The 118,410-nt window shown below is 52.5% G+C and overlaps 3 protein-coding genes and 1 long non-coding RNA gene across 12 annotated transcripts; 2 read left to right on the top strand and 2 right to left on the bottom strand.

The window, feature by feature from the left end:
* Positions 1-14,017: 14,017 nt before the first annotated feature.
* On the bottom strand, positions 14,018-23,908 carry LOC126072826 (uncharacterized). The gene is made up of 3 exons (XR_007516583.1): positions 23,793-23,908; positions 23,252-23,359; positions 14,018-17,156 (listed from the first exon to the last, which is right to left on the bottom strand). It is a non-coding gene; the product is annotated as an uncharacterized LOC126072826 (long non-coding RNA).
* Positions 23,909-23,910: 2 nt separating this feature from the next.
* Positions 23,911-79,178, top strand: COL16A1 (collagen type XVI alpha 1 chain). 9 transcript variants are annotated; one of them, XM_049878571.1, is made up of 72 exons: positions 23,911-24,166; positions 25,737-25,843; positions 27,863-27,937; positions 28,044-28,161; positions 29,140-29,263; positions 29,584-29,850; positions 33,432-33,512; positions 33,672-33,801; positions 34,592-34,641; positions 34,921-34,947; positions 35,431-35,466; positions 36,561-36,587; positions 37,704-37,766; positions 38,264-38,305; positions 38,430-38,474; positions 38,575-38,610; positions 38,998-39,060; positions 39,441-39,485; positions 39,570-39,665; positions 39,860-39,898; positions 40,440-40,484; positions 40,647-40,682; positions 41,209-41,319; positions 41,737-41,772; positions 41,997-42,032; positions 42,110-42,220; positions 42,582-42,626; positions 44,549-44,584; positions 44,728-44,772; positions 45,096-45,227; positions 46,025-46,060; positions 46,274-46,381; positions 46,692-46,814; positions 46,929-46,982; positions 47,203-47,244; positions 47,563-47,598; positions 47,687-47,740; positions 47,915-47,983; positions 49,811-49,864; positions 49,956-49,982; positions 50,664-50,723; positions 50,911-50,958; positions 51,089-51,142; positions 55,280-55,333; positions 55,554-55,586; positions 57,822-57,938; positions 58,028-58,069; positions 58,165-58,251; positions 58,994-59,038; positions 59,943-59,987; positions 61,702-61,755; positions 62,302-62,355; positions 62,944-62,997; positions 64,479-64,523; positions 64,635-64,688; positions 65,016-65,051; positions 65,599-65,661; positions 68,075-68,146; positions 68,311-68,364; positions 69,018-69,062; positions 69,276-69,320; positions 69,639-69,692; positions 70,008-70,061; positions 72,202-72,252; positions 72,594-72,683; positions 74,245-74,280; positions 74,870-74,914; positions 75,824-76,012; positions 76,351-76,417; positions 77,170-77,346; positions 77,529-77,606; positions 78,831-79,178. In XM_049878571.1, the coding sequence occupies exons 2-72, from the start codon at positions 25,771-25,773 to the stop codon at positions 79,031-79,033; spliced, it is 4,878 nt and encodes a 1,625-aa protein (XP_049734528.1). In that variant the 5' UTR covers positions 23,911-24,166; positions 25,737-25,770; the 3' UTR covers positions 79,034-79,178. The 9 variants fall into 9 exon arrangements, with proteins under 9 accessions (XP_049734528.1, XP_049734524.1, XP_049734527.1 ...); XM_049878567.1 differs by having other exon boundaries at positions 23,911-24,171; XM_049878570.1 differs by having other exon boundaries at positions 23,911-24,193.
* A 6,572-nt stretch (positions 79,179-85,750) lies between these two features.
* On the top strand, positions 85,751-104,230 carry PEF1 (penta-EF-hand domain containing 1). The gene is made up of 5 exons (XM_049878564.1): positions 85,751-85,818; positions 95,759-96,071; positions 102,213-102,368; positions 102,896-103,039; positions 103,276-104,230. The coding sequence occupies exons 1-5, from the start codon at positions 85,795-85,797 to the stop codon at positions 103,503-103,505; spliced, it is 867 nt and encodes a 288-aa protein (XP_049734521.1). The 5' UTR covers positions 85,751-85,794; the 3' UTR covers positions 103,506-104,230.
* A 2,856-nt stretch (positions 104,231-107,086) lies between these two features.
* Positions 107,087-115,418, bottom strand: HCRTR1 (hypocretin receptor 1). The gene is made up of 7 exons (XM_049875918.1): positions 115,220-115,418; positions 114,853-115,031; positions 113,260-113,503; positions 112,708-112,823; positions 110,506-110,732; positions 108,858-108,979; positions 107,087-107,277 (listed from the first exon to the last, which is right to left on the bottom strand). The coding sequence occupies exons 1-7, from the start codon at positions 115,416-115,418 to the stop codon at positions 107,087-107,089; spliced, it is 1,278 nt and encodes a 425-aa protein (XP_049731875.1).
* Between the last annotated feature and the right edge of the window lie 2,992 nt (positions 115,419-118,410).

Raw genomic sequence — 118,410 nt, 5'->3', positions numbered from 1 at the left:
CCTCAGTCCCCACTCCCCCAGCACTGACTTGCTGTGTGACCTTGGGCAGGTCACTGGACCCTGTCTGATTTCGGTTTCCTCATCTGTACAATAAGTTGGCTGAAATCCCTTCCACTTGCGTGAACAGCTAACGTCATTTCTTCCCTGGGCTCAAATGTCTCACTGCATCATCCTCCTTATTCTCTCTGCCGCCAGTTTCCAGGCCTTCATCCACATGGCCCAAGTGGGAACTTTCCAAAATGCAGGTCTCTAGCCAGGCCACCGCCCTGCTCAGGAGCTTCCCGTGGGTCTTCAAATTAGCCTAGATGTGGCCCTTGCCTCCCTCTCCTGACTCTCGCAGCTCATGGCTGTGCTCATAAACTGTAATTCCATCCTTGCTGATGCAGCAAGCTCCCATCTGTCCTTCCAGGTCCAGTCAGGCCCCCTCTGTGATCCGACCCTGAACTCCCCACCCCTCAGCAGTCGGCACAGGCTGTGCTCCCCGGTCCTGGGTTCACACTTAACGTGCTGATCACACAGAATTGCTCTTACCTATGCCTACCTGGTTCAGGTCTGTGCACTCAGCTCAGGGTCGCACGTGGAGCAAGCACCAGGGGATCTTTACTTAGTTCATGGATGAAATGCACCGATCCTTCTGAGCATCAGTTTCCCATCTGGAAAGTGGGGATAACGATAATCCCTACCCAGGCTTCCTCACAGGCAGCCGGAGCATGACTTGAGCCGATTCGTGGGGAGCATTTTTGCTTGGTGTTAACTACCAGTCCCCTAGTCAGTCCTCCCTGACCTCCATGCTACCCTAGAAGCCCAGATGGGAAGCCCGCCCTGGCTGCTGTCCCGGGTGCTGAAAGGAACTCACCGACCTCCCAAGGGATAAGGAGCCAGCCCTAAGAGGCTCAGCCAAGCTGTGACCTTTCCTTGCCTTCCAGTCTGTGGTGGGGTCCAGGATGAGCAGGCTGCCCCTCCTTTCATGAGACTAGATCCTGAGGAATGTCCAGTAAAAACATAATGCACACCGCAGATGTAATTTTAAGATTTCTACTAACCATTTTAAAAAGTAAAGCAACTGGTGAAATTAATTTTAATGATATATTTAACCCAGAATGTAAAAAATATTATTTCAACATATAATCAATATAAAAATTACCAGTGAGATATTTTACATTCTTTTTCCACCCCTAAGTCTTTGAAATCCGGTGTGCGTTGAACATGTATAGCACATTCTCAATTCAGTCTGGCCACGTTCCAAGTGCTCAATAGCCAAATGTGGCTAGTGGCTACCATGTTGGACAGTACGTCTCTGGATAGACAAAGGCAGTGACCTTGAGCAAGTCAATTCAGTGTTCTCTGAGAAAAGGGCCATTGTGAGGGTTCAGGGAGATGTAGGGAAAACTCCCAGCAGAGTGCCAGAATGCAGTATACCCTTCCCTGAACCAGGGCAGGCAGGCAATTTGGAGCTCCCTGTAGACTTCTTAAGAATACCTGTGGACTGATATTAGCCCTACCTCAGAAAATCTGGGGGAAGGGTACCCCCCATCCTCACTCACCACCCCTACAACCTATCTTCCTTTCCCCCACCTGCAGCCCAGACCCAGGAGAGGAGAGGCAGGTTGGAACTGGCACTTGAATAGGCACATTAAAATACAGTTGGGTTTAATTCACTTCCATGAGGCACCAATTAAAAGGAAATTAGGTGTCCTGGGTGGCCTGAGGGGGGACCTGGGTGTAGGGAGCAGCTGACTTCTGCCTCTCTGGACTCTTCCCCCCAGGCTTCCTCAAGCCAAACTTGGTAGCTCCTGGGGTCCCACAGTTGGGACTTTCTTAGGACCTATCCCCATTACCTCCTATATTCCTCCCTCCACTCCTCCAAGACCATCTGCTCCTGGAAGGCCCTCCCTCCTCCAGCATCCCCAACCCTCTCAGGCCCTGAAAATACATGCTATATGCCCAGGGCAGAGGAGACGCCAGGCTCTGCTGTATGAGAAGGGGACAGTGTAGTTCATTCCTAGCTGAAGCATCTTTTTTCTGTGGGGAGGCCAGAGTCACATGCAAAGGAGGAAAGTGTGGGGTAAGGGAGGAAGACCCCGAGGACAACACTTCTCTGTAGGCCTCAGTTATAAAATAGGGTGGGATATGGGGAGGGTTGGGGTAGAAGACTTCTGAGGCCCCTTCTAGCTCTGACGTTTTAGAATCCTATCATGTGATGCTGCATATGAGATTTGGTACAGACAGTAAGTCAAGTGCTTTAATTTCTCAGGAGAAACTAAGATAGTCTTTGATCAGGGGAGGTTTCCTGGAGGAGGTGGATAGATAGACTGGAGGAAGGAGAACATGGAGGGTGTTCTAGATACGAGGAACTGCATGTGCAAATACTCATACACACACTGGGCGTTCAAGAAGGAGATCACCTTCTGGGTGGGATGACAAGACCATAGGTAAAGGAGACTGGAGAAGTATGTTGGAGCCAGATAGCAAAGGGCCTTGGACACCTGAGCAATGAGTTTGGATTTTATCCTGTAAGTAGTAGGGAGCCATAGGAAGTCTTCGAGCAAGCAACAACATTATACAAAAGAAATAGGGTAGTCTAACGTGGAAATGGAGGCCCACGGGGAGGCTGCTGTAGAAACCCAGATGAGAGATGGTAGGGATTAGGACTAGCGGGCACGGTGTGGAAGAAGCAGCTTCTGGAGACATGCAAGAGTAGAATGGACCAGACTAGATGAATGCAGGGACTGGGTAGGGGCAGGTGGCATCAAAGATGATGGCCTGGGTTCCGACTTGGATAACTGGGTGGAGAATCATGTCTTCACTGGGACGAGAACCCAGCAGCCTCCTGGGGGAGGGGAAACCATTCATCTGTCCGTAATATTGAGTACTGTGTTAGTTTCCTTGGGCTGCCATAACAAATTACCAAAAACTTGGTGGTTTAAAACAACAAAGGCTAGAAGTCTGAAATTACGGTGGAGGCAGGAAAGAATCCTTCCCTGCTGCTTCTAGCTTGTGGTCATTGCTGGCAATCCTTGCATTCCTTGGCTTGTGGCAGCATGACTCCAGTCTCTGCCTCCATCATCACATGACCCTCCCTGTGTGTGTTCTCTGTGTCTGTCTATCCAAATCTTACAAAGACACCAGTCATTGGATTTAGGACCCACTTTAATGCAGTAAAGGAGCCCTGGTGGTGCAGTGGTTAAGCACTTGGCTGCTAACCAAAAGGTCAGCAGGCCAAACCCACCAGTTGCTCCATGGGAGAAAGATGTGGCAGTCTGCCCCTGTAAAGACTACAGCCTTGGATACCCTAAGGGGCAGTTCTATTCTATCCTATAGGGTCGCTATGAGTCAGAATTGACTTGATGGCATTGGGCTTGATTTTTTTTGTTTTTTTAACCCAATATTACCTTTATCTGGGGCCTTGATGGTGCAGTGGTTAAGCATTTGGCTGCTAGCCAAAAGGTCAGCAGTTCGAATCCACCAGCCGCTCCTTGGCAACCCTGTGGGGCAGTTCTGCTGTGTCCTGTAGGGTTGCTATAAGTCGGAGTCGACTCGACAGCAGCGGGTTTGTTTTTTTTTTCGGGTTTATGACCTTATCTTAACTTGATTACATTTGCAAAGACCCTGTTTCCCAAAAAGTCACATTCACAGTTACCAGGATTCAACATATCTTCTGGGAGGGACACAATTCAACCACTATAAGTACCTACTACACACCAAGGAATGTGCTGGGAGTTAAGAACAAAATAGAATACACATGGTGTCCGCTCATGGAGATCATGGTCTAGTGGAGGAAACAGACTTCAGATAGCACATGGATAGATGTGCAATTACAAACTAAAGGAAAGGAGCAGAAAACAAAGCAACTCACCCCAGACTGGGGCATCAGGAGAAAGTGATGCTTCATCTCAGCTCTAACGGGAGGTAGGTATGAGCTAGACACAGTCAGTGGGATGGACAGGGGTATTCCAGACAGAGGGGACTGTATGTGCAAAGGCCCTGGGGTGAGAGGAGCATGGAATGTTCCAGAAACTGAAAGGTCAGTGTGACCGAATCATAGAAAATGAGAGACAGAAATGCAGGAGATGAAGCTAGGGAGACCAGCAGGCCCTTCAGAGGCTTAGGACTACAGTAAGGGTTTTGGTCTTTAAGACCAGTGGGAAAGCCAAGGAAGGGTGTTGAGTAGGGACCCATGTGATCAGATTTCTGTATTAATAGGATTGCTCCGGTTGCTGGTTGGGAAATGAATGTGTGTTTGTGTGCTGAAGAGCGAAGGTGGATGCCAAGAGACCATTCTTACAAAGGAAACTAGAGGAGTGCTACAGAGAGGGGGAATGGAATCTATATGTATGTTATGGGTAGAATGTCAGCCCCTGGTGTGGATCAGGCTTCTGTCTTGCACACCTGGATGGATGGAGGTGCTCTTGGAGGTGCACAGGAAGAAGACCTGCTTTGGGGGAGATGACTGTGAATTTGACCTTGGGCGTGACCTTATCTTGATTACATCTGTAAAGATCCCAATCATCTCCCTTGAGATACTTTTGAGATGGCCAAGGGGAGATGGCACATCAGAAGTAGGCAGTTGGACACACACGACTGGAACTCAGCAAAGGGACTGGGCTGGAGTACTGACATAGCAGGAAGCCAGATCGGAGTGGGCTGTACAGTGAGTGGGTGGTGAAGGAACAGACGGTATAGACAATTCTTAAAGTGGGGCTATAAAAAGGGTGAGGGGAAGCTCAGGGTCTGCTGTAGGCTCAGAAGGTGGATTAGCTGGAGAGAATGATGAAAGTTTTCCAGGAATGGGGAGGCTGCCCTTACCCCCTCTGTAAGATCCTACATAATGATGGACCAAAAATAACCAGCCCCACCATCCTGTGGGGGGTGGGGGCAGGGTCTTGAGGCCCAGAATGGCTATCATCAGAGAGATTGATTCTACTCATTTGCTGGGCTTCAGGCCAGCCACAACTCCTGAAGGTGGGGTGGAGGTGGGAAGCAGGTGGGTAGGCACTCGACAAACCTCGTCTCTAAGACCTTCTGGGAGAAGAGAACTTTGGACTCTGTGGGAACTCCCAGGGCACAAGATGGAGATGCATACACGGGGTCCCAGGCCCTCTGCAGCCGTTGTCCCTGCTCCTCCTGAGCAAGCAGGAGCACAGCTGAGCCCTCCCCCACAAGCGTCAGCTCCCCCACTGGGCCTGCTCTGGGCTGGTAAGTCCCCATCCCCTGTGGTGGCACAGCCCAACCCCAGCCATCAATCTAGGCATCCCTAGAGTCACCCAAGAAAGTCAATATTTAATTTTGGGCACCATGTTAATGCCATCGATCACCAGCTCCCCCCTTCCACTTCCTCAGGTTCATTTGTCACTTCCTACCCACTGGTGGGGGGTGCTGGGACCCAGTGGAGGCTGAGCTCAGCCTGGAGTTGGCACAGGAAGACTGGACTGCATGGGGCGCTTCCCCAAGCCACCCAGCATCCTGTTCTCCCTGAGAATCACTGGTCTGCACTGTCTGAGTTCCCAGAGCCCTACCCCTGGGGAGGGCGGAGAGGTCAACTTTTCTTCCAGGTAGGGGGTGAGTCTATTTGTCTGTGGGGTCCAGATACAGAGCAGGTGAGGTGGAGGATGGAATGAGTGAGAGAAGTAATGTGGAAGGATAGAGCCTGTGGGATGCACTACCATGGGAGAGATGTTAAAGCAAATCCTGAGACCCAGAACCCAAGACTGGGCAAGCTCAGGCTTCTGGAGCCCCTCGTGGGTGCCAGTGCTGTGCCCACGTGCTCATGCGGAACCCACGTGCTCATGTGGAACCCATGTGAGGACCCTGAGACCAGGGCCCATTTCTAGGCCCAGAGAGGAGCTTGGGGTAGTGAGCTTGGAGGCTTAGAGCCCACCTGGGCAGCAAAAGAGGGGGCCAGGGGAGGGCAGGACCTGCCCCAAGGCTGGACTGGGCCCACTTCCACGGTTTGTGCTGTGTCAGCTCTGTGGATCCAGTTATGGGCAGGCGGGCTGTGCCTGTTGGCATCCTCCCCAGCCCATCCCCTCCCCCACTCTCAGGAAGGGAACAGGGCCTACTTTGGAGGCCAAACTTGGGGTCAAAACCCAACTCAATCCTCAACTTGCTGTGTGACCCTGGGCAAGTTAAATAACCTATCTGAGCCTTAGTTTCCTCCTCTGAGAAGCCTCTTAGAGCCTTGGTCACTTTGTACAGTTTTCAAAGGGCCACGAACAGGCAGGGGAGGCCTCAGTGGACTAACGAGGTGTTCCCTAGGAAGCCTCCACACTGAGCAGCTGCCCACAATCTTGCTATCTCTTACTACCTGTGGGCCGCTCAATGTCAGGCTTGGGCCAGGAGGGCACCTTCATGCCCCTCGTTTTCCTGAGTCCATCTCCAAGACCATGTCACTGCGGGGACAGTCGGTCCAGCCCTGCCTCCTAGCACTGGTGGCACAATGGGCAGACTGAATATCGCCTGGGGCACCGGCAAGGCACGGCAAACACACGTACACACATAAGCAGGAAAGACATTCTGCTTCGATGAACTTATCCAGAATTTTGCAATTGGAAAATCCAAAAAGAAATTGTTTTCATCATACAAGTAAAGATTATGCTTCATGGATTAGTGTTATTTCTATTATGAATTATGTATGGGGAACATCTGACGCCTTTCAGTGGGTAGGGAATCTAAATGTCTTAATCTGGCTCAGCTGACCCCAGTCATGAGCTGCTCATGGACTCCTCACTGGCCCAGCTGACCCTCTCTGAACTGTTTAGTCAAGTCTTGAGCCAGGAGAGCCTGACTTGGTTGTTCATTTCTTCACTGACATGATGCCAATGATGTGCCAGGCCCTGGGCTGGTTATTGACAATGTAAAGATGAAGAAGACAGTCTCTAAGAAAGAGACCAAGGAGGAGGAGCAGGGAAGGGAGTAGGCTTTGTTTCTCCTGCTCAAAACCATCTGGCAGCTTCTCATTGCTCTTAGAATAAAGTCCAGGCTCCTCACCATGGCCCATGAGGTGGGGATGACCCTGCCCCTACCCACCATTCTGACCACGTCTCCTGCCGCCTTCTCTCACTGACTGAGTTCCAGCCACATGGCCTCCTTTCTGCTCCTTAAACAAACATCATGGCTTCTCCTACCCCAGGGCCTTTGCATTTGCTGTACTCTCCACTTGAAAGGCTCTTACCCCAGTTGTCTGAATTGCTGGTTACTCATCTTTTGATTGACACCCCATTTCCACCTCCTCAGAAGCCTTCCTTAACTACCCTTTTCCCCTCTGAGTAATTTTTTGTCACATCACCCTATTTCCTTCCACAGCACTATTTCTCACCATCGGAAATGAAATCACCTGTTTCCTGTTTATTGTCTGTCTCCCCCACTAAACTGTGAGCCCCTGAGAGCAAAACAGGGTTGTATTCACTGCGGTACATACAATTGCCTGCCAAAATAGGAACTTAATATTGTTGAATGAATGAATGAATGAAAAAATGTAAAGTCTAGGGTTCCCATAGGACATCTAGTGGGGGTTGTCCAGGAAGCAGTTAGAGCTGAAGGTCTGGCCCTCTACCCTGCCCTAGGCAGACTGTGTCTGTATCTATGTGTGTGTGTGTGCGTGCGCTTGCACGTTTGGCGGGCACTGCGTGTACACGCCTAGGAAGGGGAGAGCCCCATAGGACACCAGCCTCAGGGCATGCATATTGCAGAAGGCGTGTTCCTTGAATACTAACTAACTGCTGGATAGACAGCCCTGGCTTCTGCTGAATTTTTCACTGTCAGGGCCAGGGGTTGATTGAGGTTGGGGGTTGGGAAGACAGAGCAACCACGTTCAGAAGGCCAAGTACACTTCTGTGTGTGTCATGTGCAGCTGTTTAGGTAGGGACTTGCACACAGGTGGCCGCATATGGGTGCCATGGGCACAGCTGCATGTCTGAGCATGCCCTTCGCGTCCTGATATGCAGTGCACACAGATGGATTGTATTTTACACACCATCACTTCCAAGCCCAGCTGAGGGAAGGAAGAGCCCTTAGAGACCGTTGAGTTCCACTCCCTCCCATTGTACGTAGAGGAAAGCTGAGGTCCACAGAGGGGAAAGGTTACTTGAGACCACACCATGAGTGGTGGAGGATCAGGGCTAGAGCTTAGGTCTCCCGAGTGTTTCCCTCAGCGAACATCTATTGAGCACCCATGGTATACCTGGTGACACTGGGGACTCACTACACTGAAGAAGCCCACAGTCTGAGAAATAGGAGCTGGACAAGAGGGAGGAGAGAAGACATGGACCTGAATAATAGGCCCCACAGCAGGAGGGGTCTTCTTCCTGTGGGGAGGGTGTCAGGGAAGACTTCTTAAAGAAGGAAACACTTGCGTTGAGCTTTGGAGACGAATTGAAAGCTCAGCAGGCAGAGAAAGGGGAAAGGGCACTCCAGGTAGAGCGTGCCACGTAAGCAAACACACAGAGGCATGAAACAACCTGGCAAGTTTGGGGAATTGGAAATACTGCGGTTCAGGGCCGAGAGGAGAGTGCAGGGAGAATGGGCTCAGAGAGTGAGGCCGCAGAGGGACGCAGGTTCAAGGCCGAGGACAGGGGTTTGGATTTTGTTGTGAAGGCAGCAGGGAACCACTGAAGGTTTTAAACAGGCAAGACATGGCTTTTAGAAGGATTTCTCAGCTACCAAGGAGGAGTGGATTCAACAAATACATTCTGAGCCCTTACTACGTGGTAGGCACCATGCTGGGTGCTGAGGATATGATTTTGAATGAGACACACAGTCCCAGCCCTGTACTGGGGATACATACAGACGGGTGTAGCAGGTGGGAATCTTGGCACACAAGCCCAAGGGTGCAAGAAATATCCTGCTTCTGAATTCTCTTTAAATCATCTCCAAGTGATTCACTCTAAGCCCTTTCCTACAAGGTGGCTGAAAATTCTCTCACCCCTTATTGGGGCCCCCGCCTATCTCCACTTAGTTTAGTCTAAAGGATCTGCTAGTCCCACCTGCACCTAAGCATGGAGGAGGCGCCTCCTGTCTTTGGTCTACACTGATCACCACAGAGATGCCTGATGTCCTAGGCCACTTGGTCCCTTGAGGTCCAATGACTTGGCTGTTCCTCTGCCACTTTGGGATACCAGCATCGTTACTGAGGCAAGGGCCGGCTCCAGCCTCCCTAGGTCACCACCACCCCATCCCCCACAGCTCCTGTCCCCTATTAGGGGAAGGGATGCTGGGCACAGGCCCCTATCACTCACAGGACCCTCATCCCTGCCCCCTGCAGCCAGCTGTCATCTCTCCTCTGTCACTGTCCTTACAGGCCTGTCCTGTCTCTCCTCCCCATCCCTCGGGAACACCTAGCACAGTTGCTTCCAGGAGTGTAGCTTTTTCAAAAATCAGACTTCAAGTGACCTTTGTGTTCAGCCCTACACAACTTCCCTGAGGCTAGGAAAATCAAAAGGATTGGTACCAGCCTGGAACTGGGAGAGGAAAGTACAGGGGAGCAAACCAATTAATATCTCAATAAACTATCCTGCCGCGAGAATAAATACGAGAGGCCAGGCAGTGAGTGCTCTTAGAGGGGCAGGTGTGCACTGGGGGCCGTGGGACACCTAACGACGAGGGGCACCTAACTCACACCTGGGGGTCAGGAAAGGCCTCCCAAGGAAGGGAGCCCTGAAGACACCCAGGATTAGGCCAGGAAGAGTGTTCCAGGGAAAGAGAGCAGCAGGAGTGAAGGCTTTATAGTGAGAGCAAAAAGGGGCGTGAGGAGCTAAAACTTGCAGAAAGAGCCTGTGAATCTAAGGTTCCCATAGGGGCGTGTCCAGGAAGCAGAGCTGAAGGTGAGAGTGGCTGGGAATGAAGAAGTTGGGGCTGGCTAGTAAAGAGCCTTGGAAGTCCCAAGCCAAGGTTTCATCTTGACCATGAGAAGCCATTGAAAGATTTTAGTCAAGGAAGTGGCACCAGCAGATTTCTGCTTGGCTATGGAGTATGATGGTGGAGGAGGTAAGACTGGAGGCAGGGAGAACACTGGCAGGTGCTGCAGGGATCCAGGTAAATGATAGTGGCGGGCTGGACCAGTGGCCCAGTATGGAGAGAAGAGAACACGTTCTAGAGACAATGTTGAAGAAGGGACAGAACTCAGGACTTGGAGTTGGGGGACAGAGGGGAGGTCAGAATTTAGGATGTCTCCTGTTTTCTATCTGGGGTGAATCCCCAAGATGGAGCAGATTGGGGATGATGGTGATGCCCACTGGGAAAGCTGGACACCCAGGGAGAGGAAGGAGTGGGAGGGAGATTGGGGGGACGCCCCTCCCCCACCCCTGCATTCCGCCATTCCCAAACTTCCCGCTAGATGGCGGGCTGGTGCTAGAAGACCGGACTCTGCCTCCTGCCCCTCTCCCCAAAGGGGTGGGCCTCGACTTGTACCCACCCCTCTCACCACGTCCCTGCGCCCCTCAACAGGTCACCGGGGCGCTTGTGTTTTGGGTCGTCAGCTGCCCGCACTCCCCATGACTGAGGCCTCCGTCTCTAGGACTCAGTGTTGGAAGCATCAGCCTGTCTGTGCCAGCCACCCCCGCACAGGCCCTCGGTGGTTCTCTCTGCTGACGTATACAGGTTCTTTCCTTACTTGGGGCCGCCTCAGTCACGTCAGCCTCGAAGACTGGCCGGCTCCCGCAGATATGTCCTGCAGCCTCAAGGTTTCCTAGTCAATGGTGTCTTTGTCGCCCCCCGAAGCCTTTCTTCTCTCCAACCCCACATTGGGGAAGAGGCCCTCATTCCTCTCACTTCTGTCCCTGTTCCCAGGGCCAGGCCCAGCTCCAGTCCCAGACGGCCACATACCCAGCATCTGGGCCTCTAGGGACTTTGGGGACAGGATCTAAGTTCGGCCAGGGTTAGGCGGAGCTGTATAGGAGGCGGGGTCTGGGGTGGAGTCAGGGAAGGCACCCAGCCCGTGGGTGTGCTCCAAGGCGGAACCAGGGGCATAACCAATTGAGGGGCGGTGTCAGAGTGGGGGCAGGGGCCGTGGCCGACCAGGAGGGTTGGTCTCCCGCGACCCCACTTCGGTTGCCCGGCAGCCCCGCCTGCCCTGGCCCCCAATCCAATAGCCAGACAGATCTACCCTGGGGAGACTGCCGGCCCCTCTTTAAAAGAGGTCTTTTCCTGGGAGGGGATGCACCCCGTTCCCTGGAACTGCCAGGCCTTGCCAAGGGAGAAAGGAAGAGGGGCGCATTCTCTGGGCCTGCTCCTCACCCCCTGCGCAGCTGATGAACCCTCCCCCCAACGTGATTCCAGTCCTTTCTGGAGAAACAGATGGAGGGCCTGGGGCTTGAGCCTCGATGACAGGGAGCTGGTCAGGCGCCTGCGCCCCCACGTGGCCCTGCCCCCCTTCTCTGGCCGTCTGTGCTCAGGCCTGGAGCCGGCTCTAAAAATAGACCAAGACGCTGGATCGTGCCCACTCAGGAGGGGGGTCTGGGAGGCCTGAGTCACCCTGCCGGGAGATCCCCCTCCCCCCACGGGAGCCGAGGCCGCCTTGATGGCCAGACATCACTCCGACTCTGTTGGCCTGATTCTGAGCTTTTGGCTGTGCCATGCCCCGCTCCCACGTCCGGGGAGCGGGCCAGGAGATGGCGGCCCAGACCGGGCGAGCGGTAGCAACCACAGCCGGCAAGGATTAGGAGTTCCCGGGCCTGATTTATTTGATTGTTTTTGTGCGTCTGGCGGCGGCGCCCCCGCCTGGCGGGATAGTCAGGCCTGCACCTGCCCTTCCCTCCCGCCCAGGCCCAAGAGCTATTCTAGGCTTCTGGGTGGGGACCTAGGCTTGGAACAGCAGCAGTCCCGACGTGGATCTTAGATGTTCTGGAGCTAACACCCCCATTCTACAGATGAGGAAACTGAGTCCTAAAGAGAAAATGGGGCCTGTCATGGATTGAATTGTGCCCCCCAAAATATCTGTCAGCTTAGCAGGGCCATGATTCTCCCTGTTGTGTGATTTTCCCCCATTTTTTCTGATTGTCCACCATTTTCTGTGATTTTCCTATATGTTGTAAATCGTATCACTATGACATAATAAAATGGATTAGTGGCAGTTATATTGATGAGGTCTACAAGATTAGGTACTGTTGTAAGCTAATCTCTTTTGAGATATAAGACAGAAGTGAACAGAGAGACGGGGACCTCATACCACAAAGAAAGCAGTGCTGGGGGCAAAGCGTGTCTTTTGGACCTGAGCTGCTCCCTGACCAGGGGAAGACCGATGACAAGGACCTTCCTCCAGAGCCGACAGAAAGAGAAAGCTTTCTCCTGGAGCGGGCACCCTGAATTCGTACTTCTAGCCTACTGGACTGTGAGAGAATAAATTTCTCTTTGTTAAAGCCATCCACTTGTGGTATTTCTGTTACAGCAGCACTAGGTGACCAAGACAGGGCCCATCATACAGCAGAGTATGCTGTGATAGTCCTGGATTCAAATCCCAGCTCTGTCTCTTAACACACAACTTGCTCGCCTTCTCAGATCAGCTTGCTTACCTGTAAAATGTTGAAGTTGGGGATGACAACCAGGTTTATGGCTCATTCGTTTGTAAAATGGGAATAACGAGACATAGTTAGGATTGTCTTATCGATTAAAATAATTTTAAAAAAGCAGTGGTGGTGTATTGTGAGTTACACATACCTGGGTTCAATCCTACTCAGCAAGTCAGTTACCGCGTCTGGCACCTGTTTTCCTTCCCCTGGGGCTGCACAGAGCAGGATTAATGGGTGTGGTGTGGTGTGTGGTGTGGTGTGCGCTCTTCCCAGAGAGGCGCAGCTAAGGCGATGTGGGGCAGGCTCACGGGGGTGCTCGGGAGGATGTGGAACACTATATCCTGGGGTGTATTCTGGACCTGGATGGCGGGCAACCTGGGCTTCAGACTGGCCTGGCTCCCCTCACCCCACTCCCCATCCGGGAAGGGAGCCTGCTTGGATTTTACAGGTTTAAGGCCCACAAATTTGAGGAATAGAAGGGGCCGAAGAAATCCGAAGTTCAGCCTTCTCTTGTTGCTAAAGGATGGGGACCCCCCGTCCCCCGCCCTGCCCCGCCCCAGGCCAACCAATGCATCAGGGCAGATCCTGGGCTTGAAGCCAGGTTCCCTAGCTGGGGGCTTTTTCCCCACTTTCCAACCACCTCTCCTCTCGTGTCCAAACACCAGTATAAACACCATTTCTGAATGGTCAAGGCTGATGGATATTCCATTTGGTTTTATTTTTTGTGTATTATTTGTTACTGAGGGCTCTTCATGGAAAAACCTATTTTATACCTGTCAGAAATGTCATTGATCTCTGGAAGCCCCGTGATCTTGGCTATGTGAATATGAAAACTGGAGGCAGGGTCATGTTTATTCTCATAACATGAGTTGCTGTAAATACCGTGTGGCTAGAACATTCACGCTTGGGTTTTTTTTTTTTTTTCATTGAAAAACACATAAAGAAGGTACTGTTATACCCCCCGAGTTACTGATGGGGAGTTGAGGCTCAGAGGGTTAAGCTACTTGCCCAAAATTTCACAGTATATAGGCAGGATCAGTCCCAAGCAGGCTTGTCTGTCTTTCCCTGGCCCAGGTATGTTCCACTCACAGGAAGTCTTTCCATGACTGTCCAGATTATCTGAAACCCACGTCCTTGCCCAGCCTCCGCCATTGGTGACATGCAGTACTCTTGACAGAAAGGCCTCAGTTGCTGAGAATGAGGAGGGTACAGTTTGGCTGGAGGGACTGTCAGAGACAAACATGGGTGTGAGGTGCTGGGCAAAAGTCCCTGGTCAATCACTACCAAATCAAAAACCAAACCCATTGCCATTAAATTGATTTCAACTCATAGCAACCCTATAGGACAAAGTAGAACTGCCCCATAGAGTTTCTGAGGAGCACCTAGTAGATTCGAACTGCCAACCTTTTGGTTAGCAGTCCAGCTCGTAACCACTATGCCACCAGGGTTTCTGGTGACTCACTAGCACCCCCAAATAACAATAATGTTAATAATAGTTAACTTTTTTGAGTGCTTATGATATGTTTGGCTTAGTTTCATGCATTATTTCATTTAATCCTCAGAACAATTTCATGGGATTAGGTGTTATTATTATCACCCCATTTCACAGATACGGAAACTAAGGCTCAGAGAGGTGAAGGAATTTGCCTAAGGGAACAAAGCCAGGAAGTAGCAGAGCCAGGAGGAAACCATCTCTGAGCTTTGATTTTATTTCCTCCTTTGATGAAAAAGCTGGGGTTTTCACCCTGAACTCTCTCTTCCCTTCCCCATGCCCACAGCCTCCCTTCCTGGCCAGGTTGTCTGGCTTGCTGGACCCAGCCCCGGGTACTGCTGGGAGGAGGTGGGGCTGGGCAGCAGCCAACGCCTCTCTCCACCCAGAGATTCCAGGATTCAAAGAATTTACAATTCTGATGATTCCAGCTGTCTGAGGCTCTTGCACGCTAAGAAAGAACACTCAGTCCCTGAAGGTTCCCTCCTCAGCAAGCCTCAGCCCCCAGGAGACTCCCTGGTTTGCACTCCATGGAGGGGATTTCCCCCCAGAAGGGGCTGGGCCCCCTTCCTCCATTCATGCTGCAAGTATTTATTTCTGTTACAGGCTGTGGGGATAAAATAGTAGCAACATGAGCTCCTCCTGGGGGTTACAGTCTAGCAGGGCACAAGGACACTTAAATCAGTGGCATGTAATTGATTACACCCCTTCCACCCCTAAGCTTCTGTTCAGATCTAACCGCCTCTGGGAGACTGCTCCCAGTTGCCCACTCCTCTAGCCCCAGTGGGAAGGAAGATGGAGACAGCCAAACTTAAACGTGTTGGGGGGCAGGGGAGGTCAATGAAAAGAGTGTGTGTGGTGGGGTGGTGGAGGTTATACACCATCATAAACAAAAAAAAATCAAACCTGTTGCTGTGGAGTCGATTCCGACTCAGCAACCCTATAGGGCAGGGTGGAACTGCTCCATAGGGTTTCCAAGGAGCGCCTGGTAGATTCAAACTGTTGACCTTTTGGCCAGCAGCCAAACTCTTAACCACTAAACCACCAGCGTTTCCATATACTGTCATAAAAGTATGTACAAAATAGCTGGCATGTACTGAGTTCCAGGACCCGTGCTCAGCACTTTAAATGTGTCATCTTAGGTAATTGTCGCAGCATCCTTGTGAGCTAGAGACAATTCTATCTTACCAACTCCAAGAGGTGAGGTGATTTGGCAAAAGTCACATAGCCGGTACATGGTAGAAGGTAGAGTTTAAACCCAAGTGTTGGGGTGGGAGGCAGGAGCCCCTACTCTTAGCCACTATGCTGGGCTCTTATTCATGTTTTACAGGTGAAGATATGAAGGCCTAGAGAGGCCTAGGGATTGTCTCAAGGTAACACAGCATAGCAGTTGAGTTGGTTGGTACCAAAGGAATGCCTGGGTAAAGGAATACAAACTATCCAGCCAGGGCCTTGGGAGGCCAACTCTTGCCCCTGAGGTCTGGGATCACGGGGGTGGGGCGGGACTGGGGGTCCTTACCACCACCAAGTGGGCTGGTCCAGCCTGAGTTCACCCTCATCCCTGTTCTAGGAGGTCCTGTGTTATGGGGCAGAGACATTTTGGAATGCCCTAGAGATGTGGGTCATACTTCACCGCCCCTCCTGAGCCTGTTCTAAGATGTCATCTCTGTGTCCTTCCCTGGGTAGGCCTGGGGAGGTGGCAGGTAGATATGGGAAGAAGTTTTAGTCCTTTGTCCTCTGGGAGTTTCCAGCTTGGCTGTGGAGTGGGGGAGTCACCTGTGTTGGGGGTCCTTATGCCAGCAAATCCCTAAATGTTCCCTCCTCATCATGCCTCAGCCCCAGGAGACTCCCTGGCTTGTACTCCCTGGAGGGGAGTTTCTCCCTAGAAGTGGCTGGGCCCCCTTCCTTCATTCATGCTGCAAATATTTGTAAAGCACCTAGTCTCCGTCACGGCCTCTGGGGATAAAATAGTAGCAAAACCAGCTCCTTCGGGGGTTTACTAGGTGCCAGTGGTAGAATCTCGCCTTCCACACGGGAGATCCTGGTTTGAGTCCTGGGCAGTACACCACATGCACAGCCGCCACTCATCCGTCAGTGGAGGCTTGCCTGTTGCTATGATGCTGAACAGGTTTCAGCAAAGCTTCCAGACTCAGGTGGACTAGGAAAAAAGGCCTGGTGAGCTACTTACGCAAATCAGCCAATGAAAACCCTACAGATCACAACAATCCTATTCATAACAGATCACGGGGTGATGGCACAGGACCAGGCAGCATTTCATTCCTTTGTGGATAGGGTCACCATGAGTTGAGGCCTGACTCAAACTAGGTGCCCGTATCACAAGAGGGGCTTTCTCTTTGTTGTTGCCTCCTTTAATCCTTTCAACATCCCTGTGTGATAGATACTGTCATTATCGCTGCTTTTCAGATGAAGAGGTTAAGTGATTTCCCCAAATTTAAAAAAAAAAAAAAAAATTTTTTTTTTTTTTTATATATACAGCTGGCAAGAGCTGGAGTCAGGGTTTGAACCCAGGTACAGGTGATCTAATACCACGCTGTACTGCAGGATTTGGGGAATAGAAGGGGCACAAGAATCCCCAAGTTCGGTCTTCCCTTGTTGCTAAAGGGCAAGGACCCTATAGGTCAAACAATGCATTAGGGCAGACCCTGGACTTGAACCCAGGTCCCCAGCTGGGGGCTCTTTCCCTACTTTCCAACCACCTCCCTCTTTTGTCCAAATACCAGTGTAAACACCATTTCTGAATAGTCAAAGCTGGCGAATATTCCCGTTGGTTTTATTTCTTTACATATTAGGTCTTGTTATTTAGGCTTCTTCAAGGAAGAATCTATTTTATATTTGTCAGAAATGGCTCAAAATATGGTCCCTGGGCCAGCAGCATCAGCATCTCGTGGGAACTTGTTGGAAAAGCAAATTCTACTGAACCAGAAACTCTGGGGATGGGACCCAGCGATCTGTGTTTAACAAGTCTTCCAGGAGTTCCTGCTGCATGCTCAAGCTTGAGAACTCCTAGTCTACGGCCTTATAGTATTGGAGGGACTGCAGGGCCCTGGTGCCCCAGGCAGAAAGCAGAGTTGAGTTCAAGTCTCTACTTCACCACTCCCCAGCCGTGTGATCTTGAGACTTAGATCTTGATTCTTCGCTTTCTTAGCCTGTGAAATGAAGGGGATATCAGTGCCAGTGCTTTACCTCCTAGGATTGTTAAATGAGATAACAGACCCCATCTGACAGATGAGAAAATGGACGCTCAGAGAGGGCCCTGCTGTGAGTGTTCTTTTCCATAGGGGATCCTACTCTGTGGGCACGTCCCAAAAAGATCAGTTCACACCTAGGCTCCATCCTTGCCTGCTGTGAGACTTGAGCTATCTTCTCACCTTCTGTTTGCCCATTTCCTTATCTTTAGAATGGGGATGGTTATAGTGTCTCGGACTCATGTGGTTGTTATGAGACTAAAAGGAGCATCTGAGTATAGTGCCCAGCACTTTAGAAGAGCTCAGTAGATGTTAACCAGTTGCCACAGCATCAATTCCGACTCACGGTGACCCCATGTGTGTCAGAGTAGAACTGTACCCCGCAGGGTTTTCAATGGCCAGTTTTTTTGCAAGTAGATTTTCAGGCCTTTCTTCTAATGTGCCTCTAAGTGGACTCAAACTGCCAACCTTTTGGTTCGTAGGCAAGCATATTAACTGTTCGCACTACTCAGGGACTCACCAATAAATGTTAGCTGCTGTTATTAAGGAAACCCTGGTGGCACAGTGGTTAAGAGCTACAACTACTAACCAAAAGGTCTGCAGTTCGAATCCACCAGGCGCTCCTTGGAAACTCTATGGGGGAGTTCTACTCTGTCCTGTAGGGTCGCTAGGAGTCGGAATCAACTCGACGGCCTTGGGTTTTGGTTGTTTAAGGTAGAGCCAGGATCAAACACTGGTGTCCCAAGTCTTCCAAAGGCCTTTACTCTACCCTGGTCAGAATATGATGAAGAGTTTAAAGGAGGTCAAAGAATGTGGGAATTTTAAGAAGCAGAATCTTCTCCTTGGAGTTTCATAACCTCACACTATTGCCATTTTGGGCTGGATAATTCTTTGTTTGGGGGAGGGCGGCTGTCCTGTGCATTGTGAATGTTCAGCAGTATCCCTGGCCTCTATCCCTGGGATGCCAGTAGCACTCAGCACCAAGTTGTGACAAACAAAAATGTCTCCAGATACTGTCAAATGTCCCCTGGGAGCAAAATCATTCCCGGCTGAAAACTACTGAAGTACAGTAGTCAGGCAAGGTGTTTTCGGTGCTTTAACCCACCCAATTAGGTGGTTTACCTGTAGGTTGGGAGACTGGGACCCAGAGTCACATAGTGGGTAGAAGTAGGACTGGAACCCAGGACTTTTGTGTCTGCTGCCTCTCCACAGGTCCCTCAGAATAGGTGGCCAGAGGCCAGGGGGCAACCAAGCTGGGGCCCAGGATACCTGGCGTGTTCTCATTTCCCCCCTCAGGGCCCACCTACCCTGGCCATTGACACACACATCCACAGCAGTGCCCATCAGGGTCTGGGCTCAGCTCTCTAGAATCTCCAGGGCAAATCAACCACACAGGTGCCCGGTGCCATGAGCTAGAAGAGAGGTGCCCTGGCTGGGCCTGCAGCTGGCTAAAGTCCCAGGGCCGTGGGTGTCAGTGTGGAGCTCACCGTTTGCCTGCAGGGGAGGTGGGGCATTAGCCGAGTGGAGTGCTGGCCTGCACGCTGGGACCATAAAGCTGCCAGCCAGAGGTGAAAGATAGGTCTCCCTGCCACAGGGACGCCAACAACCATGGAGACGTGGTGGCAAGGCTGATTTAGGGCAGGAGAGGGAGGGAGGGAAGATGAGAGACAAACACAGCCAGAGATGCAGAGATACAGAGCCAGAGAGATAGAGGCACAGGTACAGAAATACAGACACAGGCAGAGCTAGAGACAGAGGGAGACACACAGAGGGACAGAGAGAGGGTGCAGAGACATATATACGGAAGCCAAGAGACAGGGACAGGGAAGCTCGGAGATAAAGGGAGACAGAAGACAGAGACATAAAGATGCAGAAAGTGTGAGAAAACACAGACTGAGACAAGAGATACAGAGAGACAGAGACACAGATGCAGAGACACAGATCCAAAAATAGAGGGAGACAGAAGAGCAAGAAACAGAGAGACAAAGGCAATGAGGACTGGAAAGAAGACAGAGACACAGAAAAGGAGAAAAAAGAGCCATAGAACTATCAGAAAACCAGAAGCCAGAGAGGTCTCGGGGCACGGACACAGAGAAAAGAGGACAGAGACAGCTGGGAGAGACAAACAGAGACAGGACCGAAAGACCTAGAGAGACCGAGGCAGGCAGAGGGACCACGGTCCTCTGGTTTAAGTCACTCCTCTGTGATCCAGATGCTGCCTGTGTGTATGTTTGTGTGGGGGCACACATCTCCGCATACATGTACTCTCACGTGTGTGCTTGTGTGTTGGGCTTCCAGCGGGTGCTGGTGGGGATATATGTCTGTGTCTGAGTGCTTGGACAGTGCTCATGTACATTTATCTACTAATTCCCTAGTGGGTACCCGGAGGTGTCAGGATCAGCTATTGTGCAGTGAGTAGCAGTCAGTGGACAGGGCCCCTCACAGAGCCTCTGTGCTTATTAGTGGAGAAAAAACTAACAAACAGAAAAATACCAGAGCTTTTTTTTTTTTTTGGCAGACTGTGGTTTGTCATACTGTGGTGGCTTGTGTGTTGCTATGCCACCAGTATTTCAAATACCAGTAGGGTCACCCGTGGTGGACAGGTTTCTTCAGAGCTTCCAGACTAAGACAGACTAGGAAGAAAAGCCTGGCAATCTACTGCAGAACATTTGCCAATGAAAATCTTATGGATAACCCCAATTCTTAGAAAAGGACATCACGTTTGGTAAAGTAGAGGGTCAGCAAAAACAAGGAAAACCCTCAATGAGATGGATTAATACAATAGCATCAACAACGGGCTCAAACATACCAAAGATTATGGAGATGGCATGCAGGACTGGGCAATGGTTCACTCTGTTATACATAAGGTCTGCTCGAGTAGGAGCCAACTGGATGGCAACTAACAATGACAACAACATATAGAGATTTTAAACAGGATGATGTGATAAGGAGTGACTCGGGGTTCCTGTGGATTTGGTGGTCAGGGAAGGCCATTCGGAAGAAGTGACTTATGAGGTAAGGGCTGGGCCAGCAAAGATCAAGGAAAAGTCCTTCCAGGCAGAGGGAAGCGCTGGGGCAGAAGCCCTGAAGGGAAACCAGCTTGGCGAATTCAGGGCTCAGAAAGGCGGCCAGTGGGGCTACAGCTTTTGAGGCGAGGCAGCTGTACAGGAAGGCAGAAACCAGATCACAAAGGACTAGACAGGGCAAAGGAAGGCTCTGGATTGTATTCTGGGTGAAAGGGAACTGGAGCATTTGAGTGTGAAGGTGAAATCAACTGATACAGGTTTAGAAAGGTCCGGCTGGCTATTGGGTGGGCAGAAGAAGTAGAGGGTTCCAAGGGAGCAGGGAGATGAGGTGGGGGTTCTTGCAACAGTCCAGACAAAAGATAATGGTAGTTTGGGTGAGGATGGCAGCAGTAGAAGTGCAGAGAAGTGGGTGGCTGTGGACTGTGTTTGGGGGACAGTATTGACAGGGTTGGATGGGGATGGCAGAGGAAAGGGAGAAGCCGAGGATGACTCCTAGATTTTCAGCCTGAGCAACTGAAGGAATTGTGGTGACATTTACTGGAATGGGGAAGGCAGGGATCAGCAGATGTAATCAAGAGGTCTGTTTTGGTCATGAGTGATAAGCCTGTGTGTGTGCGTGTGTGTGTGTATGTGTTTGTAGCCATACGTACACACGCCAGGCCCCACGTGTGCATGTATGCACATGGAGTCCCAGGTCCACTGTACTAGGCCATGATATTCAGACCACCTCTACTTGGCTACATGGGGCTCCTGGGCCTGTCCTGGAACCAGGCCCTGTCCCTGGCTCTGCACCATCTCCCAGCCCCAGGCGCTGCTCCTGCCAGATGGGGATTCCCCAGTGGGCACGCAGCTGGGGCAGTGGGGTGGGTGAGCCCTTGGGTACTACCTGACATCTGGGCATACTACTGCAGACCCAGGAGGCCTTGGCAGCCCCGCCTGGCAATGGCAGGCAGGCTCCAGGGCAGCTGGTGGCGATTAGCAGAGTTGATTACCTCGTGGTGATGCCATCTGGGGTGAGGGCACTGAGCCCAGCCCCACAGGGTACCCTGCTTGCTGGTGTGCAGAGCTTTCTGGGGCTGAATGCATGTAAATGTGTCAGCTAGCTGCATGTATATGGGTATGTGTGTCAGGGTATGCATGCCTGAGTAGATGCTTCTGTGGGGGCTGAGTCCGTGTGGCCACTTGTGTCTGTGTGCACACATGTGTATGCGCTGTGGGTCTGCAGGTTTCACTGTGTTTGCATATATGAATATGTCTGCGGGTACACGTGTGTTTCTGTGTATATGCATGCATGCATGCGTCTGTGTACGCATATCCAAGTACATGAAGTGCTGTATGGGTGCATTGAGAATTATGCACCTATCTGTTTATGTCCAGGGATATATTTGTCTGTTTATGTGGATTCATCTGTGCTCATAAATGTGTCTCTGTGTGCCTGTTTACATGGAGATGTATTGTGTGTGTGCATGTGTGTGTGTGTGTAAATGTTTCTGGAGTCAGGTGTGTCTGTGTGAACATAAGTGTCTACATATGCCCGCGCATGTGCTGTGAGAGAGCATATCTGACTGCATGTTTCTGTGTGTGTGCACGTATGTGTTGGAGGGAGGAAGGGACACAGCACATTTCTATACTGTGTCTATGATAGTGTGTCCAGGTACAGGGAGTACTCTGGGTGTGGCTATTCTTGTGAGCATCCTTGGGGTGGGAAGACATCGGGACTCCTCACATTTCTCCATCCCTGGCTCTGGCTGTTCTGGGCCTAGCCTTCCCCTTCTGCCTGGGAGAACCCAGGTCTGGGACAAAAATAGGGGGAGGGTGGGAGTTGCCCAGGATGGCACAGTGGTTACAAGCTCACGCTGTGAATCCAGGCTCACTGGGTGTGGGTCCCAGCTCCACACCGACTAGCTGCGTGATCTTGGGCAAGTTGCAAGGTTCCTATGCCTCACGTTTCCCCATGTGTAAAATGGGGCAAAGAATAAAATTCTGCTTGGTGGGGTTGCAAGGGTTAAAGGAGTTAACTTATGTGAAATTCTTAGAACAAAGCCTGCCCTATATGTGTTTCCCGTTATTTCCCAAGTGCCCACCACTGGAGTGGCACCCCCTGGGAAGACCTGGCCTGTGCCTACTCACCCTTCAGGCCATAGCACCCACAAAGCCCTGCCCCTGCCACTTCCTGCCTGCTGAACTCAGCGCTTCCCAGGCCCCACCACCACATCTGGGCTAGGCTCCGGGCAGGGACCACACTGGGGCGCCTCCATGGCCGTGGTCAGGGTTTCCACTGACTCAGCATCTCTGGGCCTGGAGGTGGGAAATCCCAGGCCTTCCCCCATCCCAATCTGGGTTAGATGGGGCCATAGGGCTACCACTGCACCATTTTGCCTCTACAGGATTCCCTCACTTCAGAGCACCCCAGTTGCTCTCCCCTCAGTCCCCACGCCCACTCCCACCACTCCTGGGACTCTTGAACCTACTTCTCATGGCTTCTCAGCATTGGTGCCCAGAATCTGTCTGCCACCTCCAAGGGGAGATCTTTGTCAGAGCCTGATCATCCCCCAGCCTCTGGGCAGAACTAGAAACGTTACCTTCTTTCTTCTCCTCAGAAGTCCAATCTCTCATCCAACCTCATTCCCTCTCACTTCTATGGACCCTGAGTATAAAGTGACGCCTCCCCATCACTAAAGCAGAAGCTAGAATCCCAGGCCGCACACTCCCTCCGCTAGGGCCGCTAGGGATGGCAACAATAATGGTAATAACAAGGAATGTTTATGGAGCTCCTCCTATGCGCCAGACCCTATGCTAAGCACTTTCACAGCCTTTAACTCATTTCCTGCTCACAGCAGCTCTGAGGTATAATCATTATCCCATTTTACAGATAAAAAATGGAGGCAGAGTTAAATAATAAGTTCTTAGCCACAAAACTAGAGCGATGGACAGAGCTTTGAACCCTTCTAACCTCATGGAGAAGGAGCCCTGGTGGTGCGGTGGTTAAGCGTCTGGTTGCTAACCAGAAGGTTGGTGGTTGAAACTCACCAGCCTCTCCTCTCAGGAGGAATCTGCTTCCATGAAGATTTACAGCCTTGAAACCCTGTGGGGCACTTCCGCTCTGTCCTGCAGCGTATCCTTTGGCTTTGGTTTAACCTCATACAGTAAGGAGGAATAAGGGGACTCATTCAGTTCTGCCTCTCTGGGACTGAGGCCAGAGAGGAAGGGGTTAATTTAGTACTCCTACCCATTCCCTCCCCCCCCCCCCCCCCCAGTGCAGACAGACAGAGGGACAGACTGGGAATGTTAGGCTGAGTGAGGAACTGGAAAAAGCTGACCACGGAGCTTTGGGAGACAGCCACGTCAAGGGTGCCACGGAACTGGGGAGGAGGGTCTCCGCCCGCCCCCGGCCTTCTCGGGGGCCCGGCCAGGGGAGGTGAAGGGGTGGCACAGGGGAGGCCCTTCAAGTTCCCGGCCCAGCTCTTAAAGGGCGGGGCCTCCCCGCCAGCCTGCCCGCCGGAGTCCCCTTCCAGGGCAGCTCTGGGCACGCAGGGTCCTGCCTTGCACGCTCGCTCGCTCGCTCGCTTACCTGGCGGGGTGGTGGGAGGGGCGGGCCGGGGATCATCCCGGAGCCGGGCTGCGCGTCCTGACGCCTCTGCCTCTGCCGCCGCTGGAGCCCCCTCCCGGCCCGCCCGCCCTCACTGCCTGGCGGGCCGGTCCAGCTGTGTTCCATTAGCGGCCCTGGCAGGCCCCCAGCCCCCTGGAACCGCCCCCTCTCCTCCACCCAGCGTGGCCTGCAGTCCCAGGCAGGAGTGCGCCGGGCAGCACTCGGCCGGGAGAACTCGTCGACCTGGAGGAAGCTGGGAACCTGGGGCCAGCAGAAATCGAGGACGTCTGGCGGGTCTAAGGAATCCGGGCCCTGCCTTCCCTGGCTGGGGTGCCCTGGGCTGCCTGGATTGCTCAGTAAGGTGGGGGGACCCCCGGCCACCGGTAAGTGGGGGTGGAGTGGGATGCCCCCCGGGCTCTGGGCTTCAGGGCCCCCTTTGGCACTGGCTTGCTGTGTGACCTCGGGGAAGTGGCTTCCGCTCTCTGGGCCTCAGTCACCTCCTGTATAGGGGGATGAGCTCTAAGCTCTGTCTGGTTCAGACTCTCCCTGCCCCCAAATCTCTCTATGCCTTCTGTGTTGGGATGATCATCTTCTGGGAAGCTTCTCTTCCTCTGTCCCTGTAGCCCCCGACCCTGGCTGGGGCCTGGGGAGTGGAGGAAGTCAGAAGGGGATAGGAGCACATCCACGTTCATGCCACCACATGCATCCACGTGCCTTCCACAGCTGGCAGCCCTTCCCCGGGTTGGCAGGAGGGGGAGCCCAGAATAGGGTTTGAGAGATGGGATGTGCACACTGCTAGGATGGGGAGTGAGTAGTGTGGGGGCCCAGTTCTTCCCCAGAGAGGAGGGGACTGCAGTCCTGTCTCTGAATATATTGGGATGTGGGCCCCTTTTGGTCCTCACTCCTTAGCCAGGACAGAGGGAGGGAGAATAGGATTCCATTACAGCTGGAGGGAATGCAGTCAGACTTGCATAAGAACTTTTCAACGGAAAGGCCTAAGGAGGGGTGCACATAGGCTGACTGTGCATGTGTAAGCTGACGTGTTCACGTATATTGGTGTGCATGCATCTCTGTGTGTTGGAGCATGCCCACGTGCATACAATGGCATATATGTGTCTGTGTGTATATATGCCTATGTATCTGTGTGTGTCTTGTGGACATGTGCGTGGCTGTGTGTGTGCGTGTCGAGTTGCCTGTCCCGGGGGAGGCCGGATGATGTATGGCTCTGCTGGTGCTTGCTGAGCCTGCATTGATTTATCTGGGCCCATCCATCAGGATTTAATAAAACTAAAATACGAGCATCCATCAGCAGGAGAGCCTGGCAATGTGGTCCTGAGCCCTGTGACCTTCTCACTTGCTCATTGTACCTATGGGGAAGCTTCCTTGGCCCACATATGACCCGTGATGCCTGCCAGGAGAGTCACCCAGTTGGTAGCCCCTGACCTTGTGGGTGCCTGGCAGGGCAGCCTGGTCTGAGCTGAGAGCAGCTGGCCAGGTACCAGGCTAGTATATACCAGAACAGTGCACAGGTTGTTAAAATACTGAAACGTTTCCAAATGCCTTGGTAAACAGTCTCTGCCTCAAGCCCCCCTCACTATTCCAACTGTCCTGGCCTTCCAGGAGAGCCTCTCCACCATCTAGCAATTATCCACTGGCACAGCCAGGTGCCGCCTGGACCCTGTGTCACTGCTTCTGCCAACCGTCTGCTCTGGCTGGTCTGTGTCTGTGCCATACCAGTGGTTAAATATTTTGAATACCACCCATGCCCAAACCCTAGCCCAACGGCTGTGAATGGGCTCCTGAGAGGGACTGACACGTGGGCCAGACCTCCAGCCACCCAATACCGGTGCCTGGGCCCCATGGGCTGGCCACTTCTCACCCATGGGTGAGCTCAGGAATCCATCTCCCAGCCTCTGTGGTTTTCAGGTGCTGTGCCTGTGGCCGACCTCTCTGGACCAGGATGTTGGCATCTTGGGCTCCTGGCCTGTGGCTGCTGGGTCTCTGGGCCACCTGCAGCCATGGGGCATATACAGGTGAGATGACACCGGAGGGTCAGGGTGCCATAGGCCTGCAACTGGCTCCTTGGAGTCCTGGGGCCCTGTGTACTTATGTGATCCTGCCTTTGGTCGTGTGGGCATTTGTGGGAGATTCAGAGAGACCTGGGGTGTTGAAATATGCGAGCCTGTGGAAGGGTAAGCTGGAGTGTCAGTGTGTTTCTGTCTGTACGTGTCTTTGTGTCTCTGAGCATCTCCATATATGCATCTCATTGTCTCTCTGTGATCTGTATGTATCCCTGCGTCTCTGTGTGCGAGAGAACAGCCCCCACCCCACCCCAATACATACAGCCAGCCTGTGTACAGAGTGCTAGCAGGACCAGTGAAGGGGGGAAGAGGCAGGCAATGAGCTCTCCTGGCAGAAGAAAGTTGCATCTTGAATGAGGCCCAGGCCCCGCCAATCCTTTTCATGGTGGAGAATCCATCCTCCAGCCCACGGGCTCCTCCTCCTCTGCGTTTGGCCCTGGATCTCAGATAAAGGGCCTGCTCCAGGGCCCAGACTCTGGATGGGAAAGAGGGTGCAGCTTTCCAAGGCCCAAAGCCAGGGGAAGTTGACCGGGCACCCTGCCCGGCCCTGATGGGTGCCCTCTGGGCGGCTTGGTAGCTCAGCTGTCCAGCTGAACAGAAACAGAACTCCTAGGACCCAAATCCAGCCAAAGGAGACAGGGAAGCCAAGGTGCAGAGGAGTGTGCCCCCAGGGTGCACGTGACAGTCTGCGGGTTGTATGTGCTGCATGTGTGTGCGCACGTATGTGTGTCTGCTTGTGTGTGTTTCTGTGTGTGTGCGTGCGCGCGCCTTATCAGGTCTCCTGGGGGGCTGGCGCAGAAAATTTCAACATCTGTAAGGAATCTGGGCCCATGGCCAAGGGGTGAGTCACCCGTTGCTGCTGCCGATGCTGAAGACAGTGATGGTCTTTCTGGCCAGATCTGGGGGAGGGTGACTCCAGTGGTGTCACTGGGCCCAGGCACCCAGGGTTCCTTCTTTCTACCAGGCCAGCCAGGGAGTCCACTGCCCAGCTTCTGGGAACTGTCTTCAATGTCTTGTCCCAGCTACCCTATCTGCACTGATGGGAAGGCCTTTTTGATTTAGCATCGATCCCTCCTGTTGTAGTACCTCCCTCAACATTTCCATTCAGGTCAGTCAGCCCCAGAGAGAAGGCAGGTTCATAAATGCCCACCTGTCCCTTCAGGGCTTTAAGGACCTGAATTAAACCATCTCCTTCTCCAGGAGTCCTTATCCCTTTTAATATGCCCTACCTGGAGGGAGCCCCAAGGCCCTGGTGGTTTCTTTGAGCTTGTGGTCTCCTCAGGCCCTCAGTCTCTTCTCACCGCTTCACAAGGTAGCTATCCAGGTGAAAAGTCATTCTGTTGGCTCAGACTTGTGTCTGTCCTGCTTGTCTGCTCTGGATATGGGAAGTCGAGCCCCACCCATCACTGAGAACACATGTACCAGCCACGCATGGCATTTCTGGTGGCACGGGCATCTATAACTCACAAATGGGCAAACATGCACATGTAACTGTATGTAACACAACTGCACATGAACTTGATGTTTTCTTGCTCTTAAAGTGCTCCTCTGCCCTTCGCCTGGGTGTGTGTCCCCGAAAGGAGCACAGTATATAACAGCTCCCCACCCCATGTGAGCTCTAGGGCTGTCCAGACCTGTCATTCTCTCTCTTGCTTGCCTGGCCCCTGACTTGGGTTCTTGGGGGATTGAGGTTCCAGGAGTTCTGGTCCTGCTCTGCTGTAGACTCACCTGGTGGCCTTGGGCCAGGCCTCAGTCTGTGGGGGTCACTCTTCTCATCTGTATGATGGGGGTCCTCCTGGCTGCCGCAGTAGTCAGGGTCAGAAAGCAGGTGGTCTAAGCAGGCCCAAGGCAGGGCTTGGCTGAAGGTCCAGAATGCAGACTATACACTTGCTCCTTAGTTTCCCTAAGAGTCTGGCTATGCAGCTATTTCAACCTGAGCCCACCTGCTGCCCCCTGCCAATTCTCTTCCAGGTGAGCAGTGCCCACCTTCACAGCAAGAAGGGCTCAAATTGGAACACAGCAGCGACTTATCATCCAACGTGACAGGTGAGCCTCCCTCATGCCGCTGTCCCCCCTCCACCCTCTTTCTGGTGTGGCCTGTGCCCCTCCTCACCTGCCCAGCTGAGCTCTCCATCTGGTGTCTTCCCTGAAGGCTTCAACCTCATCCGCCGACTCAACCTCATGAAGATGTCTGCCATCAAGAAGATCCGTAACCCCAAAGGGCCTCTCATCCTGAGGCTGGGTGCAGCCCCACTGACCCAGCCCTTGTGGTAAAGACCCCAGCCTGACCACTGGCGGTCAATACCAACCTCAGCCACATTCCCCAGAAACTTTGGATGAGGGGTCTAAGCCCAGGAGCCCTTCTGTGGATAATTTCATACCTTCACCTGTCACATGTCAACCTGGCCTCCACCCGTGGGGCTTGCAGGGTGGGCAGAGAGGGGGTGCTGGCAGACCTGCCCTTTTTCCCTTCCCTATCTCTGGCTAGCAGTGGGTGGGGACAGGTCTGCATCCTATGAGCCTTGCGAGAACCCTGGGATGGAAGTGGGAACCTGGCAAGAGACGTGTGTCTGAGTGTATGCATGTGTGCATGCATGTGTGTGTCTGAGTGTGTGTGTGTACAAGCCCATATGTGTGAAGTCCAAATTCCCACAAGCCCCTGGGTGATCTGGCCCCTGCTAAACTCTCCAGCCTCAACTTCCAAAATATTCCCGTTCCTTTCTTGCTGCTCTAGTCATGCTGAACCCTCACCATTATGTTTCAGTACCTTTCTGCCCACATGAGAGCTCACCTTGCTGTTTCCTTTTCCAGGAAAGCTCACCTTTCCCTCAATTACTGTCTTCATGAGAGTGACCAGAAGAGCATGTGGCTCAATTGAAACAACAGTCCTCCAGGACACTTCCCCCCACATCCCAGGCCCCTGTCACTCTCCCCAGGGCATGAAATGGTCATGCAATAGTCCTTCTGGGGATTCTTTACTTATGATCTGTCCCCCTCATCAGACTGAACGCTTCATGCAGGCCGCACTTTCTCTGTCTTTTCACACTGTGTCCCCAGGGGCCAGACCCCAACTGGTACACAGTCAGCCCTCAAAACATATGTGTAGAGTGAAGGAATGTATATGTGTGTGTGTCAGCACGTGTGCACCTGCATGTGTCTCATGTAGGCTCAGCAGACCTGAGGACCAAGGTGGGCACCAGTTGGGCCCTCACCTGAGCATCAGGGCATCTTCCCTGCTCTACCCCCAGGCGGGTATTCCCTCAAGGCCTCCCGGATGAGTTTGCCTTGGTGCTGACACTATTGCTGAAGAAACACACCCACCAGAACACGTGGTATTTGTTTCAAGTGACTGATGGAGATGGGTACCCACAGGTGAGCCCACTGGGCCCCACCCCCAACTCTCACCCACACTGCCACTTGGGCTATCAGGCAGTGCCAGTCTGGCCCAACCTCCATCCCTACTTGTGTTTGCTGGAACCTCCCCACTCCAGCCCAGTGCCTGCCCTCAAGTCCACTCTCAGTAACTGTTCCATTCTTTCTTATGTACTGCTCTGTGACCCTAGCCACTGTTCTTCCCCTTCTAGGCCTCAGTTTCCCCTCCTGTGAAATGAGTTTGAGGGGCCTTGGCTTTGCCATGCTATGGCTTAGGGATTCTGATTCTCTGCCCTACCTCATTTCCCGATTTCACACAGATTTCTCTAGAAGTCAACAGCCAAGAGCAGAGCCTGGAGCTCCGGGCCCGGGGCCAAGATGGCGACTTTGTGTCCTGCATTTTCCCAGTGCCCCAGCTCTTTGACCTGAGCTGGCACAAGCTGGTGCTGAGTGTGGCTGGACGTGTGGCCTCTGTGCATGTGGACTGCACCTCGGCCTCCTCCCAACCCCTGGGGCCTCGGCAACCCGTGCAACCCGTGGGCCATGTATTTCTGGGCCTGGATGCTGAACAGGGCAAGCCTGTCTCGGTGAGTACTAGGTTGTCCCCTGGCCTCGGCTCCCACCTTCTGGCAGTCTGAGTGAGCTCTCTGGAGCCCATTTCTGACCAGAATTCTCTGTAGCTCCCCATTACCCTCCAGCTGCAGCCTAAGTTTATTAATCTGGCTTTCAAGGCCCTTTGTGATCTGGTCTCCATAAATGTCTACAGCAGCATCTTACACCTCTCTGTGGAGCTCTGCTCTGCTCAATCCATCCTATTCATCGGCCCTCCTAGCACTTTCATACCTCCATGCCTTTGCCTATGTTGTCACCTCCACCGGGAATGCCTTTCTTTGCATTCCTTAATTGCCCAGCTTGAATGGAACCTCCTTCCTGTTGCCCTGGGCCAAAATGAGCAGTCTTCCCTTCTATCCTTCTTTCCCTCATATGCAATTTCTTTCTGCCTTTGGTGATAGCTGTTTTCTTTTATTTTTTTTAATTGAACTTTGGATGAAGGTTTACAGAACAACCTAGTTTCTCATCAAACATCAGTACACACATTGTTGTATAACATTGGTTAACAACCCTACGACATGTCAACACTCCCCCTTCTCAACCCTGGGTTCCCTATTACCAGCTTTCCTATTCCCTCCCTCCTGCCTTCCAGTCCCAGCCCTAGGGCTGGTGTGTCCATTTTTTTTGTTCCATGGGCCTGTTCAATTTTTGGCTGAAGGGCGAACCTGAGGAGTGGCCTTATTACTGAGCTGAAAGGGTGTCCAGGGGCCATACTCTCAGGGTTTCGCCAGTCTCTGTCAGGCCAGCAAGTCTGGTCTTTCTTTTTGAGTTAGAATTTTTGTTCTAAATTTTTCTCCAGCTCTGTCTGGGACTCTCTGTTGTGATCCCTGTCAGAGCAGCAGAGCAGTCAGTGGTGGTAGCCGGGCACCACCTGGTTGTACTAGACTCAGTCTGGTGGAGACTGTGGTAGATGTGGTCCATTAGTCCTTTGGACTAATCTTTCCCTTGTGTCTTTAGTTTTCTTCATTCTTCCTTGCTTCCGAAGGGGTGAGACCAGTGGCATATCCTACATGGCTGCTCACAGACTTTTAAGACCCCAGACACTGCTCACCAAAGTAGAATGTAGAACATTTTCTTTATACACTCTGTTATACCAGTTAAGCTAGATGTTCCCTGAGACCATGGTCCCCACAGCCCTCAGCCCAGCAAATCAGTCCCTCGGGGAGTTTGGATGTGTCTGTGGATCTACTGTGGCCTTGCCTTGTACAGATTGTGCTGGCTTCCCCGGTATTGTGTACTGTCTTACCCTTCACCCAAGTTACCGCTTATCTTTTGTCTATTAAGTATTTTTCCATCCCCACCCCTCCCCTCCCTCGGAACCATCAAAGATTGTCTCTTTTTGTATGTAAGCCTTTTCATGAGTTTTTACAGTAGTGGCCTCATGCAATATTTGTCCTTTTATGATTCACTTATTACACTCAGCATAATGTCCTCCAGTTGCATCCACGTTATGAGATGCTTCACAGATTCATTGCTGTTCTTTATTGTTGAGTTTATTGCTATTATTTTGTTGTGCTTTTTTTTTTGTGGTGCTGACATTTTCTTTGTTCCTCTTACTCTCCTGTGCTGATTTCCTTTTGTTTGCAGATTCCTTTTCATTTCTTTTGTTTTTGTAGATTTTGTTTTTATTGAGACTTTGTTTTTCTTCTTTATTTTGGTGAATAGTTTTGTTAACTTTCTTTGTGGTTACCTCGAAATTTACCCTTATCTACCTAGGTTTGAACCAGTCTGTTTTTATTTGGTATCCCCTTGCCTTCCTCTCCATTAGAAAGCTCTACCCCTATATCGTTTATTCCCTCTTTTATTGTTCTGGTGTTGTTGTCATTTACAAATTAACCTCTCTGGTTCCCTGTTGCAATTGTTTTGGTTTTGGATGGTCCTTGAGAGTTCATTTCCTGCACTGTTATCTGGCTGGCACAATCTCACGTCCTAGATTCAGGCTGTGGTCCGATGTTGTTTGTTCTCAGACTGAAGGACTCCTTTTAAAAATTATTGTAAGTTTGGTTTGATTTTACATATTCCCTTAATTTCTGTTTATCTGGAATGTCCTAATTTCACTATCATATTTGAACAAAAGTTTTCCAGGATATATTATTCTTGGTTGGCAATTTTTTTCTTTCAAGGTTTTATAAATATGTCATCCCATTGCCTTCTTGCCTGCATGGTTTCTGCCAAATAATCAGAATTTAGTCTTATTGTTTCTCCTATGTGACTTTTTGTTTTTCTTGAGCTACTTGCAGGATTTTTTCTTTGTCTTTGGTTTTAGCGAGTGTGACTATGATATGCCCTGGTGTTTTCCTTTTTGGGGTCTATCCTATATGGGGTTTGTTGAGCTTCTTGGATGGTCAGCTTTTCATCATTTGTGATATTAGGGAAGTTTTCTGTCAGCAATTCTCTGTGTTTTCCATTTTCTCTTCCTGTTCTGGAACTCTGATCACTAGCAAATTTTTGCTTTTGATTGTATCCGACATAAATCTCAGAGCTTCTTCATTTTCCTTTGTTCTTTTTTCTGATTTTTCCTCAGAGTTGTATCCAAGTGTTTGTTTTCAATTCCACTGATTCTGTCTTCCATCATTTCAAACCTGCTTCTCAGCCCTTTTATGACGCTGTCCATTTCTGAAGTCTTGTTTATCTTTTGGATTTATGATTGTTGTTTTTGAATGATTTCTAGTCGTGAATTTACTTTGGTATTTTGTTCCTGTAATAATTTTCTGAATTGTTCCATTTTTTTTGGTCTGTATTTTCCAGAATTTGTTTGCCTTTTCCAAAAATTTGTCTATTTTTTTCCTCCTTTTTGTCTGCTCTTTGCTTCAATTCTTGGATTGCTCTGAATATTAGAGACTTGAATTTCCTGTCATGTAGTTCTAGTGCCTTTTCTTCTACTGGAAAGTCATCTGGTGTTTTATTTTGGATACCTACTGGACCCATCCTGTCCTGTTTTTTTATGTTTTGATATTGTCTGCTGTCTTCAGGACATTCAGTAGTTATTTTCTTCGTTTCTTGACTGTAAATTTGTTTGTTTTGTCTTGCTTTTTTGTTTTATCTGGTTATGTCTCAGCAGGCGGGCTGTGCATTCTTTGTTGTTTGCTTGCCTGTAGTCACGATAATTTTCACCTCCTTGTCCAATGGGCAGGGCCAGTCGTTGGATAGTTGTATTTTTGTTTCAGCTGAGCTGTCCCACCCAGCCATCTTGTTGTTGTTAGCAGCTGTTGAGTCAGCCCCCGACTCATGATGACCCCGTGTGCTACAGAGTAGAACTAAGCTTGCTCCATAGGGTTTTCTTGACCATCATCTTTACAGAAGCAGTTTGCTAGGCCTTTCTTCCATGGAGTTGCTGGGTGGGTTCAAACCACCCACCTTTGGGTTAACAGCCGGTTGCAAACCACTTTTGTTACCCAGGTTCCAAGATAGTTGTATTTTCTATCGTCTCCCAGGCCAGACTGGAAACCCCCTAAGGTCAGACCTTGGGGTGGCGTCATCTCTGTGTCTCACTGAGACCCTGGGCACTGATCTATTTGATAAAGTGAAGTGAAACTAACTTGCGAATGCCCCGCAGTTTGACCTTCAGCAGGTGCACATCTACTGTGACCCAGAGCTTGCACTGGAAGAGGGCTGCTGTGAAGTTTCACCCGGAGGGGTGAGTGGTCTGACCCTGGCACAGCTAGGCGGATACTACCCAGGGGATGGTGTGCTGGAGATGGGGGGCCAGAAAAGGGATGCCTTGAGATTTTAGCATGAGTGGGTGAGGGGGTGTCTACCTTCTGTAGTGACTCAGCCCCTCCCCCACTCTGGACAGTGCCCTCCAGAGACTTCCAAGGCCCGCCGGGACACCCAGAGCAATGAGCTCATTGAGATTAATCCACAGACTGAGGGCAAGGTCTATACCCGCTGCTTCTGCCTGGAGGAGCCACAAAACAGCAAGGTAGGTGGGCGGGGCTGGCAGACATGGGTACAGATAAGCATAAGCCAGACTGCTCTCCTCTGATCAGACTGAGCCCTGCCCCCCATGTGCCCAGGGCAGGAAGGGCACTGGGAGCCTTGCCTGTTTGCATACCACCCCTATAGGATTCAGGGAGGCTGAAGGACAGCCCACTGGGTGACCCCGTGCCTGCCTGCCTCGGCATTGAGTTATGCCCACCTGCCTTTGCTACCTCAGACCCATCTGGTGAGGGCAGGAACAGACTTGCACACAAAAGCAGTTCCTCCAAGACAGGGATACCTGGGGTCAGAGGCCAGGCCACACTGTTCCCCCCAGGGCCCGCTCACTCTCCTGGGCCCAGCTCTGACCAATGCCAGGCTGGTTCTATGCCCAGCACTATGGCCAGCTGCCCTGTCCATGCCCGGGCTCTTTGGGGATGGCAGGGAAACCCACTCTTCCCTTAGCCGCACCCTGGGCTGGGCAGTCTCCCTGCCCACCTGGGCATCATGCCCAGCCTTTGGCTACAGGAACATAGGATCCCATTGATTCATGGCCTTGTTTTCTCCGACATCACGTGGATGGGGGGAAGAGGAAGGGGGGTAAGGAAGAAGAAAGATGGGGGCCTGTAAGGGAGGCCCCAGGTGCCTAATCAGGCCTTTCGTGCCCTGGGAAGCTCCAAATGTCAGGCCGAGGGGGTATCTGGTGTCCCTGCCTTCTGCCGGAGTGCTCTTTTCCAGTGTGGGCCCCAGAACATCCCCCTTCTCAAGGGCTCCTCTCTACTGTATCTTACCAGGTAGATGCCCAGCTGTCGGGAAGAATCAGCCAGAAGGCAGAAAGGGGAACAAAGGTAGACATGGTGGAAGTGGGGAGGAGCCCTTCCTCTGCCCCCCTGCCCTCTGTAAGCCCCTTGGATAAGGCACTCAACTCCCAGCTTCCTGTCCTCCTGGGCAGAGCTTAGGGTATGTAGGTGCCAGCTCTGAGAAAGAAGGATGAATGGGTACAGATCAGAAACAGCACCCTGGCACTATCTAGGACATCCACCCCTAGTGGTTCTGGGTAAGGGTGTTGGAAGCAGTGCTTGACTCTCTGAATTTCATGCCCATTCCTGTGCCCTCCCTCTTCCCAGGCCCAGCAGGAGACAGCAGCTGGCGAGGTAAGCCCTCATCTGGACTGGCAAAAAGGTCTCGGTTGAGGAGGTGCCTGCATGAACATTTTCGACAAGGCTCTGGCACTGGAACCTGAGCATGGGGTGGCCGGATGACTACACAGCTCCTAGCCTTCCTTAGGAGCCTGATGCTGGGCCCTGTCTGCCTGCTGCCTGTCTTTGGAGGTGGGGATAGCCCTGGACACTCCTGCTAAGTTCGAGGCAAACCGCCACAGGCATCATGGGGAGAGACCAGGCCTCGGACACAGAACCTGGCTGCTGGGCCTCATCTGGCTTCTGTTTCCTCATCTGAAAAATGGCTCTGGGTCTGGGTTGGTGGGAGTTGGAGGGCAAGGATTCCTGTCTTCATGGCTGGCCTGAGGGTCCTCCCGGAGTACATGCGATGTTCTGTCGGCTTGAGGGGCATGAGGACAGGGAGGGCTGATCCTGGGGACTCAGAATTGACCTTCCAGCTTTGCTCTTCCCTTCCAGTGCCCACCATGTGCCCACAGTGCCCAGGAGAGCAATGTGAGTAAATGGAGGGTGTGCATGGGGATTGGGGCTCGGGCGTCTGGGCAGGCAAGGCTGAGAGTGGGCATAGTGCAGGTTGGGCGGCAGCTTCCTGGTTAAGGACAAGAGGGTCTTTGTCTAAATTCACATGACCCACCCTGCCTGTCCCCGAGAGCTGGGCTCGACTCCCCAGCCCCCAGCCCCACCAAGCCGGGGCTGCAGGAAAGGAAACCTCATGCTCTATGATCTGGGCCATGAATTGGGACCCAGGGTGGAGTGGTGGTAGGTGGTGGCCTTGCAAGGTCAGGACCTTAATTGCCGGTCCCAGCTTCCTGCTCCCACAAGGAGTGAGGCCTGCTCTGCTTGGAAGGCTTCATGAGTCATCTTGGGGGCCTAGAGACAGGGAAGGGTTGGCCCAGGGTTTCATAACCCACACTGGCCCCCAAAACCACATGTTTGCTCCAAGCCTGAGCATACTCCCCTCCTCTCCCCCTTCCAGCTGGCCCTGGCCCAGCCTCCTTCTGGGAGTCCACAATGACCAGGGAAGAGGGGCTCATTGGAAGCCCAGCTGGCACCCAACTGTGCCTCTTCCGTGGGCAGCATGAGTCACTGCTTTCCTGCAGCCGTTCTGAGATTTCCCACAGCCATCCCTGACATTCTGGGTCGGCATGCCATGTTGGCCCACGCAGGACACACCCCCAGCTCCACCCAGCTCCAAGCTCACTGACCATGGGGGACATCAGGCTGTCCCCCTCTGCTGCTTACCCCTGTTCCCATTCAGTCCCTCCAAATCTGGTAAGGCTGATGGTCCCCAGATGTACAGCGGTTTCCACAACAACTGAATAGCCATTATTTTCCTAGTAACTGGGCGGGCAGAGACAGTCAAAGCCAGAAAGGTTAAAGGAAGTAGATAAGACCCCATCTGCAAGTTTTACAGCTTTAGGAAATAAAGTCAGTGTGCAAATTGGCCTGGGAGGCAGAACAAGGGCTGGGATTGAGGCTGCTGGTCCTGCCACCATGCTGTGTGACCCTGGCTAAATTGCTTGGCCCTCTGGGCCCTTTGTTTTCTTCTCCCTCCTTGAGGTGTAATGTTCTCTCCTCTGTCCGTTCAGGTCACATTTGGTTCCTCTGGCCCCAAGGTAAGTCCCAGGGACACTCCTGCCCTCTTCAATGGCCCTGGTCCTCCCTGGAGCATGTTTCCTTGTGACTGTGTGTTCATATTATGGTTACCTGAGCTTGTGCATGGCTGTGTGGGAGATGATTGTGTGTGTGTGCGTGCGTGCGTGTGTGTGTGTGTATGTGTGTGTGTTGGAGAGAGCAGGGGGTTTTGTGTGTGTAAAAGAATGTTAAGAGCTGCCCTATTCTGAGGCCCTAGTGTGACCAGGCTCTGGGCCACATGGGTACATCTATTAGCTTCCTGAACCTTCTTTAGCACCCTGTGGGGTAAGTACTATCATTTTACTACAGGGGAAACCAAGGCCCAGCTGTGACAATGTGTGTGACTGGGTGTGTCAGAGTGGTTGTGTGTGGGTGTGGCTATGTGCATCTCTGGGCCGCTGTTTGCTTGAGCACCTTTGCACATGTATGACCCATAGGGCAGAAGGAGGTGAACCCATATTCCTGTGGGCCTGACTGGTCGAGGGGCTTGTGTGTGAGGGGACAGACAGCACGTGTGCAAATGTGAGGCTGAGCTTGTGAGTGTGTCATGTAATTATGGAGCACTTACTATGTGCCAGCCCCTGAGTCAAGCTTATGTGCGGCATCACATCTTGTCCTTACCACAACCCCTCAACCTAAGTGCAGACATGATCCCCGTTTTACTGATGAGGAAACTAAGTCACATGTTAGCAAGTGGTGGAGGCAGGATGTGAACGCAGGCAGGCTGACACTCAGTCATCGTGTGTTTCTGCCACCCCACAAGTGTGTCCGTGCACATGTGTGCTAGATTCTCTGGGTGTGTTGGCATGTGCGCTACATGCTCGGGGATAGAGGTGGGGGAAGAGATACCCTCTTTATGAGACTGTATATTTGCCAAGTGTAGCCTTTGGGTGGGGCTGGTGCATGTGTAGGAATGCCTATGGAAGCCATGTGCTGTGTGCGGGGGCAGGGTTGGGCACTGCCTACGTGTGCACATTTACATACCCACATGCGTTGGGGTGGGCGGAGGAGATGGGGCAGAAGTGGGGGCAGGGAGCTTCTTTGAGGCTTCCATATGCCCCCTCTGGTCCTAGCCCCCATTCTTGTCTCATTCACAGGGAGGGAAAGGTGAACGGGGCCTGCCTGGTCCCTCAGGCCCCAAGGGAGAGAAGGGAGCTCGGGTAAGTGCCTCAGCCAGGCCCACTGCAGGACCCTTCCCAGTGGTACCCGGGGGTGGAGTAGGATGATGAGCCACCACCCCATCCTTATCCTCCCAGCTGGAAGCCTGCATCCTGGCCCACACACAGGATGAGGGCCAGGATCTTTCTAGAGCTTAGGGTGTAGAAGCCTCAATTTTCCAGGCACACCTGGGACGGTAGGATTCCTGGGCCTATCCTCAGAGTCCTTGGGTGGTACAAATGATTAATGCACTCAGCTGCTAACCAAAAGGTTGAAGGTTTGAGTCTACCCAGAGGCACCTTGGAAGAAAGGCCTGGTGATCTACTTCTGAAAAATTAACCGTGTAAACCTGTGGAGCACATTTCTACTCTGACACACACAGACTTGCCATGAGTCACAGTGACTCAAGGGCAACTGGTGGTGATCCTTCTCAAAACACATCTAGGGTGACTCCCCTAGGAAGCCCCACCCTTCCCTGATCCCCTGTTCCATCCCCCAGGGCAATGACTGTGTTCAAATCTCCCCGGATGCCCCACTTCAGGTAAGACCTGGAGGTGATGCATGCTTCAGGGCCAGTATGGGGTTGGCCCCTGGGGTGGGGGCTGTGCCTTCAGCAGCCCATGGGGTGGCCCTGGGCCCCTCTCAACACCTGTCTCCCCGCTCAGTGTGCAGAAGGCCCAAAGGGAGAGAAGGGGGAATCAGGAGCCTTGGTGAGTATGGGGCCAGGGATGGGGCAGGGTTGGCAGGGTCCTGGCCAAGCCTCACCCTCTTTTCCTCATTCTTTTTTCTGTGCCCCCTTCTTCATCTCAGGGACCCTCAGGACTCCCAGGCTCAACCGGCCAGAAGGTAGTAGGCCTGGATTTGGAGGGATGGGTAGCAGGGAGGCCTGGGGGCCCAAATCCATGAAGGGAGGTGTCCAGAATCTTCCTGGGAGACCTGGTTTCTAATTTTCTGAGACTAGAGGGAGGGGTCGGTGGGTACAACTTTAGCAATATCCCATCCCTACCTGTCCTCCTGCCTTGTCCAGGTAGCCACCCAGACTCAGAGGGAATGTCATAGGCTCCCTAAATGAGTAACCTGGCAGGCTGGGAAGTTCTTCCTGTTGTCTACCCTCCCGTGGTGACCGAAGTCATTCAGTCTCCAAGAGACAGAGACCAGGGGTCTAGAAGGCAGCTACCCTGGTCTTTCCAGCCCTTTCCCTCAACCCCAATCGTCTTGCCTCCTTCTTCCCAGGGCCAGAAAGGCGAGAAGGGAGACGGAGGCATCAAGGGCATGCCGGGGAAGCCAGGTCGAGATGTACGGTGCTGGGGACCCTTCCCAATCATAACCCCCAACATGAAAGCTTGGGATCTTGAAATGCTGGAGAATAGCCACAGGAACCCAGCCCCCTCCCCTTGCTCAGACCCGAGAACTGAGGCCCAGGGAGGGAAGGGGCTGTGCCCAGGAGGCTCAGCAGGGAAGGGGCAGAAAAGACCCTGAACCTAGTTCTCTTTACTCCCAGCCTAGAGCCTCTGACCTCTAATGCCCTGAGGTTGACATTGGGTGGCCTTGGGGTACTGGGGGTGGGATCTGGCTTAGGGGAGGGGCGTTGAGGTAGGTATTTACCTGTCCTGGCAGTGGCAGATGCCTCAGGAATGTGCTAAGCCTCGACTCTTCCTACACTCCCTCTCCTACAGGGCCGGCCAGGAGAGATCTGTGTCATCGGGCCCAAAGGGCAGAAGGTGAGCTGGGGTGTCTGTAGGGTGGAGAATGGATGGTGAGGCTGAGGCAGCAGCTCTCTTACGCCTACCTTATGTCTGTGCCAGGGAGACCCTGGCTTTGTTGGGCCTGAGGGGCTGGCAGGGGAGCCTGGGCCCCCTGGCCTTCCTGGACCCCCTGGGATAGGACTGCCTGGGACCCCGGTGAGTACCCCTCTGCCCGACCTGTTGTCCTTTTCTCAGAGCCCCCACTTCTGCCCTGGCCTGTAGGTGGGGGAGATAAGGCTCTGTCCTGGGGGCCCTGGCTGAGGGAAGGGGTTAGGATAGAAGATCTGGAAACCTTTACTGCCTTGAGAGGCTCCCGGAAAGCCAATACTTGACCCTATTTCTGCCTTCAGGGGGATCCGGGTGGCCTGCCAGGCCCTAAAGGAGACAAGGTAAGCACAGGCAGGAGCCCAGGCACACAGGGCAGCTGGGCAGCGGGTGTATTTTGCGGGGAAGGGTCAGGTATTTGCTGATGGTGGCCTGTGCCCCAAGCCCAGGACTTGCTGAACTTTGACTTGGGGATCCAGGCATGGGGACAGGCAAGCTTAGGTCTAGTAATGACCAGAATGATTTTAACTGGAGGGCCCAAGCTCATTTTAGGGCCTTGTGACTTGAGCGGAAAGCCCTGGCAATGTCTGTCCGTCTGTTTGTTTGCAATGGTTCCTCTGGGGTTACCACTCAACCTCCTAAACCAGGAAAAGGGTACACAAAGCCTCATTTTCTCCCTTCCTTTGCAACCAGAAGGGCTTGGCTTAGACATGAGAAGGAGGCAACAGGAAGGGAGCACTGGCTGACCAAATGGATCCAATGGAGATGGGAGATTTGGCAGAGACTGCCCTGCCGGAGAGGGGGTGGGATGCTGCCCAAGGGGTGAATGGGCTGAGGTCACGTTGGCCAGGAGTATCTCCCTTTAACCTTTCCTTCTGACCACAGGGCAGCTCCGGGGTGCCAGGAAAGGAAGGTCCTGGTGGAAAACCTGTGAGTGACCCCAATCCGGTGGGGCAGAGTGTCACTGTCCACCATGCCCATGTTGGCTCTGACAAGGCCTCTGGAGGGAGGAGAGGCTGGGGCATCGCCCTCTCTCGACACACCAGGGTCCCACTGTCCTGGCACTAACGCCCACTGCTTCTTCTTCAACAGGGGAAACCAGGGGTGCCAGGGCTGAAAGGAGAGAAGGTGAGTTCCAGGTCTGGTTGCCCCAGGTTGGGATGGGAGTTGGAGCCCCTCCCTGAGGTGAGATTGAGCATCAAGGGACCTGGGCCCAGGGGTGCTGGACCATCCTCAGGGCAGTGCCCTCCCCTACCCTGCTTTGTTCCTGTGATGAACATATGTGATTGATACATAAATAGCATGGCCAGGAGTTAGATAGCTGGGTTCAAACCCTGGCTCTGCACACACATGATTTGTGAACGTAGGCAGGTCAGTTGGCCTCTCTCTTAGCCGAAGTTTCTCCATCTGTGCAATGGGGTCACGGTAATTCCTTTTGGCTTGTCGTAAAGATTTAGTTTTGTGATGTCCAGGGAGTATAAAATGAGTGAATGAATGAGTTGAACAGAAAGTCCCTCCGTCGACCTTGCTGTTCACTTTGATATTGGGGGCAGGGCACTTGTCCACCTGTGTCTACAGCTGGGATGGGCATGTGGCTTCTTCCTTCCCAGGATCTCAGCCCTACTGTCTACTTATGGCCTCTCCTTCCCTCTAGGGAGACCCCTGTGAAGTGTGTCCAACGTTGCCTGAAGGGTTTCAGAACTTCGTGGGGCTGCCTGGAAAGCCAGGGCCCAAGGGGGAACCAGGAAATCCTCTACCAGCCAGGGTGAGTGCCCATGGTGGCCACTGAGGGACCCTCACAAAAAAAAAAAAAAAAAAAAAAATGGCATGGTCATAGAGAAGGGTTGGGCAGAGAGACTGGGTACTTCTCTTGACCACAGAGAGGTTGTGAACAGGGGTTCCAAGTTCTTACCCTGGGGAAGGAGAGGGGGCCAAAGTATAGAGCCTAGGACCGGGCTAGAGGGCCACCCCAGGTCTCCATGGCAACCACCAGGGCTCTTGAGAAAGCTCTAGGGTGCCTTTTGGGCAAGCTGGGTAGAACCAATCCTTATTGTGAGTGAGCCTGTACCCTCCACCTGGAAGTGGGTATTGGTTTGGAGTGGGGCAAAGGAGTGGGCAGGGCTGGGGCAGGAGTCCTGGCCTGGACTTCCCACTCCACTCCCTCACAGACCTTTTCTTTCAGGAGGGCCTGAGAACTGTTGGACAAAAAGGTGATCGGGTATGTACAGGGGCTTTCTACTGGGGAGGCTCAGCCCTGGCCCCATTTTCCCATCTGTTACATGGGTTGATGAGCCCTATCTCTGGGGTACTGGCCTTGAACCTCACAGGGACCCCTGGGTGTTTGAAGGGTTTGTGGGGGGTGACTTTGCTATCCTTATGTACGGACAAAAAGTTTGGGGTGCCCTAACACACCCACTCCCAGCCCACAAACTTTCCCTGCAGGGAGACCCTGGCATCCAAGGCATCAAAGGAGAGAAGGTGAGGGAACCCCATCCCCCCGCTGCTCCCCTCTGACTACCTGGGAGCCTTTCTGACCCCTTCTCTTTCATGCCTAGGGGGAGTCCTGCTCGTCCTGCAACTTAGGTGTGGAGGCCCAGCAATTCAGGCCCTCTACGGGGGCCACAGGGAATGTGGACTCCCCTGGCTTTGGCTTGCCTGGCCTTCTGGTGAGTGACTGCTTCCTTCCAGCCCAGACCGTCTTTGCCACACTGGTGGCCTCCCTAGCTCTTCAGGCCCTGAGTCTCAGGGCAGGGGCCAGGAGGGAAACCAGGAAGCAGGTGTCCCAGGCCTGCAGGCTGGCCCCTGTCTCCATTCCTGTGCTGCCCTTGGCTATGTACCCTGGAACTTTCTGTTAGAACCTGAGTGCCTACTAGTTGCATAATGACAGTAACTGTCCCTCTACCTGCGAGTTATGGTATTTGTAATTCTGAGCTTGCCTTGCTCTTTCTGCGTGGAACTGGGAGCCATGGAATATTGGAGGGGTGGGAGTTGGGGGAATGCTGTGACTCTGACTTGGATGTTTTGCAGGGAAAAGCTGGGGCTCCAGGGCCAACAGGGCTAAAAGGAGAGAAGGTGAGACCTGGGTTAGACGTCAGAGACGCCAGGGCTGCTTGACAGGGAGCGGCGGGGAGGGTGGCTGGTGGCTGGGAAGTGGGGGCAACAGTGAAATAAATGTGTAAATTCACCCTAGTGAGAACTTGAGTCAAAGAACTTGATTCCTGACAGCTCTCCCATTCTCCAAGCGAATTCCTGAATGCTGTATTTTTAATTGGATGACAATCTAAAGCACTTTAGCACATTCGAGACCATCTTATAATAAAATCGTATTTAACATTTCTGTATCATGTACAATGTGCTCAGTACTGTTCCAAGTGCTTGTGCATATGTTAATTTGTATTACCCTCCCAAAACCTTATGCAGTTAGTATGCCATTATTCCCATTTTACAAATGAGAAAACGGAGACCCAGAGAGGTCAAATAAATTGCCCAAAGTCACACAGGTGTTTGGGCACAGAGCTGGGATTTGAGCCCAGGAAATCTGGCTCCAGAGTCTGTAACTGAGTCTGTCACTGAGTGGCTGGGCTGCTCAATCTCAGTGTCCGTGTTAACATTCGTGTTTATGATTGAGTTGGAGACAAGTAATAGCACTGAACTTACAATGCAGTGTTGCTCGGATGAGGGCCTCTGTGGGTGTACAGTGCTTAAGTGTGAGAAACTCTGAAATACGTGTTCAGACTCACCTCTAACAGGCAAATCACACTTGTCATGTCTCAAATGGAGCTCTTGCTCCCTGCCACTTCTTCTTGAAGTCTTTTCCATCTCAGTAAATGGCATATCCCTGTTCCTCAAACCCAACACCTGTCTCACCCTTGACTCCCTGACAGTTCTGCCCACAAGCTCTCTCTTTGCACCACCTGGTTGTAGGTGGCTACCTCCCCTCTGGCCTGCCCACCTCCACTGAAGCTCTTGTACTTTATTTCCCTGTGTAGCATCCTTCTGTGACTTGCTTTGTACCAAAGTCCTGCTATGCCTAACAATACCCTGGATGATCTAGCCCCTGCCTACCTTTCCAAACTCATCTGTACTCCTCTCCCCATTGCTTGCTTTATTTTAGCCATACTGGCCCTTGTTTCATTCTGGAATGTGTCAAGACCCCTTAGATTTTGTACTTGTGAGTGTTTTCTCTCTAAACCAGTTGCTGTCAAGTCGATTCTGACTTACGGCAATGCCATGTGTGTCAGAGTAGAGCTGTGCTCCACAGAGTTTTCAATGGCTGATTTTTTGGAAGTAGAACAGCAGACCTTTTTTCCCAGGCACCTCTAGGTAGACTCAAACCAAGCACGTTGGCTTTTTGCATTACCCAGGGACTCCTTTTTCTTCTCTACCCTCCCCCTATTCTTTCTTTGGCTTATCTTAATTCTTATCTTGCCGGTAATAATTGAGGTTAACATGTCTCTGGCCACACTGTCTAAAATGGCCTCCCTCGCTTACTGCATCTCATCTTCATTTGTTTCCTTTATAACACTCACAACTCTCTAAAGTTATTGTTACTAGAGTTATACTTACTTTTAGAGAGATTTTATTGTCCTCTGTAAGTATATAAAGTCCACAAGGGGTTTTTGTCCATGTTGTTCACTGCTATATACCCGGCATCTATTCTATTCTAGTGCCTGGTGTGGTAGGCACCCAGTGAACAGCTGTTGGATAAATGAATTAATGATCTTTGTGTGGTGCGTCAGGTGTGGGGCTGCAGCTAGGATTCTGTGAAGTGAGACTGGGGGCAGAAACATGGCCTCCAGCCCCTGGGTTCCACAGACTGGCCCAGCTGACCTTGTGGAAATTCCCTCCTCTCTCCAGGCCTCAGTTTCCCTATCCAGGAAAGGAGGCTGTGGTTTAGAGGTCCCAAAGGGCTACTTTGTAGTTCTGGGCTTGGGGTTGCTCTAGCACTATGCCTCATCCCCCCTTTGACCTTATGTTTTCCGCTTTGCTCGCAGGGTACTTCTGGGGATGCAGGGCCAGCTGGCAGCCCAGTGAGTATGTGTTGGATGGCAATAGCTCAGGGGAGAAGGACAAGGAGGGAGGTGCTGCTTGCTTCTGAGGGCTGGTGGACCTGGGCTGTCCTTCAGCATTGCCTGGAAGATGTTGGGTATCAACATGGCTTCTTCTTGTGTAGGGGCTGCCAGGGCCAGTGGGACCAGCAGGAACCAAAGGGGAGAAGGTGAGTCTGGGGTTGTTCACTGCACGGCCGCCAGGGTAAGCTTCCTAAACACATGCTCATCTTGCTGTACTTTAAACCCTCTGATGCTCCCTGCTGCCCAGAGGGCAAAGTTTGACTCCTTGCATGGTGTTCCAGACTCCTGAGGACTTGGCTTCCGCCTTCATTCCTCACCTGTTCTCCCCAGTCTCTCCTGAGATACCCCATGCCCACCACAGATGCTATCAGGACCAGGCTACACTGCCAGCCCCAGATTCTGAGCCTGGCGCTGGTGCATTGTTCACCAGGGCGTGCGGATCTCCTAACCTCATGCCATTGCTTGTCAGGGGGAGCCTTGTGAGCCATGTACAGTCTTGTCCAAGCCTCAGGATGGGGATGGCCATGTGGTGGCCCTGCCTGGCCCGCCTGGAAAGAAGGGGGACCCTGGGCCTCCAGGCCTCAACCTACCAGGAAAACCAGTGAGTTCCGGGGCTTCTGGAGCCAGGGAGCAGAAAGGGCTCAAGAGAGGCGAGGGGTGGGCCTGCCTGGGTCTCTTGGCTCCGGGCCAGGTTTCCTGGGCAGTGGGGGGCGTAGGTGGAGTGTGTGTGGAGGGGTCAGTGACTCTGTCTCTAGAGGGAGCTGGCTGGCAGGCCTCGACCCTTACTCTGGGACACAGCATGGTGGAGTGGGTACAAAGAGCATCAACCTGGGAGCAGCCAGGCCTGGGGTCAGATTCCAGGTCTGCCTTTTACTAGATCTTTAACTTGAGCAATTAATTTTTCTTCTTGGCACCTCAGTTTCCTACACATAGTGTTGTTATAAAACTTAGTAAAGGTATGTGTGAAGTACTTGGTGGCACATAGTCGGCATTCAGGAGTTGGTAGCTACCACTGTAGTTATTGTTGTTACTGCTTTAATAACAACAGCAGACACTGATACAGCACATACTACATGCCAAGCATGGCTTCACATGTATTAGCTCGTCTAATCCTCACAAGAACCCTCTGGGCTAGAACCTTGTACTATTTTTATTATCCCCATTTGACAGATATGGAAACTGAGGCACAGAGAGTTTAAGCAACCTGCCCAGAGTCATTCAGGCAGGGAGCCTGAATCGAGTCTACTCTCTTAACCTATGCAATACTGCTCCACCAGGCTGTGAGCAGAGGTTTTTGTCTGCTTTGTTTACTGTTGTGTCCCCTGGGTCTAGCACAGTGCTGGGCACTTAGGGGTGTCTGGTATGAAAGAATGATTTGTAGAAATTCTTCCTCCTCAGGGCAAGGCTGGAGAGCGAGGAATGAAGGGGCAGAAGGTGAGAGAGCCTCAGTGGGCCCCTGGGTGGACTGTCCCAACCACCTCCTCTCAGTCCCCCCATCTCCTTTCCTAATGGCCTAGGCCCACTCCCCACTCCCTCCAGCTCCAGCTCTCAGCCCCAGCGAAAGGCTGTGAGTGCCTGCAGGTCCCAGGAGGGCAACCTGCCCCCAGCTGGGCCACCTCTGCCCTCCTCGACCCCTACTCATTACAGGGTGAAGCGGGGAATCCTGGAGACCCTGGAATACCAGGCACCACAGGGCAGCCGGGACTGTCCGGAGAACCTGGGGTCCGGGGCCCTGCAGGGCCAAAAGGAGAAAAGGTCAGTCAGGCAAGGTCTAGCTTGCTGCATGAGTCAAAAGAAATAAGGTGGAGTGCTCACAAGAGAAGGACTGTGGGATCAGGAACGGGCTTGGGCTGTGAGCCTTAGCAGCGGAGGCTCCTCAGCTCTTCCCTGAGCCAAGGAGAAGGAGAGCTAGGAGCGCGGAAACCTATTTTGATTTCCCAGGGTGAGGTAGGGGTATCAGAGGGCAGAGTTCTTGGAGGGCACAAGGACCCCCTTTCTGATGCCCACTCCTGGCCCGGCTGTCAGCTCTGCTCACACGCTCTGGGCTGTTCCCATCTCTGCCCAGGGTGATGGCTGCACTGCCTGCCCCAGCCTGCAGGGGGCGATGACCAACATGCCTGGACTGCCTGGGAAACCAGGCCCCAAAGGAGAGCCAGGCCCTGAAGGTGTGGGCAGGCCTGGTAAACCGGTGAGTTTGGCTGCCTGTCCCCTGGCCCTTCCCTGCCTGGGCTTTGCCTTCTCCTCCTCCTGCCCTCCTCCCTTACCCCTGTGGGGATTCCATGGGCTGCCTTGTGATTTTTAGGGCCAGCCTGGTCTACCGGGAGTTCAGGGGCCCCGAGGACTGAAGGGAACACAGGTAGGTGTGAATATGGGACCTGGGCTGCAGTATGTGTGGGCGAGGGTGGGGCAGGGAGATGGGGGCAGTGGGCCTGGAGTGGGAAATAGAGATGAGCCACAGGGTCAGGAGAGGGTGGTAGTGGAAAAGGGGAAGAAGAAGGGGCCGGGGAGAGGACTGGAGAGGAAGTGAGGGGTAGAAGGGGAACCTGGAGCCAGAGTTTGTCCTTTTGCCTCTTCAGGGAGAGCCAGGGCCTCCAGGAATGGGAATCCAGGGGCCTCAGGTGAGTCTCCAGCCTTACCTTTGACCTCCCACCCTTCCCCCTGCCCACTTCCATTAGCCAGCTGCCCACTCTCATCTGCTCCAAAGACCACAGAGCTCTGACTGCCCCAGACATTCATGGGCACAGCTTGGGGGAGGGGTTGGGCAGCAGCCCTGCTCTGCCATTGCTTCTGCCGGGACCTTGGCTTTTTCCCCTTTCCTGCCTCTCTGGCCCTTAGGGTCTCCTTGGGGAATATTCCTGAGTTTGGGTTGGCAGATGCCCTACCCCAGACCAGGTCAGCCAGGCCGCTGTGCCCCCAGTCTCCTTTTTGACTTGCAGGGGGAGCCTGGAGCCCAGGGTTTGCCTGGCATTCAGGTACATTTGCCTTGGGCCTGGAGGTGGGTTGCAGACAAGAGGGGGCCACTCTAGGATAAGGGCTAACTAACTGTGCTTCCATCTGCAGGGCCTTCCAGGACCTCAGGGACCACCTGGCCCCACCGGAGAGAAGGGTGCCAAGGTGAGCCTCTGCCTCCTTGGGCATTGGGCTTGCAGTGCCTCAGAGGATCCTAGTGGAGGTTGCAGAAGACATGGGAGCTGAGTGGTGCCCACCAGAGGGCTACCCAAGGCCTGGTCTGATGTGTTCCACCTGGTGGATTATAGCCAGCTTCAAGTTTGTGTCCTTTATCCACAGGGACCTCCAGGGGTGAAAGGAGCCACCGGACCTGTAGGCCCTCCTGGTGCCAGTGTGTCCGGGCCTCCGGTAAGGGTCCCCTCTGTGCTCCCTGCTCCTTGTGGGCTGAGGCTCTCCCTAAGGTCATTGCTGGGAAGAGGGCACAGGGAGAAGAGTGGCCTCGGCTCTGCCCAACCTCAGAAGAGGGAAGACTGTGTTGTATTGGGGGGGAACACATGAATAAGAACAATAATGATCACCACCGGCATTTTGAGCAATAGCTATGCCAAGGCCCTGTGCTAGCTCTAAACACAGTCATTCACTTATCCTCACAACAGCACTGTAGGGGAGTGCTATTATTGTCCCCATTTCATAGACCAGGAAACCGAGGTTAGGAGGCAGAACCAGGATGTGAACCCAGGTCAGTCTGACTCAAAGCCTTCAAACCTTAGTGTGGTTAGGGATCAGCTAGACCAGCGCTGCCCCAGTAGAACTATGTACGATGATGGAAGTACTCTATTCTTTGCCATCCAAGGTGGTAACCACTAGACACACATGGCTATCAAGCACTTGAAATGGGGCTGGTGCAACTGAGGAACTGACTGTTTAATTTCCTTACTTTAAGTTTAAATAGCCACATGTGGCTAAGGGCTACCATACTGGACAGCAGCTTCTGCCCTTATTACCCACAAAGGCTCTTTATTACTGTCCCCACCCAGTGATTCTCATGGATATGTCTATTGAACAAATTGCATAGATTAACTAATAATAAATGCATTTCCTCATCTCTGTTCATCAAAGACCCACGTAAGAGCCAGCTTCTGCACCACATGAACCCCCTAGAATTTCACAAGATGATATAATTCTAGATGAAATCAAAGAAAGCCTACCTTTTAGCCAGCCTGTGCCTGCTGGGTCATGGGCAAATGTATAATTTTTCTTGGGCTTTTGGTGAGGTTAAAAATCACCCAGTGGACTGTATCCTTTTCTATCCTTAGGGATCCCTAGAGAAATTCCGCTTGCTTTGGGGATCACTCATGGCTTCCTTATAAGGGTGTACCAAGGCCCAGGGGGGCGGGGACTTGCCCAAGCCCACACAGCCAGTCTGTATTACCAGTCAGGATCCCTGCTGTTCCCAGGAGCCCCAGAGTAAAGGCAGAGACATGGTCCTGGTCCTCCCAGTAAGAAAGCGGAGTGTCCCACGGTAAGGCAGCCCTCAGAACACCCTCCATGCTGCCAGGCCAGCCCTCTGGGCCCAAGCAGATTTTGTGCCTTTGTTCAAGCTGCTCCCCTCCGGGAATGTTCTCCAGACCTTCTTTCCTCAAGCTGAATCTGACCCAGGAGGCCTTCCATCCCAGTCCCATGCTCATTGCTTGTGTGCCCTTAGCGAAGTGACACCTGAGTCTCTGATTCCTTGTTAGTAAATCAGGGACTGAAATTCCTACTTCCCAATTAAGTCAACTGGGATAACTTTTGTGACAGAAAGAATGTGTGTCAAGTGCCTGCTGGAGATAGAGAGGAGAGAGGAGGGAATGTGGGGCTGGACAGACCTGAGTGCAGTTGTGTTCTTAGGCCTATTATGGAATTTTTTCAAGCCTCAGTTTCCTCACCTGTAAAACAGAAAAACACCGCTCTTTAGGGCTGGGAGTGGGGATTCCATTCTGTGCTGTCCGACAGGTGCTTGACCAGTGTCTGCACCCAGAAGGACTGAGGAAATGCCAGTCTTTGTCTTCCTTCCATCCTCCTCTTGCCTTTGTGCCTCAGCCTCCTCCTCTAGAACGTGGGCATGGGGCTTGGGCTCCAGAGGGGCCTGGGGCTGCTTCTGTTTTTCCTACTGCCCTTCTCTGCAGGCAAGGCAGTCTAGATGCCTGGCTTCTGTCCATCCTCGACCACTGACCCCGGGCTCTCTCCCTTCAGGGCCATGATGGGCAGCAAGGACAGAGCGGGCTTCCAGGAGCCAGAGGGATGCCAGTGAGTACAGCATCTTGGGGCAGCCGGAAGCCACAGCTGTCCTTGTCTCAGTGCCCCTCTCCACTCAACTCCCTGTGTTTCCTCCCTGCAGGGTGAAAAGGGATCTCAGGGAGAGAAGGTGAGTCCCTAGGATCTGAGACTAAAACTCTGGGGGAATTAGCAGCCCCTAAAACCCCACCGTCCAGGAGAACCTAGGCTAAGGGACATGCACATGGTAGCTGCCCCGGACTGGAGGATAGGAGCTGAGGAGCCATCCCAAGCAGCACCTTGGTTCCAGGGAGCAGGGACCCTAAACACTCCCCTCTTTGTGTGGTTGCTGGCCCAGGGCTCAACTTAGATCACAGGAGACCCAGAAAGCTCCAAGGCCTCCATGAGGGTAGCTGCTTAAATGGGGAAGAGCCAGACACAGGGAGGGGAACTGAGTTGGGAAGGACTGGTGCTGAGAGGGCAGAGAGGTGAAGGGCAGGGATAGAAGGGCATAGGCCAAAGGAAGTGGGGCTGCAGCTGGGCCAAGCTGTGACTATCCTGGAGGTGAGAAGGCCTGTGCAGCAGCAGACAAGATACAATGGAAAACGATAGTAATAGCAGGAACTACCTTTTGCAGAATGCTTACCACGTGGCGGGAGCTCTAGATACCTTAATCCGTTTTATCCTCATGATGGTCTATGTGTTTGGTATTATTATCCCCATTTCACAGATGAAGAGACTGAAGTTCAGAGAGGCTGAACAGATTGCCCAGGGACAGATCCTCTAGAGCCCTCTCTTTCCCACTCTCTAATGAAGGCTTTTGTCTTTTCAGGGTGAACCAGGGGAGTGCTCCTGCCCCTCTCGCGGAGACTTCATCTTCTCTGGGATGCCGGTAAGTCGTGCTGAGGTCTCTACCCCCAGCCTGGGGGAGAGGTCCAGCTTCCCGCCTCATGCCCACCGTGCCAAGGGCCCTGCAGGGCTTCGTGCCGCAGCCAACTGCCTCCTCACACAGCCCTGCGCTTGGTGTGGACATCACCTTTAACCTGTCCCATTCTTTTGCAACCCCCACCTCCACCCAGGGTGCTCCGGGACTTTGGATGGGCAGCTCCTGGCAGCCGGGTCCGCAGGTGTGTGTCGCTTGTCTCTTCTGCCTCTCCTCTCCATCCACCAGTGCCCTGCCGCTTGCCCATCCTACTCCGATGCCCAGCAACAGGGCAGAGCTCTCTTCTGGGTCTGATTCTTCCTTTTCTCCCTCAGGGTCCCCCGGGTGTTCCCGGACCACCAGGCCCTCCTGGAGTGCCTGGGCTGCAGGTAAAGGGAGAAGAGAATAAGACGTTTGGGAGTCAGGGAGGCTCATGAGGTCAGGGAGGCTCCTCCCAGCTGGACCCAAGGGTGCTGCTCTGCCTCAACCACACCCGTATGTCATTTCTCACTCCCTGGGCTCCTGCTTCCCAGAGTGGCCTGGAGAACCTACTGATCCCTTAGAGCAGACTATGGGCACCCCAGCCCCTTTTTTGAGGAAGCCCTGTCGCGTGCTAGCAGAGGCACTCCGCTGACAGTGTCGTGCTCAGGCCCTGGCCAGCTGTCAGGAGCCCAGAATCTGGGTCAGATAAAAATCCTTTACACAGAGCTCTACAGTTTTGGAGCAACCTTCAGCTTGCAACTGTGCATCAAATATTTTTGCGTATCTGCTGTTTTCCAGGCACTGCTTTGGGTGCTGGGGATATAGCAGTGGCCCAAATGGGTAGAAATTCCTGCTCTCTTAGAGCTTGCATTCCAGTAGGAGAGACAGACAATAAACAAGACCAATAAATAAAATGCATAGTAGGCTAGAAAGTGATGCATGCTAAGGAGAAAGGTCAGCAGGGAATGGGGCTAAAAATGGGAGGAGGGCAAGAAAGATGAGGTTTTAAGGCAAGAAAGTGACATCTGAATCAAGGAAATGAGGAGTGAGCCTTCTGAGTATCTGGAGGGAGAGTACTCCTGGCAGAGAAAACAGCAGGTACAAAGGCCTGGAGGTGGGAATGTACCTCTGTGTTTGGAATAGCAAGGAGGCCAGAGATAGTGAGGAGAGAGGAGTAGACGTTGAGATCAGTATGGCATTGTGATGAGAGCCTGGATTCTAAGGCTAGGTGACTTGAATTTGAGTCCCGGCTCTGCCATGCGCTAGCTGTGTGATGTTGCACAAGTTACTTAACATCTCTAAGTCGCCTTTGCTTTGTTTGTTGAATGAAGATAATTACAATTCCTACTTCATAGGGCTTTTGTGAGTATTAAATGAGTTAATATATGCAAAATGCATAGAACTCTGCCTGGCGTATAGTAAATACTTAGAAAGCATTAGCCATCATTACTACTGTTACTGTTGTTGTTTTACACCCATTCTTTGCTTCATTTGAGCCTTACATCAACCTCAATAGAAAGGGCATGTTATCCCAGGTTACAGCTGGCAAACTGAGGCTCTTGAAGTATCTTGTCCAAGGTCATCTGGCTAAGAAGTGGCAGTGCTGGATGGGGGCTCCTGCTCCCCTCCACGGCCTTTCAGAACTTCCCCCAAATTTTCATACCAGCCCGCATTTTCCAGAGGTCCTGGGAAGCACAGATAGTGGCTTCTGGTGTTAGGCTCCCAGGTCCTGGAAGGGTGATTCTCACCTGAAAAAAGGGGGAAGGAAGCAGAGCAGAATCACATGGAAGCTTTTAACAGAAGACTCTCCTCTGCCTCAATGATTTTATACCTTCCATCCCCACCCCAGCCAGACTCTGCCCTGCCACCTGGGCTGAGATCTGCTCTGGTGAGCCACCATTACTGATGGGAGCCTCTCTTTGTTCGTCGGGAGCCCTGAACCGGAGCCCATTCTTTGTCCCCCAGGGGCCAGCCACACCTTTGCTGAGTGCCCTTGGAGTCCTGCGGTACTACCAGGAAACAGGAATCTGTCTGCGGGAGGCTTGCATCTCCTCTCTCAGGTTCCAAGATATACAGTACCTACTTGCCCAAGATCATGTCACATAGTCACAACTCTCTGTCACCTCATTTAATCCTCACCCATTTCACAGATGAGAAAACTGAGGCATAGAGGCTAAGAAACTTGCTTGAGGCTATATGGCTTGTAGGCAGTTGAGCTTAGGTTTAAATCTGGGGAATTTGACTCCAGCCCCTACACTCTTCATTTCTACACAGGGCTTCAAACTAATTCTTCCCGGTTCAGTCATGGCTGAAGAAGTGATACCAGAGCAGACCTGAATTTTTAGAATTTAGGTAAACCAGAACTACAGATCAAAGCCCTGCTAGAAACTTAATCTCCCTCTTAGAAGACAAGGTGCATAGCAATCAGATCTCTTGCCAGTCGGATTTTGCACAGAGTGGAAAACAGTAGTGCCCCACTCAAAGATGGTGGCTGACCAATCAGCTTTGAATGCGGGTTGCTCTCCACAGTCCTGCCAATAATCCAGTCTCGTGCATCAGGCTTCGGAAGGGGCTCACTACACCTCTTTCCAGTCTCCCATTCCAGGGCTTCAAGCCATAATTTTTCCCCTTGCAGTTCACCCAAATTGTAAAAATTTGAGTCTGTTCCAATTTCACTTTGTCAGCCATGACTGAATGGGTTCAAACTGGTTTGAAGCCCTGTTTTCTACAGCAGAACAGGTGGGGCATTTAGTTCTGGGAGGGCAGGAAAGAAACATGAAGTATGAGGCTTGAACTAATACAAGGGCAGTGTAGAGAGGAGCGGGGGCTGAATAACGAGGTTAGTGGTTGGAACCTACCTACGAGTAGCATGGAGCCCTGATGGCACAGTGGTTAAGTACTCAGCTACTACTCAAAAGGCCAGCAGTTCAAATCCACCAGTCATTCCTTGAAAACTCTATGGGGCAGTTCTACTCTGTCCTGTAGGGTCACTATGAGTCGGAATCAACTCAATGGCAGTGGTTCTTTTTTTTTTCTTTTTGGTTTAGGACTACCACAAAAGAAAAGGCCTGAAAATCTGCTTTCGTTAGATTACAGTCAGGAAAACCTTATTACAGTTCTACTCTGTAACACATGGGGCCACCATGAGTTGGAATCCACTTGACAGCAACTAACAACAACAGTAATAATAACGAATACTTTCAAGGTCCTTTCCCTGTGCCAGGCCCTGTTCTAAGCACGTTACACACAGTAACTCATTTAGGACATAGAATGTGCATGGCTGGAGGTGCAGGAGGCAGCGGGGTAGGGGCTGACTCCAGGTCTGACTGAGGCTTGGGAGTGCCCAGCCTGAAATCAGGAGGGCTGGTAGTGGTGGTGGTGGGGTGCTATGTTCTGTTGCTGGGAGCTGGGGCTTGAAGGGAGGCCAGATATCCTAGCGAGCCAAGCAGGGGGAGCAGTGGAGCGTTCACTCAATGAGTATTTAATGCGCTCCTCCTCCTTGTTGGGCAACGGGGGCTTAAAGTGTAACACACTCACTGCCTCCATGGAGTAGTATTTAATATGCAAATGCCATTGTGAATCTCGAAGGGGAAGAGCGAGTCTGCATGGCAAACATTTAACGTGAGCATCCTGGGTGCCAGGCTCTGTACTAAGCTTCTTACAGTCATTGTCTCCTTTAAGCCTTGTGATAAACATTCCGTTTCACAGACGGGGAAACTGTGGCACGGATTTTTTTTTTTAAGTAACCTGTGAAACATTACACCGTCAGCACCACAGGTTGCTGTCCAGTCAATTCTGACTCGTGATGACCCCATGCGTGTTAGAGTGGAACAGCACTCCATGGCGTTTTAATAGCTGTGACCTTTTGGAAGTAGATCACCAGGACTTTTTTTCTGAGGCACCTCTGGGTGGATTGGAACCTTCAACCTTTTGGCTAGCGAAAGCATGTTAACTGTTTGCATCACTCAGGGTTTCCAAATGTTATACAAGTTGTCAGGTTTTGCAGCTAGATGGATCTGACTCCCAAGCATCCGCCCTTGCTGTATGCATAAATAGCCTGGAGAAGGGCTGAAATAATGGTTAAAGGGGCGTTGGAAGCCACTGGGCCTCACTCTGAATCTCAGCTCTGTGCTTTGCTGTTCCTTTGACCTTTGGCAAGTTACTTACCCTCTCTGAGTTCTTTTTTTCCATTTTAAGACGGAGATAAACAACACCTGGATAACAACATATAGGAAAAACTTCGCACACAAAGAAATGATAGTTACTTACTATGTAAAAGATCTGCTGCCCAATTTCTGAGCTGCCCCTGACCTATGGGGGAAAAGCTCCCTGTTGGACTGGTTTTGGGAGTCACCCCCTTGGGCCTCCTTGGCTTCCACTTCCAAGGGTCCAGCGACTTTCGGGCTAAGATCAGATGTCAGTCTTTATGCCCAGCAAGGCTCTTAGCTCTGCAGGCTGAGGAGGAGAGGCAGCAGGGAGGATAAGGATGCAGGGTGACCAGTGGGCTAGAGAGGAGTACACTCACTGTTTCTCCTTGGCTGCAGGGAGTGCCTGGAAACAACGGTTTGCCAGGACAGCCTGGGCTGACTGCAGAATTGGTAGGTACAGGCCAGGCCTCAAGGTCCGTCCCCCTCCCTGCCCTTCCCAGGGCTGCGCTTGCCTTGTGGATCCTTTAGCTACAGTGGAGGTCCCTGTCTGTCTCCTGAGGCTGAGAGAAGCCAGGATGGCAGGACGCTTCCCAAGCCTCTCCCTGATCCCATAGGTCTCCCTTCTCCTCTTCCACTCAACTGCCTGAGCCCAGATGTCTGTCTCTTTCAGGGATCCTTGCCAATAGAACAGCAACTCCTTAAGGTAAGAGGGTAAGAGAGAAGGGAGTGGAACTGGGAGGGGTAGTCTCCTAAGGGATTCTCATAGTAAGGGCTCAGCTCTGTGGCACCTACAGAGACAGCTTGTAAGCCTCTACCTAAGAGGACCTAGCACGGTGCCTGGCCCGTAACAGACCCTCACTTGATGATATCTGCTGAGTGAATGTCTGAACAATCCTGTGAAGTTACCCGTGTGGTAGATGCTGTTGGCAAAATCCAACCCTGAAAATGGCCCACAGCAGCTGGGTGTGAGGCCCGAACAGGGTCAGGCCAGAAGTGAGGCCCAGTACAACCCTATCAGGCCAGGCAGGCTCAGCAGCTTCCAAAGCAGAGGGGCGAGGTGCATCACCCCCAGGGTAGTGGGGCAGGGACTGTGAAGGTCATGTTCAATGATGAGACTGGGTGGGGGTCTGGAAGAAGGCTCCAGCCCATCTCTGATAAGTCCAGAAAGAATTCAAGGAGAGATGGGATTTGAGAAGCAATTTTAGTGGTATGAAAGAGCAGACTTGGGGCCTGGTGGGAGAGTTGGCCTGTGTCAGGGCCTACAGGCAGCATCAGGGCCAGGTGAGAGGGCCATGGCCTAGTCTGGCCTCCTAAGCTAGGCAGGGATTTCCTTGGGGACCTTCCCTGACCAAGGACCATGTAGTCCTTCCCCACTCATTCACCTCTGGAGACGAGAGCATAGTCACCTCCCAGGCCACCTCTAAATACCCTTGTGTCCCTGGACTCTTCTCTCTTGCAGCCCTGCATCCTCGGGGTCCCTCCCATGTCATAGTTCCCAGAGCCCCCCTGTGCTGACCACCCTCTTCTGGCACTGGCTAGTCAATACTGTGGACATCCCACTATCCCACTGGGTGCTAGTCAGGGCAGATTATGGCGACTGCCTGCCCTGGCCCTGCTCTGGACAGCAGGTGTTTCCAGAAGCAGCCTGAGGTCGGGTTAACCTCCTGGCAGCGGTTACATGATGGGTCATAGTGGGCCACGGCAACAAAATCCAGCTCTCCTCCCCTAGGCTCTGCCAGTCTGGGCTCTCCCCAGCCCTGGCCCTGGGCAGGTGATTGTTTGACTCCAGCTGCAGAATTGACAATTCTCCCTGAGGCAGTTCATCTGTTGGCTTCTAAATCAAGCGCTTAGCAGAAGGCCCCAAACAGGAAGTGAGTGTGGTCTGGAGAAGAGGTCTGATGGCGCCCAAGCAGGTGCTGACCAGGAGCTGCAGCCAGCGTATGAGTTTACATTCATAGCCCAGAAGGAAGCCTGGGTTCCTGGAGAGAGTGTGAGCTTTGGCCTCACACAGACCAGGACCCAATCCAGGCTGCCACTTACCCTTGACAAGTCACAGCATCTCTTTGAATGTCGACTTTCTCATCTCCAGAACCTTTATAGGATTGCCTGCCTCACTGTGTTGTCAGGATTTAATGTGATAATTTTCAAGGGCCTATTTCAGTGCCTGGCACATGGGTGCCAAGTAAATGACAGCCATTATCATTGGACTTTGCAGTGAACAGTGAGGGTTAGAGCAGTGGTTCCCGCCATGGGTCCATGGACACCCTGCCTATCTATGGATAGACTCCAGACTCCCTGAGTCCTCTGAAATTGTAGGCCAATGTTTACTAGTTGGTTTTATTTTTTCGGGAAGAGGACCCATCATTTCCATCAAACTCTGAGGGATCTGTGACCCAAAGAAGCTTGAAGCCCGGAGGATAAGTCCTGGCTCAACTGACCAGGGAGGCTTGAGCAGCTGGGCTCTACCCTGGGGAACGGAGAGCAGGCCCCATCCTAGGGAGTGTCTGCAAAGTGCTTGGCTCCTCCTGCAGCGGTTTCCTTTGTCCCTTGGGCAGAGAAACTGACATTTGGAGCCAACCTTTCCAGCCCAACTCCTCGTTGCTTGTCCTCGCAGTGGGTGCAGGTTGCAGGAACAGCCAGGACAGATGGTCCCTCTGCAGGCCCCTCCACCTCCTCCCACACGCCTGTCTGGGAAAGTGGCTTTGGCTTGGCCCTACCCAAGCTTCTTCTTGGAGAAAACTCAAAGCCAGTTGTTGGGGTTGGGTCCCCTGAGGATGGAGTAGGGCTGCTGCAGGCCTGGGCTGAGTGGCAGAGTGCGGTGAGGAGTGGACTGCCAGACAGGGTGCTCCCGGTTCTGGGGTCTGAATAGGGTCCCCCATCCAACCCACCCTAGCCTTCTCTGACCCATGCCCCACGGCCCTCCTGTTTCTTCCATCAGAGCATCTGCGGGGAGTGTGCCCAGGGGCAGACGGCCCGCCCTGCATCCATCCTGGAGGAAGGAGAGAAGGGAGACCAGGGCATCCCTGGCGTGCCAGGCCTCGACAACTGCGCCCGGGTAGGGGCCTGGGCTGGGGGCAGCCTTTTTGCAGAGAGAGGTCCCTGGCTGCCTTCCCCTAACAGAGTGTCCCTCACTGTCCTCCACAGTGCTTCATCGAGCGGGAGCGCCCACGAGCCGAGGAGGCCCGGGTGAGTAGGCCCCTTGCCCTATCCTTGCTCCTGCCCTGCACCCCATGTAGAGGGGGCCCTCCTGCTCACTCTCACCATCTCCATCCCCACTCCAGGGGGACCACAATGAAGGAGACCCAGACTGTGGTGGGAGCCCTGGCCTACCTGGTGCTCCGGGACTGCCAGGCCAGAGAGGAGAAGAGGTAAGACCCTCTCCAGACAGGAAGGACCCCGAGGGGCTGGTGCCTCCACTTACGTAGCCCTCAGTTACCTGAAAGCCACTTCATTCCTGCCGGACCTCAACTCGGTCCCTGCGGTGGCTCCCATCTGTCTTGGAAGTGCTTGAGTGGCCACCAAGGCTGTACCACTCACTCTGACCCCATCTGCTGTGCTGGCCTCCTTGCTGTTCTTCCTCCCCATGGCCTAGCTGCTTCCTCTGCCTGGGATACTCTTCTCGTGGCTCATTCTTTCCTTCTTCAGCTCTTTGCTCAAATGTCACCTTCTCAGGGAGGCCTTCCCTGCCCATCCTTTTTAAAATTGGACCCTCCACAACTACCCCCGGGCTCCCAGTTCCCCTTCCTTCATCACACTCATCACCATCTGATATACTGTGTATTGACTCCGTTCTTGGAACATTCTGCAGGTATCTATTGAGCACCAACTATGTGTCAGCCCTTGTTCTGTTTGTTACTGTCCACCTCTCCCTCTAGAATGTAAGCCCTGTGGGGAATGGATTCTTATCTGTTTTTTTTATAGCTGTGTCCCCAGCACCTAGACCAGCACCTACATAACAGTTACTCAATAAGCGTTTGTTGAATGAATGGAATGAAAGGCCATTTTAACACTATGGTCCTGCTTTGACATCAGCTGCCTTCTGCTGACTCTAGTTTTGGGGATCAGGGAGAATGAGCCTCTTCATCCCATTTCCCTTGGCTTCCTTTGCAGGGTCCACCTGGCATGAGGGGCTCCCCAGGTCTTCCAGGCCCTATTGTAAGTATCTGTGGTTCCCTGGCCTGCTTGTGAAGCTTTCAAAGGGGTCATAACAGCAGACACCATTTTCCTGCCTTGTTCCCAGGAAGCTGGGCAGGGCAGAAGGAGGGAACTTCCTTCCTTCCACCACGAATCATCTGGAATCGGTCTGCTCTGCCCTGCTGCCCAGCAGTAGTCCTGCTTAGGGGAAGCCCTCAGAGGCAGATCTTTGCTTCCCCTCTGCCCCACAACCTGCTGTGTTTTGCACAGTAGGCTCAGGCTGCCCTGGGCAGGAGGGCCTAGGCGTCTGGCTCATGGTCTTGGCAGCCAGGGAGGCATGTGGCAGCCTCGCCAGATCTCTTCATGCCCCCCATAACACAGTCCCTACAGGGGCCAGGGGCTGAGACGAACCTGCTGTCCATTGCTCTGGAGGGCTAGTTCTAGGAGAAGTCTACAAAGGCCAGACCAGGAGCATCAGGCCAGGGGCATCTGCCCTGGAGTGTACTGTGGTGCTGATATGGCAGGAAAATGGACACGACTTGGAAAGATTGGAAGAGCTGAAAATGCCTTCTTTGTAGGGAAATGGCTGGTGCGAGCCGTCTTAGAGCCATTTTTATGGCGGTCAGGTGACAGGCATGATGGACAAGACAGAAAGAAATGGGCTTCCACTCCAGCAAGGGTGTTCCACTAGCCAGGGGGGAAGGACTGACCGACTCTAAACGTGTTTCCCATCTCGGCTGACCTCTGAGCCATTCTTCCTGGAGCCAAGCGGAGGAGCAGAGGTCTTCTGGGCCAAGCCTTCAACGAGTCTCTTTTCCAGCGGGGTTGAAAATAATCCCACGACCTCCTCTCCCCTTGACCTCCAGACCCAGACCACCCAGGTTGCTGTGCTTGAGAGATGTGACCTGCCTGTTTCTCCCACCAGGGCCCCCCAGGTTTTCCTGGTGCTGTTGGCTCCCCCGGATTGCCTGTAAGAACATAGCGCTCCTTCCCTTCCCACGCCGGCCCGGTCTCTGTGGCTTCTGCGTGTCTCCCTTCCTGTTGTGGCCTCACCTCCCTCCTCCATGTGTCCCGTTGTCCCCCTTCAGGCATGGTAGCTAACGACACAGGCTCCCTGAGGTCCCAGCAGCTTGGACATTCTCCCAGTCTCCGACTTCTCTCCATTTTCTCCTCTCTCTCTTCTCCTGCTTTCTTCCTCTCATCTTCTCTCTTTTATCCCCTTCAGTTTCCCTTTTCGTCCCCAATCCACAATCTCACATCATTCCCCCTAAATCCCCCTGAGCTGCTTTACTTTCTTATTTTAAGCTGGTGCCTCTCGGGGCCCTTTTATTCCTCCCCTTCTCACTTTTGCCTCTTGCTTTTCCTACCTTTGATGTTGACTGAAGATTTGCTGAACGTAGTTCTTGGGGCCCTGCCAGGCACCTGGCCCAGAGCCTGGCAGAGATGCCAAAGCTTTAGGGCTTCACATTGCAGGCTGGCACAGGTTCGGTGCCCTGCTGCTTGACAGGGCTGGCCAGAGACACCCCGGGGACTTAAAGGCAGCCATGCCTATACCTTTCCCATCATCCTAGAGGAAACTCTCAGCTTCCTCCTCTTCTCCTTTTCCTTGGCTCCAGTCCCAGTCTGCTCCAAAGCTGGGGATGTGATATCAGCCAGTGGGGTTTCTGGGTGTTGTGTGGCCCTGCCCCTCTGTGCCCGGCGCCTTGGCCTGCTCCTTCTGCCAGGTGTCGTTAATTGCTCTGCCTTGTCATCGTCACAGGTGTGTTTAAATCACCCCCATCCTCATTGTTGCTTCCCCCTGGGTCATGGAAACTAACCTCCTGTTCGTCAGGTTGTGTGTTCCGGGGGCCTGGCTCCTCTCCTCCCAGGCCTGGTGATGGAGGCTTAGGGAGCAGGGCCCCTCCTTGTCACAGCTCCATCTGTCCCCACGTCCTCATCTCTGGCGGGACCTTGTCTGTTTTCTGCTTGCTTGGGTGAAGGGGCCATCTGTCCGTCTAGCCATCTGTCTTGTGTTGTGGAAAGGTGTGGGCGCCGTCTCCTGAGGGCAGGCGGGAGAAGGGTTAGACATAGTACTCTAACGGCGCGGTGAAATGGTGAGACCGGGCAAGGGGTAGGTGGTAGCCCTGGCTCTGACGGAGACTGAGATCCCCTCCACCCTACAAAGTGACAGGGACTGCTTCGGAGGGAGCCTTCCATGTCTCTCCCTTCATCCCTAAAAGAAGATGCATTTTGGTTTTGGGGTGGCTTGGACAGGTAAGTGTTGGGTATCTGGTGATACATTTTGTTGAGGAACATCACCCTGGGGGCACCTGTCCTGACATTTGCCCCTTAGGAGAGCACACATCTGTCACCCTCTTAAAGATGCACCCCAGACAGTTACCACTGAAGGGCATGCCAATGACAGTCACCTGCCTGAGAGGTACCCTCTGAGACTCACCTACCTGAGGAGCAGATATCATCTGGGGAGTATGCTCCTGAGAGACATTCATGTATGGAGACTTACACCTCGGCAGTCACCCTTCTGGGACACACCCCTTACAGTCACCTTACTAGGGACTCTGTGGGGCACCAGCAACTGACATTTTTCCTAGAGTGGAAACAGAGGGCTGCAGAGCAGGGGGAAGGAGTCCGGGGCTGGGTGGGGACTACCCTCCCTGCAGTTTTTCATGATTTTTCTCTCCAAGGGTCTTCAAGGTGAGCGAGGCCTCAGGGGCCTGACAGGAGACAAGGGTGAACCGGTAAGAAGAGGCCTGTGGGGATCAAGATAGAAGAAGAGCCCTGGGAGACAGGCATTGGGCCGTGGGGGCAGCCACTGAGTGACAGATGGGAGGGACTCCTTCTACAGACACTGTGCCCCTCACCTCTGCTTCTCTCAGGATCAGAGGAGGCTGATCTCCCTGTTTCCGATTCCCTGTCCCCCGTCCTCCACCAGCATACCTGGGGCTGTTCTCCTGCCTTCTTCCTGCAGTGATCAATTGCCCCTCCCACGTCCTCCTCCCTGGTCCTCATCCATACTCCCCGGCCTTCTCCTCTACTCAGCTCCCAGGGTCCCAGTCAGGCTGGCACTTACCACCCAGCCCCAGGCCTGCTGGTGGTGGTCATGGCTGAGGAACGTGGGGCATGGGGAAATGGACCAACACAGTGGCTGTACTGGGGTGGGTGGTCACCTGCTGGGTGGCAGGTCCTGATTTTCTGGCTCTGGCATCCTGTTCCCCAAGGAGGTGGGAACACACCTGTTGGGGGCGGAGGGAGGGCTGGTCCATTATGTTGATTTTTCTTTGCAGGGTCCTCCAGGGCAGCCTGGTTACCCAGGAGCCATGGGCCCCCCTGGACTGCCTGTGAGTAAGGGGATCCAATCCTGGCCCTGGGGTATCAGAGCCTTGGAGTGGTGATCAGGATAGGACCAGGCTTGGGCATTTATCAGCAGGCACCCTCCAAGCCCACCTTCCTCCTTTCCAAGCATTTCCAAGCATTTTTGCCTCTGCCTTGGCCACCCATCCTGTGACATGTGGGCCCCCTTGGTAGCGTGACCTGGCCCCATCACTCAAGGGGGGCCTATTCCAGCTGCTGCACATTGAGGGCCAGACTCTCAGAGCACCCTGAGAGACCCCAGATACGTCAAGAACCGAAGTCTGCCTTCCCACGGGGGGTTGGGAAAGTAGGGGAGACAATGTGGAGGTGCCACCCCAGGCAGGAGCCCGCTGGGTGGGGGTTTTCTCGCTGTCCACTAAAGCACGGTGGCGGCAGGTGGGACCACGGCGGTGCCCTCAGAGCAGCCCACCTTGCTCCTCCCTAGCCACTTCCTCGGTGGCATCTGCCTCTAAGTGCTAGTCTGGGTGCCATCTGCAGTCTCCACCCCTCACATTAGCGCCAAGAAGTGCAGGCCACAGGGCTAATTCTGCTCTCTCTCTCTGCTTGCTTGTCAGGGCATCAAGGGAGAGCGGGGCTACACCGGGCCGGCGGGAGAGAAGGGAGAATCGGTGAGTTGCAGCTCAGTGCGGGGGTGGCAGAAAAGGCTTCAAAGGGAGCCGTTCCCCTCCCTGCTGCCTCCACCACCAGACTGGAGATTTTCCTAGCAGCCTGTGAAGGAGGAGACCATGACCCCTGCTTCCCCTGCTCCCTGAGTTGCTCCAGCTGTGTCTCAAGCAGTCAGTGTAGGCTGGTTGCTGCAGAGGTGGAAGCTGTGTGGAGAATCCCAGCAGGTTTCATGGAGACAGGCTAGCTGGGGCTGCCAAAGGGAAGAGGGGCTGGGAGTCAGCTGGCAGAGAACCTTCTCCCCTGCAAAGGCAAGCTGGCCAGCAGGCCTGCAAGAGATCCAGGGCTCCTCTACAGCCTCCACTCCTGGGCAGGTCACTTTATTGGTAGTGTGTTTCAGGCTCCATGCTGAGTGCGGCAGCTGGGTTGTTATCAGATGAGGACAGCAAGGCTTATGAAGTGATATGACTCACCCAAGGTCCCACAGCTACTTAGTAGTGGAGCCTGGACTTGAACCCAACCCCGTCTGATGACAAACTTGGATTTGTCTGAGGTGACAAATCTCAGACCTGGGATCAGCCAGGTTGGGACCAGTCTCACCTTTCAGTGAGGCAGCGGTGGCATTCAGCAAACCCTGTCATGTATTTATTCAATAACAAATGTTTCTCATGGGCTTGCTGGATGCTGGGCTCTGTTCTGGAAGCACTGTGGTGAACAACACAGGCAAGCCTCTGCCCTCAAGGAGCTCACATCCCAGGGGGAAGGCAGGTGGCGGATGGATAAACAAGTACATGTTCATTATGAGGGAGAAGTCCAGGGAAGGATGGAGAGTGGGTAAGGGTCTGGGGCTGTGGGCAGGGTGCTGTTTAGATGGAGGGTCAGGAAGGCCTATCTGAGGAGAGGGAGTTTGAGCTGAGTACTGACTGGAGTGAGGGAGGGAACCCCATGGTTGTGTGTCCTGGGGAATTCCAGAGGGAGAGACCATGGACCGGGGCCCCTCAGGACTACCCCATGCGAAGGCTCCAAGGTGTGGACGTGCAGAGCAAGTTCAGGGATCAGTACAGTCTGAGCAGATCAAGGCAGAAGATAAGAAAGGGAGGGGGACAGGAAACAGGAAAGGGGAGTTGGAGGCAGATGGCAGAACTCAGCATTGGTGGAGAGTCTGCCCCTCATTTCAGTTAATGGAGGAAGCCCTAGAAGGTTTCTGAGCAAAACAGCGATAAAATCAGAACTGTGCCGAGGAAGAGAAGATGGCAGCTGTTTGCTGGCTGGATTGGAGTGAGCTAGGAGTGGTGGAACTCCTGAGGAGATTGGTTCACCAGCTTAGGCAAGAGAGGCGAGGCCTTCACAGACCAGGGCAGGGATCCCGCCAACTTAGAGGGGCCTCTGCCACATTCCCTGCCTCCACTCTGTGCCCTGCTCCTCCATCCCCACTTGTCCCACTCCCCCGAGCCAAAGTGACTAATTCTCTCCTATGTGTCCCAAGGGCCCCCCAGGATCTGAAGGCATTCCAGGTTCCCAAGGCCCAGTGGTGAGTGAGGGAGGGGGCAGGGAGTTGTGGACACGGGGACTCCCGGTCCTGCCCCAGAGTCTGAGAGAAGGAAGATTGAGTTCTAGCTGCATTGTTCTTTGTGGGTGACAGGGTCCCCGAGGAGAGAGAGGACCCCAAGGCAAATCGGGAGAGAAGGGCGACCAGGTGAGTGGGTGACTGAAACTGGCTGTCCTGCCTGCACTAGATGGCTTGGAGAGCCAGGGAAGGGGTTGGGTCCTCTGCCCTGGTGACACCCTACTGTGGAGGGGTGACCAGCTCAAGCCTCTCCATCCCCACCCATCCTGGAGTTGTAACCTCCCATTATATGCCCAGAGCCTCACCTGCCATCCATCTTGGGCAGAGAGGAGGGCTGGGCTACCTCCCTGCCCAGGCCCTTGGGACTTGGGGCTGCCTCACTCACTCTTTCCACCTGGGCAGCCAGGCAGGAGAGAGGGGGCGGCATAGCAAACTGTCCCTTGCTTCTTCCCACAGGGATTTCAAGGCCAGCCAGGCTTTCCAGGCCTGCCGGTGAGTGGAGACACAAAGCCTGCCCTGTCTGATGCGGTCCTAACCAGGCCAGGCTGGGCAAGGATGGGCCTGGGATGGGGAAGGAAGAAACAGGGAGGATGGCCTGGGTGGCCAGGCCTGATTCCAGGAGCCAGGACCTAGAGAACAGGGACTCCTGGATGGGCCCCAACCCAGCTGGGCAGGGAGCCAGATCCCACCTCCTTGGTGGTGTTCCTAAGAAGTGCCAATATATATTATATTAGCAACAGCGTAACGCAAACAGGGGAGTCCCTGGGTGGCACAAATGGTTAACCTTTCGACCACTAGCCGAAAGGTTGACAGTTCGAACACACCCAGAGGCACCTCGGAAGTCAGTCCTGGAAATCTGCTTCTGAGAGGCCATAGCTTTGAAAACCCTATGGAGCAGTTCTACTCTGTACACATGGATCACTGTGAGTCTGAATTGACTCCACGGCAACTAAGAACAGCACCAACAGGAGGAAGAAAGAAGGGAGAACTGCCCTCTCCAGGCCCACTTTCATTCCTGCCTGTTCCTTTGTTGATATAGGGTCCTCCTGGATCCCCAGGCAAAGCTGGAGCACCAGGTCCACCTGGCCCCCAAGCCGAGAAGGTGAGCAGAAGTCTGAGCTGGCCAAAGTGCAGTCATCTGAGCCCTTTAGCCCTGCCCCACCCCTAGCTGCAGGCCTTTGGGGAATTTGAAGACTGGCTCTAGGGAAAGAGACCTTCAGGATGGGGCCACTGCAGGGCAGCAGCAGGGGCTGGGCAGACCAGCGGGCTTCCAGGGGTGGGAGCTGGGCCCAGGATACCTGCCAGCCTCTGTGCAGCCAAGGTCCCAGTCTACTGGGGGATGGGGAGGGGGAAGGCAGAAAGGGCAGGTGGGCAAGAGGCAGAGGGGTGTAGTGAGAGGTGGACGACTAGAATGCAGTGAGGACAGGCCAGCTTGGGCCAGCTTCACCTCCTCAAGGGGAAGGGCAGGGAGTTGAAAGAAAGAGGAAGCCCATGGAGATTGGGAGCCCCCTACACCCCACCGCAGCAAATACTCTGGGTGTTTGCCTTCTGGGTCTAACAACGGTGGAGGAAGCCAGCTTGGAAGGGGAGTGGGCCTCCCAGGTGGCCATGCTCAGGGGTCCCCAAGGACCCAGGGAGGGCAGGGGGTGGCCTGTGCTCTGGTGACAAGGATGGGAAGGAGCAGCAGTCTGAGGAGCCCCAGACTGGTTGCACCTCGGTCTTGCTTGATGCACTTTGGAGACAGAGTTCTGCCTTGCTTTGGGACTGACACCCCATCTCAGCCCAACCTCTGGCTTCCCACATGTTATGGGGGGAGGGGTAAGAGGCTCCCAAGATTGACCTCTGACCATGGCCCAGAGGGAGAGGCAGTAGGCCTGGAGCCTCACGAGGGGTTGGGGGAGAGGGGGAACCTCTTTCCTCTAAAACACACACTGCACAGTGCTTCAGGGCTGGAAGGTACTAGGTAGAAGGACCTCCCTGTTCTAACTTCTCTTTGTACAGGTGAGGAAACCGAGGCCCAGGGAGGCCAGGGACAGCCCATAGTGCACATCCAGTTAATGGCAGAGCTGAGACTTTCCTCCCAGTCCAGGAGAGTCTTGGGGACCCTCACTGCCTCCCCAGAGCCAGGGCCGTAGTAGGGGCAGTTGTGGATGTCAGCTCCTTCCCTTCTCTATGGCAGACCTGGGTGGAACCCACTGGGCCCCAGAGAGCCAGCGGGTTCAGTGCCCCACAGCTGCCTGCTCTCCTTAGGCTGGTCATTGCGGAGAATCTCAAACATCTGGCCAGTGGTTCTCAGCCCCAGCTCCCAGTGGGGGCTGACTTTTGCTAGGGCTCTGCTGTCCCCTCCCGGTGGCTGGTGGCATTGCAATGCCCCCGCCCTGCGTTCTTTTTCCCCTTTGCTGGGTCTCTGCTCTCTTCTCTTCCCCCCAACCACCCCATAGCCACTGCTCCAGGGAAGCCACCCTCTCCCCACTGGCCTCTTTGCCTCCCCCTCCCTTTTCTAGTGAACAATCTAATTCACACGTCTGCTCTCATCACTCCTCTGCTTTGAATCTTCAATGGGTCCCCAGTCCCAATAGCCATGACTTTCAGACTTTATTTTGTAGTCCGGAGCCCCATCTTCACGTGAAAGCCCAATCTGTAAAACAGATATAAGTGGAGCTACTCTGGCTAAAGCAAGGGTAGGGGACCTGGAACCCTACCTTCTGGTCCCTCACTTTGTATCCCCAGTCCTCAAGGCTCCTCAGGAACTCCCAGGGCACTGAGAAGTACAGTTTTCAAACCACTATTGTGCTTAATAAAGTTTAGCATGGCGTTCAGAGTCCCCCCCAATCAGGCTAACTCCTCCAGCCTCCTCTCCCACCTCACCCTCTTACACAGGCTCCCCCGGGCCTCCTGGCTAGGCCAGGCATGTTATCACTTCCAAACCTTTATTTTTCTCTGTGGTTCCCTCTGGTATGCCCTTTTCTCCTTCACCTGCCCAAATCTGAGACATTCTTCAGAGTCTAGCATCTGGCGACAATTCTGTGACACTCCCTAACCTAGCCACTTATTCAACATAGACTGTTACATTGCCCTTGATTGTGGTGGACCTGGGACTCTCACTGGACTTTGAACTCCTGGAGAACACCTCCCCCTTTATTCCTCTTGGGGACATCAGAGCTCACATAGTGCTTGGCACGTTACTGGGACCAGTGTGGGCTGAATGTGTTTTCAGTTCAGTACATATTACTGAGCACCCTGAGCCAGTGCCTGGGTTGGTTCTGAAGAAGCTGCTGAGCTGAATAGGCTCTGTCCGTTCCCCACAGAGAAGCCACGAAGGGAGATCCTTTGCAGATGAAGATAGATCCTTTGGGAGGGTGTGTGGAATCTACCTAGTTAGGCCAGGAGAAAACTGGGGTTAGAAGCCAGATGTCCTGACTTCCAGTAGTCACCAGACTTCCTCCCTCTGGCTAAGAGCCTAGTCCCCAGGAGGGGCAAGGCCCTGCTGACTGTGTTGGGGGGCTGGTTTTCAGGGCAGTGAAGGGATTCCAGGCTCATCAGGTATACCTGGTTCCCCTGGCCCACCAGGACCTCCTGGAATTCAGGTGAGTGTGGGCCCTTTTAGCCTGGCAGGCGTATGGTATATGTGTGTGTGCATTTGGTAAGGGAGGGAGTTGAATGAGAGGTGAAGAGAGCTGAGGGGCTGGGTCAGGCCTCCCACTTCCTAGGGCTCCAACAGGCATGCAGAAATTCTTTTTCCTGCTTCCAGGGCCCTGCCGGCTTAGATGGTCTGGATGGGAAGGACGGCAAGCCTGGCGTGAGGGTGAGACGACGGTTAGGGAGGGCAGACACCCTATTCCTTCTCCTTCCTTCTCCAGGAGCAAAGTCAAGGGAACCCTGATGAAGGGAATTCAAGTGTCCCCCTCACCTTTGCCAGGGGGTGCCCACATCTTCCCTTCATGTGACTCCTACCACACCCTACCTCCCTGCTGGCACTAGATCCACTTGGTTTCTCAGTTCTCCTGGTAGCCTTAACCTGGTTGGATATGCTGAGCATCATCAAAGGCAGGACTATGAAGGAAATAAATTTATATCCAGAAATGTAGACAGCCAAAGAAACTAGGCTGGATGTCAGAAAGAATCAGGCTGCAGGTATGGAAGGACTTGAGGCAAGCCCTGGCTCATGGGGTCTGGTCTTGCTGTAGAATCTGAAAGGCATGGGGCCATGGTAAAGGATAGAACATTAAGTTCAACCCCTTTTTGTACCCAAAAGAAGAAAAACTAAGGCCCAGCACAGGGCCAAGATTTACCCAGCATCCACAGCCACTCTTGGACTCTTCCCTCAGCCCCACATGACATTCCCTCCAACCCAGGGTACCTGGGGGAGGAGGGTTGAAAAAAGGGGGAGACAGTAGTGAATGAGTTGGGTACAAGCTGGACAAGACTCTTGCCTCAATGCCTGGTCTCTTTTCCTAGGGGGACCCTGGTCCTGCTGGACCCCCTGGACTCATGGGACCTCCGGTAAGTTGAGCTGCAGGAAAGAACTGGGAGCTCCATGGTCCCAAAGGCTGAGAAGTTGCAGGGTCTGCCTGAGTGGGTGGGTAGCTCAAATCCAGGTCCTCCATGGATATCATGTTATGACTTTGGTTTAATCTGAGGATGGAGGAGTGGGGAGAGGCCTCTAGTTAAGATGAGGGACAGACAAGCATGACAGTTCCCTGCTTTTTCTTCCAGGGCTTCAAAGGGAAAACGGGACATCCTGGCCTCCCAGGACCTAAGGTAAGGGCCTGGTGGCTTTTACCAGGTAGGTTCTCTCTGCTTTCTGCGAGGCTTGACCCCAGACAGACTTAGCAGCCTAGCCTGGGTAGAGGTGCCACCAGACCCTTGACTGAGATGCCAACCCAGCATCCAAGCCTCCTGAGGCCACCGGTTCCTGGCATATTGGGTCAGGGCTTTTCCATTTGCTAGCCTGAGAACATAAAAGGGCCTCTGGCCAGAGCCAAGGCAGATGGCAGGGTCCATCCAATATTGGGTCACCTTGGGGTAGAGGGCACCAAGTGGAGGTCTGAGAGCTCTAGCTGCCCTTCTATCTTCTAGGGTGACTGTGGCAAACCGGGTCCCCCTGGCAGCAGTGGCCGGCCTGGAGCAGAGGTAAGGGCCTTTTCTCCTCAGCCTTCTGGGAATGTTTCACCCAGCACAGCACATCTTGAATCTTCTTCCTGTTCTTAAGGGTGACCCTCCCTAGAGGCTGTTGGGTCACCAACCTAGAAAAGCAGGGCCATCCTCATGGGGCAAGGCCAGCCCCTCAAACCCTGGGAGGCTGGGGTCTGGAGGCCGGGGCCTGGCATGGCTTCTCTGGCTATCGGAGTTCCCACCTGCTCTGCTCATCCCTCTCCTGCGTGATGGTTATCTGTGCACAAGTAAGTCTGTTTCTGTGTTATTCCTTTCTTTGTCTGGCTCTTGCAGGGTGAGCCTGGTGCCATGGGACCTCAGGGAAGACCTGGTTCCCCAGGCCATCTTGTGAGTTAAACTGTTTTAAATTGTTTTAGTCTCTAAGAGTTAGGATCCTGCTGGGGTGGGGTGGGGGGGGGGCAAGCTGGTGAAAGAACCAACCCCAGCAGCAGTGCAAGGGACTCCAGGCTCACCAATCCAGTGGCTTTTCCCCTTTTTCGTATTGTTTGCACACATTAGAGTTCCCTTACCTGACAAGGAGCATTTGGTTGGTTACTCATGTTATTTCTTGAGCACCTGTTCTATAGGAGGCACAATTCCAAGCACTGGGGCCACAGCATGAACAAGGAAGACAAGGTCCCCGGACCTCACAGAGCTTTTGTGTAGGCACAACAAACCAATAAATTAATGCAAAAACATCAGGCAATGATGTGACTCTACAGGGAGGGACTGGGAGGCAACTTTAGAGAAACCTTTACTGGAGAAGTGACATTTGATCTGAGGCAAGACAAGAAGGAGCCAGCTATTGAGCAGCCTGGAGGGAGGGTGTTACACGTGGAAGAGCAGCTCATACAGAGAGCCTAGGGCAGGGAGGAGCTTGGTGTGCTTGAGGAACCCCAAGAAGACCAGTGTGGCTGGAGGGTAGTGCCAGAGGCCAGGAGTGGGATGGGGCGAGGTGAGCTTAGAGAGAAGGACATGATGGGGATTGTGGGGAGAGCCCCCGGGGCATGGTCAATAGTTTGGGAGAGGTCGCGCAACTGGCAGCAGGGATATGAAGTAGGAGGCTTTTGCCACAGTGGATGGCTGGTTGTAGTGGACAGAGGAGCAGTGGACGGGTTCAGGATGTATTTAGAGGTAGAGGACTGCTAATGACCTGGATGGGGTGGAGGGAAGTGGTAAAACGAGAGAACTCGTGTGTTTGGCTTGGGCAACTGGCTGAGTGGGTGGTGTCATTTACCGAGATAGGGTGACTTGGAGAGGACATTTATTAAGGAATAAAGAGTTTCCTGTCTACTTTGCTCATCAGTAACATAGGTGACTGCCTATCGACGCCTATGATAAGTATGACCACACCGAGCTGAATAACACCCGGGAATCTTATTCCAGCCCCATGTGGCTGGCTCTACCATTTCCAGGAGGCTTTTTGAAATATTGAAAGTAGTTCATGATCAAAAAAGTAATTCTCAGGGCCCTGTCACTATTTTTACAGATCTCAAAGGGTCCAGGGGTCCTGAATTGGTAACCCCAGACCTAGCCTCAGGCTACAGATGACAAAAGGGAATGATGTGTCCAGGGCCACACACTCTGAATTGTGTCCTCATTGGAGGCTCATGGGGGGCTGGGGCAGAGAGGGCGCAGGGTTCCCCCCCTCTCTTCTGGCAGTCCCAGTGCTGAATTTTCCACCCCAGGAGACTCGAGAGGAGTAGAACAGAGTTCCTGGCCCCTGGAACTTTCATTCTGGGAGTATGGAGGGCAGTGGTCTGAGACAGGGATGAATGCCCTGAGGTTCAGAGAAGGTGGTCACCTCTGACCAGGGACGGGACGTGTGAGCTGTGCCTCAAAGACAAGAATGTGGACCATGGCGGGGGCGGGGGGGGGGTTGGTATTTCAGACACAGCCCCAGTCCAGGCACGGCAGGAGCAGTCCTGCGTGTTTTTTACAAACCCCAAGGAGTCCCATTGCTCTCAAGTGCAAGGGGAACAGTAGGAGACCAGCAGAAAGGGCCTGGTGCTAGGCTATAGAGTTGATCTGTGGGGACACTGGGGTTGGTGCTGAGCCCCTGCCCCTTACTCTGCTGCTACTCAGACCCAGCTCCTGGTCTTCACTCCTCCCACAGAGCAGGAAAGAAGTGGGGCTACCTTTAGGAAGTGGGAGCCTTCAGAAGACACTAGGCCTACCTAGTTAACTCCCTCTGGCCTTTGCCCCCTGCACTTGGCCTCTGCTTGTGTCTCCCAGATCACCCCTTCAGCAGGTCCCTGGAGGTAGGAGGAGTGAGGGTCCTATGTGCTCAGGGCCTCGCAGCCCTGGGCTCTTGGAACGAATCTTCTGGGAGCAGTTCAAAGGCAGGACCAGGAAAGAAGGAAGGGCTAAGGGAAGGGAATGGAGCTGCTGATGTTTAGGGCTTGTTCCTGCTGTCAGCTACTCTCTGCCTCCCTGGGGGCTTTATTCCTGGAGCCTCTTTCTATCCTATTGACTCATCTCTCTTTAGGGGCCACCAGGGCCTCCAGGCCAGCCAGGGCCAGCTGGGATCTCAGCAATGGTGAGTGCCTCCTCTTGTCCCTCTGTCCCAGTTTTGTCCTGCTCTGCTGTGGGATCCTTTCACAAGAGGCAGGAGGAAGTGAGAACAGTGTCCCATCCTCCTCCTCCCTTGGCTTCAGCCTCTTCTGATTCCAAAAATCTCCCTAACCGGGATGTGGTGAAGACCTTCAGAGAGGGCTGGAGGCCACATGAGGGCCCTGCCGCAAGTTCAGACAGCACCACTTCCCGCTATGGGGCCTGGGAGGTGGGGGACATGGTCCCTGGCACACGATGCCCTTGGCTGTGTGGGGGCCTACCCTTCCACTTTCCTTCCCTTTCACCATCCATCTTCCTGTTCTCTAGGGCCTGAAAGGAGACAGAGGAGCCACTGGAGAAAGAGGTCTTGCAGGCATTCCAGGCCCGCCTGGCCCACCTGGACACCCTGGCCCCCAGGTAAGATCCCACATCCTATGGCACAGCCCCACAGGGAAAGAGCCAGTTGGCTTTGCCAGTTGCGTTCAGCACTGCAGATCTGGGCTTTCCACGAAGGAAGAGGCAGTCAGGGGCCAACAGCATGGCCAGAAGGCAGGATGGAACGTGTGGCTGAGGCTGAGGACCACATCCTACTGGGAAGAAAAGGCAAGCCCTTGTGGGCCAACTGCACACAAGATCACGGCCTCTAAGATGGACCAACACCAGACTTCTGCCGATCCCTCACTGGACAGAGGAGACTTGGGCCCTGTTCAGCCCCTGCCCCTTCCCCAGGGGAGCTTGTTGGTAACCACAGACAACCTTTGTAAATGTCAGGAACCAGAAACCTGCTGCTGTAGCTTTCTCAGCTTCCCAGAAACCACTCCTCGCCCTCAGCTACTGTTTTATCTTAAGAGCTATGGTATATTGGTCACTGAGCATGTGCTGGACCTAACTGAGCCAAGTGCTCAGCATGCATTGTGTCATTTAATTTGTACCACAACTCTATTTAGTAGGTCTCAGTGTCCCCATTTTGCAAATGAGGAAACTGAGGCTCAGCAAGATTAAATAGGTTGCTCAGAGTCACATAGCTAGTGAGTGGAAGAGCTCTGACTAGATCCCCAGTCCACCTGATTCCAGAACTTGTATCCTTAGCCACTCTGCAATACTATCTCTTTTGAAAGTTCCTGACAGGTGAGCCACATTAAGTGGACCTGATAGCTAGTCTCAGGGCCGGAAGTCTCTTGGGAGAGCTGATGCAGGGTCCCAGGTCTCCTAGCCACCAGCTCAGGGTGCTTTCAGCAAAGTAGACTAGCTTTTGGGAGCGGTAACAATGACTGAGGTCCCTGCCCGGCCCTGAGCTGGTGGCCTGAATGGGGTAAATGGCTCCTGCTGGTGCAGAGATGATCGCTCAGCCCTTCTGCCCAGAGTCCCAGTCTTGCCATTCCTACTCACTGTGATTCCTGCCAAGGTCCCTGGGCAGATCCTATACTCCCCTTCCCTCCATGCTGGCAGGCTCAGGAGCCCCCAGTGCCGCAGGATGACTTTACTGTTCCATGCAATCAGAATCCTCTTTCCCAGCACCCTCCCAGAAGGGGCAGCCTCTCCTGTCCTGGGGAAGGAAGCAGGCTCAGGTCACCCTGGCTGATCTCCGGGACCTCACAGGAGGACAGAGACATCCTGTTTACAGTTCATGGGTTCACACAGCAAGCACAACATATGCAGGGCCAGGAAGTGTGCGAGGTGCCCAGGTCTCAAGCAAAGAGCCAGGCAGTCACAGTCTGCTCCTCCCTCATAGAGCTCACAGTCAGGGTGGCCGGGAGCTATCCACTGGGGCTCTGGCACCAGGCTGGGGTATGAGATGGGCCTAGAGCTGGGGGCTAAGTTTCCGCAGCCTGTGCCACAGCCTGTGTCAGAGGGTGAGGACTGGAGGATGGTGGGTTCTTGTGGGGCAGGAGGCTGGGCATGCCCAGTGAGCAAGGTGAGGCATGTGACCCAAGGTGGGCTGGAGTGTATCACATCTCCCATTCTCTCCACTCCCCAGGGTGAACCTGGTGCAGATGGTGAAGCTGGCAAAGAGGTACTGTTGTGCTGGGCTTCTCCTTTTCTCTTGGGGGTGCTGCTTCTTGCTCCCCACCTTTCCCTGACCCCTCTTTATCCATTCAGCATGCACAGACTGTCTCTGGACAGATACACAGCAAACTGGAAACCCTTGTTGCTCTTGGGGAAAGGCATTGAGGACTAGGGGGCAACGATGGGAATAAGATTTGTTTTTCAGTTTGTTTTTTACCATTTACCTGGTCAAAAGAAACTATAATAATGACAAGCTCTAAACATTTCCTGGGTACCAGCTCTTACCAGGCCCCCAAATATGTCACAGATCAGCCCTCTCGTTCTGACTTCTTTTCACCTCCCTTCATCTGTGACAAGGGATGCAGCTAACATGATCAAACAAGGCCATGTCCCAGGGGACATCATTCTCCCTTGCAGGCTGTCAACCCCTCTGTTGGAGGGAGGCTATTGTCATTTCTCACAGTCATAGCCCAGCTGGATACAGCCTGGGGGCCTGAGGCTGTGAAGGTGGTCCTTCCACTGTACCTGCCTATCCAGGATAGCTCAGGGATGCTGTCTGTACTTGACCTTGACCTTTGACTTCTGCTTTCTTCTAGGGACCCCCTGGAAAACAGGGACTCTATGGACCTCCAGGTCCAAAGGTGAGTGGGCATTGCCTGGGTTTGAGAGAGCTCTGACTTTAGACCTGGAGAAGAGACACAGGAAGGCCAGCGGGCAGGACTTAGAGCAGCCTTGTCTCTGAAAACTTCTCACATGAGGCTCTTCCAGGGTTCTTAGTTCTGGTTGGGGAATGGAAATCTCTAGGTCATTCACTCATTGCTTAATTGATTGAGTCATTAATTCATTCATCCCAAGAGCATCCACTTGATTTTGTTGCATTTCAGACCCTCTGTCCTGGTCTTGGGTAAACAGATAGAGGCCCCGGACCAATAGGTGCTCACTATTGTCCAGTCCCAGTTACACTAGAGTCTGTCAAGTTTGACAGAAGAGGGCCAGTCAGCACTGTGGGATCAGAGGGGAGGAGTACCCAGCCCAGTCTGGGGAATCAGGGGAGGCTGCCTAAGAATAGGACCATTGCAGCTGAGTAGGAGGCGTACTGTGCTAGGCAAGTGGGGGTAGACATCCCAAGCAAGAGAACCGCTTGTATGAAGGCAGTGAGGACTGAGACATCATGGCCAAGTCAGAGAATTATAACCAGTGAGGTATGGATGGAGGCTTAAGGACAGGGGATGAGGCTAGAGAAGGAATGATCAGGGCCACATCGGGAATGGTCTTAAATGTTTGACCAGGGAATTAGGCCTTTATCCTGAGGGCAGTTGGGAGCCATCAGAATTCCTAAGCAGGGAGTAACACCATGAGAACTGTTTTCTACAAGGACTGCCCTGGGGCGGTGTAGAGAGTGAATGGCAGGAGGGAAGTGAGGCAGGGTGGCCCATCAGGATGCTGTGATTCAGTCAGAGGGAAACGCTGTGGAATGACAGATTGCTGAGACATCATAGGGAGATTGACAGTACTTGGTGATGCTGGACTGTGACTTCTTGTCCTTGTAGGGTGATCCGGGGCCTTCAGGACAGAAGGGCCAGGCAGGAGAGAAGGGGAGAGCTGGAATGCCTGGAGGACCTGGCAAGAGTGGCTCCATGGGGCCTGTTGGGCCACCAGGTCCTGCTGGAGAAAGAGGCCATCCTGGATCTCCGGGGCCTGCAGGGAGCCCTGGATTGCCTGGTGTGCCCGGCTCCATGGTAAGGGGGAAGGCTGGCGGCCATGGGCACTGTCCACAGCCAGGCCTGTGGGGTGGAGCATGGGTCATTTCAGAAGCTCCTGTTGACATTTTGCAGGAAAGAGCATGATCCCCATAATGGTGGTTCTTAACTGTGTGTGAGAGAGTAGTGGGGTAGGGAGGAGGGAGGTGAGACCCCCCTTCCCAGAAAGATGCACTTACATACAAAATCTTTAGTACCGTTTCAGCAGGGCCCCCAGGAGGCCCCTCCCCATCTTTATTTCCATGGAAGTCTTTTCCCAGGTGGAAAGCCCCAGGCTTGGAAATATGATTGAGACAGGTTTTCTTCTCTTTCCTCAGGGAGACATGGTGAATTATGATGAAATCAAGAGGTTCATCAGACAAGAGATCATTAAAATGTTTGATGGTAATTGGCAGCTGGCTGGGTGGCAGAGGATGTCGCTTGCCCTTCCCAGCTGCTTCTCCCCCCTGCCCTGGCCTTCTTTTCCTTAAAGCTCAATGCCCACCCCCAACAACACTTAGAGCCCGGGGGTTGGCAGGCATACATGCAATTACACTTCAGACCTTCCTTTCACCTGCTCCATTCAGAGATAAAATGATTCCCTCCTGCCCTCCCTAAGGCCCCACTCGAGCAGAGGAGACAGGTAAATCGCTATCACGCGGGGCAGTATGAAGTGGGCCCTAAATAGAGGGATGAGCAGCAGCTGCAGGATGGTTGGTGGCTTTTTAAAGCTTCTTTCCTGTGTAAGACCGTTCTGTGCATTTGTTGAGCTCACCTTGATGTGCTGGGGTTTGGGGATGCTGTACTGGGATACATGCACCCTGTCCTGAGGGGGCTCGACATCAAGCTTGGGAAGCACCTTGAACGCCAGGCAAGGATTCTGGACTTTATCCTGAAGCCGGTGGTGAACCAATAAAGGGTGTTTGAGAAGAGAGATGGCATAATCAGACCTGTGCTCCAAAAAGATCACCATCAGAAGTAGTGTAGAGGCGAGGACACGGGAGACCATTGAGGAGATGGGCTCCCATAGTCCTTGCCCTGACTTTCCTCTAAAGAAAGGCGGCTTTGGGCTCCATGCTGGTGGCCGGTCTGCAGCATCTTCAGTCATTCTGGGTCTCTCGGGACACCCCGTGACCTGTCCTTGCCTTTTCTTACAGAGAGGATGGCTTACTATACCTCCAGGATGCAGTTCCCCATAGAGATGGCAGCAGCTCCAGGACGACCAGGGCCCCCAGGGAAGGACGGTTCCCCAGGTCGGCCGGGAGCTCCAGGATCGCCTGGGCTCCCTGGTCAGATTGGCAGAGAAGGACGGCAGGGCTTGCCAGGAATGAGAGGTACCTCTGCCCTCTGGCTCCCCGAGGGGCCCACGTAGCTCTTTGGGACAGGCGTGAGCATTACCTGAGGTCTGTTGTGACTATAGCATTTGTGTGTGTGTGTGTGTGTGTTTCAAATAATCCAAGTGGGTGTGTCATTTTTCTGCCCAGGAATAAAATTTATTTTATTTATCTTGTCCCAGGATTACCCGGTACCAAAGGTGAAAAGGGAGACATTGGTGTTGGCATCGCAGGAGAAAGTGGTCTCCCCGGCCCCCCGGGTAAGAAAAGCCAACATTTGAGGCAACAAATCCAGAGCAGCAGAGACCCCCTGTCTTTGTGGTCTGTCTAGAATCCCAAATAACTACAGGCCAATCAACAACATTTATGGTAATACTGCTGTGTGCAAGACACTGCTAGGACCTGTGGGAGAAAGAAAAAAGGGGAAGGTCCAGCCCCTGTCCTCTAGTCTTAAGCTGTGCTAGCATGACACAGTGGAAGAGAGCTAGGCAAGATGTGGGCCAGGGAATGCATGTTCAAGTCCTGCTCGGACTCTTCCTGGCTGTGTAACCTTGAGGAGGTCACTGAACCCCTCAGAGTAGCTCTCTAAGATGCATGCTTGGTTGTATAACCTAAAAGATGATGCCCACGCCCAATGACCCGGCTCTGAGACCCAGCTTCACCATGTACCAGATGTGTGACCTTTCTGAGCCTTTGTCCTCATCTACAGAATGAGATGATAGTTCCTTTCTCAGGGAATTGTTGTGATGATTAAGTGAAAGATGCATAAAAAAGCACTTATCCCAGTGTCTGGCATATAGACGCTATCAATAATACTAGCTATTGAATTGGGCAATCTTCTGCAAAAGACTTCTTTAAAGTGTTAAAAAGCAAAGATGTCACCTTGAGGACTAGGGTACACCTGATCCAAGCCATGGCATTTCAGTCGCCTCATGTTCACGTAAAAGCTGGATAATGAACTAAGAAGACCAAAGAAGAATTGATGCCTTTGAATTATGGTGTTGGCGAAGAGTATTGAATATACTATGGACTGCCAGAAGAACAAACAAATCTGTCTTGGAAGAAGTACAGCCAGAATGCTCCTTAGAAGCAAGGATGGTGACACTTCGTCTCACATACTTTGGACATATTATAAAGAGGGACCAGTCTCTAGAGAAGGACATCATGCTTGGTAAAGTAGAGGGTCAGTGAAGAAAAGACCCTTAACAAGATGGATTGACATAGTGGCTGCAACAGTGAGCTGAAACAGAACAATGATTGTGAGGATGGCACAGGACCAGCCAGTGCTTTGGGCACCTAACAACAACAACAGTAGCATTGTTGCTATTGTTGAATTAATGTGAGATTAATGTCAGATTAGGTTTTCATGAAACTATGTTATAACCTGAGAAGTATTCATCAAATGTAAGGCAGTATGTATTATGACCATTATTTCTTCTGATTTGTGTCTCCTGTTTTTCCTTCTCTGGCTCTTCCCTCCCTAGGTCCCCAAGGTCCTCCAGGGTATGGCAAGATGGGCCCAACCGGACCGATGGGCCAGCAAGGCATCCCTGGCATCCCTGGGCCCCCAGGTCCCATGGGCCAGCCGGGCAAGACTGGCCACTGTAACCCCTCCGACTGCTTTGGGGCTATGCCAATGGAGCAGCAGTACCCACCCATGAAAAACATGAAGGGGCCTTTTGGCTGAAATCACCATTGACTGTTAGATGAAGGACTCCGTTGAAAACACATGCCAAAGCTTCCAGGACTCTGTGATGAGTTGTGAATGTTTTTATTTTTTAATTGCCATTAATATTTTTTTTAACAATAAAGAACTAAAAACTATCTGCAGTCCCACTTCCAGTGGGGTTTCTCTGGTGCGGCAGCTGCATCTCCCTGTCTTCCTTCTCCTTTTGACATTTGGTCCCAGGGTCAGCAAGGGCATTTCCCTCATTGTCTGTGGTCAGCCAGTGAAGCTGTGGGATGCTGCTCAGCTCTTTTCTCCAGATGGTTCTGAGTCACCCTTTGGTCCTCGGGACCTGGTGTCCTGTCCTTCACAGCACACTTCTCTCAAGTTAGAGAGGGGGCATCACTCAGCCTGCCCCTAGTCCCCTGCAAGTGAGCCAAAGGGAAGTTTGAGGACTCCAGTTCCCGCTCAGAAAGGCCCCTCCCTATTTGCTGCCCTAAAGAAGCAGGTGTTTGGTCCCCTACCCACACCCTGCCGACCCTCTTCACTTCTTACACGTGTGACCCAAAACCAAACCAGGTTGCGGCTTAGGAGATTCCACCCAGTGCTGAGTTGTGTTCCTCTGCCTGGAAGCACCTCCAAGCACACAGTCTTTTCTCGATGCTCCAGTAATTCTTTGATTAGAGAGGCTGTGCAAATGGGGAAAGATAGGCTCCAGCGCTGGCTGAGGTAATCAGGGAATGCTTCTCCGGGAAATGAGATGGAACCTCTTGTACCTGTACCAATCCATGGCCCTGTTGTCAGCTCTCCAGCGGAGCTTCAGGCAATGGCTTTCTAGACTGCAGATGGCACCTTTTGTTATTCGTTGTTATTCTAGCTTGGGAAGTGCTTTTCTTGTAGATCTTAGCCTAGGCCTTCAGAAACCAGTCAGGTGGAATCAGTACAAAGGGGCCAGAGCCACAATCAGATCTAAGCTCCTGGCCCCACAAGTCCCCTGGGAGTTTGGTAATCTATCTGCTGTCTCCTTCATCTGTATAAAGACTTAAAAAATCAAGACAGCAAATAGAATGTTACAGAAACATTCGGTCTCAAGCCTCTTCCTTCTCTACTTTCTCTCGTCCTGGTGGGCTATGAGAAAGCAAGAGTGCATCCAGAGAGGCTTCCAAAGAAAGCCTTTTTACTGGCCCCCAATTTCTGGAAGGATTATTTGAGCTGGATACACTTCAAAGGGATCACAGACCAGGCTCAGAATGCACCCATATTTCATATGCTTATCCAAACTGCCTGCAGCCTTCAAACCAGCTGTCAAATCTCTCCAGAGCTGGCATTTCCAGCACATTTCTGAAAATTCCCTGTTCCGGTTGGGCCCCAAATACCATCAGCCCAGCCTATTGCTGGCTTTTCAGAACCTTTGCCCTCTTTTTTTTTTTTTTCCTGCCAGAAGCAAGGTGTGCTGGTGGCAGAGGAATGAAATCAGGCAGACTCCTGAGCATGCCTGAATGTCTCACATGATGTTTTTAGATAAAGGAGTCAGTTCTTGGTTCATCCCTCACCGCCGATTCTCAGTTAACCCTGGTCCTAACGTAACATATTAAGAAGCAAACATACCATCTTTGCACTGAAGTAGCAGCCAGGTTTTGGATAGCGGAGGAGGACAGATGTTAGTGCTCCCACCGGAAGGCCAGCTCCCACTTTCAACCCAGGCTGCTGCGTGGGCTAACCGATAATGGGCCTCGTGGTAAGTAGCATGTTGCCGGGAGTAGAAACGAAGAGAAGCAAGGACCAGCTGTTGGGTTGAGCAGGTTGGCTTTGAAGGCCAGAGGGGGAAACCACTATGAGGGAACTTCCAGCTCATCCCCTCTGAGGACCACCAGGGAATCAATCCTTACCGAGTAAATGATGCGCTCTCCACTTTTCTTCCTGAGTCAAATTCATGCTGCTCTTAGGGGATTCTGCGATGGGCTAGGTTTAAGCTTTCATGATTTGAGTATTTGCCTCCCCGGAGTCTGAAATTGCTGTATTTTCTTGGATCATGAAGAACCAGATGGAGAGCTGAATTTTATAGTCTCTTCTGTTGCCATGGTCAGCAAAAAATCCATGGATCTTGCTCATAAGTTCGGGAGCTGGAGAAGCTGAAGAGAAAGGAAGGAGGGGTGCCCGCCTTCCAATTCTTTTAGGCACCTTTCTCATCATCCCCCCTCCCCCGCCCGCCATTTTTCTTCTGTCTTCACAGTCTATTCCAGGCTTTAAAGGCAACACACAGATCATTCAGATTGGCAAAGTCTAGCTTGATGAGTCCATTTCCTCTTTCTACTTTGTGCCAGGAACTACACTAGGCTCTGGGGATTTAGAGGCAAACAAAGTAGATAGGGTTCCTGCCCCCACAGTGTCTATGGGGGAAAGCAAACAGTTAAACACATAATTATGATAAAAATGGGCTGATGGGACAGTACCAGGTGCCGGGGGAGCACACAGTTGAAGGACCCAACCTTGTCTGGACAGAGGGAAAGAGAAAGATCAGTCCAGGCAGAGGGAACAGTATGTGCCAAGGTCTGGAGATGACTGAGCCCTGCATATGGAGGGACTGGAGGCAGTGCGGTTTGGTTGGAATTGGGAGCGTGAGCAGGGGAGATAGAGTGGGAAGCCACTTGGATGTGCCAAGTCAGGTTTGCCTAATAGTGAGCTCACTGATGGCAGTGTGAAGAATGGACTGGAGGGGCCTTAATTTGAGAGATCCTCTGCTCTGTAAGATGGAGGAAAGCTGGTGCATATCTGCTCTGCAGAGAAAAATCCCAAATTTGATGCCTTCTGGAATGTAAACCTGGCTTTTTGTCATAACATTTTCCCCATCATCAGAATTCAACAGAATCTTTTTAGACTCTTTCTTCACACGTGGTGTGTTAACCTCTTGCAAGAGTAGGTCTTTTGTTGTTGTTATTGCTGTCCTTAATAATTTATAGGCATAGAATGTATAAATGGACTCTCCATACGATCCCAAAATGGAGAGGGAATGTGGCCTAGTTGCCAAGTCTGCTGTTCTCATTGTTCTTCTGGTTCTCTGGAAAACTGCATCTTGCCCTCTGATCCACAACATCCAACTGGAATTTAAATTTGGGAATTGGATCTAGTTGGAATCAGAAATAATTCCATAATAATTAGGTGGGTGTTGGTATCCTTTCTTAGTAAGCAACACTGGAGCTTGGAGCTGAGCCAGGAGGCCAGGGGATGATGTGTCTCCAGGGGATGGGTCTTCCATTACTAAGCTCTGCCTCACCTCATATGGGTCAACCACAGGGCTTCCATGAGCTCCAGCCTAAAAAAGGCTGGAATCCAAGTTTTCCCCTTTGGCTAAAGCTGAAATAATAACAGGAACTTCCCACCCACCTCTGTCTGCCTCAGGTAGTTGAAACTTTGGAAACAAGTTGATTGTTTTTCAGTCTTTGGGAGATCTTTCTCTCCCTTTGATCCAGCCCTGTCCAAAATAAACAAGCTGAGCTTACTTCAGTTCTGCAGAGACACTGCCCTGGAGGCATTGGCTTGGGCTGGTCTCTAACTACCTGAGAGAAGACTCGCATGCCCCTGTCCCCCAATAACACAGAGCTCCAGCAGAAAGCTCTCCTAAGAGGCCTTTACTGGGCAGAGGGAGCTGGGGGATAGGGAGTGGGGAACGTGAATAAATTAGTGTTTTGAGATGTTATGCAGTCCAGCCCAGCTATCTAACCTTAGGAGTCGTATCCTCAGCACCTAGAACAAAGCCTGGCAAGTGGTGGGAACTCAGTAAGAACATATATTTGTGGAATAAATGAGTGCATGTCACATGACCCCAGTTTGCAAATCAGGTGTCACTATTCTCTGTCCCAGCAAATGTTCCCTTGAATTTCAGCCTAGACATCAGGACATCTTCTTTTCCAAGATTTTGCAATTCAATTCCACCAATATTTTTTGAACCTGTCTTTGTTCAGAGGGTTACGAAGGTAAAGAAAATATGACTTATCAACTACCAGATACTGAGTAGTTAAAAGGGTATGGACCTGGGTTCAAATTATGATTTCTTCCTTTATTACCTATTTGATAGCTTCTCTCAGCCTCGGCTTCTCATTTTAAATGGGTCATAGTACTTATCTTAAAGGATCATGGTGAAAATTGAGCATGTAGTACTTATGACAATGGCACCTTAATAAACCTTCTATATATGATAATAATAATAACCACTAACATTTATTGAAATCATGCCAGGCATGAATAAGAAAAGAAGTGTCCTGCAACATACACATAAACCTTAAAATACACATGTAAACCTTAAAAAGGACAATTCAAATAGTGACAAGTGTCATGAAAAAATAAGACATAGTGATAGCTGACTGGAGTGTGTGTGTGTGTGTGTGTGTGCACGCGCTATCTAAATATGGTGTCAAGGAATGCACCTCAGGGAAGAGATATTTGAACTGAGACTTGAATGATAAGGAGGACCCAGCCAGTGAAGAGCTGAGGGAAGAGCATTCTAGACAGAGGATAGAGCTAATCCAAAGAATGAGCTTGCTCTGCTCCAGGGTTAGAGAGCAGGCGTCATGATTGGAGTGAACACAGGACAGCAGTGGCAGGAAGTGAGGCTGGAGATGCAGGCAGTCCAGCTTGCGTAGTGCCCTGAAAGTCATAAGTATGAGTTTAGATTTTATTATTAGGTCATATAAGGCTGTGAAGGTCACATGGTTGAGTTTAGATTTTGTTGTAAGAGTAATGGGAAGCTGCTGGAAGACTTTAAGACCAGGAATGGCATTGTCTGATTTACATTTTAAGACCATTACTATGGCTGTCCTATGAAGAACAGAGTGGGAGGGGAAGGAAGAGTGAAAGCAGGGGCACTGGTCAGGAGGCTATTGTAGAGATACAGGCCACAGATGGTTTCTTGAATTAGGGTGATAGTGCAAACAGGGAAGAAAGGGCAGGGCAGATGTGGGTATATTTAATGTAAATGGGACGTATGTGTTTTGGCGGGGGGGGTGGTTAGGAAACAGAGGACTCAAGAATGAGCCTAAATATTTGAACTGAGCAACTGGGTGAATTTTCTGAGATGAAGGAGGAGAGAAACCGGTTTATAGAAAAAAATCAAAGAGAACTCTTATACCAGACAAGATGATATCTAGCGCAGTGACGGTACAAAGTACAAAGGGAGACAGGCGAGAGAGTGTGACAAGCTCTGGAAGGAAATGTGGGAGGGTTATGTGGAGGAGGGGCTGGAAGATGGGAAGGCTGCTGGGTCAGGTGAAAGAAGTGGTTTGAGCATAGGTGTGAGCACCGGCAGGAGCAATAACCTTATTTTTCAAACCTCTGTACATGTTCATATTTCTAACAGCTGAGGAAACTGACTCAGAGAGATTAAGAAACTTGATCAAGGTCATAAAGTTAGAAAGTGGTAAAACCAAGATCCTTACTTTGGAGCAAAAGTGCTGAATGGTGGGATCCAGCATAGGAGATACAAAGTAGAAGACAGATTGGGGCTGTAAGACAGAAGCCTGGAAAGATGATCTTGGGCCAGATGGTGAAGCGCCAGGATGAAGAAATGGGGCCTTATTTTATAGGTGTGGATGAAGAGGAGTCACTGCAGCTTGTTGAACGGGAAAGTAGTATGATCAGCGCTGGCTGGCTGGTTAGTCAGGCTGGACTGGGTAACGTCTCATAACACTAATTATTTATTAAAAACAAAACAAAAATGGTGTCAGGCACTGTTCTAGGCGCTGGAGATATAATGGTGAGCAAAAACAAACACAATTCTTGCCCATGTGGGAGAATTAATGAAATAAGCACACAAACAAGTGTAGAGGCTGAACTATGGAAAAGGCATAGAACATTGTGTTGGGAGGTCACTTAGTAAACAGAATTTGTCCTACTATGGGGGCCAGTCAAGACTTTCCTGCTGAAAACTGGCCACCCATTGACCCCGGATCTTGGCCACACTGCCACTAACCCACTGTGAACTAGGGCAAACCACTGCTTCTCTGGACCTCACTTTTCCCCTTTATTAAATAAAGGCACAAAAACTCCATTGCTATCGAGTCGGACTCTATAGGACAGAGGAGAACTGCCCCATAGGATTTCCAAGGAGTGGCTGGTGGATTCAAACTGCCGACCTTTTGGTTAGCAGCCAAGCTCTTAACCACTGCACCATCAGGGCTCCATTAAAGTTATAAGATAACCTAATTTTCCTCCCAGTGTGACGGTTTGAAATTTTCTTCTCTAAATACTACAGGTGTGTATTCCACTCCATGCTACTAATTGGCACCGAGGTGTTTTGACATCGGAGAAAGCCTCCGGCCCCGCCTCCATCCTTCCTAGGAGGCCTTGGTCGGTTCCTCGTTGTCACGGCAACCGCCGGGGCCGTACTCGGGCAGAAACGTGGAGTGACGACAGTCACTACGCCATAACCACGCGTCCCATTTGCCAGGTTATAACATGGCCGCCGCAGCAACACCCCACCCAGACTTCTCAGTAAATACCCGGGCCTGACCAGCCATGAGGCCCACTCTAGCTTAGGAAAGGGAAGACCAGATGCGCCAGCTCGGCAACCAAGATCTCCGGAAACCTCCGTACGCTTATTAGCTGCTCGGACCACTCGGGGAAGCTCGCGACCCTGTCCTGTAGCGTCACATCCGCCGACCGACTGCCTCCCCGATTGACAGTTGCGGACATCCAGTCAGAAGCGGGCCCGCCCCCAGGCCCGTGCGCTGGGTGGGTTGGAGAACGGCAGGCCCCGCCCCTCGCCGACGTGTGACATCAGAGTCGCCATGTCCAGCTATCCGTACGGGCAGGTGAGTGTGTGAGGGCCCGCGGATCCACGTCCGGAGCCCGCCGGCTCTTCTTTATCTCCTTTCTCCGCGCCCTTCCCGCGCTGAGTTTCGCTTCAGCGAGGCCTTGCGGGCAGAGAAGGGAAAAGGGACGGTCAGTCCCGCCTGTCCACGTCACGCAGCCCCGAGCGTCTGGTAGGTCGCGTCGCGCACCCCCCGACGTGGAGCACGCAAGGATTTGGGGACATTGGATCCCACAGATCCAGACTGGGAGAGGCCTGGACCTTACATCCTTTCAAGGCTCCGGCGGGTTACCGGGCGCGGTCACCGGGACGTTTAGAGCACTGGTTCAGTCGCTGTCGTATTGGGCGTCGGATTAAAAATACGTTCCCGGACCTGCCCCAGACGTACTGCTGAGAATGTTCGGGATAAACCGTGGTTTTTAGCAGGCTCCACAAGTGAGCTCTTTTTAACTACTGACTTAGTCCAACACCTCCGTTTCACACATACCAAAAGTAAAACCCAGAGAACGCCCAGAGTTTACCTTAAGTCACCAGGCAGTTAAGCAGCAGAGCTGAGATCAGATCCTGGGGCGGCCTGCACGTATCTCTCGCCCACTTGCTAGCCCATCTTGATCCAGCCGAGTACACCAAAAGAAGGTGATTCAGTGGCCAGAACCCTATGTTGACAGTATAGTGGGGTGGTTAAGTGCAGTTTGGAATCAAGTCTTAGCTCTATCTCTTAAATACTTTTGTCCCCTCAGGCAAATTATTTTGCCTTCCTGAGCTGAAGTTTCTGCCTCTGTAAAACAGGGCCAAATAACAGGGTCTACTACCTCATAGAACTGTTATGAGTAGTAATGAGATGATGCTTGTAAAGCCTTTGGTACAGAGTAAGAGTACAGAGTTACCTTTTAGTATTATGATTTTTACTAGCTTCCTAGAAGGCCCGTGCTGAGAGGGCCCTCAAATATCAGCCAGTCCTTCATTTTACAGAGGAGGAACCTGAAGCCCAAAGAGTTCACACAATAATTTAGAAAATAAAACACATGCGGGAAAAACTGGGAAAAGAGCAGGTGGGTTTTACAAAGCACTTGACAGAGTATGTTTTTAGTTGCCCTCAAGTCAGCTGACTCATGGTGACCCTGTGTACAGTGTAAAATGTTGTCTGGTCCTGCGCCATCTTCATGTTCGTTTGAGTCCATGGTTGAAGCCATTGTATAGTGCCTTCCGACCTAGGGGGCCCATCTTCTGACAATATAACCTGACCCGTTGCCGTCGATTCGATTCTGACTCATAGCGGACCTATAGGACGGAGTAGAACTGCCGTATAGGGTTTCCAAGGAGCAGTTGGTGGATTCAAACTGCCAACCTTTTGGTTAGCAGCCGAACTCTTAACCACTGCTCTGCTAGGGCTCCTCCCAGCACTGTAGTGGACAGTATTCTGTTGTGCTCCACAGGTTTTTTTATTGACTAATTTCTGAAAGTAGATCGCTATGCCTTTCTTCTGGCCTGTCTTTGTCTAGAAGTTCTGCTGAAATCTGTCCGTGGTGGGTGGCCCTGTTGGTATGAAATACTGGTGGCATAACGTCCAGCATCATAGCAATATGCAACAGTATGACAAACTGACAGACAGTGGTGACTGAGTATAGTCATGTTCAAAAGATGTAGCAAGAACTCTTCTAGGTTGCAGCCCTGTACAGTTTATCCAACATTTGAACCTCTGCTATCTTAGTCATCAAAGCCCTAGAGGCAAGCTAGCAAGAATTATGACTCCCAACTTACAACTGAGGAATGAACATGCCCAAAGAGGCTAAGTGATGTGCCCAAGGCCACACATAGCAGGTGAGGGTGAGCGCAGGGCTGGAGCCTAGAACTCCTTTCATTGCGCCCTTCACAGAGGGAGGAAGGAGAGAGGCCAAAGTGGCTGAGGTTAGGAGGAAGGAAGTTTTGCTAGCATTGTTTCTCCAGCTCTGTTCTCTTGGCTGAGTTTTGTGAGGTGTTAATAGGGAAAGAATTCTGTAGTTAAATAAGTTTGGGAAATACTCTGTTAAATACAGCTGAAAAAGTCTGTTCACTACAGGACATCTCAGAATTCTTAATTTGCTAATGTGCATTGTATATCTGCCAGAGAGGAATAAAATATGGTAGTATTTTTTCAAATGTACTTAACCACGGAACCTTCCTTTTCTATACCAGTTAACTTTTTCGTGACACCAGTGATCCTGTGGAACGTGCTTTGGTTACCATAGTGCATTGTGTCTCAGAGGTTGGTCTTCTGCATCAGGATCCCCTGGGCTCTTGTTTAAAAAAAAAACACAACTTTGGATGCACCTCAGACCCGTTCTCTGCCAAGGAAGGGCCTGGGAATCTGCGTTTTAGTAAGCTTTTTGGGTAATGTTTATCCATCCTAGAAGCGGTGATGTAGAAATTAAGAGCCTGAGCTTCCAGGTTAGACAGAATTCTAACTGGGTTAGACTTCTAACCCTACTACTTAACTCGTTGTATACCCTTGGACAAACCATGTAAGGGCTCTGAGCCTCAGTTTCCTCACCTGTAAAAAGAAATCATACTTCCTAGCCGTCGTAGCACAATGATTAAGTGCTCAGCTGCCAACCCAAAGGTCAGCGATTTGAACCCACCAGAGGAGAAAAGACCTGGCTATCTGCTCCCGTAAAGATTACAGCCTAGGAAACCCTATGAGGCAGCTCTACTCTCATATAGGGTCGCCTGGGATCAGGATCCACTTGACAGCTCACAACAACCACACAACTGAAGTGAGGATGAAATGAGATAAAGTCTCTAGGGAACTTGGCACATTGCTAATTCACGGTATGTATTCAGCCGTGGTGGCAGCTCTTGCTGCCGTGATTGCCGTTATCATGTCATCTTGCCTGGTTTTATGCTCAGGGTGAATTATTGAAAAGGAGCACAAAGAGAAAGTATCTGGAATAGAAAGAGAAAAAAATATTTTTTCCCCACTATACCCTCACCCGCCTATCCAGTTACTGGTACAAAGTAAGAAGGGAAGTGGGCTGTTTTAAAGCACCCAAAGGCTCAGTCGGCGCCTGTCCTCCACTCTCCCCTGTCCCGCCATTCTTATACACTCAGTACACGGTGCTAGAGGATTCCAGCCTATTGTTAGGAGTAAAACCTCCTGTAACTTTTCTTTGCCTCCAGCCCTGGGGCACTCCAGCCTCCACCAAGTGTTGGAGCAATAAAACCCAACCACCTTTGGCCCTGTGGGGGAGCCAGCATGGTGAATTTCCATGCTTAAAAGCTTGGTCTCTAAGACCAGATAGATTTAGCGTCAAATCCCGGCGCTGCCACTTTTTTTTGTTTGTTTGTTTGTTTTTGTGCTTTAAGTGAAAGTTTACAAATCAAGTCAGTCTCTCGTACAAAAACTTATACGCGCCTTGCTATGTTCTCCTAGCTGCTCTTCCCCTAATGAGACAGCATATTCCATCTCTCCACCCAGTATTCCCTGTGTCCATTCAACCAGCTCCTGTCCCCCGCTGGCTTCTCATCTCGCCTCCAGACAGGAGCTGCACACATAGTCTCATGTGTCTACTTGAGCCAAGAAGCTCACTCCTCACCAGTATCATTTTCTGTCTTCTAGTTCAGTCCAATCCCTGTCTGAAGAGTTGGCTTCGGGAACGGTTCCAGTCTTGGATTAACAGAGGATCCAGGGACCACGACCTCTGGGGTCCCTCCAGCCTCATTCAGACCATTAAGTCTGGTCTTTTTACGAGAGCTTGAGGTGTTCATCCCACCGTTCTCCTGCTCCATCAGGGATTCACTGTTGTCTGCCACTTTCTTGCAGAAGTTTCTTGTAAAAGCCTGAGGCTCAGTTTCTCCTTCTTTAAAATGGGGTCGTAACAGTACCAACCTCAGAGTTAGTGCAAAGATTAAGTGAGATAATCCATGTAAGAGTGCTTGCTGTGGTGTAAGACCGGAAAGGCAAGCAAGCGAGGGCCAGATCCCCCAGGGCCTGCGTGCCTGTCTGGGGAGTGTGGCCTTCATCCTAAGAGTAGCGAGGGAGCCGCGGAAGGGCTTTGTCCCATCGGTGCTCTGGAGCTAGTACTGCGGGGTACTGTGGAGAAGGGGTTGAAGCGGGAGAGACTGGAGGCTGGGAGACCAGTTTTGAAGAGGTTGAAATCATCTAGGCTAGAGAGTACAGTGACCCGGGGAGGATGGAGAGAAGCAGGTGGATTTGGGAAGCATTCGGGAGGTAGAATTGCAAAAACTAACTGAGGTGAAGGAGAGGAGGTGTCCAGGGAGGCACTAGGGTTTTAGGTTTGCGTGACTGGATAGAAGGAGGTACCGTTCACTGAGACAGGAGCAGAGAGGGAGGAATAGACTTGGCAGGAACGTCTGGGAGGCTGCTGGACATGTGGGTCTGCAGCTCAGGAGGTAGGAAGCTGGAGAGAGATTTTGGAGTGTCAGCAGAGGTGGTAATTGAAGTCATGGGACAGTTCTTGGCTCCCTGTTTATTGGTTGCAGGTTTCTGGCTGTTAAATATTTTGGGAGGCTCTGCTGGTGAATGTTGCAGCCATTGCTGTCTTCCTGAGAGTGTTTAACCCGTCTGCATGGGCTCCAGCAGGCACGTGGTAAAGGGCTAGCTCAGGGACATAGGTTCTGTCCGTAATGCAACCTCCTCACTTCCCCATTAGGACTCAGCATGGACCAACTTTTGATACCTCTGGACTTCACAAAGGTGTTGGGATAGAAGAATGAACCCTTAGAGCCAAAAGAAAGTCCAGAACTTTCTGAGTGGGCTACTTGGGAAGGGGTGAGCTCTCCACCTCTTGCAGGCGTGTAAACAGATTCCAGGTGGTCCTTCAGGGATTCCGTCATCAACTGAGAGGTTTACTGGAGAGTCTTTGAGGTCTCTTCAAATACTGTGGCTCTCAAACTGGGTCTGGTGCTGGGAGGAAAAAGATAAGGTTCTTCTGAGTTATGCAGACCCCGTTTTGAAGCCCAGCTTGGCCCACTCCAGCTGCGTGATCACCGGCACACCATTATTTAATTGTACTTTAGATGAAGATTTACAGAACAGACTAGTTTCTCATTAAATGACTGATACACATACTGTTTTGTGACATTGGTTGCCAACTCCATGACATGTCGATACTCTCCCCTTCTCGACCTCGGGTTCCCTATTACCAGCTTTCCTGTCCCCACCTGCCTCCTCGTCCTTGCCCCAGGGCTGGTGTGCTGCCCCTTTAGTCTAATTTTGTTTTATGGGCCTGTCTAATCTTTAGCTAGGAACCCTGGTGGCATAGTGGTTTAGAGCTATACGTGCTAACTAAAAGGTTGGCAGTTCGAATCCACCAGGCATTCCGTGAAAACTCTGTGGGGCAGTTCTACTCTGTCCTATAGGGTCACTATGAGTCAAAACTGACTTGATGGCAACGGGTTTCGTTTGGTTTTTGGAATCTTTGGCTGAAGGGAGGACCTCAGGAGCGACTTCAGTACTGGGTTAAGAAGGTGTTCAGGGACCATACTCTTGGGGTTTCTCCAGTCTCTGTCAGACCAGTAAGCCTAATCTTTTTTTTATGAGTTAGGATTTTGTTCTACGTTTTTCTCCAGCTCTCTGGGACCCTCTGTTGTGATCCCTGTCAGAGCAGTCAGTGGGGGTAACCAGGCACCATTTAGTTGTACTGGACTCGGTCTAGTGGAGGTTGTGGTGGTTGTGGCCCATCAGTCCTTTGGACTAATCTTTCCTTTGTGTCTTTGGTTTTCTCCATTTTCCCTTGCTCCTGATGGGGTGGGACCAGTGGAGCATCTTAGATGGCCTCTCACCAGCTTTTAAGATCCCAGACACTGCTCACCAAAGTAGGACGTGGGACATTTTCTTTATAAACAGTTATGCCAATTGCACCGACATGTTATTACACTCCCTGAAGCTCAGTTTCCTCATCTGTTAAATGGGGATAAAAGCCCTTACCTCACAGGACTGAGGACCAGTGAGAGCCAACTGAACTGGAAGCACCTAGCAGAACCTCAATAATCGTTAATGGCTCCCTTGCCCGCTCCATCCCCCACCAATATATCGCGTATGGTTTATTTTTAATCAGTTGTTGTTGTTAGGTGCCGTTGAATCAATTCCGACTCATAGCGACCCGATGTGATAGTAGAACTGCCTCATAGGGTTTTCTAGGCTGTAATCTTTATGGGGGCGATTGCCAGGTCTTTCTCCTGTGGTGCTGATTGGTAGGTTTGAACCGCCAGCCTTTCAGTTAGTGACTGAGCGCCTGTACCACCAGGGCTCCTTGCTGAAGACCTAGGGATAGCTTTTCAGTGGTGCTTTGAGAGCTGTGAACTCTTCCTGCCCTTCCCTTCCCCCAGGCTTGTGTTTATCAGTATGAAGCACTTTCAGGAAAACTCTCCAAAGGATTGGCAGCGTGGAGTAGGACAGAGGAATGTGGAATCAGGGATTCTGGTTTTCATTTCTGGTTCAGACTTTCACTAACAACTCGGTGGCCCTGGGAACCGTTCCACCATCTCCCCAGACTTCCTCCCCATCCTGGATTCTGCCTTAGTTGGTGGCTCCGTTTGCTTTTATCTTCTTGTCCAAGCTAGAAACCTGAGTCATTCTAGACACTTCCTTTTCCTCACTCCCTCCTCCACCTCTTCCCCAGTCTAATTAGTAGCCAAGTCATGTCTAGTCTACCTCTGAAACAGCTTCAGAATCCACCCCGTCCTCCCCATCTCCACGTCTGCTGTCTGGTTGGAGCCTTGCCTGTCCGGCACCTGAGCTCCCATCCCCACGCCCCCAGCTCATCCCCTTCACCACTGCTGGTTGATTCTCTAAACAAGGCTCTGATCACGTTCCTCCCCTATTGGAGACGCTTCTGTGGCTTCTATGGCACTCTGTTTCCTCCAGCATAAAGCCCAAACTCTTTAGAGTGGTGTTCATTTGTTCAGATATTGATGGAGACTTGCAGGTGCCAGGCACTGTGCTGGCCCCAGGGTGCTGTGATGAATGAGGCCCAGTGTCTTCCCCTCGGGGGGCTCACTGTCAGGTGGGGGAGACAGAGAGGCAGACACCAAAACACTAATAACTCACCAGCTAACTGACAGGCAGCAGGAGAGGTACTTGGCTGAGGAGTGTGGAGAGGCCTGTCTTTCTGGGTTCACACTGCGCCTTCTTCTTACCCCTGCCCTTTAGCCCATTCCCTGCCCACACTGTGCTCACTCACTGGTCTGTGCCTTTGCTTTCTTCTGCCCATCTGCATTGTGGGGAATGACTGTGCCTCAAGGTCAACACCTTCCTCTTCTCTGTCAGGGGATTGTTGGCAGGGTTCAGCAAGCAGTGCTTGTGTATGTGAGAGTGCTTTGTAAACTGTATATGTGAGGGCTCTGATTCAAGCCAGAAAGGAAAGGGGTTAGTTGCTGCCAGACAGCACCAGACCCAGCAGGTCCCTGGAATGTGGTAGCGGGAAGGTCAGACACCTGCCTGGCTGCACCTGCTTTGCTGACCTGGGGGCATTACTCAGGTGGGAGAGCTGTGCCTCCCATGAGCTTAGCCAGGTACAGTTTATAGCCTTGCTCAGGGGACTTAGAGTAGAGCAGCTACTTCCTGGCTTGGTGTCCAGCTTGTGCTCTGGGCGTGCCCAGACTCTGCAGAGTCCCCACCCACCTTCCCTCCCACACTGGAGTCTGTGCTCTGTTGCTTAAGGAAGGAGCACTGTAGTAGGAGGCAGTGGGAGCCATGACATGGGGGTTGGGGTTCTACCCTGTCTCTGCCTTCAACTTGCAGTGTGACTTGGGCTCCCCTCTCTGGGCTTAGTTTCCCCATCTGTAAAATGAGGTTAAGTGACTGGCCTCCTGGGTACCTCTCCCATCTCACCTCCCTGAAACCCCTGGGAATCTTCCTCATTCTTTGAGTTCTAGCTCAAATGCCACTTTCTTGCAGAAACCCTCCGATTTTACCTTCTTTGCTTTGCAGCCCCGTGGCCTTTGGCTTATGTCCATTTTAAACACTGGTTGCCTTATGCCTTATGTTTGTTTCCAGGCCTCTCCTGTTAACTGTGAGCCGCTTCAGGGCTGGGATGATGTCTCTCTCACCTTTATAGTTTACCCTACAGAGTTTACCTGGTCCAGGGCTTTGCTGATAATACTTAGTACAATAATAACAGTAGCAGCTATGAGTTACTGGTTGTTTGCTTTATGCCAGGCATTGTTGTAAGGACTACTTTTCTTATCATAGTGATTTTCAGATTCTTTTGAGTTGCTATGAGGTTTTCGCCAAGCCCCTCAGAGTCTAGCAAGGCAGGAGGCCCCACACAGTCAGCGCTCTAGATTGTACCCCGATGACCTTGCCTTGGCCAGAGCAACATTCTTTATCAGTTTTATTTATTTTATCAAAAGGATTCTTTGACTAAAAATTAAACTAACAAAAGTCTGCTGCATGTATTTCTTGTAATCCGCAGAACAGTCCAAGGATAAAAGGATTATTATGTTTTACTTGTGAGGAAACGGAGATTAAGCCACTGGGCTAAGGTCATGCCCTCAGCTGGTGAGAGCACGTTTTGAACCGAGATCTGTCTTGACTTTATTGTGAAGGACTTTATTGACACTAACGATGGCAGCTTCCAGGGAGGAAGAGCTCCCGCAATGCTGAGTAGGAAGTGGAAGGCCTGCTGCCTGCCCTCCCCCAAGAAGCCCCCGTTCCTTGGTCCTGCCTTTCAGTGAAGTGTGAATTTGGCCTTAGCCTTGAGGTTAACTGTTTCAGAAGCTGTCAAACACAGAAAAGAGAGAAAAGCCAGGCTCTCAGTCGTTAGGCCACTGGTGTGCCTTACAGGTTGATCCAGAACATGTCTACATGGTACTGCCTTCAGAGCCAGACCCAGTTGCCCTCTGTGCCTCTGAGCCCAGCCTGTCTGCAGATGTGTGGGGCTGTGCTCTACCAGGCCCTGTGCTGGCCATTTAGACAGATGGAGCCCAACACTCTGAGCCTCAGGGATGCTGGGGTGGGGGGGGGTGGGGGGGGTGGGGGGAGCCCGAGGGCCAGAGAGGAAATGCCCCATGTATGCTCTGATGCACAAATGCCAGCCCTTCCCTGCAGTCTGTATGTGTGACTTCTGGGCCTGAGTTTCCTTCTCCGTAGCAGGGGCTATTATTAATAGGTAATATGTATCGAGTGCTTATTCTGCTAGGGCCTGTGTTGAAGTGCTTCATGTGACTGGTTTTACTTCACTCATGTACCAATCTGGGTGGTAGGGCTATCATTATTCCTTTCTTACAGCAGAGGGTACTGAGGCTTAGAGAGGGTAAGTCATTAGTCCGGTTAACTAGATGGCAGAACTTGAACCTGAACTGGGTCATTTGGACTCTTTAACTATTGTACTGTATTGCATTAGGGATAGGCTCTCCCCTGCCTGCCTCACAGAGCCATGAGTGAGGATGGGGGAGTGTTTTAGCTCCATAAGGTAGAGTAGGCAAGGAAGATGCACTCTAGGTAGCCCATGCTGTGGATACTTCGATTATACTGATAAGGATCAGGGGCTGTGTGGTGGAGACCACATTTGTGCTGTGGGTTCTGCAGCTAAAGCTGGGCACCACAGGGTGCGGCTTTGTAATTCTATTCATTTGTCTGCCCACCCATATAATAATAAGTATTTACTGACCATCCATTTTGCACTGGGGGTTCGGGGGCTGGGGATGAAGTGGCAAACCAGGCATGATCCCAGGCCTTGCGGAGCCCCTTGATGTACGGAAAAAAGGAGTCCAGAGGGTAGGATTCCAGCCCTAACTCTGCAAGTCGTTGACGATGTGACCTTGGGTAAGTCATAGCTCATCTAGGAGCCTAGAGTTCCCCATCTGAGCAATGGGATCATTGCCCTGCCTACAGGATGCATGGAGAGAATGGCAGGGAAAGTGCTTTATGACTGTGAAGTGCCATGCTGTGGCTAATGTCTGGCTTCACCATTCTGACTGATATCTTGCTCTTCTCACAGGGCTGCCCAGGAGCTGCAGGACAAGCACCCGGAGCTCCTCCGGGTAGCTACTACCCTACGCCCCCCCATGGTGGAGGGCAGTATGGAAGTGGAGTACCTCCTGGTGGTGGTTATGGGGGCCCTGCCCCGGGGGGGCCTTATGGACCACCAGCTGGTGGAGGACCCTACGGACACCCCAACCCTGGCGGACTCCCCTCTGGAACTCCAGGAGGACCTTATGGTGGTGCAGCCCCAGGGAGCCCCTATGGTCAGCCACCTCCAAACTCTTACAGTGCCCAACAGCCTGGGCCTTATGGGCACGGACCTCCTCCAGGTAAGTAGGGATCTAGACTCTGGGTTTCTCTGACCTGGTTCTGAGTTATCCAGGGCCTACACTTGCCCTTCTTGTGGGTGTGTAGGCAGCCTGGTCTCTGGCATCTTAGCATCTTGTATCCTGCCTTAGCTTGCTAATCAGCAGAACGAGATATCTGTTGGTTAGCTTTGCTGTGGTGACAGCAACCCTAAATCCCTTTGGCTTACAGTAGGAAACATTTCACACTCACACTTGATTTAGTCTTGCTTAAATATTGGTAGCTATGGGTTGGCTGCTGAAGTTCTGTTCCACGTGTCTTTTTGTTCTGGGACCCAGACTGAAGTAGCAGCCCCTGTTTGGGACATGCTGTTCTTGTGGCAGCAGAAAAGCGCAGGAGGGCTAGCAAGATGCATGAAGTACCGTCTGCCTTGTCCACTTACCTTCTATTGGCCAAAGCACCTCCTCCAGTCATACCTGACATCCACAGGGTGGGAGTGTATCCTCCCCTGGAGGAGGGCTCTGCACATCACCGGTGGGAGAGGATGTACAATGCTTACAGGGAAGTGGGGGTTAGGAAATAACTGGAGGCAATAATACAGTCCCCCACTCCTGTGTAAGGGAGACTGGCACTACGTATAGAAGAATGAGGTAGCCTAGTTGTTGATATCGCTAGTGGGCCCTTGAGATAAAGCCACTTACTGACTTGATTGAATGACTTCACTTCTTTAAGCCTCTTCAAGTAGCAGTGTTCACATCTGTAAAATGGGGGCAATGCCATTATCTCAAGGTTATTACAAGGCTTAAATGAGAAGGTGCAGGCAAGCACTGGGCACAGTGTCTGACACATATTAAAGACTTAGTAAACAGTACCTTTTATTAATTATGTGTTTAAAATGCCCTGTGAGAGTGCCATTCTCACCAAAGAAGGTTTACCAGTAGGTATTTGGCATTTAATGTGATAGCAGACGTGGCAAGGGCCTTTCTACTAAAAGATGCTGAGACAGCTGGGAGAAGAGTGGAATAGGGGAAAGATAAAGAGCAGAGATACTAAAGGTGAGGTTCTGGATAGGACAGGGGAGGGACAGGGGGCTGGACATCCAGTAGAAGCAGAGAGTCCTGGGTCGAGGCTTCAGCTTTAGTGAAGATTTCTGAGTAGTCTCAGATGAAGGGGCAGAGAAGGTAGCTGGCCAGTCCCTTGCTTCCCCTCAATTCAGTCAGCCCCTTTGTAGAATGACTGTTCCCGGAAAGCCAAGTCACCAGCAAGGGAACTTGGGACCACTGTTGTGCATCTGCAGGGCCTCCAGGGGCTGGCACTGCTGGGAAGCTAGCATCTTAGCATCTATGCCCAGGCGGGTATTCCTGAGGGAGGTGCTTCAACCTTGGGGTTCTGAGAACTGTGAGCCAGTGGCATTTATCTTGCCGAGCCCAGAGCTCCTGGCATTTTGCTTTCAGCTCAGCAGCTTCATGGTGGATTTCATCATCTTTTTGAAGTCTTGTCTCTGAGCCCACATGAGGTCATTGCAAAGAATAGGACCCCTGACTGTGAGGGGCCTGAGGCCAGCAGTGATCTCTGTGGCTGCTCGGCCTCTGTGGCAGCTTCCTCCCGCCTGGCCGCCTGCCTCTTCTCCAGTGCAGCTGGTGGCACTCCGGAGCTGTACTTCTTGAAGTGTGCTTTGTGTATCACCTGCATCAGAGCCACCTGTGAGGCCACCTGTCAGACCTACTGAATCCAGAATATAAAGTCTGAGAACCACTGCTCTGGCAGACAGGTTTGACCATATCCCTTCCCACTTAAAAGCTATTCAAGGTACCTCACTGCCCACAGGGAAGATCCTAAGGCACTCGAGCCCAAAGGGCATTTCCAGCCTCCTCACCTGCCATCCTTCCTTCCCTTCTGTCAACCCAAGACTCTTTAGAATGCTTTGAACATACTCTCTGCCTTTGCCACACACTTTTCTTTATCTTGATTCCTTATCATCCTTTCAGACCCAATTGTAATGTCCCTTCTTCTGTGGAAATGTGTCTGACTGACAAGCTCTTCGCTAAGAATTTTGTTTTGCTGTTGTCTCATTTAATCATCACAACAGCACTGAAAAGTGGGCTCATTTTAGGAACAGGGAAATCAGTAGTCAGAAAATTAAACATACTGCCTAAGGTCACACAAGCTAGTACGGACCAGAGTCAGGATTTGAGTCCAGCTCTGCTTTGATTCCAAAGCCTGAGCTCTTCCACACAAATCACCAGACCACACATATTACGGAGACTCTTCACAGGACTGTGGGCGCTTGCTCCCCTAGGACACAGCTGCTACTCTAGGACAGTGGGTGGGGCCTGCCTGGATTTCCCCTTCCAAGGAGGCCAGACCAGTCACTTGGTCAAGCAAACCCTTCTTCTCTGCCCTCACTATTTGGGAGAGGCAGTAATTTCTGTGGTCCACACCTGAAGGAATCCACAGTCATTATACCAAAAAGAATTGTTCGACGTTCAACCATTTCAAAAGGTAACATATGATCAGGAACTGATGGTACTGAAGGAAGAAGTCTAAGCTGCACTGAAGGCATGGGCAGAAAGCAAGGCTCCAGGAGTTGACGGAATATCAATTGAGATGTTTCAACAAACAGATGCCACACTGGAACTGCTCACTCGTCTGTGCCAAGAAATTTGGAAGACAGCTACCTGGCCAACCAACTGGAAGAGAGCCATATTTATGCCGCTTCCCAAGAAAGTTGATCCAACTGAATGGAGAAATTATCAAACAATATCATTAGTACCATACACAAGCAAAATTTTGCTGAAGATCGTTCAAAAGTGGCTACAGCAGTATATTGACAGGGGACTGCCAGAAATTCAGGCCGGATTCAGAAGAGGACGTAGAACCAGGGATATCATTGCTAATGTCAGAAGGATCCTGGCTGAAAGCAGAGAATACCAGAAGGATGTTTACCTGTTTTTTATTGACTATGTGAAGGGATTTGACTGTGTGAATTGTAACAAATTATGGATGACATTGTGAAGAATGGGAATTCCAGAACACTTAATAGTGCTCATGAGGAACCTGTACATAGATCAAAAGGCAGTTGTTTGGACAGAACAAGGGATACTGCATAATTTAAAGTCAGGAAAGGTGTGCGTCAGGGTTGTATCCTTTCACCATACCTATTCAGTCTGTATGCTGAGCAAATAATCTGAGAAACGACTATATGAAGAACAGGGCATCGGGATTGGAGGAAGACTCATCAACAACCTGAGATATGCAGATGACACAACCTTGCTTGCTGAAAGTGAAGAGGACCTGAAGCACTAGCTGGTGAACATCAAAGACCACAGCTTTCAGTATGGATTATATCTCAACATAAAGAAAACAAAAATTCTCACAACTGGACCAATAAGCAGCATCATGATAAACATGATAAACATCATGATAAAAGATTGAAGTTGTCAAGGATTTCATTTTACTTGGATCCACGATCAACACCCATGGAAGCAGCAGTCAGGAAATCATAGGCGCATTGCATTGGGCAAATCTGCTGCAAAGGGCCTCTTCAAAGTGCTGAAAAGCAAGGATGTCACCTTGAAGACTAAGGTGCGCCTGACCCAAGCCATGGTATTTTCAGTCGCATCATGCGCATGTGAAAGCTGGACAATGAATAAGGAAGACAGACGAAGAATTGACGCCTTTGAATTGTGGTGTTGAAGAATACTGAATATACCGTGGACTGCCAAAAGAACCAACAAATCTGTCTTGGAAGAAGTACAACCAGAATGCTCCTTAGAAGCAAGGTTGGGGAGACTGCATCTTACACACTGTGGACATGTTGTCAGGAGGGATCAGTCCCTGAGAAGGACATCATGCTTGGTAAAGCACAGGGTCAGCGGAAAAGGGGAAGACCCTCAACGAGATGGATTGACACAGTGGCTGCAACGGTGGGTTCAAGCATAAAAACAATTGTGAGCATTGTGTGGGACTGGGCAGTGTTTCATTCTGTTGTACATGGGGTTGCTATGAGTCAGAACCGACTCAGTGGCACCTGACAACAACAACACAACACAACACAACTGCTCAAGCCATCTCTCTTACTCCCTTGTGTTTGTGGCCATTAGCTTTGCCAGTAGGTAAAGTCAGTAGGTTTACCAATACCACATAACTCTGGCTTTTTCCTAGATAGACTTCTTTTTCTATTTCACTTTAATCTACCACCTTCTGCCCTTACCTTCCAACCCACTCCTGCTTATCTTTCCAAATGAATGCAACTTTCCACCAATCTCCCTACACAGAAAATTACTTTAACCATGACTCAACAATAATAATCAGCAGTTATATAGTACTTGGATTGTGCCAAGTGCTGATTCAAGGGTTTTCACGTGTTAACTCATGTAATCGTTACAGTAACCTTATGAAGTAGGTGCTGCTGTTGCTCTCATTTTACAGATAAGAACACTGAGGCACAGAGAGTTTTAAGTAACTTAACCAAGATCACCAAATGGGGGAGCTGGGATTTGAACTGTGAAGCTGACTCCAGAGTCAGTGCTCAGATACTCCGTGCGCATGGATTGAGCATCTTCCCTTCCTGTGCCCCGCCCTGTGCTAGGTCCTGGGAGTCTGGAGATGAGTTAGGCTGGGATCCCACCCACAACTTGTTCTACATCTAGTCTGGGAGGGGTTGGAGACATGTACACAGTGGAGAGTGGTCAGGGCCATAAGAGAGATGGGGGAGGGGCTGCAAAAGAGAGGGGGAGGAGTCATGTCCACAGAGAGAATGGGGAAGGCTTCATGGAGGGAGCAGCATTTTGTTTGGGCCTCGAAGGATGCACAGGAAATGGAGGCCAAGAGATGAGGGGGAGGTGGACACAAGGCGGAGGGAACAGGTGAACAAAGGCTCAGAATGGGAGCTTGCAGAGTGTACTGTAAGAGCAAGCACAGCGCGTCACTGGGGCTGGGGCAGAGTCGTGAGGGGACTGTAGTGGGGATAGAGCAGGAGGTAGAGCTGGAGAGGTGGACAAGGGTGAACCCCAGGTAAGGACTCCTGAATGCTATCCTGAAGATGTTGGATGTATTTTATAGGCAGCAGGGAGCCTCTGAAGAGTTTTAAGTTGAGGTGGTGATGAGAATAGAGATTTTACAAAGTTTACTCTTGTAGCAAGTGAAGGATGGTAGAGGGTAGCTGCAAGGATGATTTGATAAAGATTCTGTTTGTTACAGTGGTCCAGATGGGTGGTGTCTGCACCAGGACAGGGGCAGTGGGAACAGGGAGGAGGAGATACCTGCGTGTGGAACTGACAGAATTGGGCAGCTGTTTGGATGTTTGGGACAAGGAAGGTGTCAAAGATGTCTTCAGGGAGGTTGGAGATGGGGGCATGCTTGGAGATGATGGGGAAGGAGGAAAGGTAGAGCTGGGAGGCCCCCCACACTCTGGCAGCTCCTAATAGAAGATGTCAAATGTTCACTGTGCCGGGCCCTGATTCAGGCACAGGGAAATTGGATGGATCAGACATGGTTCCCACCCTGGAGCGTTCCCCACTGCTGTGGCTCTTAAAATATTTGGCTCTGGGCTGTGCATGTTAGGTGCTCAGCAAAAGTTTTTAGGTCCCCAGTCTGTGGAGAAGATAAAATTCTCCTTTTCAGCAAATTCTGCTGCTGCTGGAGGGGAACAAGCCCCTGTTCGTTGTTGTTGTTGTCAATTGCCATCAAGTTGATTCCACCTCACGGCAAGCCCATGTGTGCAGAGTAGAACTGTGCTCCCTAGGGTTTTCAAGGCCATTTCCTTTCAGAAGCAGATTGCCAGACCTTATCTTCCAAGGCACCTCTGGGTGGCATCAAACCTCCAACCTTTCTGTTAGTAGTTAAGTGCTTAACTGTTTGTGCCACCCGAAGACTCCTCCTGGTCCTTAGAAACTTAAATAGAGAAGTGACTGGAGCAGTATAGGAAGCACCTGAAGAAATCAACTGCAAATATTTATGAGTCTGCACCTAAGGCTATCGTCCATCAGAGTAAGGACGTGGGCTTGATGGGAAGCAGCAGGTAGGTAGATTTGTAAGGCTTTGTGGACGGGGAAACCTGTAGCCAAGGAGGCTCTGAGGCCTGCCCTTCCCAGCATTTCTGAGATGCCTGGATTGGCCCTCAGGCCTGGGTCTGGCTGCCCTGTTTGTGCTGCTTCCTCCAGGTGGCGCCCCTCCCAATGTGGATCCTGAGGCCTACTCCTGGTTTCAGTCGGTTGACTCCGATCACAGTGGCTACATCTCCATCAAGGAACTGAAGCAGGCTCTGGTCAATTCCAACTGGTCCTCATTCAATGACGAGACATGCCTCATGATGATAAGTGAGTCCCAGCCCTTCCTGTGGCCTGAGCTGGTTAGAGCCCCCTGCGGTCTGACAGTAGGTGGGTGGGCACCTACTCTGACAGAAGAGTCGCCTTTGGCTAGGGAGGGTTTCAGGGGAGAAGCTGTGCTCAAGGTGAGATTCCCTAGACTGAGAGCTCTGTCCCTTAGATCTTCTCAAATTCTAGACCCTGCTGTGTCACAGACTCAGTTTCCCATTCTGCAATATGGAATTCCCTGTCCCAGCAGGAGATGGTAGGAAGGGCACCAGCATAGATCAGGGTCTTGATGCTTAGCTAACACGCCTGCAGAGAAAATTCTGGGTGCAACCCTGGAAGTGGTGGGGCTGGAGGGTGGCTGAGGTGGAGAGTGGTGCAACATTTGGTGAGGGTCCGTCTTGGGTGAGAGAGATCTGGGCCCAAGGCCTGTGCTTCCATGAATGTCTCCTGCTTTAGCCCGGGGAGAAGGGCTGCCTCAGTGGCCCTCTGTTTCGAAGCCATCTTCCCCTCGTCTCCCACCTTCCCCTCAGATATGTTTGACAAGACCAAGTCAGGCCGCATCGACGTCTACGGCTTCTCTGCCCTGTGGCAATTCATCCAGCAGTGGAAGAACCTCTTCCAGCAGTATGACCGGGACCGCTCAGGCTCCATCAGCTACACGGAGCTGCAGCAAGGTGAGGGCTGTGGCAGGGGCATGGTGGGCAGGGCAGAGCTCGACTTTTCTCTCCCTAGGGCAAAGGAAGGGGGTTTTCTCTAGCCTCTACTCCCCAATGTGCCAGCTGCACTACAAAATGCTGCCCTCAGCGCAGCCCCACACCCGGCCCCTTCTGTGAGCCGGCTGGGGCGTTGAGTAGTGGAGGTGCTCACAGCAGACTTTTGTGTCTCTGCCCTGTGTGCCCCTCCTCTCCAGCTCTGTCCCAGATGGGCTACAACCTGAGCCCGCAGTTTACCCAGCTCCTGGTCTCCCGCTACTGCCCGCGCTCTGCCAATCCCTCCATGCAGCTGGACCGCTTCATCCAGGTGTGTACCCAGCTGCAAGTGCTGACTGAGGCCTTCAGGGAGAAAGACACAGCTGTACAGGGCAACATTCGGCTCAGCTTCGAGGACTTCGTCACCATGACAGCCTCTCGGATGCTTTGACCCCACCCATCTGTAGAGTGGCGTGCACTGGGGACCTGTCCTGGCTCATGAGAGTGGAAGAAGCATGTGAGCCTCTCTCCTTTTCCTGCCCTTCCTAGAAAAAGATTCTCTCTTGCCTGATGCAGCACTCTTCCCAAAAAGAGTTAGGAGTCCTGTGTCACCGAGGCCACAGGTAGGCATGAGACATGAGGACAGGACTAGACATCGACTGTCCTTACAGCCGTGAACATCTAAATGGCACAGCCTCACACCAGGAGCAGGAGAGGCTGGTCAGTGCAGCGCTCTCCCTTCCCCACCCTGACCCCAGTGGGAAGTGCTCGTTACACTGTTAGCACCTGTGTTCCCTCAGCCATGTTATCCTGTCAGATGAGCCCAGCTTCTCCGAAGTGGAATCTGACCAAGCATGAGAGAGGTATGCCTGTGGGACCAGTGTGTTTGACATCACCATCGCCATCACCCACACCCACAAGTCCTGTGCACTAACTTCTAGCTGCCTGGAGGCTGTCCCTGCTTGGGGAACTTGGACAATGTGCTCCCTGGGTATCTTTGGCCAGGCTACTGTTCTCCCAGCTTGGATTCTTACTTGTCTGCCATGCTCTGCTTGGTTTCAGTCCTCAGGGGACAGTTGCCACGTCCCACAGCCAACATTTTTATTTGCCGTTTTTTCATTTGGGGCCAAAAGTCCAGTGAAACTGTAAGCTTCAATAAAAGAATGACACTCTGAAGTTCCACGTTTTCCATCATGCCTTCCCAGCTACAGGTTCATCGTTCTTCCATTCAGTCACTCATTTATTCTTTCATTCAAGGGATATTTAAGTACATGCTGTAGAGCAAACTCTGCAGTAAGAAGGTGCTCAGGGGGTGTGACCTAAGTGGGGCTGCTCTCATTTGCCAGGGTGCAGTTGAAGCATAGTGCAGCAGGTTGGCCGGAGGGCCTGCCAGCTTCATTGCCATAGAGCCTGGGGGCAGCTCCAGAAGCAGGCTGTACCATAGCAGTCTTTTGGCTGGCATTCTGGGCTAGAGGCACTGGAGCAGCCACCCCAAACTTTTCACAGTATGCTCTTTTTATTACCTCAGGCCCTGGTTTTATACTCCAGACAAACCAAATTTATTAAGTTGTACCTTTCCTCCCATTTTTATTAAGCATGGACATACGTACTTGCTAGTTGGAGCCTCAGATCAGCATGATAACCCATCTACAGTGAGCTGACATAATTTCAGTCAAAAGCCAAGACAGCAGACTTTCTAGTTTGCCTGGGGGGCCTTACTTATCCTGGGGAATGCTGGGATTATCCTTTGACTTTCTGAGATAAAGGTAAGAGCTTGAGGCCCTAAGCAGAGCTCCTGTTCCTGCAGTGGGTGGCTGGGGGAAGTAGCTGTGACTGTCTTGCAGCTCAGTGAGGCCCAGCAGGTATGTTGGGCTCAGCCAGCTCAGCCCTCTTCTCTGAGCTGCTGTATGGGATGAAATCTGGCTCCCAGAGGCTAGCGCCCATACAGAGCTGGAATCGCCTCCATGCCCCTGTGAGTCCAGCCTCTGTTTGCCAGCCTCCAATAACAGAGAACTCAGTGTCTTTCCAGGCAGCCCATTTCCTCCTTGACTGGTAGAAATTTTTTCCTAGTGTGGATTCTAAATCCTGCCACCTTGAAACCACCACCATTGTCTCTGGTTTTCTCTCCCTGGACATCCAGAATATACATCACCCCTTTCCGTCCTCGAGCTCTCTAGATACCTGGAGACCGCCACCACATTTCCCTAAGTTCTCCCATCCCTAGGCTGGATAGCCCCAGGCCCTTCAGCAAGATTTCAGTTCCCTTTTCCATCCTGGTCACCTCTCCTGAATTTTCTCCAGTTCATCTGAGTCCTCCAGAGTGGATGCCTAAGGCCCACCGTGGTGCTGGGTTCAACCAGCAGAGGGTATGGTAGAACTCCGGGTGGAAGGAGCTTAGGTCACATCTTTGTTCCCATTGAGCCAACTGTCTATTAAAACTCGTCTTTAAAAGGATGCCAATCATAGTTTCCCACCTTCCCCCTGGGCTCAGCTGGGGCTGAGGAGCCCAGGACCTGGGTTGACCCTTGTGGGCATGATTGGTTCTGAGCCCCCACACCTCGGCCACACACCGCACCTCTAACCTCGGCTACAGCCTTTACAAAGGCCAGTGAGAGTACGGAATGGGCAGGGCAGCCCATGGAGAGCTGGGCTGTCGTGTCATCTTGAGAGGGGTGACGTACACAGACCACATCTCCCACATGTGCCAGGAAAACTGGGTGCCCTCCTGGCAGGACAGTGTTTTTGGCCCCCCCCCCCACCCTCCCCACTTAGCAGGTGAGATCCAAGGGAGCTCACAGTCCGATCAATCACGTTAAGCAGAACGGGTAGTGCATTTGGTGGGCCTGGCTCCTGCCAGATGTCTCGGTTCCTCTCAGCAGAGCAGCACTTCAGACTGCACACCCTGTCCTGCTCTGGCAACAAGGATCAGGCCCTCCGGCAGCCCTCTAATCATCCTGGTGGCAGACGGAGCATGTCTGGCCAAGTCTGTGTCTCTTTTTATCCTGTGAGTTCGTAGAAAATAAATGCGAGCCCTGACTTCCAAGAAGGTGAAGATAACAGTGAATCAGTCTGTAAATCCTGCTGTCTACCCACTTCCCCACCCCCACCTTACCATCTGCAGGCCATCAGGCCAGGGAGCGGACAGACATGTTGGGGGTCGGGGCCCCGGGCATCAGAGGGCAGCGCGTGAGGAGACAGCACCACGTGCTCTGAGGCCTGGCTATGAGTCCACTGGGATCCGAGTGGTGGGGTGGTCACAGATGATAGCATTTCAGCGCCTCCTTGTCTTCTCCCCTCCTTCCAGCTTCCCACCTTCCTCTGCTCCTAGCCTAAGCAGCACAGATTTTGTGCAGTGACAAGGAAAGGGAGCATTCAGTGCCAGGCTTTTAATTACAGTTGCTTCAGGCGGCTGGCCTCCGTGCCAAATGGCCACATGGAGAGTGTTTTGTCCCATCACAAAGCCAATAGAGTCCAGCTACGGTTCATTCACTTGGGCACCTGGTGAGGGCGGGGCTGTGCCCGCGCTACCACTGGAGGAGGGCTGGGCACAAATTCGCTCATGGGCAACTGAGCGGCTGGCCAAGTGCAGCCCTGGGCTTTTAGGGAGCCACTGGGCCAGATGGAAATGCCCACTGGGGCCTTTACAGCAGACTCCAGGGAAGGCCTGTAATTGGGTAGGAGAAGGATGTTTGGGAGGAAGGCCAGGTTCTAGAAGGATGATGTAGATGGATGATGCTGTGGGGCATGGCCAAGTGAGAGTAATACAAGATAATCATGTCCATGACACCCTGCAGTTTACAAAGAGCTTTTGCTTTCTTTAGCATGGGTAATCCTCACATCAACCTTTCTTCAGGGACACAAGCACAGAGACAAGAAGTAACTGCCCAGAGTCACAGAGGCAGAAAACCAGGCCTGGAGCCTAGCTCCTCTCATCTAGCAGTCTGTCTACCACAGCACAGCTGCCTGCCTTCACGGGAATAGCCCCAACAGAGAACGGGTTACACCTCCCGGAGCCCCCAGGGCAGCCCTTGATCAAGGGAGCACTGTGGTGACGCTGGTGAGCACCACGTGCTCGGAGACTTTGGAGACGGAGCACCGGCTCTGCAAGGACGAGGACTTGTGGCTGGCAGAGGAGCGAGGGCTGGGAGCCTTCAGAGAGCCGCAGGGGCCCAGACCCGGCAGGCAGCAGGAGAAGGCAGCCTTAAACTGCTCCCGGAACTTGCCTTGGTTGGGAGACAAAGAGCCATGAGGAGACACTGCAGGCAGGGACCTTGGGCCCAGGGACACCCACCCAAATCCAGCCAAACTGCCTGTGAGGGGGCGAGGGATGGAGGGAGGGTAGAGCTAAGGCAGAGAGAGCCCCAAGGCGACCTCGCTGCCAGGCAGAGCAAGGACAGAGGCCCCAGAGCAGGTTCCCAAAGAGAAATGCAATTTTCGTCTGATTCCTTGGCTGCTCTCTGGCTCAGAACCTGGCCCAAAACGTGGTGTCTGGCTCAGGGGCCTTAGGTCACCTCTGCCCATCTTGACCTGTATGCAGAGGGGCGCTGGTGGCTTTCCCCACCTCACCTGTCATAACGAAAACAGCAGCAGCCTTGCTCACGGTGTTCACACTGCTAGGCACTGTGCTGGGTGTCTCAGCCTCTGTCCCCCCAGATCATCCAACACCCTGAGAGGCTGGAGTCCTTTATCCTGACTTCACAGATGAGACTCACAGAGGCTCAGTGGCTTGCCCAAGGTCACCCAGCCAGACATTGAACTTGGTTCTCAATCTAAATCCCTTGCTCTTAACGAGGAGGATGGGGTGGGGAGGGAGAGACTGCCACAACCCCCTTGTTCAGCCACAGCGTTCCGGGGGAACAGCCTTTGTCTGGAATTGAAACCTCTGAACATGTTTTATCATCCTGCCAGACCCCTCGGTGCCCAGCACATAGCAGACAAAACAAAGGAATGAGCGGCAAGAAATTCCGCTGACATTTTCTCTGCTGCAAAGCGCATCCCTTCTCGTGTTCTCATCCCTTCCTCCTCTGAGCTGGGAACCAGCCAGCCAGCCAGCCTTTGTCAACTCTCACTGAGGGTTATAATATTAGCCCCTAACCCCTTCGTCTTTAGCCTTTTAACCTTTTCTCAAAGATTGCTTGTGTCCAGGCTTGAGCGCTCAGCTCAGCAGAAGTGTGACTCACTAGAACTCTGATTTGGGAGCAGTTTTCATCTGATTCCTTGTCTGTACCCCAAAGTCAGAGGTCTGGTGAGCCACACTTCTGCCGAGCTGAGTCTGAGGAGCTGGGGCATTACCACCCTGAGATGGTAGAGGGGCGTATGGTCCAGAGGGAAGAGGAGGCCTGGAGGTATGGGGGTGCCTGGGGACTGGTATGGGGACTTGCAGAGGGGAGAGGGCTGGTACTGGGGCAGGTGGACACAGGGCTAGTCCCCAAGAGTCTGGCCACTCTGCCAGTGTGTGTCTAGCTGGGCATGGGGAAGCCCTTTCCCAGCCCTGGGCTGCCTCTACTGGTGACCCTCCCTTATCCCTGGTCTATATCATCTGCAAAGCTGAATCCTGGATGCTGGTCAGCTTTCTTCGGCCACTGTTGGGATATGGTCTGTCTGTCACTCAGACCAAGGCCCCTGGGCGGGGCCAAGTCTTCCTTGGGAGTGGGGTTTCCCAGATCAGGGTCACAATCCCTAGATGGGAGCAGGTATATCCCTACCCCATCCCTTATTTGGGCGCTGGATTGAGATTGGGGGAATTGTTCATCCCGGGGGCTGGTGGCCGCCCACAACCTCTCTGCCTCCGCAGCCCACTCACCACTGAGGAAGTTGTAGATGATGGGGTTGGCAGCACTGTTGGCATACACCAGCCAGTGGGAGAAGGTGAAGCAGGCATAGACGGCCTCTCGGTCGCTGGCTTGGCGGAACATCCCAAACACCCTAGGGCCAGGGTCAAGGGCATCAGAAATGGTGTAGATGGGGAGGGGAGGGGTGTTGCTCACAGTGCTTGAGCTGCAAGGTGTAAAGCACAAGAGTTCCCACTGCCCACCATCCACCAAGCAGTCCTTTCCTGGGGTCTTGACCACAGTTTTTGGTTCCCAGGCAAAGAAAGGAGTGTGACCATGGGTGGGCCTGAGGAGAAGGACCAGGGTACATCCGCTCAGTCACTGTCTATCTCATCCCCCAGGGCTCCCCCTCCACTTTCTCACACATCCTCACAGCAACCTGATGAGGTGTAGACATCCGTTTTTCAGATATGGAAACTGAGGCTCAGAGAGGTAAAACAACATGCTTAGAAAGTGGCCAAGCACAAACTCAGACTGAGATTGTCTCATGTCAAATAACCCATGTTCTTTCCCTGCACCCTATGGCCCCTCACTGCGGTGCCCCTGGGCAGGTCACTTCACTTCTCTGGGCCTCAGCTGCCTCCTCAGAGATTGTTAAGATGATTGATGTCAAAGTGCTTCACAGAGAGGGCTCAGGGCTGTGGACGGCCTGGAACATTGAGTCTGGGGCACAGTGTACAGCGGGAGGGGAGCACACTCCTCCTGCGGACCAGCCCTGTGCTGGAGAACCAGCGGGGCTGTGGGTAATACTGCTGTTCATACAATCCTGCTGTACCTTGGACATGCCAAACTCCTGCCTCGAGATCTTTGCACTTGTTCCCTTTGTCTAGTGTGCTGTTTCTCCAGGTACCAGCAGGGCTTGGTCCCTCACTCCCTTCAAGCCTTTGTTCAAATGTCACCTCCTTAGAGAGGACTTAAAAAAAAAAACAAAAAAACCCAAAGAAAAACCGGAGTCCCTGGGCGGTGCAAAATGTGCTCAGTTGCTAACTAAAAGGTTGGAGATTCGAGACCACCCAGAGGCACCCCGAAAGAAAGCCCCGGGGATCTACTGAAAACTCTGCCATTGAAAACCCTGTGGAGCACAGCGCTACTCTGACACACACGGGTCACCAAGAGTTGGAGTCACCATGAGTTGGAGTCGACTCAGTGGCAGCTGGTTTCTACTGGTTATCTAAAACCAAAACCAAACAAAACCCAATGCCTGTCACTCTCTATTCTCTTTCTTGACTTTATTTTTCTTCATGGAAGTTATCACTGCCTGACATTATGGTAAATATTTATTTGTTTTTCTATTTATTTCCCTCCTCTCCCACTAGAATGTAATCTGCATGGAGGCAGGGACTCTGTCTTGTTCACCACTGTACTCTCTGCCCCCAGAATTTGACGACTGAGTGAATGAATGAATTCTTACGAGTACCCTAGGAACCAAGGACTTATTATTCCCATTTTACAGGCGAGAAAACTTGAGGTTCAGAGGCCCAGAGATGAGAAAAGTCCTGCCCCAAGGCCACACAGTGGATAAGTGGTGGAGCCAGGTCTTTCTCCAAAGCAGAGAGAGAGCTCCTTCCTCTGACCCCCAAGTTTCTTCCCAGGCCCCAGCCACTGCCCTCGTGCTCTCACCTCTTGAGGACATTGAGGACACTGATGGGCAGGTAGCAGAGAGCGAAGACCAGCAGCACCACCATCAGCATCTTGGCCGTCTTTCTCCGAGCACGCATCTGCTTCACCTCGGCCAGGAAGGCGCGTGCCCGGGGTGGGGGCTCTGTGCTCAGGCCCTGGCCCTGTTCCTCCAGCTGGTTTGAGGGCCTCTTCCAGTTCCGCACCAGGGCCGAGGTGGTGCCAGGGATCTGTCCAGCAGACAGAGACAGCAGCGCTGGGCAGGGCTCCTTGGGAGGGTCTCTCTTTTGCTGGGCCCTGCTCCAGAATGAACCCTAGGGTAGGGTGGGGATGGGTGAAGGGAACAAACCCTTGCAATAGGAAAAAACTGCTGTCATCAACTTGATTCCAACTCATAGCAACCCTATAAGACAGAGTAGAACTGCCCCATAGGGCTTCCGAGACTAATCTTTATGGAAACCATCTGCCACATCTTTCTCCTGTGGAGCAGTTGGTGGGTTCAAACTGCCAAACTTCCGGTTAGCAGCCAAGTGCTTAACCACCGTGCCACCAGGGCTCCTTTTGCAATATGGAGGAACCTAATACTCATGATAAAGACTGACGCTCGGGACTCGGGACTCGAGGGTTAACAATATCCTTTCATTCTCCGTTAGCTCCTTGTGAAATAGCCTCTTAACACTGTGGGGGAGATGTTATTGGCCCTTAGTTATAGCTGCGGCAGTTGAGACTCAGAGGGTGGGGGACCTGCTTAGGCCACACTGGTGATAGGAGACAACCCTTGACAAGGCCCCGTGCCACATCCTGGGGCCTGAACATCCTCTCAGCTGTCCATCCATCCTCCTTAAATCTCTGTCTCCATCTTTGCCGGTGTGATGGGGGTGGCCCATCCAGGCTATGGGGAGCCTGGGCACGAGTGAGCATGAGATGCATGGAGCAGCAGGAGATGGCCTGGGCCTCAGAGCATGGGTCCCTGCCTAGGTTGGTGCTTATAAGCCTAGGGAGGTTCTGGGCTCCTGGAGCAACCACAGACACCCTCAAAGCCTCTCCCACCATTGGACCCCCACATCACCCACAAGAGGGGCAAGGATCTAGAGCGCAGGAAACTTGGGGTCTAGGGCCAGCTCAGCCATTCATGAGCTGTGACTTTGGTCAGCACGCTTTTCATTTTCTGAGCCTCCGTTTCTCTGTCTGTTAGCTGGGAATAGCCAATTCTGCCTGGCTTGACTGTGGGCCTGTGAGGAGCAGATGGTCAGTTGTTTGGTGGACTGCTAGGCTGGCCAGCCAGAAAGGGCCTCATTGTACTGGGAATTCCTTGAAGGCAGGGCCGGGGTCTGAGCTAGTTTGTGTCTCCACCACCCACTGCCCTGTGTGGCCTGGGCATGGGTCATGCTGTCTGTGGAATGTAAGAAGCATCCCAGCATATAAGCATTCCCTCCGGAGCCTGGGAATGTTCAGGCTGCATCCTCTTGCTGCCCAGGCCCTGGCTCAGGACTCACTTCCGCTAGTGCCAAGGGCCTCTGAGCAACTCCCACCCACTCCCTCCAAAAGTAAAAACACAAAACCAAACCTCTGTGGGTTGGTTTGTAATGAAGCAAAAAGGCCCTGGAGCCAGAAAGGCTCTGCCACTCATTGGTTTTAGCAGGCTGGCTGCCCTCGCTCAGCACTGGTAACGTGGGTAACGTTGCCGCATTTGCTGGATAGTTGTGATTGTGTGCAAAGGGCCTAATTTGTCAGGCAACGCGGAGCTGCTGTCGTTATTACTGCTGCGGCACTAAATTGATCACTGGAATCCCACAGATCGGGGTTTTACTTCTTCTTACTTGCTGATGTCTTCTACTTGCTTGCTGAGTGATTTTAGGAAGTTGCTTTGCCTCTCTGGGTCTCAGCTTTCTCATACGGTAAATGGAGATAATAGTAGTAAGGAGATAACAGTAGGTACTTCAGAAGATTAAGAGGACGCAAGATTAGCAGGGTAAGACTGGTGCAATAAATGACAACTGCTAATAGTATAACGACGTTACTTACTATTTGGTTCCTGGTCGGGCACTAGTGCTTTCAGCCTTGACTTCTACATGTCCCTGGATCTTGCCTCTCTCTGCTTGTAGCCAGGATGGTATGTTCTGAGGGCAGGAGACTGTCTGCTTCCTTAGGCCAATGCCCACCATCCCCTCCCAGCCCAGACAGTGACACCAGAGTGGGTCTCACCTGGCGTCCCCAGAGCTTGCGGAAGATCTGGAAATAGGCCATGGCCATGAGGCCCAGCGGGGCCAGGTAGGTAACAATGAAGAAGCAACTGTGGTAGATCTTGGGGTAGAGGTCATCTGCAGGGACCAAGAGATGCACAGTTTGGGCCCAAACTGGGAGGCCCCAGCCTGACTTGGTTAGTAACGTACCCTGCCCTGGCTAGGGCCATAGCAAGGCTTGGGGGCACCTGGGCCACATACAGGAACCATGGCAGATTAGAGGCTCTGGAGTTGTCCAACCTGGGGGTGTCCATTCTGGAAGAACCCCTATAGATGTTACTCAGGAGGCACCCACTCCTGAGGTGGCCCTGGTAGATGCCTGCTCCAGAATGTCCATTATGAACACTTACCCTGGGGTGCACCTGGTAGATGCCCAGTCTAAGGTGTCTTCTTGGGAAATGCCCATCCTAGGGGTGCCCACCCTGGTGGTGCCCCCAGCTAGATGCCAACTCTAGAGATATACGCCCTGGAGGCACCCACCTCAGGGATGCCTGCCCAAGGCTCCCGCCATTACCTGCCCAGTGCTCGTCGCAGACAGAGAAGAGCCGGGTGCGGTTGGCTAGCTCAGGCAGCACACTGCTGCATTCCATGACGGCGGCCTGGGGCACCATGATGGCCAGCGACACAGCCCAGATGCCCAGGATGGAGCCACGGGCACGCCGGGCAGTGCTCTTGAACAACAGCGGGTGGCAGATGGCATACCAGCGGTCCAGGGCAATGAAGCTGAGAGTCAGCACTGCCACTGACACGGACACGGCCTGCCCCATGGGGACACAATGTCAGTCCTCTTGGAGGCCACCCAGAGACATGGGGATGGTGATGGAGAGGACTCACAGCCAGACACATGGGGCAGTGAGGTACAGTGCAAACCCCAACTCCACCATTCACTAACTGGGTGAATGTGAGCAAGTCATTCACCTTCTCTGAGCATCATTAGCAGGATGGGACTGCCTGGTGTGTTCTTGTGAGCTTAGATGAAATCGTGTATGGAAAATGCCCATCTGGAGTCTTGGCACATAACAAGTGCTCCCTACTAGAACTAATAGTGACTTAACGTTTATAGAACTTACTATGTGCTAGGTACTGTTCTTATTATCCTCACAACAACCCTACAGATGAGGAAACCCAGGCCCAGAAAAGTTAAGTAACTCGCCCAAGATGAATTCTCTCGCTTGTATTTCTTTATTCTCAGGGTCAATGGAGTTAATCAGTTGTATGGAAAACCTCAAAATGGGGAAATCCAAGAGGCATTTCTGTTTACTGTGGAATGTCATCCCTTCCCCAGAACTGTTAGGAAAAGGGGTCTCCATCTGGGAGGCAGAGATAAGCCTCAGCCAGAGGCGTGGGTATTGACTCCAGGGGTGCCCTCTGCCCTCTAAGGTACAGATACAGGGTCAAGGGATGCAACTGAGAAGCCATATTGGCCCCTGGTCTGCTCTCCCTCCGCCCCACTAACCCCATCTGGACTGGTCTTCACCACGTATCCAGACTCTGACTGCTGGGAGAGGGAAGACCAGGGCTGGGGAGGGCAGGGGAGAGGAGGGGAGGGGAGGAGAGAGAAGAGGAGGGGATGAGAAGGGAGAAAACTGTCTCCATTAGTTGTGTGCTGTCGAGTCGATTCCAACTCAGTGGCCCTATGAGACAGAGTAGAACTGCCCCACAGAGTTTCCCAGTCTGTAATATTTAGGGGTACAGATTACCAGGTCTTTTCTCCCCTGGAGCCACTGGGTGGGTTCGAACCATTGACCTGTTGGTTAGCAGCCCGAGTGCTTAACCAGTGTGCTACCAGGGCTCCTTCAGGCTCCCTCAAATCTGCTCCCTTGGGATTAGGGAGTTTGCCCAACACATGTGCGTGTGTTCACACATGGCCGTGCATCATATGTCTATGGGTGTGTTCAGAAGAGGACCTCTGTGTGAATATGTGGGCTGCGTCTGTCTCCTCCAAGGCCATGCCTGGGGGCCTCTCCTTGCTGGCAGTAGAAGATGACATGCAGAGGTCCTAAGCCATCGTGTTCTGTCTGAAAGACAATTCTCAGGGTCCCCGAGACCGTGGTTGTTGAGATCAGTGTGACAGGGTGGTGGTGAGGGGGGCCTGAGCAGAGCTCACCTGTAGATAGGGGATGACCTTGCAGAGGGCATGGCCGAAGAGCCAGGACTCAGTGATGTCTACTAGCAGGCTGGCTGGCAGGCAAATGGCTGTCACCAGCACATCTGCTAAGGACAGGTTGACGATGAAGTAGTTGGTGACAGTTCTCATGTGGTGGTTCCGCCACACCACCAGGCAGACTGCAGGGTGGAGCCAGAGACAGGGTTAAGGCAGGGATAGAGTCACACCCATTCTAGCTCTGTCCCATCAGTGAGCACTCCCCCCCCTCCCCAGGGAGCAAGGGGTAAGAAGGGGCAGGAGAGGCCCAGGGCCCCCCTCCAGTCCCTAGGGGAAGCTCACAGCACCACAGGGCTAGACCAGGACGTACCCAGCGTGTTGCCCACCAGGGCCACGAGGAACACAGCCACGTAGGCTGCGATGAGCACCCATTCGTACTGCTTGGGGTACAGATAATCGCGCCACAGGTAGCGCAGAAACTCGTCTTCGTAGTCAGGGGGCACGGGGGAAGGCTCTCCGCTACCAATGGGGACCCCTGTCTGGGCCCCTGGGGTGGTGGAGGGCTCCATGAGCTCAGGAGCCGCCGCGGAGGAGGGACATCCTGGGCTCTGCGATGGGAGGGAAGCCCGCGCCTGGCTTCAGCCCCTTCCCCTCAGGGGACCGGAGTCTGTGCCTAGGCCTTTGGGATCCCAGCCCTAAACCTGCTGAAGGAAGGAAGGGAACAGTAAGGAGTATGCCAGGCACTTGCATATCGCTTCCCTCTGATTTCTCGTATTCGTTTGGGTTAAGGGTAAGCCTGAGATCGGTGGAAGATTCAGGTTCCATTCCAATTCCACACACATTAGCTCTGCCGCCCTTGGGTGGCTTACCGAGCCTCTTCCCGCCTTCGTTTTCCTCGTCTGTCAAATGGAGCAATAACCGTACCTACCTCCCAGGGCGGCGACGAAGAGTACTGAGCTCTAATGCAGGCTAAGTACTTCACCCAGAACCTGGCATGGGGAGGGACCTCGCGGAAGTTGTGGGTTACCATTCTTAGGGAGCTGGCTTTGCCGACAAGGAGATGGAAGCTCAGAGAGGTTGAACCCCTTGCTCAAGGTCACAAAGCTACAAAGTCAGGTCCAAACCATAGATTTGGAAGGGAGAAGCCACCTTAATTGCAAATATTCTCTCCGAGTCCGTTCACAAGTCCGGATTTTTAGTTGAAAAAAGGTCAGGGGAGGTACAAACGACCCAGGCCCTGCCCGCCAGACTTGCTGGCTCCTCCCTCGTGGGGATTCTCCTGTCTCCCTCTCTGACACACACTCTCTCTCTCTCTCTCTCTCTTTCCGGATAGGGGGCGGAGAGGGACTGACGACCTCCCTGGGAGCTAGAGAAGTGCCCCTCGCCCAGCGGCCGGGTCCCTCAATCCCCCCTCCAGTTCCCCTTCAATGCCAGGGGCCGCGATGCGCCTCAGCGGCCGCCAGGGGTCCCTGGGCCGGCGCGCAGGCCGCTCTCTCCATTCATAAATCCGGCCTGGCTCCCCGCCCCTCTCTCCTGCCTCCCTCAGATACTCCCTTCCCTGACCCGGCAGGGATGACCCCCGGCGTGTGAGGGAGGGTGGTCGGTCCCTGGAGACCCCTGCGGGCAGGGAGACTGGACTGCTTCACACCCACCCCCACCGGGCCAGCGGACCCGCTCCCTAAGCGGGACATTCCTGCATCTGGGAACTGGAGGGGTTGCGGAGCAGGGAAGGGCGCTGGGGGTTCCAAGGAGCCTGCAGGTGGAGGGCAGCGCCAGCTGGGGACCCAGCCTCCCAGCGCCCACGTTATCCTCTGGTGACCCTTGGTTCCGCCGTCCGCCGCCGCGGGTTATTTGGAACCCCCACCCCCGGACTGGGGCCCCCAGCGTCCCTCACCTGTTGGCTCCGGGACCCCTGCGTCCTTGGCTGCTGGCCTCTGGCCCTTGCCCCCGGACTTCGCCTCCTGTCCCAATGGCTGGTCCCGGGGGGCCGGGGCAGGGGAGAGGGCCGGGCAGCCCCCGCCCAGGGCTGCGCTGCCTGGCTGAGCCTCTGGGCTGGGTGCGGGCTGTGGCCCCGGCGGGTGCGGGTTGTGGCTCCGGGGGGGTGCGGGCTGTGGCCCCGGTGGGTGCGGGCTGTGGCTCCAGGGGGGTGCGGGCTGTGGCTCCGGGGGGGTGCGGGCTGTGGCTCCGGCGGGCGGGGGCTCTGGCCGGCTGCGCGCCGGGGGCGAGGGCGGGCAGGAGGGAGGGGAGCCCCGGCCGGTCTCCGCTGCGTGTCTCCCAACCCAAGTCTGGGAGGGCGGAGGGAGGGACACTCGTTCCTGGTCGCCTCCCACTTCACACTTCCATCCCACCCATCTCCATTCAAGCGTCCATGCTTTCATTCATGCTATCCGCGTTCATTCCACATTCATGCCGCGGCAACTCCGCCTGCAGAGCGCACCTACTGTGTGCCGGCGAGCTGCGAAGCCGCGGAGGACCCCAGCGCAGGGTGGATCCCAGCTCTCCTCTCCTCTCCTCGCTGCCTCACCTCGCTGACGAGGATGATGGCACAGGTGGGTCACAGCCTCCAGCCGAGCTCCCGCTGCTGCTGGAGCAGCTCCCAGCGCTGCCGGAAGGCCCTGCTTGCCCAACTTGCAGTCGCCGATTCTGTCTGGCCCCAGTCCTTCTTTTTGCCATACCTACTTTTCCTCTCCCAAGACTGAGACAGAAGGTGGGGATGGGGCTAGCGGGGCTCATTAATTCAACAAATATTTTCTAAGCTGCCTCCCAACCCTATGTCAGGCCATGACCCATAATAATACAGCTGCTGTTTAAAAAGTCTGCCTGAGGCATTACCTCATTTAATCTTTGTATCAACCCCTTGAGTGGTGGTTACTGTTCCCATTTTACAGATGAGGACACTAGATTCCCATGGCTCAGTGACTTGCCCAAGGTCACTCCACAGAGGTAGAGCTAGGATTCAAGCCTGTGCTCCTCTGCAGATCTACTGGCTTCAATCACGAGACAGCAGCACCATGCCCTCTAAATGCTCCCAGGCTGGTTGGCAGGAGGCAGGTACATAACCAATGGTATAATGACAGCTGTGAGGGGGCGGTGGGGTCTCAGAGGGCTTGTGGATCCAGCCAGGGTGTCAGGACAAGCTTCCTGGAGCAGGTGCATCTGCTTTTCCCAGGAGACCTGGAGAATGAGAAGTTAGCCCAGCAGGGTGGGTTGTGATGGCAGAGGAGGAGGTAGGTAGGTAGGGTAGAGGAAGCAAGGAGTACAAAGGTAGAACCTTCTGGAAATCACAAGTAGGTGAAGGGTGGCCTCCCGGGCATCAGGCGGTCACCCTGGCCACCCCCTGCCTCAGGATAGAACCTTCCTAACATTACAGACCTCACCCTCTTCCCTCACCCTCTAACACTCTCCTTCCCTCCTGGGAAGTGAGGTGTAAGCTCCATCTTCCCCATTGTAGCCAAAGCTCTTTTCCACGAAGGAACTGGGAGTGTGCTGTTAGGCATAGGCCGGGTAGGAGGTGGACTGGGCGGGGGAGGGGTCCGGTGTCCCCCCCGCCCCGCCACACAC

Source organism: Elephas maximus, chromosome 3 (assembly GCF_024166365.1).
Source record: "Elephas maximus indicus isolate mEleMax1 chromosome 3, mEleMax1 primary haplotype, whole genome shotgun sequence".
NCBI classification, from domain to species: Eukaryota; Metazoa; Chordata; class Mammalia; order Proboscidea; family Elephantidae; genus Elephas; species Elephas maximus.
The sequence above is the reverse complement of the archived record's forward strand: the minus strand, read 5'-3'. Positions and strand labels throughout refer to the sequence as shown.

What these genes read in the sequence shown, in the direction of transcription:
- COL16A1 (XM_049878571.1), top strand. Translation starts at nt 25,771, where the DNA reads ATGTTGGCATCTTGGGCTCCTGGCCTGTGGCTGCTGGGTCTCTGGGCC. An exon ending in CAGCCATGGGGCATATACAG is followed by an intron (nt 25,844 to 27,862) that starts GTGAGATGACAC and finishes ATTCTCTTCCAG; the next exon opens with GTGAGCAGTGCCCACCTTCA. An exon ending in CTGGGCTGACTGCAGAATTG is followed by an intron (nt 55,334 to 55,553) that starts GTAGGTACAGGC and finishes TGTCTCTTTCAG; the next exon opens with GGATCCTTGCCAATAGAACA.
- PEF1 (XM_049878564.1), top strand. Translation starts at nt 85,795, where the DNA reads ATGTCCAGCTATCCGTACGGGCAG. An exon ending in GACATGCCTCATGATGATAA is followed by an intron (nt 102,369 to 102,895) that starts GTGAGTCCCAGC and finishes CCTTCCCCTCAG; the next exon opens with ATATGTTTGACAAGACCAAG. An exon ending in CTACACGGAGCTGCAGCAAG is followed by an intron (nt 103,040 to 103,275) that starts GTGAGGGCTGTG and finishes CCTCCTCTCCAG; the next exon opens with CTCTGTCCCAGATGGGCTAC.
- HCRTR1 (XM_049875918.1), bottom strand. Translation starts at nt 115,418, where the DNA reads ATGGAGCCCTCCACCACCCCAGGGGCCCAGACAGGGGTCCCCATTGGT. An exon ending in GCAAGCTCTGGGGACGCCAG is followed by an intron (nt 110,733 to 112,707) that starts GTGAGACCCACT and finishes TCTGCTGGACAG; the next exon opens with ATCCCTGGCACCACCTCGGC. An exon ending in GTCCTCAATGTCCTCAAGAG is followed by an intron (nt 108,980 to 110,505) that starts GTGAGAGCACGA and finishes CCCTGGCCCTAG; the next exon opens with GGTGTTTGGGATGTTCCGCC.